At 39.4% G+C, this 144,179-nt stretch overlaps 6 protein-coding genes and 3 long non-coding RNA genes across 12 annotated transcripts in view; 3 read left to right on the top strand and 6 right to left on the bottom strand.

Annotated features, from left to right (window-relative positions):
- Nucleotides 1-5,681: 5,681 nt before the first annotated feature.
- nr4a2a (nuclear receptor subfamily 4, group A, member 2a) lies at nucleotides 5,682-10,908 on the bottom strand. Its single transcript, XM_031298961.2, has 8 exons — nucleotides 10,744-10,908; nucleotides 10,175-10,276; nucleotides 9,096-9,961; nucleotides 8,449-8,578; nucleotides 8,102-8,265; nucleotides 7,538-7,740; nucleotides 7,193-7,371; nucleotides 5,682-7,068 (listed from the first exon to the last, which is right to left on the bottom strand). Exons 3-8 carry the CDS (start codon nucleotides 9,957-9,959, stop codon nucleotides 6,812-6,814), a joined length of 1,797 nt encoding a protein of 598 aa, XP_031154821.1. The 5' UTR covers nucleotides 9,960-9,961; nucleotides 10,175-10,276; nucleotides 10,744-10,908; the 3' UTR covers nucleotides 5,682-6,811.
- A 15,673-nt stretch (nucleotides 10,909-26,581) lies between these two features.
- On the top strand, nucleotides 26,582-46,501 carry LOC116049378. The gene is made up of 4 exons (XR_004104861.2): nucleotides 26,582-26,722; nucleotides 34,663-34,740; nucleotides 44,497-44,543; nucleotides 45,851-46,501. It is a non-coding gene; the product is annotated as an uncharacterized LOC116049378 (long non-coding RNA).
- Nucleotides 46,502-57,800: 11,299 nt separating this feature from the next.
- On the bottom strand, nucleotides 57,801-94,442 carry LOC118495667. 2 transcript variants are annotated; one of them, XR_004898164.1, is made up of 6 exons: nucleotides 94,358-94,442; nucleotides 76,902-76,966; nucleotides 76,578-76,801; nucleotides 69,428-69,466; nucleotides 69,021-69,161; nucleotides 57,801-58,721 (listed from the first exon to the last, which is right to left on the bottom strand). It is a non-coding gene; the product is annotated as an uncharacterized LOC118495667 (long non-coding RNA). The 2 variants fall into 2 exon arrangements; XR_004898165.1 differs by lacking the exons at nucleotides 57,801-58,721; nucleotides 69,021-69,161; nucleotides 69,428-69,466 and having other exon boundaries at nucleotides 76,241-76,801.
- Nucleotides 79,698-80,877, top strand: LOC118495666. Its single transcript, XR_004898163.1, has 2 exons — nucleotides 79,698-79,964; nucleotides 80,585-80,877. It is a non-coding gene; the product is annotated as an uncharacterized LOC118495666 (long non-coding RNA).
- Nucleotides 94,443-95,823: 1,381 nt separating the features above from the next.
- Nucleotides 95,824-102,749, top strand: LOC116049362 (polypeptide N-acetylgalactosaminyltransferase 5). The gene is made up of 10 exons (XM_031298934.2): nucleotides 95,824-97,481; nucleotides 97,558-97,724; nucleotides 98,489-98,608; nucleotides 99,786-99,921; nucleotides 100,044-100,163; nucleotides 100,255-100,372; nucleotides 100,465-100,794; nucleotides 101,121-101,201; nucleotides 101,589-101,741; nucleotides 101,889-102,749. The coding sequence occupies exons 1-10, from the start codon at nucleotides 96,343-96,345 to the stop codon at nucleotides 102,027-102,029; spliced, it is 2,505 nt and encodes an 834-aa protein (XP_031154794.1). The 5' UTR covers nucleotides 95,824-96,342; the 3' UTR covers nucleotides 102,030-102,749.
- An 18-nt stretch (nucleotides 102,750-102,767) lies between these two features.
- On the bottom strand, nucleotides 102,768-104,489 carry LOC116049368 (ermin-like). Its single transcript, XM_031298948.2, has 2 exons — nucleotides 103,666-104,489; nucleotides 102,768-103,564 (listed from the first exon to the last, which is right to left on the bottom strand). The coding sequence occupies exons 1-2, from the start codon at nucleotides 104,213-104,215 to the stop codon at nucleotides 103,179-103,181; spliced, it is 936 nt and encodes a 311-aa protein (XP_031154808.1). The 5' UTR covers nucleotides 104,216-104,489; the 3' UTR covers nucleotides 102,768-103,178.
- Nucleotides 104,490-110,439: 5,950 nt separating this feature from the next.
- On the bottom strand, nucleotides 110,440-113,843 carry LOC116049356 (cytohesin 1 interacting protein). Of its 2 annotated transcripts, XR_004104860.2 has the most exons (9): nucleotides 113,239-113,843; nucleotides 112,839-112,888; nucleotides 112,620-112,674; nucleotides 112,361-112,463; nucleotides 112,057-112,150; nucleotides 111,878-111,944; nucleotides 111,566-111,632; nucleotides 110,790-111,360; nucleotides 110,440-110,758 (listed from the first exon to the last, which is right to left on the bottom strand). XR_004104860.2 is itself a non-coding variant. In XM_031298921.2 (8 exons), exons 1-8 carry the CDS (start codon nucleotides 113,404-113,406, stop codon nucleotides 110,882-110,884), a joined length of 1,083 nt encoding a protein of 360 aa, XP_031154781.1. In that variant the 5' UTR covers nucleotides 113,407-113,843; the 3' UTR covers nucleotides 110,440-110,881. The 2 variants fall into 2 exon arrangements, 1 of the variants encoding a protein (XP_031154781.1); XM_031298921.2 differs by having other exon boundaries at nucleotides 110,440-111,360.
- Nucleotides 113,844-116,901: 3,058 nt separating this feature from the next.
- LOC116049346 (activin receptor type-1C) lies at nucleotides 116,902-131,435 on the bottom strand. The gene is made up of 9 exons (XM_031298914.2): nucleotides 131,183-131,435; nucleotides 124,665-124,895; nucleotides 120,966-121,208; nucleotides 120,592-120,822; nucleotides 120,329-120,496; nucleotides 119,644-119,800; nucleotides 118,677-118,801; nucleotides 118,320-118,450; nucleotides 116,902-118,048 (listed from the first exon to the last, which is right to left on the bottom strand). The coding sequence occupies exons 1-9, from the start codon at nucleotides 131,250-131,252 to the stop codon at nucleotides 117,923-117,925; spliced, it is 1,482 nt and encodes a 493-aa protein (XP_031154774.1). The 5' UTR covers nucleotides 131,253-131,435; the 3' UTR covers nucleotides 116,902-117,922.
- A 3,431-nt stretch (nucleotides 131,436-134,866) lies between these two features.
- Nucleotides 134,867-144,179, bottom strand: part of LOC116049304 (activin receptor type-1) — a 25,408-nt gene continuing 16,095 nt past the window's right edge. For both annotated transcript variants that reach the window (XM_036004560.1, XM_031298841.1), the window contains exons 6-12: nucleotides 143,749-143,954; nucleotides 140,458-140,557; nucleotides 138,650-138,796; nucleotides 138,089-138,364; nucleotides 136,832-137,029; nucleotides 136,086-136,216; nucleotides 134,867-135,950 (exon numbers count right to left, since the gene is read on the bottom strand). In XM_036004560.1, coding sequence (XP_035860453.1) covers nucleotides 135,816-135,950; nucleotides 136,086-136,216; nucleotides 136,832-137,029; nucleotides 138,089-138,364; nucleotides 138,650-138,796; nucleotides 140,458-140,557; nucleotides 143,749-143,954 — 1,193 coding nt within the window. In that variant the 3' untranslated portion in view covers nucleotides 134,867-135,815. The remainder of the gene's footprint in view (nucleotides 135,951-136,085; nucleotides 136,217-136,831; nucleotides 137,030-138,088; nucleotides 138,365-138,649; nucleotides 138,797-140,457; nucleotides 140,558-143,748; nucleotides 143,955-144,179) is intronic.

Genomic DNA, 144,179 nt, shown 5'->3' with positions numbered 1-144,179 from the left:
AAATGTGGTGTGTGTGTGTGTGTGTGTGTGTGTGTGTGTGTGTGTGTGTGTGTGTGTGTGTGTGTGTGTTAGCATGTAGGAACAAGGGGTTGAATGGGTTGAGTGGATCTTGAGAGCTGGCAGGTGCATTATTGCAGCAGGCTCTGCCTAGCTTGACATGTGTGTGTTCCTAATCTCCTAGTGATATGACAAAGCTGTGTGGGAGCCTGGGCTGGAACTCCTCTGTCTGTTGTGACACACACACACACACACACACACACACACACACACACACCACAACCCCCTCTCCCCTTCCCTTTTGTCCAACACACACGCACATCATATTCCCCTCTTGACCCCGCAAGAATCCACCACTCTACTATCTATTGGCATCTTCCTACTATAGATGTGTCTTATATGTGCTACAATTAATAAAACTATGTATTTTGGGGACATGTTATACATTTACTAGAGGAAAGAGCGTAGAGATAAACAGGAAATCGGGGAGAGAGAATTGGGTGAATCACATGCAACACCAGGGATGTCACAATTACACGGTTAGCACCTTAGACCCCTTTGCTACCAGATTACCCATGTACCCGTTTTTTACTGTAATCTGGATTGCTTTAATTCAGCAAGAATAAATGCAAAAGACTGAAAGGAACTCCTAACACTTAGCAGATGATAGAAGACCACACACACACACACACACACACACACACACACACACACACACATGCTCGCTCACTCCACTCACTCACTCACTCACTCACTCTCACACACACACACACACACACACACACACACACACACACACACACACACAGATTTGACTCAAAGACATGAACAGATTACATGTGCATGGGTGTGTTTAATATGTTTCACTTCACATGGAGCAGCGGCACAAACCATAACACAGGATGAGGGCATATTCTTGCAGGAACTGAGCCAGTGCATCTGACCATGTTGACATTTTACACAATCAGACAGACGAGGGGGGGCAGTCACATTGTCACAGTGTAAAATTGTAAATGGGGGAGAATATAAAAAGCAGTTAATGAGCAGAATGTGTTAGACTTTAGAAATTACAAATAACATCAATCTGGATGAATTGATTTGTAATAAAATTGTAATAAAATTGATAAACTCATGTAGATGTGGTTTTTGAGAAGAGCATGATTTTCCATCTTGCATGGTGATACCCCCACATGCGTCATCAAAACCAGATTCTTCTCCCGTGTGTTTTTACAGTTTTCTCCTCAGTCTCCTCCAGCCTCGCCCCAGAGACCCTAATGCATCATTTGAGGCTCATACAATTCACTGCTTCCCAAGCCACTGGCTCCTACCAGCCTGATAGAGGCATTTTTCGCTACTTAGAAGCGAAACACACGCGTGTGTCTGATCCCTTCCTCCTTAATATGTCCTCTATTACCATCAGGCATTTATGCCTGTTTTTTCTACCTCAGTAACCACTGAGCACAGGCTTCATTAAAACTAATTGAATCGGAAACATGTCTGCCCGAGGAAACATTAACTCTTTCTATAAAGGAAATTTCCGATTTCATTTTGTCAATAAGGTCAAAGGACTGAGCCTGTGTGTTCAATACTGATACATGCAATGCCCATAAACTTCAACTGTAGGGTTATTTAACTCGGCGTGTACTATCTATCAGCACTTAATGTACGATCCTAACTCTTGTAGTTTCTGGTGATGATATGATCATTTGTAAAAAATAAAAATAAAAATAAAAAAAAAAAATCCCCTACTTTTTTCTCCAAATCTGAAGCAGAAACCTGATAATTCCCCTCTCTAACACAATGTCCTGCCAATTTCATTGCATTATTAATTTCTTGTGGTTAGCATAATTGATTCTTGGTACAAGCATTGCATTAATGGTTTTAATGGTTTTACTTGACCACACTTGAAACAATAATTTGATGGCATCCGTCAGAAATCAATGTGCAATAACAGAGCATACACAGCTGTTTAATATGAAGTAAATATTTATGAGTGATCTGACTAGGCATCAAGTCCAGTCAATCTTCTTTGAAAGGATCTGTGCAAATGATTAACCTCATTTTACTGGTGCTGTCTGGGCTGGTAATGGCCATTAGAGCTAAGAAGGAGTGAGGCCTTTGATTTTTGGCTCCTCATCATTCACAGCTTGTCGCATCCCTTCATCCTTCATACATGGCTGCTGAATTGATTGTCTGTTTAGTCCTATGAATGATAAAGCTGCTCTGGGCCACAGGCTGAGAGGGACAGACACGGCTCACTTCCATCTATATGCAAGGTGGATTTCTTTTCCTGCCTCGCCACTTGGAAATCAGCTTTTTGCATTATTTATTGGACAATCATCAGCATTTCAATATGGTAAATCAAATAGTCACAGTAATATAACTATAGGCAGTCGTATCCAAAGGGCCATCATTCAACTCATTATTCATTCATTTTGTTTAGAGCTATAGTCGGAAGGACTCATGAGATTCATAAGTTGTGTAATCAACATGTTTTACTGCAGGCTCGCACAGCAGCCTGCCTGAACAGAGGAAAAGGTAACATGGAAGGAAGTGATTCTGAGTGTAGACTGCAGGCACTGAATAAGTAATAATTTACTTAGTAATAAGTAAAGAGTAGCAGAATTATTGAAAAGTGGCACATAAACAAGGACAGCTGACGAGACAGGTGGACTATAACCTCTTTGGGAAATGGCAACATGAAAACCAGAATAGCAACATGAAAACCAGAGTGCGCTGACATGCTGAAAAAGTCAGATGAATTTAATCACTTCAAAGAAAGTCTTATTAGCAAGCGTTCTAATAAGATTCTGACTCTGTACCTCAAAATAACTTTTAATGCCACTTACATAAAATGTAAAGAAAGATAACACTTAATTGTCATTTACTCTGGGCTTAATTCTATCCAAGTCAGAGAAAATGACATGTTGTGTCTGAAACTCATATGCTGAGTAAGAGAAGATCAGTGGGCTGCATTTAATCATGTAGTTTCACACAGATGTTTGTAGCATGCATATTTGTGCATCTTTATAATTCTCTCTATTCTCCGTATCATGTCAAACAGTTGCAAACAGTCTAGTAGCAGTTTGAGCAACAGTGAGTTATCGTCATTGGATGTCTGTCTAACAAGTTCTCATGTAGTGCAAAGGTGAAAGGTCAAGTCCTCTCCCACCATGGGGATCAGATGAGGTGAAGGTCTGGCTTATCTTGGCCTCCAAACATGGTAATTTACACATTAGACCTCCGGACTAAATCTTAATCACTGTCAAAATGCAAACCTTTTTTAGCAAAAACTGACAAAATTGCATATTAGAGTCAAAAGAAAGTAAATCCCTGTTTAGTTTTGTTGTTGGGAAATGGCTCTTGATGTTACCAAACACACCTACAGCAGAGCTGCAGCACTTTAAATCCATCAGCACCACATACGTGAACCTGTCAAATTGTATCACACAATTAGACAAAAGTGCAGCAATGTGCAGCTGTGCGTGCATCATACGATCCACGATAACCACAATGTGCACCGTGCGTGTGTGGTAGCATCTATTAGTGGTACTATAAATGTGAAGCAGCGTTCTCAGAAGCTGGGACTTATAATTTGATTCTCACTTTGTGTTGGCAGCAGATACACAGCCTCTGTTCTCCACCTTCACTTGCTGGCTTTGGTTTGTTGTTCTCTGTGCGGCAGCTGAAGACGAAGCAGAACAACTGGAGAATTACTTCTTTTGTCTCTGCTAACGCTGACACGATCATGTCTAACCTTCCACTGATGTCATGTGCGGGGAGGAAATTAGGCTCTTAATGAATTTAGACTCAAAGTCCTCCAGCACATATAATTATGCACAAACACTGACAGAAGTATTAGCTACTTGTGTCATGTGTTATTGTGTTGAGATAGACATGTTTAAAAGCTAACTGTACTTTGAGTCAATAGAGAGACCCTGTGACATTGTAATGCACCCTTTCAACAGATCTGCTAAATGTCAGCAAACTGGTTCTGAATGTAATCCCAATTTGCCTTGGAATTAGCACTTTACAGAGACGATCTAATTATTTAGACAATTTATTGCCTGCTGCTAATATCTCTCAAAATAAGATGTTCCCTTCATCTTGATCATGTCTTAAATGTGGAATCAGTGAGGATAAGTCCCAGACATGCCTCAGAGCCTGGCGTCACTTCTCTCTTCTGATGGACTGAAGCAGAGGGTTTGTGACAGCGGCACTGCTTCAACTCGTGCAGGCCAATCACTGCCGTTTCATATACATTTCTAAATGACTTTCATTTCTGCAGTTACACACTAAGACGCAGATTTAATGCGCAAATCTGCAAAGTGGCTTAAATTGTGGTTGTATGAGGGCGTTTAGTATTAAAGGATATAGCCTACAGTAGGACTTTTTATACTTGACTGGAATCAGAGGCGCGTAGCCGGACTCCCCGGGGGTTTGTGGGAGGTTGAGGGTAACAGGTTTACTGTTAAACTACAATAAAACAACTAGGTTACTTTGCCGGCTCCGGTAAAAAAACTTTTAAACGTAACTTAGAGAAAAGTGTGCCTGTGTGTGGCATCATCGTCGCATCTTTCTTGTGTACTTAGAATCCAAAATGACACCGCAAAGTGCAGCGCTGTGACGCACAATATAAAGCTGTGCTCCCTGTGCGCAACAGGATTTCACAATAAATGTGTTCTTTTTTTAGCTGCACACTGAGTGTGCCTTCTTTGTTATAGTAGGCTATAGGTAGTCCGCCTTTTATTGTGGGAAAACCGTTAGTCTAAGTTGTGGTCTGACTCGTCGGCAGGTAAAACCGGTTAACAGTTTACATGATAAAAGTGAAGGCAAATGAAGCGCCACAATTATCTCGTATAAACATTCAAATAATATAAAGGTCACATTTTTAATCCTTGACTATTAGGCAACAAGGAGTCCAGAAAGACAACCTTAAACTTTTATTTACATCAACTTTCGCACCAGCAAAGAGCATCCAGAGAAACAGACTGAATTATAAAATCCGATATTCTTTTTGAAATCGTTCGCTCAAAAATGTGATTTTATTTGGGATTCAAGCGGGAAAAAAAGTCCTATATTTAATCCGTTGTATCTTTTTTTCCTTTGTTAAATACAAATAGACATACGAGAATGAAAAGAGGTTTTAACAGCCTGCTGTGTTAATAATGTTTTTGTTTTTTTTACAATCTAAATATAAGAAATATCATGCAGGAGAAAACGTTAAAGTTTTCCCTAAATTAGAAGTGGTTTAAAATGTAATTTTGGATGACTGAAATGTTCGCTCAGTTTAGGGTTAAATTAAACGATTAGAATGGTCAAATAATAAATATATGCACATATATAGAGGATTTAAACTCAAGATAAAAAGGCCTGCGACTTATTCTTAGTCTTTAAATGCAATAACTTACTACAGGTTCACACAATTTCACATTAAGTTGAAGTTAGAAATTATTCAAATGATTGATTTTGTGCAAATAGGCCTGTAACCGCTGTTCACAATACTTAAGGAAATTAGAATAAAAAGTTTGAACCCAAAAATATGTGTCTCTCGTGCGAAAGTAGCTCCTTCTGGTCAGAGGTGTCTTAATTTAAAGAATACATTAATTTCAGAGAAATTGTTTAGCAAAGAATTGATTTAAAAGTTTTATTTGTAAACATTAAATATTTCTTTCTCTCTAAAGTTTTTTTTTAATTCGGCACCAAATGCGTTACAGAAGTTGTAAGTACATCATGATGTCAAAGATGTGTGCCTATATCACACACTCATGAACCTCTTGATATAAGATGGGAGTTTTTCCATTTCCAAAACGTGTTAAATTATAACTACTTAGACGTTTATAAGACATAAAACATAGACAACGTGCTCAGCATGAACTTGGATGGTTTGAAATCGTTTAAATTGCACCATGCTTAGTGTAGCTCTTGGCAATAGAAATAAATATATAGAAACGTTTATATTCAACAGCAACAATACTTACAGCACATACAAACAAGGAATGTCTGACAGTTTTACAAACACCATGGGTCCCTCATTTTCTATACAGATGAGATATTTTTCCACATATGCGTCATACATAAAAGGAGTGCCATAACTACGAATCTGTATCAAATCTAGCAGACTACATAGTGTCCGGTATATATTATATATAGACATCACCTCAGCAAGTGCCTATAAAAGAAAAGAAAAAGGGGGAAACAAGAAAAGAAAACTAGAACATGCGTTGTCTTTTCTGGATACTTTTTGGGATCCTGTCAGAAACACATAGGCACGAGTCAGAAAAGAAAAGAAAATTAAATCTTTTCATTATAACAAACTTTGTACACATGTTATAAACCGATGCATTGGAGGCATCACATAATCTATCATAATATACAGTGTGTGTTTGTGTGTGTGTGTGTGTGTGTGTGTGTGTGTGTGTGTGTGTCTCTGTGTGTGTGTTATGTGTGTTCATATATATAAATGGAATATATTACATATGAGTATGCTGAATCAGTAGAGCCGATGTTAAATAACAGTAAGTGATTGTAAAACCGGATTGACTTTGTTGACAATTTGTCCACCGGAGAGAAATTCCCCGTGATGATTCACTCGTTTGGCAATCAAAGTATTAAAAGGCCTACACAGCAATCACACTCTGTCTATTCCTCCTGTTATTCTTTTTTCATGAATCCTTACTCATAATAGGGTACTGTTGTTCTATTAGCCTACGGAGCTTGCAAATATTCAGAAATAATAACGTTCAAAATCTGTCAAGTCTGACTCACAAACAGTCTTTTGGAAGTTCTTCGAGGTCTCGCCATCGAGTCAGACTCAGAAAGGTAGGGTGTCGAGGAAAAGTTTGTCAATTATTGCTGGCGGAGGGACTAGATCTTCTAGTTTTAGGTAAAAGATACGCTGCAGACCTTGGGTACATAGTGTGCGCAGTTCAGGGAGCTTTCCCAAGAGTTTTGACAAGTAGTTGGGACGATTCAATCCACCGCCATTGAATGTCACTTGATCTTTGAGGCAGTTGACTATCTTGTTTTGGAGATCCTCGACTCTCTTGGGTTCCTTAAGCCCGTGTCGCTCTGAAATACAGAAGAAAAAAAGAACACCGATACATTATTTCCGATGCATTAACTTCCTATGTTATGCATAAATTGTAACGCAGGCAGACTAGAGTTTCCAAAGGAGTAGTCGCCTTTTACGCACCTGTTACCATCGCCAGAGCTGCGATACAGGAGAACGCTGAGATGTCTATGTTCATGCTCTGCAAGTTGGAAGAAAAGTCCACGATAGCGTCCACCCACTCTCCAAATCCACGGACGCACTGTAGCCTGTGTAACACCACTCCATTACAAAAAATAAGTTTGCCTTCCACTGGGTTGGACCTGCAATTAATAAGGAAATGCCATTGATTACGCTTGGCAATAAATGGGAATTTAAGAGCCTTCTTAATATTGGGCAGCTAATAAAACCCAAAGCAATGAAGCTTGAAGGAGCAGCTGATGATTATCTAAAGCCTGGATTGTTTTGTTTAATAATTAGGCGGCTTACCTGTACGCCAGCCGCAGGACAAAAAGTTCAAGGAAGGCGGATTCAAAGAGGAGATCTTGATCTTGCTTCGATAGGTCTGAAAAGCCGGGGATCTTCTCTGCCCAGCCCCGGATGATCTCCATGGAGCCCGTCAGGAGATCATAGAACTGCTGGATGTGCTGAGTGTTGTCTCCAGTCATTTGGTAGTCAGGGTTGGCCTGGAACTGGAATTTAATTTAAACAGCGCCTTAATGAGGTCCTTTAAAATATATAATCCGTGAAATTGCAAATGCCCATTTCCAAGAAGGAGAGGGTGCTTTTTCACTATTAAATTCATGTCTTCTTTTTATTAAGTTCTCTATTTCAACGCAATTTACCTTGGGAAAAATATGCCACATAAAAAGCCTGACAAAGTTAGGAATTCAGCGATGTATTACAGAAAACTTTTAAGGCAGTAAATTTTACCTAAAAGCAGGACTACATTAAAAAAGTCCGTCAATCTTCTTTTGTTTTCACCCGGAGTTGTCAACTTTTTTTCTTTGTAAGTGCTGTGTTTTATTTCTGTGATAGTGGTACTTTACTTACTCTGGAGTAGTCCAAAGCGGACATGGAGGGGTTGGAGTCCACATGGGTCCGAACAAGTGCGCTTATGAGGCTAACCGGCGGTGAGGGTGGGGAGGGCTCCTGTGGACTTTTGGGTTTGGATGGTAGGCGTCCTCTCCGACCTTTTAGATTATCCGTTCGGACAACTGCATTGGAAGAAATATATGCCATATAAATCGTTAATACGCAGTCCTGTTGTTGTGCGTAAATACTTTAATATGGTTTAAATAATAATCCAACACTCTATTACGCATAGGTTCCCCCAAGTATATCAGTGGGGAAATATAAACTACTGGTTTAAAATAATTGAATGCATGGCCTAAACATACCTTCTCTCACCATTCCGACGACAATGCACTTTTGGAAACGGCAGAACTGGCAACGATTTCTTCGGCGTTTGTCGACAGGGCAGTTTTTATTTGCTAAACACACGTACTTTGCATTTTTCTGAACGGTGCGCTGGAAAGAAAGAAAAAACATAATGTCACCCTGCAGGCCTATTTCCAAGGCTATATAACATGTAGAACACGGAATGTGGATTTCTGCACAAGTGATATAACATAAAAAAAATGAAAAGATGAAAACGATATAATATCTGTTTCATCTCTTGTTCGGGACTGCGCTGTATAAACCAACAAGAGGGAATAGGCCGACAGCAAATACACATTCGTGGTCTTTCATATTTTACTCATTCCTTTGAGATTAACTATGTGTGGATACAGATATGTTTGTCATATGAAGTTATTTTACGCACGTAAAAATAGGCGTGTAATATTTAGTGTAGCCCGCATTGAAAATGAAATTCTATTAGCTGTATGTTTAGGTTGTCTTATTATCATTATTATTATTATTATTATTATTTTAATAAATTGGGCAGATTACAACTCACAGGCGCCGTGAATAATAAGGAACACACGGTATATATTTCATATAATAACTGTAACACTGATTCATGGTTGCTGTCATGTCAGCCCACCTTGAAAAATCCTTTGCAGCCCTCGCAGGTTCTCACTCCATAATGCTGGCAGGCTGCGTTGTCCCCACATACTGCACACAGACCCTCGTTTGACGGAGATCCTCGGGACGGGGGCGATGGCACTTGGCTGTCCACCAGTTGGTGCCCGTGGCCGAGCTGCAGGGAGTGAGGAAAGGCCAGACCCGCCTGTTTCCGTATGGGCACCGCAAAGCTCTGGCCGTCCAGGCCGCGGTGCACGCCCGGGTTGTCGTGGTTCATGGAGACGTGCAGCGGCCCGTCGAACCGCATCTGACAGCTGGAAACAGGAGTACCGGGCGGGGACTGCTTGAAGGAGAAGAGCGACAGCCTTGACACCGGATTCTTGCGCTGGTCCATCATATGAGACGTGGCCGCAACATAGTTCTGGTGGAAACTGTGGAGGGAGCCAGGGTCCTCCCACATATGATTAGGCTGAACCTGGAAGTTTGGTGTACTCGGGGCATGGGGCGAGGAGGGTTTGAAGTACATAGGCCCAGAATGAGCCATCATTTCCTCCGACTGAGGTGGCAGGTGGCTCTGCTGATGGTAGTTGTGCATCTGGACGTCCTCTACCTTGATAGAGGACTGCTCTCCAGAGTGGGGCATCTGATACAGACAGGGCGGTTTAACGTCGTAACTAGTGTTATAGTTGTCCATGAATGTACTGAAACTTGGGAGAGAAGTAGTAGCTGTGATTTCAGTGTTGGTCAAGTCCATGCTAAACTTAACAAACTCAGGTGTTAAGAAGTCGCAGCTGTATTCTCCTGCGGTGTGGTAGCTGTAGCTCTGGGAAGCAGGACTAGCTCCTTGAGGTGATGATCCATACTGAGCCTGAACGCAGGGCATGGCTGTAAACCAAACCGGTAGAAACACATGAGAACTTCTGAAATAAATGTTCAAACCGTGAAGAAAGTTTTACAGTTTAATGTTTAATCTAATTTTACTCTAAACAGAAAACAGTAATAACAGTGCTTAACGTTAATGAGTAATTCTATAATAAAATAACTTGAAACAACACTACATCTGTGTTTTTTATTTGTAAATAAGTTTCCATATCCTACCTCAAGTCTTCTGACCGTTTTTCGGTGACACTTGAAATGGATATTGTCAGGAGTTGTACGGCTGACAGGATGCAAGAAAGCGGCTCTGTTCTGGATCTTCCCCTAATAAAACACATCACTTTGACATTTACTAGATTATAAAATAAAACAATATCTAAAATGACCACGACATCCCAGATAAAGACAGATTTAACCTATGCGCACAAACTGCAACCAATTTCTAATTACGCACAGCGTTTTGAAAAATGTCATGAAAAATGTTGAATGGATCCCGAGGAAAAACGTGCATATAGAAATTAAACAGCATAAATGGTCTTTTTCTTTTCTTACTATAAAGTGTGCGGTTGTTCGTGATGAACAGACCAACTTCGCGCACTTGACATTAGTGACAACTTGTCTAGAAAGCAGAAAGCTAAAAATAAATCTCGTGAAATAGCAGCAGCACAGTCTGAGTCAGACTGAGATTTGAATCATTTCAGTTTAACAGTGAAAACAGACTAAAAGAAAAAAAGTGGAGGTGCACCTTAAACGCACATGATGTTGCAAAGAAAGAGATGAGTGAATCTTACCTCTTTCACATCAGGATCGTGACTTTCAATCCATGCGATAAGCATGCAGGGGGTATTCATCAATTTCAGTAAAAGCTCCAAATCATGAGCGGCGGTACCCAACAATGCCAGGCAGACAGACCGTGTGACTCCGCGCACTGACAGCGACACCAGCTTCGACTACCCAGTCTGGCCAATGTGGCTTTGTTTATGTGAGCTCTGGATACAGTGGCCCACGTGTTTCACAGCGCGACGTCATCGGCGTCGACACTGACATGAACCAATCCGCTTGGGAACTTTCTCAAGCCCCAATTTTTCTGGCGAGTATGTGTTTGTCTTGTGGTATGTGTTCTATGTTGCTTCCCTCATGGACATTAGCAGAGATGTAGTGGAGGGTAAACCCTTCTGTGCTCAGTTCAGACACTTTTGTGTTTGCAGAGTACTTAAGTCCCGCTTGTTTTGGGCTGACATTAATCCGTGATTTATTTGTTATTATCACAGGTCTGCAAAGGAGACAGGTTATAATGAGCTGGTAGTTTCTGATTAACTTTTTTTCAGTACTGATGTTTTTCTTCAGGCCATGGTGTAATCACCTTTGTTTTATCCACCACAGCAACACACAGGACTGTTATTGTTTGGAAATGAGACATTTAATTTATTATAACGCAGATACAATAAAGGTAAACTTTCAGGTTGCAGCAAGCCAACATGTAAAGGTGCATTTTTATAATCAGGTATTAAAACACACAGCTCACAGGTACTGACTGGCACTGAGTTTATTCACTGCCTGATAGTTGTTATTTTAGTGTAAAATTGAGATGAGTGTACATTGGCACAGTTATGTCACAATGTGGCTGATACGCCAGACTCACTACACTTGTATGGAATAGGCCTAATGAAGCGAGGGTCAATATTATTCTTCGTTATCTTCTGACAGGATTTCTGTATTTCAATTGTGTTCCAAATTTAGACCTTAGATAGGGTGGGGTTTGCGTGGTGGGCTGCCTATTCATAGCTGGTATGGTGAGCTGCTGGAGGAAAAAGGGAGGAGGGGGGGGGGATAATTAGTGGGCCTGTAGCCAGTTGTCATGGGGGACCCAATTTAGTCCCCAGAGAGGGAAATGTGATAGGAGCGGCAGAATGGAGAGTGACGCAGAAAAACGCTCAAGTTGACGCAGTCGCCAAAATAATCTTTTGGCTTTATTGTTCTGCAGCGATGGAATAACTGATCCCAGTGCAATCTTACACCAACACCTTGTAGCCAATCAAGTTGGCCTACATTTTTACATGCATATTGGCCTGGGCAGCAAGCCATGCTGAGGAGGGAGCGTACATATAGGATGCAACAAGGAGTGTAGAAATGTATGTCCACATGCACGTAACAGCAGCCAGCATCACATAGCACGCAGCATTGTGTGTTATTTCTAGTGGATTGATGCTTTATTATATGAGCCACAGAACAACCATCAGTCTCAGAGCAGTTTTTTTGTGTACCCTGTGCTCAGTGCACACAAGGACAGAATGTGCAAGGAGGGGGGCAAAGGAAACTGTATATCATGGTTACATTCACCTCTAGAGGACACTATTGTTCACCAGCCATACATCAAGCAGCTCCTGTTTCTTACAATTAACCTTTTAATTAACCTAACCCCATTAGGGCTGTGTGGTCACGCCGGTCATTTTCAGGTGGGCTAGATAGCAGAATTTGTAAATTACAAATTCTCCACACTGCATTGTGGATATTCAGAAAATTAATAGAGTAAAAGTTCTGGTGTTTTTGCCTCCTCCTTGCCTTCATGGTAGCTCCTAATTAGACCACCTTTCACTTGTGTCTTTTACAGGCTTCTAGTTTGTCAACACAGAATTTTTCATTGTGTGCTGAAATCTACTTACCACATATGTATTTATGTAAAGTGGCCTATGTACACAACAAATTCAAACTTTTTTGTCTGAAAACATGACAGGACGCTGCATGATCACGCTGTGTTTCTGTTATCCATTTACCTTATAGAATTCGGAATGAAAACACAATTAGCAGTTTAATTGGCCATTTAACTGACGAATAATTAACTTCTAATTCATATGCACAATTAACTGACAGCCATTTGAAAGTAAGGAGTTAGTTTTAATCACACAGAAGTTATTTCCTGAGATTATATTTTTAACTTTGTTTGAAGAAATGTATACTGACATTACCAATTTTAGTGTGTGGGCGTGCAACTGTGTGCTAGAGAGAGAGAGAGGCAGAGAGAGAGAGAGAGAATAGCTCTGTTATTAATTTCTCTGCAGGTAGACTACAATCCGAAAATCTGCAGAAAATGCACTTTATTAGTGGATAAGAAGCTGTCATCATCTTAAGGTCTTAGGATGCTTATGGATCCCTGTTACAGTCAGACTGCCCGATAGGTCGCCCCAGGGTGAGAACAGGAAAGTAAGCAGTGATCACCACTTGATTAGCTGAACAGGGTGTTCATCATAAACCAATTACTTTCTTATTTGGCTCCAGATGGCTGTTTTTCAGCAACTATACGAAAAAGTAACTTCCGAGTCAAGGCGGTTTTTAATCGCTGCAACACAGCACAGGTCCAGCCTACGTTAGCACCTATGTCACTTTGCAAGTGGTCCTCATATTCTGGGCTACCATCAGCATCACTTGCGTTTTTGCCCACGTGAAAGGATCAATTTTTTTTTTTTTTTATTTCATCTGGATACTAAGAGATTATACGATTATCAAAGTATCTCACTCACACAGACCAGTGCCTGGCCATGAGTGGCAGCCTTTGAAGATGTGGCACAGCTTTATTTAGTTCAAGTTTTACATGGTTGCATTTTAGTTTCAGCAGGGGTATTAATCTCTTTGTTGTCATGAGTTAATATATGTGGTCATTTGCAGGGATTAAATAAGTATTCAGATACTCGAGTAAAAGTAGTAATACCACTAAGACTATCAGAACTGCTCTTTATTAAAGGTGTGTGTGTGTGTGTGTGTGTGTGTGTGTGTGTGTGTGTGTGTGTGTGTGTGTGATAGCATGCAGAATGATCTCTATCAGTATTCAATGATTTAGGTATTTAAGTGAAGAAGTGGAATGAAATGTACTGTATATTTACTCAAGTACTGTAGTCAAGTAAACATTTTAGGTACTTTTACTCTACTCTTTTACTCTACTTGAGTATTTCAATTTGCTGCTCCTTTACACTTTCACTCCACTACAGTTTAGAGGCAAATATTGCCCTTTTTACTTCACTACATTCAATAGGTACTAGTTACTTTTCAGATTTAGATTTTACATATAAATCATGTCCGTGCATCAGTTATGATTATCCAATAGTATAAAATAATACAATAATTCCAACAGGCACCATCCTGCTGCATAATATGTACTTGTACATTGGATTTTTTAATACATTGTACTTGCTAATATAATACTTATGTACTCTTACTTGAGAAGTAATGGGGTATTTATACATTGCTACTTTGACTTAAGTCATCTTCCACCACTGTTAATGTATAAGCAGCACTTTAATGTTGTTGCTGGTCCTGGTAGTGCAATAAGACAAACTGCTTCTATACTGCTGGTTTAATCTATTTCTTCATATGCAGTAATTGCAGCTCATCACATGTTTTGCATGCTATATCTTACGTGAAGTAACTTGAAGAGTAAGAACAGTATTTCGTGTATGTAGACGAGCAGATGTAGAAAATGGATATATTCTGTGAAGCACCACTTCCTCAGAATTTTATTTTAGCACATTACTTAACAAAAGTATGGACATAATTAAGAAAATGTGTTTGACTAATGGTCTTTCCACTTCTTTTAATTTCATAACCACTGATTGATCCACTTACTACAGATTAGTTATCCCTGAAACTGGATAACAACTAGAACGGAGTTGTTCCACTCACTTACACACACTTAAATTGAAGCCCAGGTAGTTTGCAAAATCTGCTGGTCCCTCACACAAACCTCATTTCATTTCTAAGCACCAGCAGGTATCAAACTTTCTGAGAATTGAACAGCCCAACCCTAAAGGCATCCCTTTGCTCAGTGTCTTCTTTCCATTTCTAGATTCCCACTTTACAAGCTTAAATGTCTACTTAATATGCTTTAATGCCTGCTCTTTAGAGCCTGGGAGCACTTCATCACTTTTATACACCTTTATATAACACACTGTTAACTAGCAATGCCTTATGGAACAGCTTGTCTTGCAGCTGGAAGGCGCCTCCATGGCATGATGGAGGTACCTGTTCACCATTCACAATGAGACAGTAAAATGGGAATAGAGGCCTCTGCATACTGCTGCTGTCTATATCAGTCAACGATGAATATTCATGAATCACAGTGTCATGACATGCTCTGTAATTGGCAGCAACATTAGTAATGACACTGCTGGTATCAAGTCCCTGCATATTCATGTGGTGGGGCAATATTTCCTCGTGGTGCTGTTTTTTTTCTCTCCTCCTGAAAGTGAAAATGTATTCTGAATCTGCAGGTGTCCCTGGTGCCACAATCAATTGCTGGCTGGATTGTGCCCCAGTGAAAATCAGACAAACCATTAGTTTCTTTGTCAATCTCTTTGATTAATAATATATCTGAATTATAAAAGGTTGAGAGGACTCTGAGAATAGTGCAACGTGAATCTCTTTGTAATAGTTATGAATGTAGGCCTTCAGGACTCCTATATACCATGTCATTGCCACTGGGCATTAGAAAGATCACTGGTAAAATGCATTGATAACTTTTGCCTCAAAAATAACACCAAAATTATTAAATTATTCTGGTAACATGAGGAATGAGATTCTGCTCTTTTATCCAAGTTGTTTGAGGTGTGAGTAGATTTAGCAGCTTGCGCAGACAAGAGCCTGCTCATCCAGGTTACATGCTGATAGTGGGCTCGCTGTGGCAGATTTCTTTTTGTACTGGAATTTGCTGCAACTCCATTTCGGCCCCAATAAAGTGTCCTAGAATGGATGATGAGGGAATTGGATAAAGCTTTGCCTAAGCTGCAAGGCTTTCTCTTCTAAGCAGCTGGATGGGAGGATTTTTCTCCTCGTGCCTTCAGTTTAGTGCAGTGCACTATTCAAACTAGTGTTAGGAGGCAGACCTGGTTCTAGACCAGTACAAGGATCAGTATTAAGATGGTAACATTGTTTACAACAAAGGAAACTTCATAGGCACAGCATTTCAGTGGTGGATGAAGTATTCAGATCCTTTACTCAAGTAAAAGCACCAATGCAAAAATGTATAAACACTCCATTGCAATTAAAAGTCCTGCATTCAAAATCCTACTTAAGAAAAAGTACAAAAATATAATCGAAATGTAGTAAGTTTCAAAGTAAAAGTACTCATTCTGCAGTTAAATGTCTCCTTTAACTGATAAATTGACATTATTAGATTGCTAATACAATATGCATCAGTGTGTATGATGCATTATACTTTTGTAGATGGCAATATCAAGCTAGTTTTAACTACTTATATATAGTTAAGTAGTTTAGACCAGTGGTTCCCAACCTAGGGGTCACAAGATACATTTGAGGGGTTGTGAGATGATTAATGGAAAAAGGAATGAAGAAATGAGAAACAAATCTGTCTCTTTGTTTTTTGGAATTTTCTCTCATCTTTGCTTTTTTTGGAGAAACACTGAACACTGGTTTGACCTTTATGTGCCTCAAACTGTTATTTAAATGAAACCATCTGAGAAGTTAGGAGGGAGAATTTCTCTTTGGTGGAACTGCTACCAACACAGATTTTTTGTAAACGGTCACAAGTCAAAAAGGTTGGGAACCACTGGTTTAATCTTTAACAATGCATTGCATTTTATAACCTCTTCATATGTTGTTGCAGGCTGTTTCCATACACTGTTCATACTTGTACCCACTAAAAGTCATGCACTATAATTCGTATTTAATCCACGTAATCGTGAGCCAGGATGTGCAGGGCTGCTTCTATAGAGGAAGTCTGGTGACGTATAAAGAGCAGAGTTTAGGAGGGAGGAGGTCCAGGTGGATGGATGGGTCAAACTAACGAGGACTTTCACCCGGAAGACCACTGCTCCTGTCCTGTATAAAGGCAAAAATCAACGTTGACTTATTTTACCTAACTTTTGTTACTTAACTTACATACTCAACTAACGCCACTTATGTAAGTTACGTAACAAACTTACTTGTTTAACCCAAACCACGATCTTTTCCTAAACCTAAACAAGTAGTTTTGTTGCCTAAACAGGTTCTGCACTGCAGGGGCTTTCGAAGGCGTACTGATACCACGGGTTGCTGGACATTTGTAAGACAAGGCACAAAACATTTTGATATGAACCATTGTATAATGATACGTTGCAGCTTGTTTTGTAAAATCTTAATCTAAAAAGTAACTAGTAACTATTGCGGCAAAATAAATGTGAAGTGAAAAAATACATCCTTTCCCTCTGAGTTGTAGCAGAGTATAAAGTAACTTAAAATACCATCAATTTGTACTTAAGTACAGTACTTGAGTAAATAAACTTTCCAACACTGCATGTAACCTTCATACAGGCCTGCAAACTAAGAAAAGATAAGATGTAGATATTCTGAATGCAGCCTAACTATGCCTGCTGTACTATATGCAGTTTGTTTCAGCAATGGATTACCTACACTGCAATCTCTGCTGTTCTTTGTCCTCTTTTTTTCCTGTTGATCACCAACTGAGCTGTATCTGTGCATTGCAGGAGGATGCATGGCATTCCACAAGGCAGTAATGGGAACTGCTGTCAGTGCTAGAGGAGGCTAGTTTGCATTTTATAGCCTTACTCAGCTGGCAGAATACAATAGAAAACAGGTAAGATTCCGTTAAGTGTTGCAGAGCAATGCTGAGTGTGCCCTGTTGTTAACAAAGTCTTATTAATATAATTAGAAAAGAAAATTGCGCTCATATTAGATGATACTTGCCGCATAATCTCATTTTATGTATCACAGGTCATAAATGGGATAAGTAATAAGGAGATTCACAGGGGCTCGTTTTAGTTTCTTTGCATCCTGTTCTCTATTCTTTCTAACAGATGATAGATTGTGTGGTGCCTCTGCAATGTGTATATGAGGAACAACTTGAGAATCATTTGTCTTTTTCTTTTTGCTTATTTTAGATAATCCTGTGCCATCATCTTATTTACTAAGTACACGTCATGCAATTAGTCAAGTTTGCTTGTTAACATGTCTCAGTGCCATCCATCTGTGTGCCACATGCAGATTTTGTGATTAATCTAGAAAGACAATATTTTGAAATGTTATTGGGAGTGGAATATAAATAAGCATGTGATGTATTGTCTTTTATTGCTTGATGGTGTCTGACAGCTTTGTCACAGAAAATGCATGGCTTCTTTTTTCCTAAATCCATCATAAGGAATATAAAGACATATGCATAATAATGAAACACATTTATTAATGTGTACTGTCCCCTGGAGTCACATGACAATGAAATTGATGACTGGTTTTCTTTTGCATAGATGTTGTACGCCTGTATCACATGTAGAGGCAGCTGAACAGGTTAAAAAAAAACAAAAAAAAAAACATCTACATGGATGAGCTCAGAGTTCAGCTTGAGACGAAGGTCTCACAGGAGTTTGATGGTTTTATTGGCGGAGGTGGAATCACTGACTCGGGTTAGATGCACTCACTGGGAGTAAGTTGCTTTTGTCCTCTTGTTTGTAAATAAAGAGCTGGAGTTGTGTACTGCTCATCCAAGGAGCAGCCTATTTCGTCTGAGTCCACCAGTTGTTTCTGGGACCTTAACTGTTAAGGCGTTTTTGATTTACACTGATTGTAAATTGATTTTCCCAGCTTGTATGGAGATTGTTAATCTATATAGAAGCAAACATGTTTCTCCAACCCTGGTGATATTCTGTATATCCCTTATAGTCAACAAATCAGCAACACATTGATCTCACTGTAGCCAAATCCTGATATTCCTCCATTGTTTGCCCAAATGGGGTGACATGTTTCTTCATTACCATGAACCTGGTTTATTTTAAGCAAATCCACCTGCTGTTAATACTAGAGCACCAAATGTGTATTCATCCACAGCTAACAAATGCACTAATTACTCTTGTTTAAGTAACATTTGCTAAAATGTACAGATGTTTTAGGAAATATCCTAGCATAAAAAAAACAACTTGTGAACTGTTTTCAAAGATTTACTCAGTACCAATGATCTTTGGCTCAATGTGCTGAGTCCCACCGACAAACTATCACATTGTTGGTTTTGACTAAAAAGTGTCATCTGGTTGAATGTATTGGGCTTTCATGAGCAAACAAACTGATAAATCCCAGTTTTTTCTACAGCACCAGTGCCATCGTTTTTTGAGAGGATTTTTCATGACAGACTCTTGTTCAGCCCCGGCACGAAACCACAAATGGGCATTCTCCATCCTGATGTTGCATAACCTCCTTGCCATTGTGATGGAGTTGCTTCCAAGCCGTCTCTCTGGGGCGCTTCACAAGTCTGCTATGAAGTCTAGAGCAGCAGCATCGTTATACTAGAAAGATTCCTCTCCTTAACAAGTCTATGGGCTTTAGTCCAATCACAAAAAAACAAAAAAAACTCCTTTGTTTTCTTCCAACGAGGGGAGCATCCTCTTGCATTTACCATTACATACCAAATCAATTATCTATGCCGCTAGTAGGAGGCTTTTAAAATGTGTTTTGCTCCTTTATTTACTCTGGTTTTCTAATGGCGATGTAGAGGGGGTTTTCAAACCCCGTGCTTCTAATCCTCAGTTATTCTTCCTTTCTTCTTTTCAAAACTGGGATTTACAGACCATCCGGGACAGCAAAGAAGCTTCTGATAGGCAAAGTAAAGAGTGATTTCATTGTTAAAAATGTTTTGAAAGTCATAAGATTTCCCGGAAATACATTTATAAAAATTGTTCTAGGAAAACCAATACTTTCTAGATTTCTTTTCTATGTTTGGTTTCTATAACGGTGTTCTCAAAACATGCAGTCCCCTTTTGAGATTCATGCTGTCATACTGGTGGAAATGATTGTTGTTTTTAACCAATGGAATATGTATGGCCTCACAATATTGTTCTCGTCATGAATATTACAGTGGAAAGTTGTGCATATGTGAATAGCATCTTGATCCATTCTAAAGATTTGGGACAATAAGTATCCACATGTTGATGTGTTTCCTTGGCTCCCATTGTTAGATCTCAAAACTGCCCTTGTGCAGAGAGACGATTTCTCATCAGGCACCAGCAGCCGGAGCACCAAGCTTATTCACGGAGGAGTCCGATATCTACAGAAAGCCATCATGAAATTGGATTACAAACAGGTAAATGCTTCATTTTTTCTCCGCAGCTGACACTTATCCGCAGAATTCCTGGTCCCTCTGGTCATATTGCTTTATTTACCCTCCCATGTTCATTTTTCATTCACGGAAGCAGTGACATGTTTTCCTTGAATGACTGCCTGCCTGCAAGAAGTTGTTTTAAAGAATTCTTACAACTTAGCAGGCCTCTGTTGTTATCATATTGTGACTTAATTCATGAAATTATCTCTCAGTAATAGGTGGAATAAAGCCTACGTGTCTTTCTTTGTCTGTGAATTGTTAAAGGCGAGTCACCCAGGTTCAAGCTGAAATGTCACCATTTTCTGTTACATTTCACAATATATGAGAAATCTCATTATTTTCAGCTTGTGTTTTCTTTAGGAGCCTTATTTTGCTATCTGTATGAACATACGAGGGTCCTGGAGGTGAGCAGCAGAGGAGACCAATTAGTGTGATTGCAGGGACCCGCAACTGCCTAGTCAGCAGCTTGACAGTAAAATGTAGGCTGTGTCGGATGAAACAGAGGGCATTTTAAAGCAACAGTTTTTGGGACCGGGAACTTAAGACTTCTAGTCACAATAATATTTACCTTCAAATCTGACTCAGATCTCAAAAATTAACTGATACCCAACAAAAATGTGAGAAATTCAATTCTGGTTCTTTATTAGAGAAATATAATGTGCTGATACCAGCAAGACAAGGTAAACCATAACAGGTCATTGCTGTCATTCAAATATGCGCGTAGATTATGGTTTTTTTATTGCTTTTGGAATCTAAACGCTGAATCAAAGTTGGAATTAAAACTAGAGCTGAAACAATTAGTCGATTTATTCATTTCCTAAAGCAAAATTTACAAAAAGCTTCTCAGATGTGCATTATTGGTGGTTTACTTTGTCTCCTATGATTTATTATTAATTAAAATTGTTTAGGTTTTGCACTATTGGTTGGACAAAAAAGGCATTTGTAGATGTCACATTAGACTCTGGGAAACTGTCATGGACATTTTTCACAGTCATGAAACAATTAATAGATTGATCAAGAAAACAATTATTCAATTATGAGCATAGTCATTAGTTCAGCCCTAATTAAAATATGTTTTGTGTCTGACAAATCCTCCAAGTCCATTTTGACTCTTCTCTCCATGTTCAGTCCATGTCTAGTCCAGTTGGTTGACTATCACACCTCTCTCAGCACCCCTATCCAAAACACTTCAGGTGTACACGTGAAACCTCATCTCAACAATTCTCTGATCATTTTTCACCTCATATACCAGAAAGAGCAGCAAACATTTCCCTTGATAAAGGCATGGAGTTGTGAAGATTGAGAAGTTCATCTGAATGGTAGTAAACTTTATAATCACCTTTGGGCTGAGAGCCCTATTGAAGTGCAAGGTAAAGGAAGAGTGGTCCATGGCATCTCTGCACCATCTCGCCTTTGCTCTCTCAGACTTGGGTGAACTCAGGGGCCTTGATTTGATTTGTGCAGCCTTGAATCATAAGCTTTAATTGCACCTGACATTTAAAGCTTCTCTCTGGTATTTAAAGCAGTGTACAGGTGTGGCTCATTACTGAGAGGGGGATAGAAGATTTTCTGATTTCTCTCTCATTGCTGGGCCGTGGCAGCGTCTTAACTCATCATGCTGCCTGTCACCATTCCAGAACACTCCTTCACTCGCACAAAGCAATATCTGACCCAACTATCATCAGTCAAACCAGAGTTCAAGCCTATCATAAAATGAAGTCCTTCTTAGTGCTGCAAACACTGTCATAGAGAAGGAAGCTGCAGATAGTATCATAGGGAATAAAATAGTATGACTCTGTGATAACGTGATCCACAGCACATATTACCAACCCTGCAATGTCGTCTTTTTCCTGGTATTGCAAGGTGGTGGTTCTCATACTTTTCAGTGCTCCTGAAAGACAAGCTGGTGGGAGCCATTGTTTATTATGATGCTCAGAGCCTCAAATCATGGAATCGTTCCTGGAAGTAGCTGTAGTGTGCCATGCACATCACTATCCACCATGAAAGTGTATGAATCACTGCTATGTTAAAAATTATTGCACTTATCACAGCTGGAGATGCCGTTAGCAGCAATCTGACTGCAAATTGTAGAAATCTGTCCTGTAATGTGTTTTATGTGATTGCAAAATGTGTTTTTTGAACAAGTGTGAGTAATATAAGTTCAGTGATTTGACTTAACAGATATTTGGAATGCAGTGATAAAAGATTTCTCAGAATGTCTCACCAAATGTAACTCACGTATGGAGCCAAATGCACATTTGAAGGCCTCTTTGTTGTCATTAACAGTTATAACCCACACATAAACCCTTAAATTAGGTATTATTAAAATGAGAGCAGCACAGACAACATGTCTAGATCACAGTCTGCTATGCATCAGGAAGAAAAAATGTAAATAAACTGTTTTTTAATTATAATTTGTCAGTAATCTTATATAGATCATACCTTCTGAGTAAAATATCTTGTCTCACACAGCCGTGTAATTGCTGTGTATGTAAGCATAAATAAATTAGAAACAGCATTTTTTTAAAATAGAAAATAGCCAGTAGGCATCTCGTTCCAACCAGTCTCAGGATCCATCTTTCTCCAGGCTATATGTGCCTCGTGTTGGCATCAGAAAAACAAAGCATATGTTGATTGTTAGCCAGGGTGTACATAGCATGTCCTGTTCACTCAAGGTCTCCCTTGTAGCTGCAAACTCCCAACTTTGTTTCTCTAGGCTATCTGTCAGACTTCATTTAGCATTTGAGGATATGTGGATTCCCATGTACTGCAAAAAGGCAACATACTTCTGAGGGAATATGGCCACTATCTGAGCAGTGATCTGTCAACCTTATTCATTTAGCAGAAGTAAATCGGAGAGGGGCGTATTTTACATGAGCTATTTATTTGTTTTATAATAGCAGTTTTATTTTGTACTTCTAAAAAAGCAGTAAAATCTGGAAAATATAAAAAACTGAGTAGTTTTGTTAATATTAATGCAATTTTAAAATCATAATAGTGCAGAAGGGACAAAGGGAAAATACAAATTAAAATCATAAGACCGCTTACATGTATTTAATTTTTCCTCAAGCTGTCTTTTCCACCCCTTTTCCCATACGCAACTGGGTGCATTATAGCAGTGACATTTTCTGTCCTGACCTTCTTTACTGGGGATCAGTCTTTGACTGCTTGGGTTCATCTCCTCAGGATTTTTCAAGCCATCATGATCAGATTGTTTCAACATGTAGACATCCGTTAGCCTTAGCAAACCAAATTTAGTAAGAAAAAAGGAAACTGATAAACTCAAAATATTTACACACAGCAAAAACTGTCTAACTATTCTGTAGTATTATATATGTTTTAAAGCCACACTTATGGGCTGTATTTAAACTTTTATACTTTTAAAGAAATATTGCCTCTTGTTGCGTTTTTATATACCTTTCAACTGTGCCCTTGTTTATTGTGCTAGAGGAGTAATTGACAAAAGCATCTGGGATACTAACTTCATCTCCCACTGTACCTGTAACAATTTAATTGGACAAGTCAGCCCAGCCAAGCATCTCTGGCTCTATGACTGGGAGACATGACATTCATTGTCATTATTGTCTCTGTCATTTTGCAGCTTTTTGTCCAGCCGCAGAGTTCCTCTCACTCCACTGAGTTTTGTACCTCCAGGAGGGTGGAACGAGTGGTGGTGTGAGCTGAGCGGAGGTAGGGGTGGGATGGGAGGGAGGGAGGGAGGGAGGAAGGGAGGGAGAAGGAGGAGGAGGAGGAGGAGGAGGAGGAGGAGGGGGCTCCTGTTCTTCCAGGGAGCTTTGATGCTCATTTAGCTCTGCTCTGTCATTCGGCCATTTTGGCTTTTAATTGCTGACGATAATTATCATCATCATTATTGTTATCTTCATCAGCGTGTCAGGTTATTATAGCCGTCATATGCTGTTCATTCATAAATCCAGGCACCGCGATCTGACTAATCCCTGAATTCCTGACATTTAATGTAGTATTAATGCTCCTGTTCTTTGCCCAGTGCCAATCTGTGACAGGCTCATGACAGAGAGCTGTGAATCACTGGGTCAAAGGTCATTAGGAGGCTCAGCAATCACAAAGGATCAGACACTGCCTTTTGGTGCCGCCGAGCACCTCTAAAATCTGTGCACACACACCACCGATGGCATATGTTTTCTAACCACCTACTATAGTGGTCACATTCACCCTACAGAGATGAAGAAGTGGATTCCATGGTCTTCCTAATACATCATGGCAGGGTGCATACTCTTGTATGTAATTCATTTTAAATGTGGCCTTTAAATCTGTTGTTTTCTTGTTTTTGTACTTTTTGCTCTCAATTTATTTATTTAATTCCCGTAGTGGGAGAATGGCTTCCAGCATGCTGTAGCATTAAGCAGAGCCCACCAGCTAGCTATCCTCAAGTCGCTCAAACGTAAAATAAATCAGGGCACAAAGGACCCTGCTCATTCCTGCAAAGTAGCAACATTTTCCCTGGCCAACAATGAGGACTTGAACTTCCCTGGCAATAACAAATAGAAAGAAAGTCACCCGAGACACCAACATTAAAAGTGATTAATCATCTCTATTCTCTCTTTACTTTTGAACCAAGGGATTGTCCAGCAATAAATCTTTAAAGATGTACATAAGAATCACTTCCTAATGAAACTGGGCTTTGTTCATTTGTCACCTTTTAGACCCTTTCATTTAAATTACAAAACTTGTGACCTTGTGACTCTGAATATAGATCTCTGGTGTTTTAGAGCTGAAGAGGGATTAATCCATAAATCTTGATATTAGATTTCTCTGTTCATTAAAAGGATTCTGCCAAGGGATCCTCAGCTGGAAAAGAAGATCAGCCACTGTCAAGAGCTGTTTACCGTCATATTGACACATTGAAAAATGTGATTATCAGGAAACAGAAGTGATTGTTTTCAGTGAACATTTAATGTGGTTTTCTTTTTAAAATGTAGAATGTCTGTATTGTTTTTACCCCTATTTATCTTTGTAGAATGTGTAAAAAAAATAGTATTATGTGCACATGTAGGTGGAAGCCCATAAAAAAAAAATTGTGATGTGACATCAGCTTTTGTCATCAGCTCCTACCTCTCCACTCTTGGTATATTTAAGGCTTTTATGTGTCTATTTCTTATCCCTGCATTCTCTACCTTTTCCCAAGGAGCAGTTCCCCTTCCCGGTGTAGGAGAGGGGAGGGGCGGTCGGGGGGCCCACACTCAGGCCAAAGGGCCACTGTGGCTTTAAGTGTGCTCCTCGTGTGGCCAGAGCAGCCATTGCGCTGATGCAAAGTGACAGGGACAGATGTGACATATCGGTTCCGACACACTTCCATACCACCAGTCACAGGCTCGGGGTGACTCACATCCCCCTGCTCTGGTCCTGTCCCCCCGCTGCAGGACAACACAACGATGCTCGAATGAACCTCGCCATTGCCCTCACTGCTGCCAGGTATGGGGCTGCCATAGCCAATTACACTGAAGTGGTGCACCTACTGAAGAGGGCAGACCCTCAGACGGGGAAGGAGAGGGTCTGTGAAGCGCACTGTAGGGATGGGATCACAGGTAAATCCAACAAAAGCCGGATCCTTCCTTCCTGCCTCACTCTATTCCCACTCTCTCTAGCCCTCACAACAGGGGCCCTCCCAGCACTTCTTACTCAGTGCTAGTTTGCACAGTCATTGCACATCTAATGCAGGGTCTTTAATATTTTATAAGCGTTTTATGGCGCAGAGGGCTGCTTCAGATCTTGTAGGAAGGAACATAAGACGGAATTAGCGTACTCCAAATGGCCTTACTTACCTTTTAAATGTCATGCATAGGGCTGGCTTTGGAAGAATAAAGCAGTTAAGGGTAAAAGATTGTATTCTGAAACATTTCATGAATAACCAAGATTTGAGGATCTCAACACATGACCACCCCCAGATGTTTTAAAAGATGGAAGTGTGCTCTTGTAGGAGATGTCTCACTTTAATAATGTGACAAGGGGGCCTCACATAGGGAAGGCTTAGACTGAAAGGATAATAGAAACAGTTTTGTCATCTTTTTTTTTTTTCTTTGCCTTTTGTCTTCTTCCTTGCAAAAATATGAATTTCAGGCTTATGAACCTCATCATTCCATTCTCCTCTTCCTCTCTCTTAGCAGTGGCAGCATCACATGTCAAATTAGAAAGGGTAGTCCGTCATTCATCTTGTTGTCAAAACAGATCAATTGCTATCCTCATGGTATCTTTTGATATGCGTTCCATTATATACTGTAGCTCGTCAACATCAAGCATCACATTAACAAACATTTCCCTTCCCCAATTTCAAAAGGCTCCCTCAGTCACTGCCACTGAGCTACTCTGTGACACAAAGAGGCAAGAGGGAAATTAGGTATGTCTGTTTCCTATTAATTACAATCCTGGGAAGTCTCCCATGGACACACTCGAGCCACTCTATTACGGAGAGAGGGGGGCATTCGCTGATAAATTAATAATCCGGCTTGTCACCAGCCACAGATGAATAGCCCCTGGTGATTGATGCTGTTTTCTTTCATAGGGCAGGAATTTGATGTCAGAGCCAAATGTGTTATCAATGCCACGGGACCTTTTACAGACGTGCTGCGGAAAATGGATGATCAGAAGAACCCCGACATCTGTCAGCCCAGTGCTGGGGTGCACATCGTCATCCCAGGCTATTACAGGTAAGTAACGGTGGGCCCCTACATCTCTGTCACTGTCCCCCTGTATCACCTGCTCCTTAGCGCTGCCATCTCAACAGTTCATTAGCTAGCGCCAGTAGAGTCTCTGCATCTTCTGGCCACAACAACCAGGCACTGTCTGGCAGCTCTGTTGGTATGGATGGCGCAGAGCAGGTGCTGAGCAGAAATGAGCACCACAGCTGAGGAGAGTGTCATGATGTCATGTAATCATTTTGTTAACTGTAAGAGAAGATTTACATCTCCTGTGTGTAATTTAGTGGTCCAGTCTGATCAAACGATGCAACTCCATTCTGATTGGATTCCTCTGCCTCGGCCAGAGCAGGGATTTCTGCTTTCTTGTTGATGCATGTTATTTGTGTTCACAAGAAAGGAAGGCTACTCTTGTGACCCAGCCTTCCCCCTCAGCTATGCCTGTGTTAAATTGAGTCAGTGCCACATGCATGTGTTTTAAACAGGACAATATGTGCACCCTGGGTTGAGGCTAGGGGAGCAGCGGCTGGAATTGAAACCAGCTGAATTAATCTCCTGGAAACAGCACTGACAGGAGCCTGATTATGGGGTGTCCCTTCAACCAGCCCGGCCCGCTTGTGCCCTCCCCTCCCCAGCAGACCAAAGGTTAATGCAGTCTTCTTGTTTGTTCCCTTCCCTACCCCTGCTCCCTTCCATGCACATAACACACACACACACACACACACACACACACACACACACACACACACACACACACCTACACACACCTCCAGTCCTGACAACATCCCGTCACGTCATCTTCTTACTGGGAAAGGATGCCCAAACACACCTACAGCCAGCAAGTCATCCCCGTGGGGGAGGACATCAACTCAACTACTTCAGCCAGGACATAGAATGTGATTATAACACTGATTTTTACATAAACTTACCTGATCATGACCTCTATTTTGTCCATCAGGTTTTATTTTTATTTTTTATTTTTTTTGGCAAATCTTCATGGAATCTCAAACTTGAACTGAATTGGAAATCGCTCAGTTGCCCTATGACTTACGTGTCTGCAGTCAAACTTCCAGTGCAGTGTTTGCATATGCAGAAAACAGCTGTGACGCTAAGGTATAACTAGCACAACAATGTCAACATAACATTTCTCCCAGGGAAAAAAAAAAAAAAAAAGAGTCATCACTGTGCACTTACACTTGCGGCACTATAGCCTGGACGTTTGAATCAGACCTAATTCATAACAGCCATTTATGATAATAAATATACGTCCAACAATCTCAACACCCTCCCTATCCACCCACCCACCCTCTCTGATTTACAAATAGCTGATAGAGCAAGCAGCTGACAGAAATAAATGAGCTAATCTGATGGCTGTGTAGGACTTCCACCAGATATTAATTCATCAGGAGGCCACAGAGTGCAGACAGATACAAATTCCTGCTTTAATTATGTATGGGAGCTGTGCTGGAAACAGGAGACACCTCTACTACCTATTTCTCAGAGCAACTTTATGAACTCCTTTGATTCCATCGTTATTTTGTTTTCCTTTAGACATAATACATGTCCCTATTGTTTTCCCCAAACACTCAAGACAAAATAGATTTTTTTCCCCTTCATAGCAATGCTTTCACATGAGACATTTGATAATGAACAAGTGGAAAAATAACCTTTGCCACATGAAATTATATTGTTTTCGATTTGCAATTTTTATGAGGCCTTCCTGGAGCCTGTTTGATGTATTTTGTTCCCACTTGGAGCCTCAAATGGCCCTTGCCGACTGGCAGGCTTATCAAAACCCATGGAGGCTTTATTGAATGAGTGACCAGTGGGTATCTAAACAGAATGCAGGGCTATTGATTTTGGAGAAGTGGTCTAATTGTTTCTAGTAGACAAGGGCTTGTCCCGATTATTTGATTGATTAGCTTGATACTGGTCTGCCTCCTCATCCTCCTCCCCTGGCCAGTTAATAGCACTGTAATCCCAATACACTGCTGTATTTCTAATCCATCATCATTATCGTGGCTGTACTCAGCACAAGATTAGTCCATAAGGTTTTTTTTTTTTTTTGCATTCCTCTTTATTAGCTCTGCTTATATGCTAAAGGAAAAAAAATGAGAAAAGGTTGGCTAATATAATCCATTTGATCTCATGTGAAGTGCAGTGGAGAGATTGTGAGACAGTTATAGACAGATTAATACACATGAGAGATAGATAGTAAGAGATCAGTGGTGTGAAGTGACTAAGTACATTTATTCAAGTGTTGCAGTACAAGTACAATTTTTAGGTACAAGTACTTTATTGAGAATTTCCATTTATACTTCTGCTCCACTAGATTTCAGAGTTTTACTCCTCTACATTTATCTGACAAGATTTATGATACACTTGTAAAATACAGTGCCAGTGAATGAACCAGTGGTTCCCAACATGTTTGGCTTGCTACTGGTAAGTAAGTAAAATTAGCTAAAAAATGACTAAGTACAGCAGTAAAGTGCTTATGATATCATTCAAATAATCTAGTAATATATAATACATACATAAAACTACTTTTACTTTGGATACAGTAAATATATGTTGCCAATAAAATGTGTATACTATTACTTAAGTAGAATTCTGAATGCTGGATTTTTACATTGTTGTTTTGGTACTTTTACTCAAGAAAAGGATCTGAGTGCTCCTCCATCACCATAAGAGATAGAGAATAAGACAGAGAAAGGGTTGTTGGGATGTGTCACAGTGGTTCTCCACTTCAAGCCTCAGACTACATCTGGCTTCAGGCAGTGTGGCCACGGACGGCAGGGTGACATGTGGCGTATGTCTTGGCGAGACCCTGATAAAAGTCCTGTAGTCACAAAATGAGCAGAGAGAGCCCGAAGCCTTAGAAAAAAAAGAGAAAGGAAGGGGACGGAGGCAAGCGCGGGGGATATAAGTGTGAAGTGATGGAGCGAGAAGCTGTGACTGTCAGGGTCCACGCGGTCTCCGTCCTTGCCTGTGGTAGTGACCAGGCCGGGGTATTCACTCATTTGTCTCAGAACATGGAAGGAAGGGGATGGGGGAGTGTGAAGAAGGGTCATACCAGAGGGGTTTGTCACATTGTGTGGAGGTGACACCTCAGAAGACCTGCTGGCCCCCACAGTGGACAGCTAGTGTCTCCCCCAGTCCTCCCCTTAAGGGAGAAGGGTCTCCATGGCTTCTCACAGTCACACCAGAGTCTCTGCATGTCTAGCAGCAGATCTCTACTCCACTGTACTCAGTTTGACTCTACTGGACTCTTCACTGACTGGACTGGCATGTTTAAAGACTCTCTTTGTTAAGTTCCTGCAGCCTGAAGTGGACTCTCTTTTCTGTTTTTGTGGTGAAATCTTTCCACACCACACAACAGTTCCATTCCCAAACCATGAGTCAGCCGAAACAAAGGAGGCATCAGTGTCGCTCAGTCTGCCTGTGGAATTAAAGAATGAAAAACTTTTGTTTCACTCAGTATTTCCAGTCCAATCTTTTAGCCCTCACATCCAAAAGAATGTATTCCCTTTGTTCACTGTGATGATTTACATTAAAATTCTACAAGATGTGTTTCATTGTCTCCATTCAGTAGGAGCTGTACACTGTACTGACGTGTAAGCATTCAGGAGAAGTTGAACCTGTTCAACCAACAAAATAATCAATTGGACTTTTGAATCCATTGTGTCAGGTCTTCTAAGGTTAATACAGCTCAAGGGACATTGTTTATAATGCATAACTTTCATTTTGAACAACTATAAATGGGTATTGTCTTCATCTGCATGCTTTTTATTGCCCATTTGAGGCCTTCTGCTCCACAGCTACTCTGCCGTCATAAATGTTTAAAAAATGCCCTTTGATAACGAGTTTGTCATTTTTTTTATTCAGAAATATCAACCAGCCCATTATAGTGGCAGGTATTTTTTCAATCGATACACAATAGCGTATTAATATTTAATTCTTTATATGTCACTACGATATAAGAAAGTGTGGATTGTTGAGAAGCAGCAGCTGGAAGCTTGTTTATTTTCCTGCTGTAGCAGTGAAATAGAGAGAATAGACAACTCGCTTTGGGTGTACACACAGACACACACGCATTGCACAGATCCTGCAGGATGTGTGTGTCTTTATACCGTAGGTATCCACGTGTTAATGTTTGCCAACTTGCCTGTCCCTGCTGTCTTTGTCTAAGACAGGATGTCTCAGCACCCTGGAGTGTTTTTGTCCTATAGTCATAAAGCCTAACTCCAAGGGCAAAATCTGCAAGAACAACAATGTCAACACTAGGGACAATGAGCTGGTGACTAGAGCCCGACCAATAAAGGATTTTTAAGGCCAATATCGATACAAATATTTGGTGATTTTAAAAATTGATATTCCAATATATCGCCAATATGTATTTAAAAAAAAATCCAGAAACGCGTAACAAAAAAAAAACCAGATTTCCCTGACATTAGTTATTTGTAGTTATTTATGAGTCCTCACTAAAATAATTTAATAATGCAGTTTAAAAATAAAGTTGTTTGTTTTATTGTCACAACAGAACATCAAAATATATTAAAGTTCTGATAAATAAAATGTATAAAAATACAAACTTAAGATATGAAACGGGTTAAACACAAGTGTAAAGCGCCCTCTGGTAGACAAACTATGCAACACCAACATACTATGGTTGAAGGGTGTTTCGTCCGTTTTTTTAATTTTTTTTTATTTTAATATTCATTTATCGGCCGTTATAAATGCCAATACCAAAAGTTTGGAAAATGCCTAATATCAGCCGATAATATCGGCCCGCCGATATATCGGTCTGGCTCTACTGGTGACCATCAAGTGTCTGTCCCTCTGTGTGTGTTAACACAGGATAAAACAAATAATGTTACACACTGCTTTTGTTTCAAATCCAGTAATATTAATAATTAGGGCTGTCAAACGATTAATTTATTTTAATCACGATTAATCGCTGAATTTCTATAGTTAATCGCGATTAATCGCATATTTTATCACATGATTAAAATTCTGTTATTTTGCATTTCAGAACAGTTTTTAAGTACATATTAACAATCAAAAGCAATTTTTACCAGTGTATCTTGATTGGGAATCAAATGAATGCAAATAGTTACTTTATGAACTTGATTTTAAGATTTGTAATTATTTATTTACTGTAAACAAAAGAAAAATGTGTTAATCTGTCATTATTGCACAATTCCTCCAAGTACCTAACTAAAAAACTAAAAATCCCTATCCTTACTAGAGTCAATATAGTGTTTAGTAACTCCTAAATAATGTTGATTACTCACTGACGTCCAGTGATCACCGGTTAATGAGACAGCGTTTGCAGCTGTTCCAGTGTGGCTGCTTTCTCCGTGTCGTACAGGCTGTGTATCTGTGAAAACTACTGTCCCCCTCGACGGCAACGAGACAGGTTAGAACATGCCAACCGTAGTACGTCTTTAAGACCCGAGTCCTCTACGATGCTGACAGGTCTGCAGTTAGTGCCACCCGTTTTGCAAGAGCTGTAGTAATTTTTTGGGATTTGGTTTCATCCACAGGTCGGCAAGTAGCACTCTCCAGAAGTGGGTAGCATGCTAGCGGGTAGCAGCACGTTAACTGTACTACTATGCTTATCTCCGTAGGTGGTAGCTCAAGCTTCACGTGCTTCGGTGATATTTTAATTCGGCTTTACACAATGTGCATATGGCTTTCGACTTGTCTACGAGCCGTCCGGCAGTTTTGGAAAATAAAAAGCGCCATTCAGGATTTCATTGCTGCTGTCTTTCTCCATCATGCCTGCAGCCTGCAGCAGCAGGATGTGTTACGAGGAAGTGGCAGCTTGATGATAAGTAACGGTGCTGCAAAGGGTCAAAATAGTAGCCTGTTAGGCACGACGCAAAGCCGAGTGAAGTGTAAAATAAATTAATAAATGCCGGCATGCGATTAATGCGATTCAAAAAAATTAATCGCATTGCGTCAGCCCTTAATCGCATCGCGATTAATGCGTTAACACTGACAGCCCTATTAATAATATAAAACGATTTCAGTGTAATTGCTGTGAATTTCAATCCTGAACACTACTTTTAAAACACCTGAGATGGCGAGAAAGGGCTTTTTTTTTCTACCTCTTGCACCACACTGCCTGCAGAGATTCTGACACAATTTGGGCTTCCTTCAAAGACAGTTCCCCACTGAAACAGTTTAAGACATACCCCGTAAATGTATTAGCTATCATAATTGGTTGCTGTTAGCAGATAATCTTGTGTTAACAACTACAGTACTCAGAAAATAACATTGGTACTACTACTTGTTTCTTTCAGTTTTTTTTCATTTTTTTATACACACTAGTGTTTGGGCACTTGGGCACCACAGAGACCCAGCCCATACAACACCCAGTCAAACACAACCACCAATGTTTGTGGGTGGGAAGCCAGTGAGGGATCCTGCACTTCTACACCATCAACTCCAACTGTGCAGAAGGGTGTAGGTAAAATAGTAACATTTAGTCATGAATGCTCTAGTCAACACATTCACTTTCTTCTAGTGTGAATATGTATTTATTTTTCTACTTATATTAAGGAAATACACAAGGAAAGTGTTATTTTTTTAACCAAAGCATCAGTTTTGTATTTGCTTAGCTCTCCTTATTATGCACAACATTTGGTAAGTGATATTTTATTCTATATTTTTCTTATTGTCAACAAATCCCATGAAATCCCAAAGCTAATCGTGTGATAGTCTGTCTCTCATTGCTTTCTAACTTCCCTACCCTGTCTGTAACACTCACCTTCAGCCCATTTGTTCCTACTGAAAATGTAAATCTTTAGGAACTGGTCCCAAATATATACAGTACTTCCAAATTTTTATTAAAAGGGTGTACAAAGAAGTAGTTTCCTTAAATATTTGGGTATTGTAGTTTTTAGCAACTATTTCCAGGGGCAGTGGCCATGTTTGTAGTAACAAAGTAGCGTGTCACCCAGTGCAGCGGTGTGACTCACTGATGTGTTTTTAATAGCTTTTGGAGAACAATGGAGGTCTACGCACAGAGGAATAAGATATATCAGGCTTTGGCTACACAAACAACACGTTATTGGAATCAATTGGTTAATTGGTTGTGGTCTTTTCATGGGAATGTTGCCCATAAGAAAAATACACAACTTTGAAAGCCTTCTCAAAGTAATCCATGAACTATTAAAACGAGAACACATTTTTTTCCTACAGTAAATAATGGCAGAACAGCAGCCAAAATCTTTCTAGAACAGACGTGCGTTGAACAGTGACAATGGGCAGGTGTTTGTCCTGTAACAGTGTGTGCACAGATAAAACAAGATTAAAAAACATAAACATGTAATGCAAATAAAATGTTTCGGAGTTAGATTACAAACATGGACGTGTGGAGGTGTTGTGAGAAGTAAACAGATCTACTCAAGTAGTAACAGAGCCTGCTGTCATCCTGCACAGCATCTCTGTCCTCCTGATAATACACACATATCACCAAGACAGTCCATGCCATGTTAGACTTCAAATGAACTGTACAATGACCTGCAAATGACAAGCACAGAGAGTTGCAGCCCCCTGCGACTTTGGTGTGAATGAGTTTTAACCCTTTGTTAGCAAAAAAGAGGGGAAGAAAGCATAATCTATGATCCCAATGTTTCTGGAATGTTTAAAAAGGTCAATATGCTGATATTTTTGACAGCGCTTGACCTTTTGTGAAAAAAGTAACAAAACCATTGGAATTGAAATAACTTCTTTGTTTAGTTCTGGCACATAATGTATCACAGTCAAAGCATGCTGTCTCCCCGCAGCATCTGCCCATGAGTGACTTGACTGTTAATCCGCCGTATTGATCTAATATCAAAAGGTGCTATTTAAATGCAGCATAACTCCCCAGGAGCCATGATCTGTCAGTAGGCTCTGTTTGGAGTCTGCTTGAATAACTAATGCCTGTTTTGTCTGTCCAGGTGGCCCAACATCTGGCCTCTACCTACAGAGGCAGGGCACAACGACGTGGTCAGCAGGGCTCATATAACCCAAGAACAGTAAGTCAGTTCATTTATAAAGCAGCTTTCCAGAGGAGGTGTCACAACAGGCTTCACAATAAAAAACTGTAAAGATTACATGAATAAAAAAAAAAAATTAATCCAAAGAGAGAGACTTTAAACTTTAGAAGCCACAACCTCAATAGACCTCATCAGAAGACCTCAGGCACCTACTGGTGATGCAGGGCTGCAGACAGTGCTGTAGCTCTCCAATGTACGTATAATAGGGTGCCTGACCAAGCAGAGCTCGGACTTTAGAGCGATCCAGGGATGTCTTGCTATGGCAGGTGTAACATGGCCTGCTGCTGGCACACAGCTTGGACCAAAGTTTCCTTTCAAAGAACAAAGTGGCATATTGACACTGGCATCAGATTATGTATTGATAATGTAACATGAGGGTTCGGTATGTGGTGGTGGATCATTCTTTATGAGAATAAACAGCAGGATGGAGACGGATGACTTTCTCAAGCGGTACTTTACTGAACACCACTCAAAACAACAACACTTCCTTGTTCGGACCTTCCACGTGACTGAACTAACCAATCAGAAGAGAGAACTTAGACTGAGGTAAACATGAGGGAATCAGAGAAGCAGATTCAACAGAACATCCTGACTGTGTTAAATATGTAAACATGTAACTAATAATTGTGTAACAAATATGTAAATGATTAACTGACTAAACATTGTAAATACATTTCTAGTAAATTAACTCAAATATAAATTATATTAAATTCTGAGCCTTACACCTTTCAAATATGAATTAACTCCACTTCTAAACCTTACAATAATATAAGTGATCTTTGTACCCTGTGACTAACCGCAGCTGCTGAGGTCCTTTAGGTGAGGAACTAAATAACCTGTATCTTAACATGTAGCCGTTGTCACGGGTTCTGTTTTTGTTTCCACTGTCCTATGTCCGGTTTGGGTACAAGTTCCTGGTACTGTAAGGAGCCATATCACACAAATACACTATTGTATTAATTTAATGATAATGAAATTTAAAATTGAATGTAAAATGTAAAAGAAAATCAATATCAGTGTTAACATCACTTCTGTCCCACAACTTCACTCGCCTTCTACTGACGTATATCTAAAACGTTTTGCTTTGTAAAACAGTGTAAACGCGGGACAGAAGCTTATACCAAAAGCCTCACAGATATTTAAGAGTTCAGGTTATAGGAATCTCCAGGTTACATGTCGTACAAGACAGTGCTGGGTTTCCTGAGCATGCAGGCAGCAGATGAGACTCTTCCTTGAATTGTGAAGCTCATGGCGAGTCATGTGAAAGAAAGTGAGCGGACGAGTCAAGTTTTATTTTCAAAACAAACATATTCAATAGCGAAAACAGGCAGACGACAAAAAAAGCTGTTTATCTGTCTTCTGTTTAGCTCACCGTACTTCATAAAGACCAGTGATTAGTATACAAATGTGTTCACAATGTGTACTGTTATTGTGTCAAATTAAGCCTGACACCAGCTTGTGCATTACTGTCTATTTACAATGGATCTTTTTGACAGCACCATTCACACTGGCAGCAATCCCAGTACAACCAGCTACTTCAATTCCAGCGCTGCTGTTCCCGCACATGCATTAGATTGACCTCACATTAACCCAGATACATTTGATCTTTAAGAGCCATAAATTGGCTTTTGTCATTACCATAGGTTAATTACTGAGATTTGCTCTGTACCGTTGCTACACTGAGATTGCAATAATAAGCACCACACAAAAGCCATTCACACTGCCTGCGTGAGGACTAAATAGGCATTGTTTTGATCTTTCTATTCCTGTCAGGAGTTTTGTTTGTATTGGTCTATTATTAGTACTTTACACAGCAGTACTTTTGATACAGTTTAATTCTGCTGAGCTTAGTTGAAACCTTGCCCTTCCTGTCATTCTCTCCTTAATAAGTCATCTGACGTGCAACCCAGACATGGATCTGATTGCTGTCGTTGCATTCCTCACTGCACCTTTGCAAGAAGGAAACTACTATTTGTTTAAGAACTTTCTATTATGCATTGCAAATGATATTTCTAAGATCAGTTTCACACAGATTTTTGTATTAGATTTTTTAATTATTCATTTGCGAGCATTTTATTCCAAATAAGCATTGATGAATTCCAAGATTGTTAAAAATAAAAACTTAATAGAATGGGCCCTATACATGTATGTCTGCTATGGTACTAACATTGCTCAGATTAAGGTCTCAATTCCCACAGCACCCACCAGTGCTACAAATGCCCCCACAGTACCATGCTCTTCTCATTTAAATGCATTTCAAACTGAAGACTAGAATGTCCTTCCCCCTTCCATGAGTCTCCATGCAGCAGCCAGCAGTACCACATACCATCTCTGACAGCTAACTGGCACATGTGCATTCTCCTCCTGTCTTTTTTTAGTGGAACAGGTGAGGCTCTATAAAAATTGACTGAAATTTGATTGGCAGCCATTTTGATAACTATTTTTGGTAAACAATTGTTTAAGTCACTTAAAGTTATAATTGCAAAAACATTTTGCCAAGTGAGGTAACACAATGATGACTGAGCCTATGGCCCACTGATGAAAGCACTTGCATTTGCAGTATTACAATTTGGGTGTCTGTGGGGACATTCCTTGGAAAAATCCATACGAGGCAACAGTTTTTAGATCTCTGGGAAGTGTGATTCAAAAATACACCTGCAAATACCACTTATCGCCATATGTGCTGCCAAAGAAGACCAAACAGAGATCTTTGAGATTGTAACTTTTCCAAAACAATTCCAAATATTTGAGTAAATTCCAATTTGATTCCACGTTCTCCAATGTAAGAATTTGTTGGTTTATCTTGTCTTACATTGTAGTAAATTTAGACACTTGATAAATTATAATAGGTATTTTCTCTGATGTTTTATAGATCAAAATATTCATACTAACAATCTATCACAAAAACAGTCGGACAGTACTCATCCCATATGACATGAATGCAGCATAATCTATAATGGTCTCTTAGGGTCGTTTACAGAGTTTCTTTGTTACTCTTCTGAATAGTACATGAAAATTTTTTTTTAAGAAATCAAAGGTTTGATCAAAAAATATTAGAGGTAAAGCTCTCTGTGTGTGTGTGTGTGTGTGTGTGTGTGTGTGTGTGTGTGTGTGTGTGTGTGTGTGTGTGTGTGTGTGTGTGTGTGTGTGTCTGTGTGTGTCTGTGTGTGTCTGTGTGTGTGTACATACTTGTATTTGATTATTTCCAGTGGGAGTTGTTTGAGAAGTGGAGGGGTTTTAGATTTCTCTCCTTTTCATAGAAGCCTGTGCCAGTGATCCTCTTTTAGCTTAGTAACCATGACACTCAGACCCTCCCAGTCTGATATGCAGGATTAGTAACAACACTCCAAAAGTTGACTTCAACAGCACATCCATGTTGTTTTACCCTGTGATTTTACCGCTAATCAAATATATTCGGTCTCCGCTGTGATTATGGCCAAACCTGAGAAAGTTATGGAAATGATACAGCACGTATTGTAATACATATTCAAAAAGTATACAAATGTCAGGAAGGTACCACAATTTTTCCTCCACCTTTTAAGTTTTCATAGACCTAGTGCAATACACATATGGGGAATTAAAATAAACTTTGACGCTGAAAAAGATTGTTTATAAAATCTACACTGTATGTTATGAAAAAGTCATAGGAACACTGCACTGTAGTATTGTAGTAAGAGTGTGCTTAAAAACTTTCAGTGGAAACAATACATCAGTGGTGTTATCGAGCCACTGGGGTATAACAAATAGGGCTATATTTTGGTCCTGACTTTATACAAAGCCAGTTCACTTCAGTTTGATAGGAGGAGTATAGATTACCTGTAAACAGCAATTCAGCTAGTGACAGGTCTCTCTAAGTAAACCCTGCTGCACTACTTATTGAGCTGTGGGTTTGCTGTAGGGTCTTGTGTGGGAGTTTCTGTCAACACAATTTCTAAATTAAACACATTTCTGCAACAGCAAATACTGAAGAGACATATTCATAATAATTTTTCATCATTTCTGATACGAAATGCTTGTATTATGAACCTGCTCAGAGATTTTTTTTACTTTTTTAGATGCTCTCCACCAGGCAGCCTCTCATCTCTTTTCACGTTTCCCGTTGTTTTCTCTGGAGTTTTCAACTATTGAGTTAGATCCAGGGGCGTAGCCGTAATTTCAGAAGTGAGGGGGACAGATTGTTCAGGAGGAGGATTTTTATTGAAAGATCCTCTAGCATTTGTCTCACCAAATTGCGGATTCCAAGTAGCCTACATTTCATTTATGATTGATGGGAACACTGACATTTGGGAGTAGTGTAGGGGGTCTGGGGGCATGACTCCCCTGGAGAAATTGTTGGCCTTAATAGCCAAAATTTGGTGGCCTCTGGCACATTCTAATGCCACTATTCCATTGTATACACTGATCTTAATTATTGCATTTAATTAGTTTTCCTCCCTATATTTTTGTATATATTTTTATTATATATTATTTTATTATTGTCTATATCTATATGAGTCTATCAATCACCTGAGTAACGTGCACATCACCTACTTATGATACGTTCAAATCAACTCAGACGGGTTGTAAGTACTTGTAAATACCTTAAAGGGCTGCAGTGAGATGTTGTGGTTGTAAATGAGAGCAAAACAAAGTTCATGGTAATTACAGGCTTTAATAAAGATCAGCACAAATTGATCATGTTTCCTTTTTTTCCCTATCTGAAGGAGAAAAAAGAGTTTTGAAGCTGTCTTGAGACCATTGACATGGCCACAGTGAAAGTGTTGCTAAACCTAACCTGTCTACTCAAGGCTGTACATCAGTACATACTTAAAGCTGCCATATGCAATATTTGTCTATTAACAACAGATTACATTACGTTGTATATGTGGAAGGTGTCGCTCGTAGGGATTAACACAGAATTTGGACCTGATTATGCAGTTTCCCTTAGCTCTACTGAGCATTTTTGTGTCTTCCATTCATTGTTTAGTTTTTCTTTGCTCTTCTGGTCCACTTTCACCACTCTCATCCGCATTGTTTCTACCTGCTCAGCACTAAATGGCAGAAAAGTTAGCAACTGACTGGTGAACATAGTGGAGTATTTAGCAGCTAAAGAGACATATTTCCCTCAGTAGTTGGTGGAGAGAAAATCTGAGTTTAAAGCAGATTGAGTATTGGACTTGCATAGTCCATTTGTACTTGGCATTAAAATGTGATCTGTATCTGGATAAGGAAATATGCATGTTAATGGAAGTCCTAAGAAAAGCAAGGTAAAAGTTCTCCTAACTTTGCCTCTTCCGGCTAACTCAAGCAAGCTGCAAGTAGTAGCAGTGGCTAACAAATCCTCCCTGAATCCTCCCTGACCCATGACCCCGAGCTGGGACATGGCCATGGAACAGATGTCATTATCTAGATAACTTTAAACAGAGTGTGTTGGCTGAGCATACATGCTCTATTACACCAACGTCTAGTTAAGAGAACAACAGAAACAAAATAACAAGAACAGAGTCAATTTATAAAACAGAAAATTTGTCAATCTCAGCCAATACTTAAATATTAACATTTAAAATAATGTGCATTGTCTTTAACAGATACATACAAGTACAAATGATGAGTTACATAAACGCAGGTAAAATAAGACATAAGAATCATGTCAGGAACTCACACCTTGCTCAAGTGAAGGTGGTGACAGATTACATCACATACAAGCAAGGGGAAGCAGGAGGTATCAGACATACGGTGAAAAAAAACTGAATTAGCTGCCCACATGCTGTAACAGTAGACCCTATATTAAGGATAATTTGATCATCATTAAATTACATTTACAAGTTTTCACCTGTTACATTGAGCACTGCCTGAGTAGAACTCAAATTACTTGAATTCACTATTTACAAGCACAGACACGTATGTTGCATACCTACCTATAAAATTATGAAACATAACTATGTCTATGTAATTTAATTTATGTGGTAAGAGATTTGCATTGTAGGACAGTATTTGGATAGTATTATTTTTGGCATTTTGGACTACTTAGATTAATCATAAAAAGAAGTTAATGTTGAAAATAATGTCCTAATTATCATTTCAGGACAGGAAGTGGAGCATACAGTCCAGATATTTCAAGATAAGCTCAACTGGTAAATTGTTTTTCAATGGACTGTTGTTTTTTGTCTGCAGGCTTACATTTTCTGTTTCCTACCACAGCATCAGTGTTAAAGGGGAACTATGCAGCTTTTTTAGCTTAATTTACCTTAACTGAACAGCTTCGGAGTCATTGGAATGGTTATATGACTTTTTTTCGGGTTGAATGGTGGTCGTCTCGCTTCCCCCTAGCGCCTGTGAGCGGAAAAACCACCCTGGCAACTTTCAGCCAGCGAGCCGCTGGCCTCATCATCAGGAAGTATCGCGTGATATCAGGTCTCGCGATGTAACGAATTGCTTCACGGCACTGCACACATACGCCTATACAGGAACCAGCTAGCAAGGTAACGATGGAGTTTTTCACACTATCGTTATGGCTGAGCCGGCTAAAAAGAAGCAGAAAGCTAGGAAAGCATTGTCGGAGGAACAGAGAAAGAGGAAACGGCAGACTGACTGAGCGAGGAGTCAGACACAAGTAAACAGAGGAGCTGCCAAATATCTATTCCAAAGCTGTAGGGGGAGCTCTATAGAGAAACCTGTGAGCAAAAAGCGAGAAAACAGCGAAGAAATGGCCAAAACTGCATAGCACCTCTTTAAAATACTGTAGATGAAAACATAGTGCATGAAAAGGAAAAGTGGGGTACATTTTTAAAGATAAAAAAAGAAAGAAATTGTTGTTATTGAAGTTGAAGAAATGAATCATTCTTACTCTCCCTCCACACACACGCACACACACGTTTTTCTCCTGCCACCTCTCTTTACTGCACACACACAAACACACCATTCTTCATGTCCTCCTGTGACACCTGCAGTCTTCTCCAGCTCGGTGACAATGATGAATGCAGAACATGAAACACATTAATGCAGCGGATTCTGGTCAATGTCAGGCCTTTCTTCACTGTGTCAGGTTAAACAAACAAGATCAAGCAAAAAGTGAATGGTAATTGACCCTCCAGAGATAAGGACCTTGCTTTTGAAGCAAGAGGTCATGGGAATCTCAAGCCATCCTCAAACCTGAGATGGACACAATATCCTCCACTCACTGTCCAAATGCTCACACTTTTATATAATGCTTAGGTTGCTCATCTCCCTTACAGAGTTCCATTATTATGAGAAGGCACCATGTATTATATTATATCTTACCCTGTACAGTGCTTCATCAGCATTAGGCTGCCATTGTAATAACTAGATTCTACTTGTATGAGATGTCTAAAGCCTTAGTGGGACATGTTTAAAGTGTGAAGGCTTCTGACATTTTGATGAGACATTGTGGTAAAATCTAAGTAATTAGGGGAGTTTTTGATTTTGAACTTCTAGTTTTCAATGATCAACATTGTATACTTACTGTAGGTCCATCAGTCTTACAAAGTATCATGTTGATGCTGTATAATTGGAAGTGGAGGTTTACCACGTTGGGAAAGTGATACATATAAGGCCAACACATCAGAGAATTTCATTTTGTATTCCCTTTTATATAATATAATTTGTAGACATCTAGACAATGTGGAACTCACAGGAGAAATATGATTTTAGGGATGTGTCTGTATTTTTATTAATTTTTGTGGTGTTTGTATTTTTGTGTGAGCTTTTCAACATAAAGCTTTTAAAGGCATGCATGTTTCTAGTGAGTGTATTAAGAAGAGGCAACTCTTAAGGAGAAGCTCTTTCAAAACACATCACATTGTCTGTACACTTCATGTGGCAGACATGTTTCATACTTAAAAGATATTCTTCCACTTTGCTTGTATTTTTCAATAATGCATGAGATGCCATGTCTTAACAAGAAAGAGCTATTTTAAATGTGGCATCCTGTGGATGATACAGATGTGATTCAGTTATACTTGCTTTCCTCTGGTTGAGTTCCATAAATATTTCTGCTGTGTATTGTACTATTGTGCGGTTTGATACACATAAGATGCTGAAAACAGAATGTTCTTAGCCAGGTTGGAAAAAGCAACTGACCAATCAGAGCTTTGTAGGCGGGATAAAAAATTGAGGACATCATCTTCCTGTGCCAAAGCCAGAACAATTCTACATCTATAAAAGATAGCAACTGAAATTGTTGACTTACAGGTTGTTTAAAGTAGATAGAAATAACAACAAAATCAGAAAATTCCTGCAGCTTCTGTCGTAACTGAAAATGACACTGGCAGCACAGGAACGTCACTCTCTACTAAGTGGTAAGGGCAAAACTAAATAACTTCGCTCTCAAACTGAATTTGCCTAACAAAGATCAGACTGAAAAAATAGTTAAATCTGGAAATCAGTGTTTGTTGGCTGTTAATGGTGTTTTTTGACTACACTTAAAGCTTCAGTTTTTCCATGGTCAATGTAAAGGGTTCACCCAAATTCACATATTTTCACATTTAACACTGGGGGTGTCTGGCCATTGGTTCTTATTTGCCCAGGTTTTAGGATATATGACTTAAAGCTTTCTCCTGCCACCACAATACAATTGATTCAATTGTAACTTTTTCTTTGGTAGAAAATACAGCACAAGCTAAATATAATTCACCATCATACTGGTGGGGTAGTGATGGAGGCATCAGAAGCAAATATGTCAAAACCAAAACTGTCTGTACGGCTGGAAACCACTAGGGGAATGTGAGAAAACGTATCTTTTGTGATTTAAGTGAACTGGCCCTTTAATGCAATCGGACTTCAAGGCGTGATCTGTTCATCATATTTTCCCAAAAGGATTTTAAATGCTTGATATTTATTAGATTAATTCAGTCAATGCCAAATGAGATACAAATCAACATTAAATGTGTTTAAATATCCAACAGTAGGTGTATGTGATTGGTTCCAAGAAATGTTATTGTCTTGCATTTTATTAAGCTGAATGGCGTGTTGTATTTGTAGCTGGCTTTTAATTTCTGTATCTGTCTGTGCAGTTGGTGTTTTTATTACTATTAATTTATTACTTGGGTTCTGTCTGCTTGGCCACTTGCATTTATAGAGTAATAAGGGAATGTATTTAATACCCCCCCCCCACACACACACACACACACACACACACACACACACACACACACACACACACTTTCAGTTGCTGTGAATTGTGAGCATGAATCAACGGGGTTGATTAAACCATACTGTCCCAAGCTTTTAAGTGTGCTTAATTTCACACCATCTATAAATAAAGCAATTATTTTCATATGCACGCTGTCAAAGTGAGGGCTTCATATGTTTGGCTGTGTGGTGACAATTGTATATGAAGGCTGTTTGAAAGACTTATTGTGCATCTCTAGTTCTCTTCTGGTTAATCCCCTTCTAATGTTGACTATGGGTGCTTTCATTAAGAAACGAGCGCCGTTTTTTGTTTTTACAAAGCTCAAATTATGAGGGAATTGTGTTTTGAATGCACTTATGAAATTGTTTAAGCCAGGGAGTTCTAATGCATACTTTTGTTGGGCTTAATCTACAGATTGTTGTGGCTAGCCACATGGGTATTATGCAATGCAAACTCCTCAAAAGAACACAAACAGGGAAATTCTCAAGACTAAGTATGTGGGAGGGCTTATCTGAGCGTCTGCTGCCAGTTGTAACACTCGAGGATACTTCATGTTGAATGGATTTATGCTTTTATTTCTAATCTTCACTGTCTTTCTCTTGCAGTTGGGCCAAGTCTTGTCTTGATCCTGACCAAAGCAACGAGAAATAAAGTAAGCTGCTGTGATCACATACAGACTCAAACTGTCTTTGGAATAAATTATATTTATTATTATTATAAGAATATTTTTGGTTTTGCACTACTCCCAAATCTAATTTTTATTTATTTTAACATTGTCTCCAGTGAGTATATTTTTATAAGTAATGCAAGGCTATTCCCACAATAACATTTGGCTTCATAACTGCTTTAAGAACACCTCCACTGTGTACACATTCAAATGGCGTTGTGTATAATCATTGATGCCTACTGGTGGATCTAAATGCATTGTAATTACAAAATAATGGGCTAGTGTTCATGGATGGGAGGTTTCTACTTAACATTTTCCCTCGAAGCAAATGGGCTAAAGTCAAAATCAACCCGGATAGAGGCCCGTCAGACCCCAATATAAAAGTTGATCTAGCCTGTTAAAAGAGGGGGACTGTGCACACAGAGGTGTAATGGCCAGGCTGTCTCTATTAAGGCTAACAGCTCCCGTCTCCTGCAAGGTGGTCATTTAGTAGTGCTGCTCATTCAGCCTAATCAATGGTTGAAGCCGCAGCGAACCATTAAATAAAAAAGAGGCTAGAGATGAGGTGCTTCTGATTGGGGTTAATTGGATGTAATTGGAATTTATACTGTACAGTGGACGACTCATTAAGAACACATTTAAAAATAATGTCGTTTGAGCTCAGGTCATTTAACCATTTTTACATTGAAAAAGTGTAAGGCAGGACTTGGAGAAAAAAAACAGCCGTAGCTGGTGTAATTCTGTCATTGCAACTGCCTACGGACTGTATATACCACGACATGCAAAATGTCACTTACTGATTTGTCAGTTGGTTCAATTTCTGATTTTTGACTTAAAAAAAAAAGTACAACGTGCTAAACATAGTGACACATTAGTTCAAGTCCCCCTATTTAGTATTATATTAAAAGCAGTATATATAAGCACTAAATAAATGGCTTATAACACATTATAATATAGTTGTAAGCAGATATAAGTGTTAATGTATTTGTTAACTCCTGTAGGCACTAATCACTGGAGGCTGCTGCTTAAACAGATATTCAATGACAATATAGTAAAACGTAGTTGTAATAATATGTCTTCATAGGAGAAGTTATAATTGTTGACAAATACTGTACATTAATAAACACTTAAAAAGTCCTCATACCTGTTCATAACTATATTATAGTGTGTTATAAAACATGTATTAATTGTTTATATACTGATTTATAGATGCTAAATAGGGGGTGTTAGCAAGCTATGTTTAATCTGAGACTTTCCTTTTAAATTGCTGAATGTATTTTTATTCTTTGTAGAGTTTTGACCAGCTAGCATCTTGTGTTGGATGGCTACTTGAAGCCCTGTGCCATGAGACAAGCTCAGACGGATGGATTTCAACACTAATCCATTTGATGTAAGTGAATTTAGGTTCTAATTCATGGGCTTGTGCACTGTATAACAAGCCGGAATCAGCAACACACGATCCATAAATTGAAGAGGAGAGCGAGGGGGAGAGAGACAGAGTGTGGGATGAGAGAAGGGGGTAGAAGAATATGGTGTTTAACTGGAAGGCAGTATGTTTTATCAGTCACTGGCACCATTTAGCTGACAAAAATGAGCAGGCCCAGCTCTGGGAATAGGGCCTAGGCACCGGGTGTTCACCAAATCCTCACAAGAAGAATATCAGCACTTCTCACATGCTGCTGCCTGATATCCACTGCTGTAGCTGAAAACTATCTCCATTGTCCAGTTTGATTGCCTGAATCAAACTGATTTACTGCAAATCCATCTGAGCTTTGATAAATCTATTACAGTTTCATTTCGCTGATTTCATTAACGTGAATAAAACCAGCCATGCTTTCTGCATAACTGCCTTTTAATGGCTTGGCCCTGTCACCTGCCTCAGTATTAATCCCTCTGACTTATTGCTCCGCAGAGGGAATGAGTAATGGGTATTTGAATGTGATCAGCACAGTACAATGCAATTAAGGAACCAGTACTGTTCTGTGCCTTTAATCCTGAACTAATTTGAATTGCAGTTTGATAGCACTGTGAATCCTGCATAATTATGTAGGGTGCATATTAAACTCTGTGACAAACCGAAGAGGCCTTTAACTAGCCCTGCCATGAGGAGAGCAGCCAGGAGAGCCAGAGTAAGGTAGCCAGCCACAGCACACAGGAAGTCTCAATTACCACCGTCTTGGCTGACAGGTGGAAGCTGGGGGGGGGAGCCTTCTTTTGAAAATGGTTGACACTGACATCTCTTTTTTTTTTTCCATCCCCTACCTCAACAATTATGTACAAGTGTCATTTTACCCTCAAAGAACAGATACATCAAGTGTGAATCAGAGATGGTTGTGGGTCGGTCAGTGTGGATGAGCTCTGAGAGGATGGTACTTTTCTTCAAGGTTTGCGTTTAACATCTCTCCACTGGCACTTGTGAGTTATTTTTTGCAACATACCTAGTGAGGTGAATACAGTATTTTAGAAGCATCAAGGATGCCAACCCTAGTTTGTGCCTCTCATGTATCACCATTACACTAAAATCACAGAGCTAAGCAACTGATTATCTGAGACATAATTACCCAGAAGGTTGTATAATTACACCTTCAGTTTGCTGCAGGTTAAAAAAAGTTTTAATTCGTTCACCAAGTTATAATCCAACCAAAGATGGTAGCCAGAAATTACGTCTCCTTGTATAATTTGTATAACCCTAAATAGGAAAAAAATAAAAAATAGGAATAAATTAATATTTGTTATATTCTTATGTAATGATGTTTGTTCCCAATATGTTATATTTGCTTGTGTTTTACAAAAAGAGCGAGGAGTCATTTCCAGCTATTAGAAAAATACATTAGAAAATACAGTTGCAACTTGGGGTGCACAGGTAAAAATTATTGTTTTTTTTGTGTGCAGATTTTCTTTTATCCAGATGATTAAAATAGTATTTAAGGTTTCTGGAAATACCTTCAAAACAACTGTAAGTGTTGTTAAATGACCTTCTAGGTTTTTCAAAGCTCACCTGCTAATTATTTTTGGGAAAATCTGATGCTTAGCTAGGTGATTTGAATTAATAACATGAGAGGCACACACTGTTACAAAAGGGGTGCATGTCATGTCTCAAAGAGAGCACACAATGTGACAGTTTCTCCATGCAACAATGGCGGGGAAAAAGTAATACAGTTCTCTGAAATAAATAATTCCATCAGGAGTTACCTTGTGCCATGTACCACAAGTGGGCATATTTCACACTTAAAATATTCTTAACAGTGAGCTATTCTGCTTCACACAAGATTGAGTCAAAGAGTGAAGAAAAGAGGGATGGAGTGAGAAAGAGATGCAGAGACAGAGGGGAGAAGAGGAAGACGACACAGAGGGGGCTGCTGGCTAAATTAAGCCATTGTGACTCAAAATCCTCCTTTAATAAGGTTCATGCTGTCTACAACTTCATCATTTTCTCCTGAATGATAATTACTTTATTCAATCATGTTCAAGGTTTTAGTGAAAGCTAGCATTGATTGATTAACTTCAATTACCATGCTTGCATTTGCATAGATAAAAACTGCTTTTCAATTTGTGAGTGGCACGCGGGTGGAAACCCTGCCTTGATATTTGCATTTCAATGTGAACGGTGAAGGATAAAGGTGGGAGCGGGGTCTGTTCACTGCTAAGCCCTTTCTGGTCGGCTGCGCCAGCATCTATTTTTCCATAAACACCCTTTGTTATGATGTTGGTTTGCTCCCTCCACGCAGAGAGAGCCAGCAGTGAGCTCTGTTTGCAGGCTGGCTTGACGGCTCTGTTGGGGGATTAGGCTACGTTGCACTACAACTCAGTCGAGAGCTTAGGTGAGCTCGGGCTGTGGCACCGCACTGCTCTCACATACACAGAGACGACTGTTGGGAAATTTCACACTCCAAGGAATTGTACATGGCCATACTATATCTATAGGCTGACTAAGCTAATGAAGATGCACATGTGTACAGAGCAAGACGCAGTGGAGATAATTACAATTATCACTTGTCTATATCAATCATCATTAACCAGATTGAAAAACATATATGAACCTGCACTATTAATCTTGACAGATGCCTCCTGCATTCAACATCAATTTATTTGAATTCCCTCAACTTGTGTCAAGCTCCTTATATCTTACCTCAGCTACAAAACTACATGTTCATTTTCAAATAACAAGATTTCTTCTCTCTTTGACGAGCTTGAATTTTTTTTTGCTTCTTGCCAACTTTAAGTGATAATGGAAAAACCAACAGATACGTGTACATGTAATTGCGTTATTGTAATTGGAAGGCATGAGCACCTGAGTGTGAAAAAAAAAATTGAAGTCCATAGCCATTTGATCACTATGAGCTAAAATAAAAATAATGAGACGAGGTGGTATAATGTATAGAAGTTCCATTTTGGCTCCAGTCCACGCAGGTACTGTACAACTATACAGTCAGAGAAATCACAGCTGTGCCACTTATGCATGAGTATTGAGATTACTGTCACCTTTGTCTGCATATTTTTCTTTGATTAATGTCACCCAAATGCTGTGTCTTCCAAATGAGAACCCAGTTGATTTGCATGATTTTTTGTACATGGTGCAAATTTGGGGATAAATTAGTCAGTCTTCCCATCTTTGTTGGCATGGCACTGAGTGATTTTTACTGAAGGAAAGGAGTCTCGGAGCAATACTCACAGAGAATTACACCTGTGAGATATGCTAATCATTAACACCGCCATAATGACCTTATTTACCTTCATATAAAAGACAGAAATTAGCATTAGGTGCCCTAAATGAACGGGGAGTTAATAATCAAGGCACTCGCTTTTACCCCCTATTTGTTAGCTGGAGAGGCTAAACGGCAGCTTCAATATGTTTAGTTGCAGGCAACCATCAGTCGATGTCTTTAAAACGTATTATGGCGCCATATCTATTGCTGCCTTGGAGGGGAATTCCCAGATGGTTGGCTATGATTAGGTAGTTCACTTAGCTGTTTAGAAATGAGCATCTGGAAACACAGGTTGAATTAACACCACTGGGTCCCTCATTTTCTCTAAATGAGTGTTATTCAATTAATGTAATTATTAGGCATACAAAAACTGAAGGACTAATAGATTACTATTATCCCATCATTATCTCAGACTCACAAGTGCTTACATTTCTGAACAGGCTCACGTTCATGTGTTTAGTGCCACACGGAACAGCCTGCAGCTTCTCTCTTAGGCCCTCAGCTTACCTACAGACAAGTTTTTAAAATTAACAAACTTGGTTACTTTTTAAATGATCTGATTTGCATTTTGCTCTCTACTGTGCAGAGAGTTTGCTCTCATTCCTGGTCCTTTTGGATGCAGAGCCCTGCTGGTTTTCATTTTTGTCATGTAATCAGGGGCTGATTTAGACCTAGAACACCAGCTGAATGAAATTAAGTATCTAGTAGGACTGAAAACGTGTGGCACTCTGGGTACTGAGGAGCACTAAGGGCTAAGGGCCACTTAATTACAGCACTGTATCTGTGACAAAATAAAATGCACCTCAGAGGCATCATTAGCAGCCAATACACAGATATACTGCTCGGACAAATCAGTGGTACTGGTTTGAGTTTCAAAGAATCAACTCTTAAAGCAATTAGAAGTGAGAAAACTGGCAATCACAGTAGAGGGGAGCTATTTCAGAACAACTTAGCCATATTCTATCTGGGACTCCTGTGGTTATTTCTGCTACATTTGTTGCAAACAAAAAGAGCTTGATCTACTGGATTTGGAAGACGTCGTTCTCCTGTCACTTCACACTATCTGACATAATGGACGGGCAGAGCGGATGATCGGTGTCAGCTCCTCATCAGCCGCCTCCTTTCACATGGATCATGTGATGCAAGCCTAAAGTGGCCCATGTCATGCCTCTCTCTGTGCATCCCCCCCCCACCTCCCCTCTGGAGCCCCCGCTGGCCGGAAGGACCCTCTCCCCAGGCTGGAGTGGCTCCTGCTGGGACTGCCGCTGGCGAAGGGAGGGAGGAGGGGTTACACAGACCTGGAGAACATTGTCAACAGCCCCCAACCTCCCATCACCCTCCACCCCATCCTACTCTCCTATCCTCTATCCCTGCTTACCCTCCCCCATGTATAGACAGACACTCTTCCTGCTGCATGTGTGTGTGTGTGTGTGTGTGTGTGTGTGTGTGTGTGTGTGTGTGTGTGTGTGTGTGTGTGTGTGTGTGCGCGCACTTGTCATTTATCTCCATATGGACTTCTCTGGTGAATGCATGTGTCAGAGAAAGAGAGAGACTGTGTGTGTGTGTGTGTGTGTGTGTGTGTGTGTGTGTGTGTGTGTGTGTGTGTGTGTGTGTGTGTTTTCACACAAGCCTGCTTGTGCAGCGGTGTATGAATGATTTTTAGTGTGTACTGTATATGTGTGTGTGGGTGTGTATGTGAATGACGGAGTGAGTAAACATGTCCCAGGAAAAGATTAACCTCATGAGCTGAAATATCGAGGGGAGACACCAACAATAAATGTCAAATACTGTACGATAATCATACACAAGATCAATTTCAGCCAGATTAAGTCAATTAAGCCATCAGCTCGTTAAAATAAAATAATTTGTGTTGTTATCAAATTACTTTTGATTCTAAAATCAGCATCCAAAAATAACTCGTTTCTTGCTCTCCAGCCATTCACGTTTTATTTTCACAGTTTCAGCGTGCTTTTTTAAATCTTTTTTTACCATTCGTGTAAACACACTTAAACCCCCCTCAACAGGCCCTCTATCAGCCACTCTTCAGTCTAGCTTGGTCTATAATGCAAACACAGAGGCAACTTAATTCAAAAAGAAGAGATACCAATTTCTTCTCAGCAAGAGATATATCAAGGACGTTAAACAAAGCAAACAGCTGCATCGAATTCTGATGGCGCAAAGCTAAGCCTTCAATTTGAGCCTTCCGTCAGAAGAAAGCAGAACTTAGCTTCAAATATATTCCTGGTAGAAAAGAGAGCATATTGTGTTATCATGAGAGTCTGTTTACCTAGTGAATCTACATATGGCTATCTAATATCTTTGTGCCATTGAGCAGGTTGGAGGCTGGAGTCCCAGGGGTTTCAAGGCTGGGATTACGCATGGCGGGGGTTGAACTATTGCCCCTGTGTGATTGAAAGACCTCCACCAGCTTAGGCCCTGTTTATTGTACATTTGCATTGCTCAGTTCCATGAGGCTGCTGCGAACTATCAGTGGCCAGGCAGCTCATATCTGGGCTGCTATAATTCGGTTTTCCTCCGGATCCCCCTCATGCCTTCCAGCCAGCAGGAGAGGGGGGCTTATAGGCAATCATTTAGTCTGATTGACCAGGATATGCTCTGATCAATATCTCGCACCAGGCCCCACATGGTGAGAGAAAACAAATCAAGTATTTCAAGCCAGTATTTACAATGGCATTCAGGATGAAATACCAAAACACTTGTCTTTCTTTTGAAGTAAGGAGAGGACAATTTGGATATGTGTCATGTTTTGCACATGAATAAAAAGTTAAATTAAATACATTGTGAGACAACTTTAAAATGTGTCTCCTGTTTTGTGTCAATCAGTTGCTTTCTGAATCATCTTCTAGCACTGAAGAGCAGATCTATTAACAAAGATAATTGCGTTTGGATCCATGCTCTGAAGTGGTCAACTACGCAATTTCACTAATTCATCCTGGTGAAAGGCTGACCTTAAGAAATGTAATTACACACACCTGAGTTACACAAGAGCCCAAGAGGTCCGCAAAACGTTTACTGGTGAAGAAGGTATAATTACCAGAAAACAATTAGCCCATTGTAGTGGCAGTTGGCAAGAGAGTTCTTCCAATGCAGCTTCTGGCTTTAAACAAACAAACAAAGCTGTTGCATGCTGTAATATTAAAGCAAGAACAAAGCTGATTTGTTCATTGTTTTAATTTCTTTATATTGAAAATCACAAATTTGGGAGAAACACAATGCACCTGCCTCTTTTTAAGGTATACAGTGGGGAGCGGCATTAGTTCTACATGACCACGTGGAATTAAGTGGTTTATAGAATAACCTGGTATAAACACAAATCATTTATGAATTTTAATAGGCCCGCCCATGCCTCATAACTATGCATGACTTCATACTTTCATAATTGACAGGAAATATGAACTAGGCCAGGGGTCGCCTATTAGAATGACTTTTCATTTAATTTTTTGACAGCCCAATACACAAATGCGGGGCGGATTTCTTGAGCATATTCATGTAGTGCACAGGAACCTTTCTGGTGAAATCTAGCAGCAATCCCCCGAGGCCAGACCACCTCTCTTATAATTACACAGTACTACACTTTGTACTAGTGAAGTAGATCTCCCTGAGAGTCGCACAAAACGTCTGAACAAACGGGAATTTAATTTGTCCATTACAGTATAACATTGCAGATCCATTTCAGTGATTTAAAACAAAAGTCACAGAGCCAAAAAACGCACATGCCGCATTCAGACACCAGCCAGTGCATTACAGACAAAATAGTGCTGTGTTGACAGGTACGTTGTGCACGATACATCACTTTTACTCAGTGAAGGCGACCGTGCAGACTGAGCAAATATAGTGTTGCCTTTTGTCCAAGTTCAGTTCAAGTTCCCCTCCTCATCTTCAACACCTACCCTGACCAGGGCTGCTCTGTGGCAGAGAGGTGTTCATATACAATAGAACAATATGCAGTGGGAGGTGGAGGAATGTGGGCCCTATCACCCCCCTTTTAGCACAAGCTAAAACTCATTGTATCCCTAAGATGTAAATCTACACCTCTGGGCTATAAACGTGCTACAAAGAGGGTTCTTGACTGAGTAAATTAACATTCATCCCACTGGCAATTAAGCAGACAGACTGACATTGTAGCTCCTACATCGTCGCAACACTGGGGGCTTTGTTGACATGGCGTCTGGACAGAGGAAAAACCAGAGGAAAATATTTTCAACTGAGTCATCGACTGGACATTGGTATCTGGAGACTGGAGTCTGAGTACAAAACAAGACGCTTTAAAGCTGTGCGAGCATTTCAGCTTTTCGCTCTCTCGTGGGATACTGTTGCACCATTATTAAGATCATCTTCACACCAGAAGGAGCACAAAGTGTCAACCCCAGTTTGTTATTTCACTGTACACTGTTGACCAATTATGGACTGTACGTCAGACAGTTTTTCTACATTGCCAAGAAAAAAAAAACAGGTTTATATCAATGTGCACATGTATCCACAGTTGGACCAAATGAAAACTGAATTTGTCTAAATCTAACAGATGGTGATGGCTGTTCATGCCATTTATAGCTCACAAAAAGGAGCTCGTAACAAGCACAGACACAACATCTTCAAATCAAGCTCATAAAAAAACCTATATGGACCTGAGTCAAAAAAATAAAATGTATCCTGGAAAAAGATTCCATTAAAAACAATGCATCTTAGCAAGTATAAAACACACACACACACACACACACACACACACACACACACACACACACACACACACACATTGGTTAAGACTATAAGAACACATTTCTGAAAGCATGAATACATTACCATCTGCTCCTTGTAATCCCAGACAGTTACAGTAGTGGCATGTTTTGGTAAAAGGATATCATTAATCATGGGTATAATCAGATGACATCAGGTCATGGCCCACTAAGTGTGTTTTCCTCATTATGGTAATATGGAGGAGAGGGGTGTGTTTCCGCTCATATTTTTTTTTCTTTTTTTTTTACTTTGCCACTTCTTTTCATGACATCCTACTCCTGATGAAGAAGGAACGAAAATATTGGGAGCTTGGACACAACAACCATCTCTTTCAATGACTACAAAAGGTGGCTAAAATCTTCATTAAATAAGAGACTTTACATTTCAAACTGAATAGAAAAAAGATATGAAGATTTTAGCTGCTGCTACAAATAAGTTCAGGCAGTAGTAATATTTAGAATTATTTATGACATCTGAATAAGTCAGTTCAAATTTTTTTTTTTTTCTGCGTCATGTTTATGTGCCATCAGATCTTAATTCAAGTCACCCCAACTTCAGCTTATGAATAGACCGAAAGCGTTTCTGTGGCAGTAGAAAATAAACCCTGAGGCTATTTACTGTCTCCTTGATATATGAAGTTTGTGGTTTTGATTGTGTGTGATTATGTTCTGAGAGAATGACCTTTAGTGGCAACCGTATTGTAATATATTGAGGATGTGTCAGTCGGCAGGAGTACAGTGATGAGACGAGGCCAGGCAACTGGCGTTTAGAGCATCGATCCGCCGGCACCATGAGTATAGAGGGGAATCTGAAATATTTCAACACCTCCTTCTCCCAATATACAGGTGGATACGAGATCTCATCGAGCTGGTCTGAGGCACTTGAGGCAGCCTGAGCAGTCGAGTACAATAAAAAACAAGACAGAGGTATATGGACCCTCCTGTCTGTGATTAATGGTGAGCAATAGATCGGCATGTTTTTCCAGAATCATACACAATAATAGCAATTATACAACGCAAACTGTGTACTATGTAAATTATAGCTTATTTAAAAAGATTTGCATTTCTTCTGTATTTATTAGTTTTCCCAGTAAGACAACATAAACCATGTAGATCTAATATAACTAGGAATATGACAATGTTGTATCATACTAATGATGATTAATGTGGAAAAGATAAAAAACAGTCGGAGTGGAGGTGAATGAAGAGGTGGTGCAGATTGATATGGTGATGTATTCTCTTACCTCCACCTTCTCATTAACTCTGGCCTGGGTAATATGACCTGTGAGAGATTTTCTCCTCCTACTTCAGCCCTAACACTGAGTCTCTAAGCCCTGCTCGGTAAGCCCTATCTCATAAAGCACAATTAAGTGGGCCAATCAGACGGGCTTAAAGTCACTCCTCTTGTGCCTTACTCTATAATTAACTAAAATACATCATCAGCAATGAATCAGCCCCGTGGTTTTCAATCATAGTCAATCATAATGTTGTAATTTGCTGTGACTTTTTCCTCAAGGACTACTTGATGTGATTTGCACTAAAATTATTTTAAATCAATATGTTTTAGTCAGTTTTTTAAAATATAAAACAAAAAACAGAAAGACAAAAAAGAAATATGATTTAGAGTTCAATGTGATTCTGTGTGCTGGTTGAATGTGATTTGAGTATGTAGTGAATAGTTTATCTCTGGGGTCTGAGCCCTAACTATGGAAGCAGAGCACCAGTGAAACATTAATCACCAAAGTATTATGGCTCATATCCTTGGACAGCACATTAATTCAGGTGGCTATTAGGCTGCCTTGCAGCCAACCTTCGAAAAAGGTCCACATTGAAATTCAGTTGACAGTGTACAGTGTGCAGAAAGCTAACTATGGTGTTACTGCATCCCAACAATAAGCAAAACAAATTGCGCATGTGAATATAACCAATATGTAAGTATATTTAGTAGAGCAGGCGCTGAGACAAAATGTGAACAGTGGACTTCGGTGGGCAGTAGGTGTAATCACTCTGGACTGTCTCAACAGTCTTCCCTGTATTCCTTGTCAATAGAGACAGACACTCTACCTGTAGATGGAAAATAAAAAATATAAAAGGCTGAAGAAACACCAATTAGAAAGGCTCTCTCTCTTACACTCCCTCAGAAAAGCCGGGCTCCGCTAAAGGTCAGCCTGAAATTTGAATGACAGGGCCAAAGTCTTTTACTCATAATTTTTGTGTTTGCAATAGATTTCGGAGCAATTCACAGCCTTAAAGGCCTTAAGTGGAACAGCAATTAATTGTAATGAATAATCTGACAAATCTGGTTGACATATGGCCACTAATACTCCTCCTTTCTAGAGGGAGCAGTGGAGGGATTAGATTACCTCAAATGAAATCTGGGAGCGCTGTGCCATCTGCATGTACAGGGGGAGGCAGCACACGTAAAACAGGACGTGGGTGGAACCAGGGTCTGCTCCCTGCTGCTCCAGTTCCCTCAACCTCACCAGCAACTGATTTGGGAATAGGGCCTGTTTTTTTTCTCATCTTATTGAACCAGCTGCCTCTCAGGAAGTAAAACGCAATAATGCTGCGCCGTTGCCAAAGTCGAACACACCGAGAAAAGTAAACAAACATGACAGAAGTGATAAGTGTTGAGCAAACATATAAACAACACCACCGCGTTGAGCCATCTGAGCGCAGTGAAGCCATAACTTTATTAAAAGCATTTAAAAGTATGATGAATTACCACACCACATATAGAGCTCCACATCTGTTCATCGTTTTATTTGTAAAGCTTCACATAAGGTATCAAAGTATCTTATAGCTTTAGGACATGAAAGACTTATGTAATGAGTGGCCAGTTAAACAGTGATAGGAAACCAAGAAAATCATAGTACATGGGCACTGACCTGCTGCCCTGTCATACTTATTATATTGTTATATTACTGGATTATTATAATTAATGCATTAACATGTCAGAGATACTTTAATGTTGTAATTGGTGAAAGTGGAACACATTTAACTACTTCATATACAATAACAATGCATGATATTTTTATAAACGGATCGTATGTTTTGTAAGTAAAATCTTAATCTGAAAAGGAAGCAATTTAAAAGTATATTTCCCTCTGAAATGTGAAAATGGAAATACTCAAGTAAAGTACCTCAAAAATTGTACTTGAGTAAATGTACTTAGTTACTTTCCACCACTGTAGATGGAGCAAGACGCTTCAGAAACACCTGCAAAACACAGGTGTGTCTATCACTCAGATAAATATGTTGTTTTAACTACTGTTACAGTTTCAAGGTCATTATAATGTCTGAAGCGCTTTAAATAGTGCCAATAAAGTAAGAATAGCCTGGACCTCAGCTCTGTGAAACAATGCATTGCAGGGAGTGTGCTGCCGTATCAACAGATCTGATAGGTGTAATGACGTCACACTGTAAACTCCTGCTAAAAGCCTGATAAAGAGGCAGCATTCTGCAGGATGTCTATTAACAGCCAGCTGACATAAGCAACTGGATCAGCACATTCATTTAAAGACAGGAAATCCTGTTCTCATAATATACTTTCACCATTTCCCAGCCTTGTACGCAATGTGGAGGCCAACATATGACTACATAGTTCCCAGCAATATTCGTATTTTATAAATGCTTTTTTTACAGCTCCCCTGAAGAGCTTAAAGGAATAGTTCAACATTTTGAGAAATAAACTTATTTGCTTTCTTGCTGCATTAGATGAGAAGATTAATACCAGTCACCTGTCTGTACAGGCAATATGAAGCTACAGCCGGCAGCCGGCTAACTTAGCTTAGCATAACAACTGAAAATGGGGAAACAGCAGGCATGGCACTGTCCAGATAACAAAATCTGCCTAACAGCACCTCTCAAGCTCACCAATTAACATCCCATATCTCATTTGTTTAATCTGTACAAAAACCAAAGTGTAAAACAGCAATTTGCCGGTTTACGGGGGGGTTATGTTCTCGACTTCTTCTTGGCTGGGACCAGTAACTTCCTGGAGTCTCAGCCGGTTACCTAGCAACTGGTTCTATAGAAATAGTTTGGCACATAACCATCAGAATTGTTGGTTTTACTCTTTGGTTTTTGTACAGATTAAACAAAGATACAATGTGCTAATTCATTTTGTGGATGGGTCCAGGCTAGATGTTTCCCCATTTCCAGTCTTTATGCTAAGCTAAGTTAGCCGGCTGTTGGCGGTAGCTTCATATAAGGCTTACAGAAATGAGTGTGTGATATCTTGGAATTTTTACATCAAGAAAGCAGAAGAAGAAATGTGGTGTAATGGTGTAATAGAAAATATGGTGTCGTTCTTTATCCAGTGAGCTAGCACGACCACATACCCACTCCAGATTTTCTTTTAAGATCACAGACATTGTTTTTTTTAAGGTGTTAACTTTGGTCTGAGAAAAGAGCCAAATTAAAGCACATACTGTACAGTTGTAGGCGTACTGTGCATTTGAAGTAACTCAGTGAAAGACACTGGTGAGTGGAGGTGGAGATCTAAGACAGTGCATCTGCTCACATCTGTCTAACCAGCACTAATGTGACAAAAACTCACCTAGAAAACACAGGCTAATCACCTCATCCAAAGGCAGCGGGTGTCACCTCGCATATCAGTCACCGCTGGCTGCTTTATGATCATCACTTTAACCCCAATGTAACTCTGATACAGAACACTGGATTGGCTCCATTTTCTCCACCTGACAGAGGGGGAAAACAACAATGCATAATCATTCTTTTCTTCTTATAAAATGCATTCTGAGCAGATAGTTCAGGAGGCAGGTCTCCTATTTAATTGCAGGAATTGAATAAAGAACGTTTTCCATGAGGTGCTGGTGTGTGGCTAGCATAATTGCCAGGGAGCAGGTCTTAATTTAAACCGGGGGGTAATTATCATGCAGAGCATACCCACCCAGAATGTTTGCATAACTATCACAAGCGTTTTCATAAATGATGCTTTAATTAGTCTTAATTAGAATTTGTTTAAGTCAGCAGGGAATGCAGGGCCCGTGAAATGATGTATGTAATAAGCATCAGGGCCCGCTCTGTTTTTTTCCTTACTTGGGGAATAGAGCTGACAAAATCACATCACATTAAATTGATTCAGTCAGAATTAAAATTCTTATGGTATTAATTAAATGGGGGAAGATCTCATTAGCAGGCTGTGTGGTGAGGGAGAGACCCTCTCTGCCAGCAGATGTGACGGTGTCAGAGCTGCTGTACATGCTCGCCATTAGGGCCCCCAGACAAGGAAAGAGTGAGGGAGGAGAAAGGAGGAAAGGAAGGAGGTGAGGGTGTGAGAGAGGCAGAGACAAGCTGGGAATGACAGAGGAGGAAAGAGTGGAAAGGAAGAGATTGATAGAGGGAGAGAAACGAGGGAATGTGAGGGAGAGAAAGTGAGAAAGAGCGGGAGAAAGCCAGTGAATGTGTCTGCGGCTCTGGGAGGAGGAGGAGGAGGAGGAGGAGAAGAGCGAGGTGGCAGCATATTAATGGGCTGTAGGCTCCTCGCCATCTATAGCTTTATTTAGCTTCATTTGGTCTATTTGGCTGGAGGAATTCAATAAGAGGAGAGCTAATGACTTGACCAGATACCCTGTTATCAGCACTGATGAGACACCCTCTCTGCTTGACTCTTTATACAGCTACAGTAGTCTAATAGGCCTCTGGAAGATTGCTGCCCAGAGTACAGTACAGACTTCCTCTCTGGAAATATAGAACATGATTGTGCCTCGGGGAGCTTTGCCTCGCTGGTACAGGGCTCACCTGATCCCCTTGTTAGGGAGCTAATAGCTATTGACACACTTCTTAAGGAACTGAACTGCAGAATAACAATCCAATTCAGAGGTGTAACTGTACTGAGGATTTCCTCTTTTATCCTATTATGTCTTCTAACTTGGTTTTTCATCCCTCAGGTAACACGTGGTATCATCAGGCCAGAAGATAGTGGGGATGTTGAGCAATAGACACATTGTTGGACCCCGCAGCAGCTGTCAGTTTGAGTGAACTGCAACCTTGAGCGGACAGAAGAATATGGTAGGAAAAGAAGGGGAAAAAAACACCTAGAGATCATACAAACTAATAGCAAATCACTATTTACTCAGTTGGGTACCACCCAGGATGTTATTGCACCAATTGCTGGTGGATAGCAGATATTTCCTATATGATGCCTGTAAATGTGGGTCAGAATATGCCTCATGTGTCCCTCAGATTAAATAATACAAATGATACAATACTGTGGAGTTTTTATTGACAATAAAGTCAAAATTTCTAAAAGAAATCTCTCAATATCAAAACGGCTCTGTAAAACACCTAAGGCATACAGTATATGAGGCAGGCATTGTAAACACTGGAAACACTGCCCTGTATAGAATCCAATGAAAATGATAATGGAGGAAACAATGGCCTCAGGCAATGTAGCAGCAACCCAGCACCGCCAATGTTACAAGGCATCACTTTCCCTTTATTAGGAGTAAGCAAGACTGTTAGTAGGCCCTGCATAAATATTTGGGGTAAATACACACTATATCATTTTTCTTCACACTTGAATTGCATTATGATTTCCATGCAGACTCAGGTGAACCGGGGTCAGGGGACTAAATTAAGTGGGTCCTGGAAGCAGCTGCAATGGTTTCTCTCTTTAACCATGCTTGGCTGGTTAAGCTATCAAAAGCCGCTTGTACATGCATCATAAAAAAACATTGTGTGTGTGTTTAAAATTGTATTAAAATGCTGTTGACCCTTAAAATTAGAAAGGGAAACGTGCAACTCTTTGCATGGCAATTATTTCATGTCCATCTAGCGCACAGTAGAGTGGGAAAGTATGACCGAGGCCCCTTGAAAATTTATTGACAGGCAGGCGGAGAAGTGAGGTGGTTCATTTATGACAATGGGGCGTGATGACATCACACCATAAAAGCTCTCCGCAGGGTCAGATGGCATATGCCGCATGCGTTTGAGTCTTTGTGCTTGCTATGCATGAATATATTAGATGTAGAGTGGGTCAGTGGTTGACATTGCTTTCCTGTGATGTATTGTGACATCCGCTGCAATGTTGTTTTTTGCTATGCCGAGGCTGTCGGACAATGTGAACTATTGTTGTTTAGAATGATACAAGTAGGAGATCCTGATCCAGCATGTTCAGAGAGGAAATAACATAAACATGACAAAGAGCTAATTTAATAATATAAATGCTCATTTAATCGACATTTCATTCAGAGAAATATTACCGGATTGCATAAGAAAAATCCCTCAAGCTCAAAAACTTGAAAAGGTGAAACCATACAACTAGGGTTGGGCATTATGTACTGGGAAACAACTGGTAGCGATGTTGCATTACTGTTTCTCCAGAGGTACCTACCTCTTTAATATCTTTGGTTGCATTATGCCATTGTGGGTAATGTAGCAGATGAATGAGTAGGACTTCATAGCAATGTAGTTTTCCAGTGACAACTTGATTTGTTGGGTATTTAATTCAATAGACTGGCAACATCTGGTTATTCAATTTAATTTCCAGAAACGTTCACATTATATATAATGTATATTATTGGAACCACCATGATAAGAAATTGTGCTCATATTTCTCACCCCAAAGTGTATAACAATATCAGAAAAGCATCACCGTGTTTGTTTTTATGTGCATTAATAAGCATAATAGCACAATAATGTGTTCTTTCATTTTACTGTACAGTGATTGGAATTACTTGTTCATTTCATTAGCAATGTGTGCTAATTTGGTTACTATTCTCAGTATGTCCAAACTCAATGCTGAAACTGTAAGCGCAGGCTAATATGATAATTTAGCTTACTTATAATAATTAGCTGTTGTATATTCATTAGCCTTTTAATTGGTTAACTCTGGGGACCACCAGCAATTCCAGTCAGTCAAATACACTAATGACACACACACGCATGCACGCACGCACGCACGCACGCACGCACGCACGCACGCACGCACGCACGCACACACACACACACACACACACACACACACACACACACACACACACACACACACACACAGTTCTCCACACAGAAAGACCTTGTAGGAGTAACCTCCCCCTGAACTTTTGTAGAGCAGTCTCCCTCCAATCACTCCAGCTTTCAATACAACTGTCAGTTTTGGCCAGAAAAGCAAGCTTTAGCTCTGAATTTGCAGCTTTGTCCTTAGTGAGAGGAAGTACCTGTGACATCTGCACTGACATGCTGGAGATAATCCTCCATGTGATTGTCGCACAAATTGAGGGTCAGCGGCGCTGCAGACAGGGGAATGTGGCAAGGGACACAGAGGAAATGTTCAATCAGGGACCAGCCCATTCGGGAGCCTCCCTTTTCAGCCTCTCCAGCCTATGGTTCATCTCTCTTTCGTGCTCTCTCTCTCTCTCTTTCTCTGCCCACAGCTGCCGGGCTTCCACTGGGAGGGAGCTGTATTATGGCTGGGTTAATTTACTGATTAATATCCAGCCACTAGATCCAGCTTTCCCCAGATGGCCAATTAAAAACTACAACTGGCAGCGGGCATAGGCCTGGCAGCAGGTTGCCGTCGGGCCCAGGGCTGGAGGCTGTGACAGAAGGTGTGGGTCCTGTTTGGGCCCGTATAAGAGACACTGACTATCTTACTCTTTGACTCTCCACACCAGAAGGACAAACTAAAGCCACAATACTGAGCAGAACAGAGGAGAAAGTGGGGCTGCTAGGAGTACACCTACTGTTACTACAGTACCAATACTGATAGTGTGTGGAAGCCTTCATGAACAGAAAGTTATAGGTGCATTCAGAGTTCATCAAATGCACATCATTAGTACAATAGTTACATTTCAATTGTGATTATGATGTATGGTTGCTACAAAAATTTTATTATCTATAGTTAATATCATAAAGTGATAATAATATGGGTATAATAATAAATAGGTAGTTTTGGGGTTTCTACAAAAAAAACAGACATTCCAGAAAATAAAACAGTTCTAGGTGAAATAATTACTTTACCTATGACACATATTTACTGAGTCATTTTTCAGTAATAATTCAAACAAAAAGGTAACTACCTATAGTGAGTAGAAAGAAAATAAAATTAAAGATATGGTAAGAACAGATTAATGATAAAGAAACACACCTTGTTTAGGTGAATACTCTATGTAGTGGTATTAACTGAATAGAAAATGAGATAATTAGACTTAAGTCAATGCATGTGATCAAATAAATAAGACTATGTTCACTTAATCTCACAGTCCACTTTGTTCTTACATATTGCATAAACCTGTAATTTTTACTTTGCATCTTTGCATAACATACATTGTATCTAGATGTAATAAACTATAGGCATTTACTATGTTGTACTCACTTCAAATAAGTACATTCATTTTCACAATATTATTACATAACAAACACTTAGCCACTACTATGCTTTTAATGTAACATTTTACATTAGTCTTTTCAGGTAATTCCTTTTTCTACCACTAATTATTGTATAATTTCAAAGTAAATGTTTGGTATTTGATATATTTAACGCAATGCCATACAATGTTATTGAAAAAGTTACAGGTACATTTTTGTATAATTAATAACAATAATAACTAGTAAACATTAGTTAATAACTACATTTATCGCATCATGTTAATTCGCTATAATGTAATTACTTAATACTATTTAATTATTGTATTCTAAAATAAAGGGATCTCATTTAAAATCCAATATGTTTTTACATATAATGTAATTTATTCTTCATCGAGTATAATATAATCTAGAATATAAATATTTGACATCAGTAATATCTGAATACAAACTGTGCAATATAGCCTAAAAAGCTTCTTTTCTTACATTTCCACCGTAGTACTGCTGAATATTACCAGTCTTTAATATAATCCAGCCTGCAATGGAGCAATGTTAATTTCACTGTAATAACCCTCACATTATGAGACACTGCTATATTTAGATGGAGGCCATTTGAATACAGGTCGTCTTAATACTGACACAAACCTTATAAATGGGCTGGGGTCACCATGGAAACACTGTAAATACAATGGTCGCTGCTGCTCTGAGAGGAAGGGTAATTAATAACTGAATTACGGAACAGAGATAGAAAGCAAGACAGACCCATGCAGCTTCTTAGTCCCTTGATAAAGGAGAGTTTAATACAAACAGTTGTACTTCTACTGGGTCAGCTAAACCAGGGATATCTGGGCCATCTCTGTTCAAAGAGAAAAAGGCCACGAGCAGAATTGATGGCCCATTTCATTATGTAATTGCCTCTTTAACTTCCTTGTTCTGAGCAATCGCTCTTTAAACTCAAGCTCAAGGTAATATATGCAGAGATATGAGGGTAGTCTCACAGACAGATAATTCAGTAAATAGCTGTAATCTTTGCATCACCTTTAACCACCAGGGAGCTGGCTAATATGTCATCTTAAAACCGTTGAGTGCTAGAAATGAGGTGCGGTACATAAAAAAAAGTCGTCGGCTAGAGAGACGAGTTGTACATCAACACAGAGCTGAGCGGAGGATCACACAGACCAGTGTAGGAAGCTTGCTGCGGCTGGGGATATCAAAAGTGTGGTCCGGTGGTGGAACAAGGCTCCAGACAGCCTTTAAGCTGCCACCCTCAGTGTCAGGCTACAAGGAGCACAAAGCTGGATATGATTACCTACAAGAGAGCGATGCTTCCTGCCCTCCAACCCTTGAACTTAAGGTGTACCCTACATACAATCAAAGTAAACACCAAGCTCCTGTTCACAGCCTCTGAAGTGGGTAGATGTGAGAACACAACACAAGTGACCCGCTTCCTTTCATTTCCCTCTTCATAAAGATCCCACAAATGAAAAAAATGCAGTGCAACACACAAAGCAGTGGTGGGAAGGCTGCTCTCTTATTGAAGGGTCAGTAGTAGGATCACTGGGAGAAGGTCACCAAAGAGCCCAAATTCACACCCCATAATTGAGAAACAGGGGTCGCTGATTACAAGGCAAGCAGCATAGAGGAACACAGGACAGTGGTTGGAGCTGTGCCTCAACTCGAGCTGCACTGAAAAACAAGACAATGCGCTGAAAGAGGGCTCTAGAAAGACTGGATGGTGTTCCCAGGTCTACCACTGTGATAAAGAATGAAGACTTAATTAAATGAACAGCCGGATCTAACTATATCAGAGAGACAGAGAGAGAGAATCCCTTTATGTAATTAGATCAATTGGGCATGAAGTGAAGAGGCTTCATCCAAGAGCAGTGTGTGGTTTTGAAGTGGGATCACTGACTGAGGTTTGATTACCTTTTGATTGTTAATGCAAAATTGGATTGTGCCACAACGTTATAAATCCCTTATTTTCTAATTAAGCGTTTGGAGGATTGTTTTGTGCTTATTTTTTCAATGACTGATACATGCAGGAGTCTTAGTTTTAAGAAAAGCTTAACCTTAATGTGCATCATAAATACTTTTTATAGCAAATGTGCTTGTCACATTCAAATCATTAGAGGTAATTAACGGCTTCTCTGATAATTCACCTGAGTGCTTTATGTCCACTTATTCTGCCTATAAATTACCTTTAGATGGACTTGTTCCCTTGTCATTTCAAAACAGGGCTTTTTAGCTGAGGCTCTGCAAGATGTTTTTCACCATTTCACAGTACTAGAAGACACACCTCCAATATACATAAAATACAAATACAAAAATGTAAAATGCATTCTAACTGTAGGAAAATAACACATAAAAAGAAACAACCAATAATACTGAAAGAGCTACCAAAGCACTACATCTCTTAATTATTTATCTGTTGTTTGGCTGAGAGAGCTCCTCATCTCTTAAAAAAGGACCCAGAGTCAGAGGCTGGTCCCAACGTGAGGGTCCCCAGGGAGGGGATAGTTCTGTGGCCCAGTGGAGCAGTAGAGTGCCTCTGTCTCTGTCTGTCTCTACACCTCCAGTCACAGACAGAGGACGTGTGTGAGGGATGGGCCTCATCGTCCAGGGGAAACGGCTTGTGTCGGCCGCCCACACTGCGCCTCCTCTGTGTGAAATTGGCTGAGAGGATGTAGACATATTCCACGCACTGATCCATGGCTGAGTATAAACAAGAGAGGATCTCGCTTTCACTCCTAGAAGGTCAGGAAGCTTCCCCGTAAAACAGTAAGTGACACTGCCTCTTCTGCGCTCACTAACAGTCTGACCGGTGGAACTTGACCCTCCCTTCTCCGCCCTCCTCCCCCTCCGCCGTCACCCTTCTCTGTGAGGATGTCCTGTGTACAACAATTCTCCCACTCTCAGTGGGGTGCACTGATATTTAGTGGCTGGGTATGCCAACTTAATCAACAATTCCAGGGACAGATACTCAAATTCACATTGAGGGACAGAGCAGCAGACAAAGCGCTCCACATGTGACTGAAGATCCATGACCAGCTGAAAACACCTGTAATATCTAACCTCTAAACACTACTCTGAGTCATATATCACGAGTACAGATAGACAGATGGAAAACGAAATCTAAAAATCATGTTAGATTCTCATCTCATCACCAGTAATGTCCAAAGGGTTGAGACAGAGGCATGAGATCTGTGCACGAAATCTGATTGCGGCTGCAGTAAAATGGACTGGGGAAGGCATGAATGTAATTAAAGTGGCTGACACTTTTATGCTGGGTAATGGGAGTCCAGGGCCCAGCTATTCCCTGACGAGCTCCCCTCACAGTATGGAGTACATTTTAATACCACCCTGCACAATGACTTAAATGCAACTCTCAAGGCCTTCATGGAGATATAATATTGATGTGTAAATAGGATAAATGCCAACATCCTGGGGTTTAAGGGACATAGTAAATAAACACTACCTAATACACAACATAAAACCGCTCAGGCGTCTGGAAACTGCAGAGCAAGACAGGAATAAACGAGAGAAGAGTGCAAGACTCAGTGTCTACATTTAGCATACTCCAAAACATGCACATCCAAAATGACATAAATATAATCCTCAATGTAATTAAAACACAATATACTGCACAATCCTTTTGTGATTTACATGCATTAAAAATACTGAGCATGAAACTGAGCATTGTCTTTGAATAGCTGCTAGGTTTTAAAAAAAAAAAACATCCTCCTGAAAAAAGAAACTGTTCTATGTGAAATTAAGCTTAATGAAATCACAGTCTGCCCTAAGTAGATGAAACAGATGAGTTGTGTTGTGCACCAGCACTTATGTCAGGAAACAAATGCAGAGAGTAGAAAAACAGTTAGGCATTGTCCAATCAGTAATGTATTTGTTAACGCAGGTAGGAAGGAGGGAGCTTTTAGATCACAGTGGGGCAGATAATGAAGAAGTTAATAAGAGGAATGGTACTTTGAAATGTTCCTCAACCACCCAGGTCCCACAATTTAATCTGTAATAAATAATCTCGCATCATTGCAAGATGGCATCTCATAATGGCAAATGAAATATGCTGGTATGATAGGTACAATAAATCTGGATTTTCCTATGGTTCCCTCAGGCTAGGACAATATGCAACTATAGTGCTCTCTGTCAGGAAGAGCAGATCTCAGAGCCATCATAAAATCTAAATGGGCACTAATTAGGCAAGCCTTCCCTCTCACACTTACTATTTCTATTGACATTTTCGGCGCACCGTCCCCCCTCCCCCTGCACTACCATAAGTCACTGAGAGAAGAACTCCCAGGATTGCAGAGCACAGGGCTGTTAAAGGGAAGTTCAACTTAGTGGTAATGAATAAATTTGCCCTCCTATGCAGTACTGTTTCTTTTGTCTTGGACCCAAGCATATTCATGCATCTAAATGGTAATTTGCTTTGTAACTACCCATGCCATTATGGCAGATATCAGAGCTATAAATATACTTTATAATTGTTTTTGATTAGTAACAAACTCATTGTCGTTTTTTTTTTTTTTTTTTTTTTAAAGATGGAAGAGGAAATGCTTTAATTGTATTTAATTTTCTCCGAAATAATATCTAGCTAATACATATTTTCTGGTAACATTAGAAACCAACTATAAATATCGTATAACTTCTTAAGAAATGATTAATAAGAACCATGATGATATTTTTCTTGCTGCAGACACCAGTTGAGTCTAACTTCTAAAGGGAGCACTGGGGTTGACGAATGGCGAGGAGTGGTGGGATTACATAAATATATACGTATGCATTCCTGCCTGCTTCAAATTAATAAAAACCTAATGCGTGCTTGGCACAGGACTGCTTGTTGAACATATGCTGCAAGCATGGCTAAGCCATCTGGCTCAGAGTCAAGTATTCCCACCAACTGTAGTCTTATGCTACCTGACAGTGGAAAAGCTTTATTCCCCTGGCATCAGGGGCACAAATGGAGAAATATTATTGAAATGATTATCTGCATCAAGACTCAGATTTGGGCTGACATTTCGCTGGCTCTGTGTAATCCGAGGGGTTGTCTAGGAGAGGGCGGAGAGGGGGTTTGCCGGTAAGCCTTGGCGGGATGATTAATGAAGCCAGGATACTGAGTGGACCCAGCCCACCTCCACTCAGACCCAGGGGCCGAGCCCCGCATATGAAATTGGCCTATGCTGCTCATCTCCCTGGGAGAGAGCCAGTGATGATCCTCCCGACACCGCTCCATACCTCCAGTCACCAAACAGCACTCCAAAGCAATGCCAGATCCAGGCTTAGGAGATACTCTTCTCACACTATGTGGCTGTAAGGGAGGGCTGCGTGGTGAAGAACAGCATCCATACTCCTGCTCTTCTGTCAAGCACATTTCACTCAAGCCATATTGTGTTCTTTTTAGCATGGCAACTTTTCTGCTGTGCTCAGTAGGTGTCATTTTATTGCAGCTTTACATTCAAGTTTTGTGTTGTAAAATACTGTAGGTGAATTTTATCTTAGAGGAATAATAACCCTTTGAAGTTTTGCAGGTGACGTTTATATTTGTTTTGGGGGGGAGGGGGGGGGGGGGGTACACTGTCACCTTTTCATCAGAGAGCATCATATAATGTGATATTGTGTGGCAAGTCTTCTGTTTTTCTATATAAAACCATTCTTACCTTTTAATAACCATGAATCCTTCAGTGGTTTACATCACTGCAGCAGCGTTTTCAAGGCTCTCCCTCAACCCCTTAGTCTTGATGGATGGGCCTGCGAAAGCCTCTCAGGACGCTAGTAATCGGATAACAGCAAACCGAATTCTTGACCAAGAAGAAGAAGAAGAAGAAAAAAAAGCAGCGACATGTAGCTCATGAATGAACACAGACGAAGGGGAAGCAAGTAATTCAAAAAAGCGAGGAACATCTTTAATCATTCTGTGTCGATGATTAGTCATAGACAATGTCGCTTTGTTAAAAGTGTGCTGTAATTAATAACTGGAGCGGGACAGAACAATTGAGGGAGCGAGTGTCATGTGTTGTACAATACTAGAGAGGTGATTTCTAAATAGTGTAAATTAGATGTTTACCTATTGTGATCCAGCCTGTGACACTGCAGCCTCTTTTTCCTTGAGAACAAGACCAAAGAGAATGATTAATTGCGAGCTCACTGGGTTTTACAGCTTCAAGAGTAAATCAACTTCTAAGAAGTGCTAACTTGCTAAAATATAAACTAATTTTAGGCCCCAGATATTAAAATATAATCCATCTTCTTCCTCCACAGGGAAAGCTAATTAGAAAATGTGACTGGCATAAGAGAGGAGAGGTGGAGGAATGGAGGGATTAGACTCAGGAGCAGAAAATCACACCCTCTTGCTAAATCTTGGGATTTCTATCAACTATTTCTCATAGTGCCTCACTGCTTGTCACATTTCCAAAACAAAAGCTTGAAAATTATTTTATTCTACAAATAGCATATTAAATTAATAGATTACCAGAGTATTTTGTTAAATTGTGTATCAATAAAAGAATTAACATATTGTGTTATGACATATGTGATTTTCATTTTCCCCCACTAACAAATATTTCTGCTTTCTTTCTGTCTCTGGGTTGTTATTTGAACAGCTACCTGGCACACTTTCTCTTTAATGCAATAGCCAATAAACAACAGTTGCTAAAGGCAAAGAGGCTACCTGACTGAAGCTTGACTGGACATTCAGCTCCTGTGCACTTCGTATGTATTGACCTTATGCACTAAAACATCCATAGCCTATTGTATAATGCAAGTGATATGCTTAAGGATCAGAGCAGTTCAAGACAGAGGAATAACTGTGTTATACTATCACAGAAAACAATAAAACTGTAGACATGTTGTAATAAATACAACTAAATAAAAGCTTGATTTACTTATTTTGTAAATTAAAATGTTTTTCTCGCACAGATATCTTGAATGTCAGCAAGGGTGTTTTATGTGTAAATCAGTGGAAATAAGCAGTATGAGAGTACATTACATTGCAACATGACACAGTAGCAGTGTGCTACAGAGCTGAGTAGTCCCAGCCAGCCGAGCTCTCTCTCGAGTCCCAGAAGACAATCCCCTGAGAGAAGAAATGCTCTGAGTGGTGACAGCTTAAAGGCAATAAGCCAATAATAAAGACCAGCAAAGTGGCCATGGGAGAGGGTTCTGTTCCTGCTAGCTTCAAAACAACAGAGCAAACAAGTGTCACTCAAGAGTCTGCAAGGTGTACAAAGTTAAAGTGATCATTTTTTTCAACTTTCTTCTATTTTTTAATTAATGAAACCATTGTGTCTTCTCAATTGTGGGCTTTTTTTTCTAAATCTACCCCTGCAAACATCTATGAAGGATGTAATTTTGTTGAAAGGTTGCAAATTGACAATTTTTTTAGCAGACCTGTTAACCCTTTCAGTATTGTAGGACATAACTTCATAATCCATTTAGGGAGGCACATTTCAAGTGTTTAGTGCTATAATAGCTATCCAATTGCTGCCCTGCTGGGTCTCTATGTGTCTGCACCAAATGCATTGAAATGCTTTCCTACTTACTGTAACTACTCAGAAACACTCAAAAGGAAATCGTTTGAGCACAAATAGCTCTTAACCTAACAAAACTTAATTTCATAATGTATGGGCATGATACAGGAGGTGGTGGTATATGTATTTAAAAGCTGGAGTTGTAAAGGACAAAATAGTTGCTTTATTCGTAATAACAGAAATTGCTCTGAGTGACAGAACAAAGTACTCCCAGATTGACGAAAATAAATAAATAATAATATTAAATTCTGATTTTAAAAAAAACATGTACCTGAAAATTATAAACTATAAATTTTGTTACGAGCACTAATTGGACAGTACTACAGTAAGCAGCACATACAGGGGGAAAGTGCATCCAATGCCATGTGGCCCAATTCCCTCAACCTATCACACCAAACTTTGTCTTTTCATTCGACCTCTGTGTAATCAACTTTTCTGCTGGAACTTTAGTGATCGACTCTAATGTTATTCTTACACTTCAGTGCAGTTGTACCCTGTGTGGGTGACAAATTTCTGTGCTAGTTTGGAAGGAAGAGTGCTGCAGGGGAAGGCAGTGGCCAGTCTGCGATGGGGGGGCCAACCAGTAGAAAACTCATTTGGAATTCAGCATTGCAACATTGCCATCTTTTGGCCAGAATGTATACTCTGTAAAATCCCAGGGATACTCCATCTTCAAACCCATACTGAGGTCCTAAGGCAGCTTGATACAAAGGCAAGTAACGGATTTATTCCTTTGTAACAGAGAGAGGAGGAATTATTTTTTGGCTTATGATACAATCAATAAAACTGTCTGATATGTTCCAAAGGTAACTACAATGCAACCTTAATATCGTCCTTAAAATGCTGTAGTCTGGAGCCAGGATACAACAAAAGCCAACTGACTAAAAGTAACTAATCATTATGTCCTGTGCTATTTTAACAGCGCGATTCAAATATTACATTGAAAAGATTTTACGTGATGGCTTGTAAATAAAAAACAAGTGGACACATTTTTTCTTTTAATCCATCATCTTCTCTTCTTCTGGGAGCAAATTTGCAAACATGTAGTGAACAGGAAAGCTTGAGTGGGTATTCTTGTCCCTACCTGAATAAATATTTGTCTGAAGCGCCCGTGCTGTGCTGTTTTCCCACGGTGGTGTATGGGACATCATGGATAAGGGAGAGGATGGGCTCTGACAGAGAGTGACAATTCATCCCTTCATCCCCCCTAACTGACATGTCACATTCTCTGATGACTTTATTGTGCTTCCTGTCACTGCACTTAATCTGTGTGTCAGTCAAGCCGGAGCAGCACACACCACCACCTCCAGACAGCAGAGCTAATACCCACCCTTTTAATGACATTAGATTTGGAGTAATGCCATTCAGTATACCACTGATATTATCTTCTATTTGCATCATTCAGCCAGTGACACAGCCAGAGCTCGGCCGATAGAGAGCTGGTCATTTCCCCATCCATTTCCACTCGGATGACAGATGTCAAGATGGAAACTGGCTATTATTTACTGTAGCCATGTTTTTATCACAGACAGACATGATGTCTCACTTTACTCCAAGCTGTCAGCCAATGAATCAAAATCTGTCTTTTTTTGTGATATTTGGAGTACATCAGTACAAAGTATACACTCATTTTTTTACTTGTTTATTTATTATAAAAATAACTAACTGTCAGGAAGGGAAATTAATTGTATTGATTGCCCAAATCAAGAACGGCATGATAAAAGTCTAATACATCAGTTTTATCCTGGCAAGAAAGACGCTAAAGCAAATCATCTACTCATTCCATCACACACACAGTATATTGCTTTATTTGTCAATCTCTTTAACTTGATAATGCATTTTGCATTCTGTGCAAAAGTCTCAATGAAGGGCAATTAATAATACCTGCTTAGGCCCGCCAAAACCTGCTTAAGAAAATATTCCTCCCCTCAATAATCGTCTGTGCTGTCTTCTTCAGGTGCTATGATGACATTGTAATGAACGTGCCACAACTGATTTTGAGTGATTCAAATTCCCTCTGCAGTGTGTTTGGTGCTCCTGTCATTGTGCATGAGTAAGCAGCATTACCAGCCTATCAGCATTAGAGGTAACAAAATCTTTTTTTTTTCTTTTACTGACAGTGCATTTTCTCTCCCATCAGAGCTCCAGTGACTAATTAAATGTATTTAGCATCATAAATATTCCAGGGGGACAGGTTGACACAATGAATTAATGTCTCGCCTCAATACCAGAGCCTCTCTATTGGCTGTGGAGAGAAAGCCAGGTAAATGCTGCTGCTTGCATGTCTTGTTAAAATCAGTGGCGCATTTGTTTTCTAATACTGTGGAACTGAAAATACATTGATACTGATTAAGTCACAGGACTAGAATAACCGCTAGTGTTGGCAGGCATCAACTGACACTAAATTTTTTGTATTGTTGTAATCAGATAGATTTTTCTTTAGCATTTCTTTCTTTATTGTCTTGTATTGTTTATATGCTTATATGCTTTCTTGCCGAAAAGTAGATGAAAGGATCTCTCCAACAAGTCTTCCAAACCATACAACCATATAAGTCGACCACAGATGCGTTTTCTGTCCTCAAATCTAAGTGTAACTGTTGTAGTTTTAAACACATTGTTAACATGTGAAACGATTAACGTTGGGTCTAGGCACAAAAACTACTTGGTTCAGTTTAGAAAAACATTGTGGTTAGGGTAAAAATCGGAACATTAGAAACGTTAGTTCACTTCCGGTTACACAGGTGACGCAGAACGTGACGTAGTTCTGTTTGTTCCTGAAAATTAAAGAAAACTCGCCATTTACTGTTATTTTCAAACAAGACATGAACCCCAGTCTCCTGGGTGGGTGTTGTTTGTTTGTTTAACCCATCAATCACCCCAACCTGCCTCCTTACAATAGACAGTAATATTAATGGACAAAGCGACGCCGTAGACTTCCACGGAGACCAGTGAAGTCTATTAGAAGCACTTTTCTGGTGATGGCTGAGCGTTACTGCGCAGCCTCAAACTGAGCTTGACGGCATAGATGTGACCTGAGCAACCTGTCTGAAAGTTGTAAGTCTTCTGGTAGCTGTGCCAAGAGAAATCTCAATCATTCCGAATCTTGCAGAGACGGAGAGCGTAGGTATGTTAGGAGATAACATAGGCACAGGCTAATTATTGCTAACTAAAATGCTAGTTAACATTAGTAATTAAACTTAAACAGCTAATGTAAGTTGAAACTGCCTGCGAGCATTTCCTGACTATACGGTAATTTGTCTACTATGAAAGTCGCGTGGTTATGACACAATCTGCCACGGAGCCATAACGTGAGATACAAGGGAGAATTTATACATTGTCATGTTTCTTTAGAAATAAACAATGGACAAATAGAGTCTTTAAACGCTTCAGATGTAAAGTTATTCGCTGTCAAAGTGACGCCAAAATGAATGGCAGTCAATGGAATGCTAATGGCAGGTGATGGCTTGTTAGCATCAAAATGTCTCCATAGGAGGTACGCTTTGCGGATGCTCACTTACCCCCTTTCTCCCTACACGGAATTTGCCCTATACTTCGTTACTTCCTGCTTTACTGCCGTCATAACTACTTCGGCCACTAGAGGGCGGCGCCACTATAAACGCAAATATGGGTCGTAATTGCTGCTTAAACAAACGACTAATGGGGTGATTTTTCGGGGAGAGGACATTCTCGATCGTGAATTTCTGTCAGATAAATATGAAGCCACAGCCAGCAGCCTGTTAGCTTAGCACAAAGACTGGAAGCAGGTGGAAACTAGTATGGCTTTGTCCGAATGTAACAAAATCCACCTACCAGTATCGCTAATTCTAAACATCTTATCTCATTTGTTTAATCCACATAAAAAAACAAAGTGTCACGTTTCCAGGCAACCAGCAGAGACTCGAGGAAGTTACAGTGCCTGGCCAATAAATAGTCACATAACACCTGGTTAAACCACAACGTGTCGTTTTTAAACTTCGGATTAGCCAGAGACAAGCTAGCTGTTTCACCCCGTTTCCAGTCTTTGTGCTACACTAAGCTAACCAGCTGCTGGGGATAGCTCATACAGACTTGAAAGTGGTATCTATCTTCTCGTTTAACACTGCAAAAAAAAGTGAATACAAGTATTTCCCAAAATATTGAACTATTCTTCTAAGAGCTATAAAAATAAATTTACCAGAGATTACAGAGCGCAAGATTAGCTACTTTGTGTAACTGATTATTTGGTTCAAAGAAGTACTCAGGGTCTGCTTGTGTACAGTATCTGTGTGGGAGAGTGACTTGTGGTTGTCCTGGTGGGCTTACTGTGCCAGTGTGAACCAGCCATAAGCCGATCACTGCTGCTAGCTTGGGGTTTTTCTGTGGTTGAGCCCCACCTCACCTTGCTGGTACATTCACCAGTGTCCTCTGCTTAACAATGCCCTTCACAAGCCCCTTAGGAAGACAGCAGGGAATTTTGGAAGACATCCGGGTTTGAAGCCCTTTCCAAGTCCTCACCCTTGAAGAGGGAAACGTTTCACATCTTATTTTCCCTGCATGAGGAGCAAGAAAAAGTGTACTAGTCTGCTAAGCCACCACCAGAACAAATAGGTACAGCTGCCAGACAGGGCTGAGGGGCCTGGAGAGGATAGAATTACACGTTATTATGTTCATTTTAAATCTAGATATTTTTCCTAATTTTCTTACATTTTCTCTTGCCTGTGAAAACGCATGGACATCACTTTTCTCCCCCCAACATGTGTAATTGCAATTTGCAAGAGCTAAACTAATTTTACGACACAGGAACACCTGTATTCATCTCCATGTTAATAGAAAACAGGAAGTATAAATCCCAATTTTCCAGCAGCCAGTGTCAGTGAAGATGTTCCTTGAGGGAGAAGGCTGTCTCCTCTCCATTAAAATATTGGTGCTCTACCCCGCTTTCCCTCTAGAGCGTCCCTTCTGAGCCGAAATCAGATATCATAATTATGAATGGCACCCAATCTACATCACTGGGCTTGACACTTCTAATATCCATATATGCCAATGCACATTTAAGTTTCCACTGTTAAGGTGTTCTCCATGTTGAGTTATAGTGCTGAGTGGCGCCGCTCTAGAATACAGGGCACTGTGAGTCTCATTTAGCTGTGGAAAAGGGAGGTTTGACTGATAGGCTCATTTGGATAAAGCACAATCGCAAGGCCTAAAATATCTTTTAGAAAAGAAGAGAACTAACTTTTATACTACTCTTGAAATCACAAAAAAATCTGTTAATCTCACACTGTCAACCTCAGCTCTTAACAGAGGAGGAAAACTGGTCACCATTATAAATCAACACATCATCAATTAACATATTAATACAAGGGGACATTTAGTGTTATCATCTTAAACATATCTATGCAATCTTTTAATACCTAATGATCATTACATTTACAAATTGAACCATTAATGAGTCTCAGGGCTGTATCTGTGTTTCTGCATCCCTCTCTGTGTATGCCATTACACAATGAACAGGAAAGCGCAGGAGCCATTGTAAGGTCAGGCACTACAAAGCTACAGCTATGTAGGTGGTCTACGCTGCCTCATTAGTAACAGCGTGAGCAGTGGTCTAATGAACTTAAGACAATGCTAATTAATGGAAGAGAACAAAGGCTTAACATTTTTAGAAAGTGTGAAGCACTGAGTCTGCTTGTATGACAGCGTTTAAGCCACCTTAATCCGCTTGTGATGCGGTGCATGGTGCCTCGACCGTGTGGAGCCTCGACCTCTCAGCGGCGGTGCAGGTCAGAGGGAGCAGCTCCATACCTCAGCTGATATAGTCACCTGTGACAATCCTTTATGGGCTGATAAAGTAAGGGAAGTCTCTCAAGGAACAGTGCGCTGACTTGGCGGAGGGTCTCCCCAGGGAGCAGGTGTCAGGGTTGTCTATCAGAAGGCTGAAAGGAGAAAAGGGACGTGTTACCGGGCTCTATTGTATCCCGGTTGTCATTGACTGATCGGGTCCATTTAGCTGGCTTTCACAGTGAATGAAACCACCTGAATAGATGAAAGGGAGACAGCCTTCCCGACAAACAAGGAGCCCTGGAATATTCATGGAGGATCTGTGAGGAAAAGATTAATGTATTAGAAATTAAAATGGGGCCCGGACGTATGATCTTGCTCTAACACTTGGCCAGACCTGTGTCACCCGCCGCTAGCGCCTGAAGTCGGCACATGCCGCTGCCAAGGTGGAGAGGAATCATTAAGCACCCTGCCATTGTGTGAGCAGAATAATCAAACTTCACCCCCCCATTCTTTCCCGCAGCACTGACAATGAATAATTCTGGAGCCATTTGCAATGTTAACGGCACCTATCTGGGCCATCCATGCCTTTATGATAAGAGCTCCAAATATGCATTTCAACAGTCTGAACAGAAGCTGCTTCACCGGCATTTCAAAGGACACCTGTCAGTCATCTGAAAGAGCTGTCAGTCTCTGTCACGCAACGGTGCCAGTGAAATGGCCCAAAAGATAATCTTTACTCTCTCTCTTTCTCTCTCTCCACCTCTCTCTTTCATATCAGAGCAGTTACATTTGCAATAGAGTGACAAGTGATTTACACTGGAAAATGGATTGTGTTTAAACTGAAAAAGGGGGGGGGGGGGGGGGATTCTTTTAGGCTGCGTTATTCTTTGCCGGTGTACAGCTGTATCAAATATGCTATCATAAATGTGATCTGGGCTACACTGAATGTCATTATGTTTGATACCATGAGCACTAGACGGGCTACTGAGCTCAAAGGTGACTTTGATAATTCCTATCTCTCTAAACAGAGCTCTGTGTCTATGAGGAGTATAGGAGTCGAGACGGGTGTGGGATCAAACAGGTTTGTGTTTGCAAAAAGTTTGACCTTCTGTTGTTTTTAACTGGAATGGGTCTTCACATCGAGTTCACTTGTGGGTGGTTTATCTACTATGCTGGACAACACTGTCCTGCTATCTCTCTATAGATTTTCACTTGATAAAATCTTTTTTTTTTTACACAGAAAAGACATGAAATCTAATTATTTCTTTACTTAACTTCATAAACCAGTTTGTTGCAGATTTCACTTGCATGGCCACTTTATTGGCAAGGAGACAAATGAAGCCCCCTGCCCCTCCACATGTAGGCCAGTAATTTGTTAAGCACGACTAACTTGTGTGCCACCAGCTGTTAGTGATATTTACAGCTGAGTGCAGAGGATGTGTTTGGACCGAGGCTTGCAGGGCCAGGGCAGCACTAGGCCCAGTCCCTCTTCCCTCATGGCCACTCCATGGGCGAGGACAGCCAGCACAGACCACAATACCATAAAATCACAATACAGAGGTGCAGAGAATGAGACAAAACTAAATTGTACATACCCTGGACAGCTTGCTGGCTCAGTGGAGCGAGGAGTAAGCAATGTGCATATGATACTGTTAGTCTGAATCTCCAGAATGACCTTTATGACAAGTCATCCTCTCCAAAATATCCTCTGTCACCCTCCAATATGTACTATTCAATAAAGCAAAAACAGAGTGTCAGTATGGATGGCCCAGTTGTTTCTCTGCAGTGCACCACTCTCCCAATCATGAAGAGATCACAGCTAAGTTGTGGAACATTATATCATGCATACCAGATATCAGTAGCACATTTCAATCACTGAAGTCAGCCACAACTGCCTGTAACTGTCTTCAATGTGCTCCTGGGAACTCTGCCAAGAGCCAGAGTCACTTTAGTTCATCCAGCACAAGCTAGTACAAAGCTCTGTGGAAACCCTTATGCTTACCCATCCACAATTCGTTGTTGTTTTCCAGCAAATCAGGCCATTTTCACACAGTACAAACAGCCAAACAGCAATTTAACGAGGAATTCAAATTTTGGGCACTCCTCTTTGTTACATAGTTTCCACACCATGTCCGTTCCTGCAACAATATCCTCATTGTCGCTCAGGGAGGACATGGTTCAAGAAGTGAGTCACTCGATGAATGTTCACTTTCATTTCAGAGCGCAGTAGGCTGGCATAATCCCTGATACTGAACCCTGACTCACCAGGTCTTTTTTAGATTAATCATTCTGTCCTTCTTCCATTGTGAAAAAGAACTTGCACTCGCACTTTTGACGAGATAAAGTTCATCCACACACTCACTTATGAAATTACATGTGTCAGAAAGACAACAAGGCTGTTGTGAGCAAAAACATTATGAGGAAACCCACTGAAGACAAATGAGCACATGATCAAATAACTCACGAGTGAATGAAATGTTATGAGTTAATCAAATGAAGTGAATAAAAGAACAAAAGCGAGTAGTTATCTTGTCAGCATTTTTTTTCCATTTTGAAATCCTCACACAAATGAATGTCAATAGATGTGCTTGTACAACAGCTTTCTTACAAATTATTCAGTGACTACAATTTTGCAGTTGAAAAAGTCACACACAGAAAGCCATTTACCTGAGTCACAAATGAGTATGTAATTGAGTCCTTGGGGAAAATAACTCAGCTTAACTACTGGAAATAATGTGTAAATTCAATACATTTCCTAATGAGCTCATTTGAGTTTGCTGCAATTATATTTGCTAGTCTAGGTGCAGATAGGATTCTGCAGCTGAGTTGAGGTGAATAAAACCACAGCTCCCTTGTATTCATTAAAATTAGCATATGGACCTGTCAACACTTCTCAGAGGCACGTTGTAACAATGCCATTTAGCCCTGCATCAAGCACTGCCAATGGAATGAATGCATGTGGTGGGTAAATGCCTCCCCACCCCTAGCGACAGGGGTGGAATAGGACTGGCAATGCTGGCTCTGACGCACAAAAGAGGCTGCGTTTTAACAGCCAGGCCCTGGCCTCTGACCAGGGGCCATCCACATCAACACTGCTTACACTCCACCATACCTCCCAGCTACTGGCCCAGCCAACCAGCTCTATACACACACTGAGACAGACAGGGAGAGGAACAAGGCTGGAGAAATGAAGACTGCAAAAATGTGACCGTGTGAGCGTGTGTGCGTGCGTATGTGTGCATGCGTGCGTGCGTGTTGGTGGGCGGATGGCGATGAGGGCAAGGAGCAACGAAGAGGAGAAAGAAATAAAGATAGGTATGTCTCTGCAAAGTGAGTCTTTGCAGAGACAACAATATGTTTATTTTCTATAAATACACAGAGTCTATCTCTGGATAAACTTAAAAAAAAAAAATCCTTATCAAAAGGTGGCAGGAATGAGAGGCCTATGAAAAAAAGAGCTCCTTTATTGTTGTTTGTCATCATTACACTGAAGCTGCCAGTGAGAGAAGGTATTGTTGCTCAGCGGAGCACAGAAGGCCCTAGTTGCATTGTTGTGCCAGGATTTTAAAACAGGCGTGAGTTATCAATAGACCACAGACTTTTCGACTCACTCAGCTGTGCCTCTCGATACACTTCAGAACCTTGCATGCTGAACAGCCAGCTATGATCTCACACAATTGGGCTGCTTCACTGACAAACATTTTGTTTCCAGATGGATCCAGGTCTATCTCTAATGGTTAGACAGTACCATCACTCCACTCACTGTCAGGTTTTCTTTCAGCTCTTTATTCTTTATAAAGAATATGAGCTGAATATACAGTATCAGTTGGATGACACTATTCCAATTAATGGAATCTCATTAGAATTTGCCATTCTGGATATTAGTAGCCACACTGTACTAAGACATTAACTTTGCGATTTGCTTATGACTGCAGAAATGGAGTCAGAGAATTCAGCCCCATAAAAGAAGACAGAGGAATAAAAGACAGGCTAAGGAGAAGACAAGGCCTCAGCTGTGCTCTGCACTGATCTACACACTGTGATTACCTGGAGCAGAAAACCGAATGTAAAGGCCTTGGGCTGGCTTTGATATTTCCATCGTTTGTTTGTCTGCTATGACCTGGACTACATCTAACAGACCTAGACTGGAGGTCAGTAGGAATCAAGGGATGGCCAAGCACATACAGGGTTTTCCTCTCCCTCTCTATTAAACTCTCACCAACACTCATTATAGTTACCTTTTGTCTAGTATTTGTTGCCATTACATAGTCTAGGCACAACTACAGACTACTCAATAATCAAGGTGTTGTTGGATAATGGCAGAAACAAATGATACGTATTAAGGTGATTATATGTCTGGTAATGCAGAATAAGGCTGTCTTTTGTCTTGGCTGGCATGCTTTTCTAAAGCCATATGGATAAGGACAGTGACTTGCAGATGGAGGGTGGGATTGGTAATTACAAGCCAATCAGTTAAAAAAAATCACTGTTTACTACCGAAGCTGCAGAGTAACAGAGAAAAGCTTGATTAATGCTTAATAAAGTGACCAAAGGTGGAGCTTAGCTTCCATGTAGAGCTACAAAATATCCTCTGTCACCCTCCAATATGTACTATTCAATAAAGCAAAATAAGAGTGTCAGTATGGATACCCCAGTTGTTTCTCTGCAGTGCACCACTCTCCCAATCATGAAGAGATCACAGCTAAGTTGTGGAACATTATATCATGCATACCAGATATCAGTAGCACATTTCGATCACTGATGTCAGCCACAACTGCCTGAAACTGTCTTCAATGTGCTGCTGTGAAACAATCAGTTGATTAATTGGTTAGTCAATCGACAAAAAATATGATAATAATGATAATCGAATAAGTCATTTTTCAAGCAAAAGTGCCTTCTCAATTGCCAAGATGTTTTTCTTTTCCTTAACTTATGTGATGGTAAACTGAAAATCACCAAACCATCAATTAATATGAGTATTTTTTGGAGACAGCCCTTCATAGTTTATGGATTTTTTTGTAGGAGATTTTCTATTCACAAAGGCAGGTCATGCTCTCCTGAGCTTCAGTGATAGAATAAGAGTGCAAACTATTTTTACACAGAATTTTTTATGGTTTTTGGTTCAGTCAGATGTCAAATCCAACGGTGCAAAATGTTGCTTTTGTCAGTGAATTTTCATACTCATATTGTTTTAGTGGGTTTATAGAGTTAGCAAATAAGAACTAATCAGGTAGCATTCTTTGAAAAATAAAAGTATGTGTCACTTTACAGCAAAAACAGGCACGTGCCGTATCTCACAGACTAAAAGGTCTGGTGTTGGTAATCATCTGTGCTTATCTCACGACTAACTAACTCAACCAACTATAGATGACATGGTAGAAAATGCTGTTTGAGACATTGTTTACTATAGTCTACATCTAAATATTGTACAGAACTTGGATGCTCTGTAAAACAGTATTTATTTTTGAATGTGTGTCTCTGAATATTGTACAGAACTTGGATGCTCTGTAAAACAGTATTTATTTTTGAATGTGTGTCTCTGTATAAGTACTTATAAGTATCCTTTATGTTATGTTGCTTCATCCCTCTAAGATGTGAAAATGAAATAAAAACTAGTCACAAAAATGATCTAGAGGTTTACAGTATCTGGAATCAACTTATCATCCATTTTGAATTTGGCAAAATGAGGTTGGACAAATGTTCACATATTATTATTACACACCGAAAAAAGGACTAAATTAATGTTAAGTACCTCGATTAAGACTGAAATGTAGCCAGACAGGTAAATGGAAAGATATAGATATAGATATGATAATTGTACATTTACGTAGTATTTAACTTACGGATTATTTGTTTCATGGAACAGATGTAGGATAATAATAAATCAAAGTAATACACTCATTCAAACTTATATAATAGCTATTTAAGCTCTACAATAAGAGCAAAAAATTGATGAATCAAGTCTGGCTCCTACATGGGAATTTAACTGCATTTTAAATTTGCCATAGCTTACAATGACAGCTCTCAACCGTTTCTCAAAACATGTTTTTGTGTGTAGAGTAATACAGCCAAGCTCAAATTTCTCTCGTCCCTTCAAGCGCAAAATACAAAAGGGCTAGGCTGCCACCACCTGATTCAATCAAGTGTGTTACATTGTATACCCATGGGCAACAAGGCAACTTGTATTTTAATTAATAATGTAATACCCTGGTCTCAAAGCCTTGACCCCTGGCATTCTTGCTGCTTTTTTTTGTAAATACTCTCAAGATCCCAGCAAAGATGCTGGGAGCATTATTCTACACACTGGATTTGATAAATAAAGCTTGAAACTAACATTGTAGCATTTTGAAGCACTATATGAATGAAGAGAAAAATGTTTTTTTAGCATTATGTGATAGCTTGGGAAGCAAGTACAATGGCACAAATGCCATCATTTAGATAAAGAATAATTAGAAAAAGAAGAGCATTACTACTGGAGGAGGAAGGAAGAAAATTGCAAAAATAAATGTAATAGCATTAGAAAAGAAAAAGGTATCAGGATGAGCAAATATCCTATGTAAGTAGAGTATGGTGTTAATGAAAGTTAATGTTAAGGGCTATGAAGACATAGACATGGCCGTGGGTGCTGTGTTGTGAGGAATAACATGCACAGTGAAGGGTAAACGCACGCTTCTTTGGAGATCCTGGACCGGAAAGAAGCCTAAGGGAGATGAAGGGCTTGTGGGATACAGGCTGTATTCAACCTTTCTCTGCAGCCACATACACACCACAACGACAGGGAATGATGGCACTTTTACAGTATGCCATGAGAAGTACTGACTCATTCGTTCACACATAACAAAAATGATGATGAACTAAACATATAAAAGTAAATGACTGGAAAAACATCAGAAATGACTAATGCACTGCAGCCATGTTTTTCGCCATAGCATAACGGATGTGAGACGATTCATGTATTTTCACATGCAAAACAAAAGATGAATTACCTGCCAATGATTTGTATTGTGTATGTATATGGTTGGTTTATTATCATTTTATCAGCGGTCGTTTTAAAAGTATTCATCATTTTTAAACCACTTTTTTAAACTGTTAAAATATCAATCAAGCAAGTACAAGACATTTTTTTATAATCACAAATTTAATTTTTAATAGAACAAACATTTTAATTAGCTAACATGAGCTCAGCCACAAGTAAATCTAAAGTGATTATTCCTGCCCTTAGAGAAAGACTGTCTCCCTGCGCTCTGTCAAAAGGTCAATTATGGCCCCAAACCGGCATGCAGTGACAGTGACCTGGAAGCGCTACTGATGACCCCACATCCAGGGGCCCAAAAGAGTTGATCATCTAACATGCAGGCTGCCCGGAGCCATGGAAATCTGACATTTGTCCTTATTCAAATGAACACAAACAATATGCATCTCATGCCTCTCCCTAACCTGTGCCAAATCTAAGGCATAGGGACCAGCAGTCTTAATGCATTGTCCTCCAATCCAAGTCCATGCCCTTCCCTGTGAATACAGCCACACAGCAATCACACACAGAGCCTGCAGTAAGAGCGGACTGCAAAAAGGCGCCATCTTCACTACACTAACACTGGTCATTATTGTTCTAGTCTACAGTACTGGGGTCACAAAATGGACTGGGGTCATACAGTAAAGGAAAATGTTAAGGGTGAGAACAATTCAAGTTATATGTACTGCAAAATAAGAAGTGACAGATTAAGATTTTCTTTGTGGACATTTTTCATTTTGATGCTGGCTGTCATTGAAAGACCTCAAATCTAAATCCTTGAAGTGGCTACAATAGATCAAATGACTAAAGCATGTGTAATGCAAAAGGGGTCGCTCGCATTGATGAAAACACAAAGAATTATCACCTGACTCTGCAGGTGCCCTCAGCTTGACTGAGTTTTATTGTGTCTTTAAAGGACAATTCCGGTGCAAAATGAACCTAGGGGTTATTAACAGATGTGTGCCCACTCTGTCGCTCTCTGGGACATGTTTTCATGCTAATCAAATGTGTTGGTAGCTTGAAAGACGCTAGCGCGGACCACTGATTAGCTTACAACGCTAGTATTCGGGGCACAGGGAAAGTAAAAACAAATCGCTATTTATACCACTAAAAAGGCTCAAAATATCATCAAACTTCAACGGTAGCATAATGAGGGTCCCTAAATGTTAACCGAAGCATTGAGAACATTGTAAGTGTACAGACAGTTTATTGAACGAAGAGCTGCGGGATCTCCGTGAAAGGGCTACGAGAGAGAGAGAGAGCTACCGGTAGTCAATGCCGCAACACAGCCTTGTACGTCGGGAAACTGGTGGTGTACCTGCGGACAATGTGAAGCTATAGCCACCGAACAGGAGTGTCTGTGTTACACGGAGTGGGACCTGTTGCGTCGTGACACCCAAGAGACACACTGTTTTGTACAGTCTGAAGATTTCCCCTCTCTGATAAACAGGGCTGTACTTGAAACTTTTTTCCATGTCCCGAAAATAAATTGGAGACAGCGACCCAGACCAGAGGGACCAGATGGACAGTTATCCACTGAGTAAGTACACTAGACAAGTTATGCAGAGTGTTATTATTTCAGATATATTGAGCAAATTGCTTTTGATTTTAGTTTGCATTGCCAGCTGTAAGTCATGACTGGTTTTCAAGACAATGGCAGCATGTAAACATGAACGCGATTGTCTTTATAATCTTGTAAATGTCTTGCGAATGTCTTTAAAAACTTTCCCTGTGCCCCGAATACTAGCGTTGTAAGCTAATCAGTGGTCCGCGCTAGCGACTTTCAAGCTACAAACACATTCGATTAGCATGAAAACATGTCCCAGAAAGCGACAGAGTGGGTACACATCTGTTAATAACCCCTAGGTTTGTTTTACGCCGGAATTGTCCTTTAAGCTCATTATTTTGGTTTTCCAACCTGCAGCTTCACTGTTTTGGTTCAGTCTCACCGCTCTCATCATGTTGTTTTCAGATGCAGCAGGCAGATGTTCTCAGCAAAAAAAATCTAAAACAACAAGAGATGCTCAGCACCAAACAGCAGACAGACATCATGAGCAACTACCTAGCAAATATAGTGGAGTATTAGCAGCTAAAGAGCCGGATATTTCTGTCAGGAATTGATGAAGACCAAAACCAGAGCTCAAAGGAGAGTGAATATTTGACTTACTTTCATGGACATCTGCCACGCAAAATGATAATGATAATGATGTTCCATATCTGTTGTATATCTGCCATATTAGCATAAAGGTGATATGTCAGTGATTTTCTTTTTACAGCTTTTTTCTGCTGCCCCCAAGGGGACTACAAAATCAGGTATTGGAGGTTAACATATAATCTATATCTAAGTTACTACTGAGGATGTAAAATGCATATATTTTCATTTTTAACAAATGCTTTTTCTGCATTTTTGGGGGGACTATTTTCAGCTGTTTGTGGGATTAACTCACAATAAACTTCATGTTGATCATAATGAAGTAGCATGTCACCCAGTGCAATATTATGGCTCATTGATGTGATTTTAATAGAAAACAATGGAGGTCTATGGCAAAGAGGATTAAGCTGCATCAGGCTACACAAGCAATACTTACAAATACTCTGATCAATTCATTGTTGGTCTTGGTCTTTTCATTGAATTTGTTGACAATATAAAAATGATGACCACACTAATCCTTTAAGTTTGGTAAAATATGTCAAATATCCATAATGAACTGTCCCTTCATGCTAAAGCCAACATGAGCCTGTTTACTACACTGAAATACAAAGCTTTGTAAAAACATCTATAAAGAAACTATAAGAAGGTTATTGCCGTAACACCGGTGTATAACCAGTAAATTCCCCCTGAATAGCACTTGCCTGAAGCAACACCTACCATAGTAAATGCTTATCCATGTGGACTTCCCATCTCATGCTGTTTTGTCTGTGTGTGCAGAAGGTAGCGGCCTGGCCTGAAACTGTATGACACAGAGCAAGGGCTCTCATGTCTTCAGGGCGTTCCACAGAGCATGATCATGAAAAGCAGAAACATGAAGAAAACTGCAAAAGGTTGAGCCATGGAAACGTCTTTCTTCTGCACGTCAGTTAATTTCCTCTTTTTCCCTTTGGTTCCACATCACTTTTCTATTATGTTTTGAACACAGTGAAAACATAATACAAATCATGCTGCTGGAAAAATAAAAAAAAATCTAATCATTATGCCCTCAAATGAAAAAATGGATCCCAGTGAAAAATGTGAGGGAATTGTTATTTTTCACATTCTAATTCACATCACAGGGAACCGAAAAGAAACACATGCTGTATATCAGATTGGTTTGGTGCCTTTTGCCGCGAGCCATGCAGCACACACTGATATTAGTTTTAAATACAGATTGCTGCAATAATAGAACAGAAGAGTCCATGCCTGCCACATAGGCCCGGTCTGGAGTACCTCACATTGCCGGCTTGCCAAGACAGCTTCAATCAAAAAGCTCAAATAAATGTAGTTCTTTGGGCTCTGTCAACTGTAAACTGTTATTGATCCCAACAAATGAAATTTGTTCACGTTGATCGATCAAACACATTATCTGTGTTTTCCAGTCTATAACCAGCAAGTGGAAACTCAGGAGGCATCAATAAATAGAGTTGGGTCACCCCGGGTAGATTCCTTTCAAGCTATAAGGGCTGTAAAAACAGGCGACCAAACATAAGTACTTGTACTAAAGGTAATGGACCTGCATCCTGACTAAACGCTAAGTGCCTGCGGTGTCTAGATGTAGAAAGCACTTCTGTAGCACCTTCAAGGTCTAGAGACACTTGTGTATGTACTGTATACTTGCCCTCCTCTCTTCTGTCCTTGCTAATTCTCTCCCCCTCCCCTCCTCATACACCATCATATGAAAGCCTTCCAGCTGGCACCCAACGCCTGTACTTGGCAGGTCGGGGGGAACATGAGAATTAAACCTATATCGCCCCAGCTACCAGTTCTCAAATATCAGTGGAGTCCAGCACTTCACCAGGGACTGGTGAGAGGAAAGCATGTCAATGGAACAAAAAGCTCCTTCTGGCACTACTCCACTCAACTGCTCTGCACATCACAGGAGTTAAGTTTTTAGTAAGGAAGTAGGTACAAATGATCCTATGAGGAAGGGGTCCATCTAACAGTTGGATGACAAAGTGATGCATCATCTAATGTGTATTTCATGGACAAAATGTACCTGGGCAGAATAATTAGAACAACAAACATCTTTCAGTTGTATTGCTTTTTTGGCATCACAATGTTTTCCACTGAGTTGTCACTGTGACTAAGAGAACAGCAGAGCTAGATCTACACAGTTCAGTGTTCACTGTCAGTTTATTAGGTACAGGTAGCTAAAACTAATGCAGTCTAATGCAACAAATCCTATATTCATGAAGGTCGCGAATTTCAGTTTTTGTTGAAACAGTTTGAGAGGTGTTGAGTCAACGTTATAGTAGCTTGTGGTGCTTTTCATTTGCAATTTACTCAGGGGACTTTGGGTGAGTGAATGGGTGGGTGGGTGGGTGAGTGAATGGGTGGGTGGGTGGGTGAGTGAGTGAGTGAGTGAGTGAGTGAGTGAGTGAGTGAGTGAGTGAGTGAGTGAGTGATGGGTCGAGTTGGAGTTTCCCCACTGGCCGTTGCTTTTTTTTTAAATAGATCAGTGACAGTGTTCCTGCTGGTAACGACTTTGCCTCTGCGATCAATAATCTGATCCACTTCATCAATACATACAAAGCATTTGTTACTCTACCCACAAAGCTCGACCCTGAAAGCTCTTTAACCCTCAATTTGATTGTATAAGATCAGGAAAGTAATATCACACAACTTACTAAAACCATAAAACAACATAAAAATGTAGAAAACCAGTACAGTAACTTGCAACTAGGTTTCCAAGTTGTTATACTTGTTTTATTTTCCCTGTGTGAAGTTCACAAGCCTCAGCTGAACTTTAGTAAAACAATCTTCTGTCCTTTCACATTTCTTCAGACTAACAGGAGAGTGACAGCTTGTCCACAAACCAAGGGCAGCCTTACTAGAAATAGGAATGTCTGCCCCTCTACAGTGATAGAGCAGCTCTGATAGCGCCTTTATTATGGAAAATTATTTTAAACAGCATAAAACAGCGGAGGCTCATTTTTCCCCATGTTTCTGCCACTATCACTCCAGCTATTGATAAGATGTCTAAATTTATTGCAGAATAATTCTGCAGGAAAAGAGATAAAAGGTTGCTGAATAAAATATGAGGCAAAGGCTGTAAATTGCAGCAATGCATATCATTTCATTCAAATGTAGGACGCAATTACCATCTGCTACACTCATCAGTCCCCTCCTTTATGACTTAATTATATGTTTAATGCTATCAGATCAAGGAAAGGGCAAAACAGATGAATGAGAGAGAAAGAGAAAAGATTCCGCAACAAGACAAAAGGCAGATGAAAAGTAACATAAAAGGATGGAGTTGATTTCATTCACCAGGAAATAGAAAAAGTTAATTTAGATACAATGTTCCCTCATCTCCTGTGCCTTTGTAAGATAATAAGCGTCACATGTTGCCAATAGGTCTCATACCAGCTAAACAAAGAAGTCAAGTTCCTCAAAACTGAAAGTCTTTTTGCATTCACTTTTGAGAAGACAGAAAATTGGTGAATTGTTCAAAGTGATGTATGATCATTGCAATAAAGTCCATGACATCAATACTTTATCTTCATAAAACTTAAGGTTTAGTCATAGAAGACCACAACATGTAACAATGTAGATCATTCACATATATTCTACTCCATTTTGACATGTCTTTTATAAGCACCTTTCTATTCACTCTTTTCTATTGTTTTTTTTTTTTTTTAAATCAAATTATTATTCATTATCTTGCACTATTTAACTAAATGTATTTTGAGTCTTTTTGGTATGACTGTTGCCTGAGTTAAATGCAACTTCACAATCTGAAACTTTTTGTTTGGATGCAAATCGCGTACGGCGGTGTTCACAAAGAAAACTGGGGTTGTCCAAATTGCTGTGGGGTAAAAAGCTAGCCAGTGGGCATCCCAGGTGCCAGCGGGCACTGTCCTAACTGTGTACTTTTGGCCAGAACTCATTATAGGGTGACATTTAGGACTGCTGCTGTCCATGCCAAGTCAGCCCTCTGGATTGAGACAAATTATGTAGTTATTTTTTATGTTGGCCATTAAGTCATGTCCAGTGAGAGCCAAATCAGTATCACCTTCATGTCACCTGGAAAAAAAATGATACAAGGCGTGGAATCCTTAAACTTTTATCTTATTTGGTGAAATACTTGGGTGTACAAAAGAAGACTAAATTGAATCATGGCCTGATCTGTACTGTAGATGCTTCAACAGTGTTGTTGGTGAATGATAGATTAACAGCTAAATTATTATTATTATTATTTTAAATGTATTTATTTATTCCTAACAGCATTCACTGAACACTAAACCACAGCCCTGTCTTATTCTTTCTCTCTTTGTGTATTCTAGAAAAACAGAGATACAGTCATGTCATAAAGGGAATTTTGTACCTGTACACTGCAGAAGGTGCAATGGCTTCCTTTGCTCTTTGGCATCTATTTCCTTCAAGTCTGGAGAAGAAATGAACAGAATTAATGCATAGCCTAGAATTTGCTATAAACCCATTACTAAAGGAACACACGGGTTTATAATACAAAAAACACCTAACCTAATCACAGGGGCTGCATGCTATGATATAAAACAATGCACCTACACCTATGTCACATAATTGATCACTCTTTTTATGATTGCATAGATGTACACACATTTTCAATATCATTAAAAACAAATAATATTTCAGTGGTGCATGTTTTGTCATGTGCAATTTATATGCTTTTTTCAACTTATGGATATATTGCAAAGGGAATAAAGCAACATGAGTCCTTGTTGCAGATTCCTTCATGAAGCCAAATGACATCCCACCAGTGCATAACATGAACAGAACTAAAGCTCCATCTTGTGGACTAAAACAAGTACAACGAGGGGGCCGCCCTAATAGCTGCCCTGATTTTCCATTTAGAAGTTTGGTAACAGATATGCTTGTATTAAGCCCTTGAAATGATGAAATAAGTGTATGATTATATGTTAACAGACAAAAACAAGACATTTATAACTGTAAGTGTGCAAGTCAGTGTGACTATAATGATACAGTGTCTGAGAAAAGTGTCAAATCTGCAGCAAAGCGATGAATAAATATGTTATGGTACTCTCATTTAGTGGGAGAAACCATTTTGATTTGAGAAGGCCATGCATACATCAAACAGTAGACATAAGAAGCTAAACAGAATAATTAAACACTGATAAAACAATCACTGTGAGCAGTCTGCACTAGCTTGCAGGTATCTCACAAAGCATGAAATGAATCAAAGTTGTTTATCTGCTTGGTATTAGTGGGCAAATTATAGATAATTGCTCGTTTGATGTATTCCGAGTAAATCATTTAAATATGATGCATACTCTACGGATATTTTCCACACAAACTTGTAGATGTAACAAACAGAAGAAAAAAAATGGGATGCAATTGATTATAAGTTAATTGTGCAAAGGTCTCCCTGATGGGAACCATCTGTCAAAACAAGCTGTACATTCACTAATTCTAATCATAATTAATTAAATGGCTAACAAATTACATACATCATGGTTAGTACAGGGGGAAAACTTCCGCAGGAACTGTTATGAAACAAATTATCTTTAACAATGAAAGAAAATGACATCACATAACTAAATATTATACTCGTTTCCGCAAGCCATATTTCTTAATGAATTCTCTAATTAATTTAATTCACACAATGTGCATAATTTGGAGCTGAAAATGTCAGTGGGTCAGACTTAACCATATTGTTGCTGGCTGTCTATTTCAACGAGTGCCGTATTAGCACAACATGACCTCTATGTAAATTACAGACCAACTGTTGTAATTTTAATTCCAGGGTCTAATTAACATGTTCTAAAGATATCATACAAGTACATTTTGCACATGCCAGTGTCAATGTAAGATTTCCATTTGACTTCATTTTGTGTAATCCCTTTGATGGGAAACGTCATGACGGCTTATGTTACAGATGTCAATTATAAAAAAAAAAAAAAAGGCTATTATTTTTTCATGCTTCTTGTATTAAGTGCTGAACTTTCCAGTCTGGGTGACTCACCACTCAAAACTCAAGACTGCTGGAGCTGTGAGCATTTACAGACACTGTGACTGAGCTCATTCAGAAAGCACTTACATGTAAATTACAGGAGTATTTCTATCAGAGGTGGGCATTTGAGCTAACTCTTTTCTTACACTCATCCAAATTATACTCACTCTATCATACTGGGGTCAACAGCCACAATCAAAGTTAGTAAGACTGATACGCTTAAAAGATGTCACAGAGACATCTGTGACTCTAGAGTGAAATAATAATACCCCATAGATCAATATGGTATGGTTAATGATCTTGAGCACTGAAGAACTGTCGTGGGATTATTTTCTAGTGGTTTTCAGTTGGTACTGCTCCTATAAAAAAAAAAAGTCTTATAACCTCTGTAGGACCATTTGCTTTAGGGTGCAGGGACGGCATTCAGTATATATCACACATTCAAATGTACAGATATTAAGTCAAATATAAAGTATCAACTGTGCTATGTACTAGGGCTTCAATTTGTTATTTTCATTATCAATTAATCTGCTGATTATTTTCTTGATTGATCAGTTAGTAGGTTGATCTGTGAAATGTAAGAAAATTGAAAACCGTGAAACCGAGCAAATCCTCAAATTTGAGAAGCTCAAACTAAAATGCTTTGAACAAATAATCAATTGTGAAAATGATTGCAGACGACTCAATTAATCGACTAATCATTTTGGATCTACACTGTATTCTATGAGTAAGAGAAGGCAGACACATTTATGTTTGTACATTGTTTGACTTCGGGTAATGTCACTATGAATGAAATCCTGTGTAATTATACACTGGTGATGGACTTTCACTGCTATATGCTCTGTTACCTCTGGCTCGCTGGAGTTTTTCCTAACGCTGTGCCCATTCAGTTTAGAGAAAATACAATCAAATTTACCAAATGATGCCATCATGAGTGTGAATGCAGAAATGGATGAATAAATGAATAAATTGCCCAGTGGATGGAACATATAAGCTAACACATGCAATGCAGGGCTCGGGGGCTGTCCTGAGGCCAATCATTTAGCTAACACACTAATGAAAGCGTGTGTAGTGTGGCTAAGGGCAGCCACCATGGGAGGTACCACTCCCCTCCCTCCTCATGTTGGGGAGCATTAATAGGCTGGATGGAGCCATGGGACTCCCAGGAGAGGCCTGCTGATGAAGAGGAAAACCTGTCGTCGCCTTCACTAATCACTGCCTAATGGCTGCAGTAACACAGGTTTTACAAATGTGCATGTGTGTCTGTATATATGTGTGTGGTGTGTGTGAGAAATACTGACGTTTTAGGATATTGGAAATCTCAAAAAAATGTTCATTGGGAGATGCATTGTGTTTCTATGCTTAGTAATGTGCATATTTTGCAAAGATGTTTGGTAAAACTGCAATTTACATAAGTACTGTAGGGTTGTTGTGCTTTCCTGGGTACTGTCGGATTCACCATCAACTGAACAACAACAAAACTTTCTGTTTTCTTGGTTTGTTCGTTTGTTTTGTTTCATGTATCATCGACAGAAATTGAATCAGCAACTGTTTTTTTCTGTCATTTTTTAACTTCCAGCTTCTCCAATGTGAGGATTTGCTGCTTTTCTCTGATTTATAGACATAGTCAGACAAAACAAGACATTTTAAGATGTCTCCTTAGGCTTTTGAGAAACTGTGATGGAGCTTTTCATAATTCTTTGTCATTTTATAGACTAAACAATGAATCTATTTATTAAGAAAATGATCAGCAGATGAAACAATAATGGAAATAATCCTTAGTTTAGCCTCAAAATAAATCATTTCCCTGTTACAATAGTCATTTTGAACAAAACAGCCGGAAAGAGGGCTTAATTCTCATTATGATCATGATTATATGATTATTTTTTTTTATCAGATCACTTTAAATAAATCATTTATAAAGTTGTTAGTCAAACATTGCCTATGATTTATAAGTTGATATTATCTGGACTAAATTATTAATCACTTTAACTTTAGGCAAATGTATCTAAAATGTAGCATAGATTAATGGATACAAATAACACTTGCTATAATTTAGCCATTTTAATTGTCAACTCTGAATCTGTTAAACATGTTTGAATGTGGTTCAATTTAATAAAAACTCGCCCGCATTGAGTAGACTATATGATATGTTTGTCGACAGCACACAATGGTAAATCAAGTTATACTAGCCTAGCAACATTTTTAGGTGTGTCGTCTACATTGTTAATCTAATGTATCTTGTTTACAACACTGAAATCGACATAAATTAAACACGCCAATTAAACACTATGACTTCAGAGCTTTTTCTTAACAGAAAGTACACCCAACAACTGAGTAAAGACATCTCATTCTCAATCCTAATCAGTCACTGTCAAACTGCACATTCGGCTTTAAATGTAGCTTGCTAGTGGCTATACTTTTTGCCAACGTAAAAGTGGAGCTGTTACCGAGTTAAGAAGTCGCTTCCGGTTAAGATCTACACAGTAAAGTTCTCATTAAAGAGAATTTGTTGCAATACATAATTGCAATAAAGTAATCGAGCTTACCACTTTACTCTAGGACAAAACAGTTGAAAAAAAAAAACAATATCAAATCGATGTCCACTCAGTTGCTTTTTCTAGAGCTTTTGACCACATCACATGGTCCTCCTCAGCAGCTTAGTTCAGTTGCCATGGAAATGTGGGTGTTTAAACTTTCCATGATTCTGCCAGGATAGCAACATTTCTGTGGCTCAAATCCGGTCCACACCATCAGCACCAGCAGCAGCTGGGTCTCATCCATGTTGATTAAAGACGCATAAACTACCAATAAGTCCCTTATGCAAAATATTTCCCTAAACTAGGCATTCATTTAGGAGCACTGCATAAAGGCTAGGTTGTCTCCTTGCTTTTTTGGAAGTGAACTATGGTCTTAGCCGGCTTTCACTGCACACAGTGTCGCACACAAGTCATAATACTGCACTTTAATTACAATTAGGCTACTACTACATCATCACCCTTTAACATTACTTGACAGCATTAGGTCTAATGTTAGTGTTAGCTAGCTCAAAAATGGACAATGAAGAGAATACAAAAAGAAAAAGAAAGCCTAACTAGAAGATGAGAATCTTGTTCTCCTCCAATAATATGGAAAGTGCAAGCACATAATCCAAAGTAAATTTAATTTGGAAGATAGACTGACAGTCAAATCTATACTCTCTAACCAGTTGTGCATAGCATGGGTTTTCCTTTACTTAAAAAATGCATATTGGTATCTCCTCCTCTTCAATCACCATACATAGCCATTGTTCCACAACTTCATTCATTTTTAAGTGACTGGTAAGGTCCCTTAAAACTTTCTGAGGAAAATGGTTACTGGACCTTCTAGCAAGGCATAAGAGAAGGCTACTTACATTAAGTAGGCCTATAGGGCAAACAGATCTAGGGTTTCCTACATCATCCTAAATCAATGTTTTAAGGCATCTTTAAATAAACATGTAAGGGCAAGTTAGCATAAGTGCTTTTAGCAACCGGATATGGCTACATGTGATTTGTCAAAAGGTCCAGAACCAGTAAATGTAGGCTATAGCCTGAAGGTGGCCCTGAACGCTCGAGGCACTGCAACTTAAGGAAATGCAAATAGACAAAACACAAGCAAATTAATAGGAGATATACACCAATTTGACAACGCAGAGCATTTAGGGGAACACACGGCCGACAAACGACAACTGTTTCCAGGGGACACTAGAACACGCCTGGGACAGCTTGTTGTGCTTTGTGGCTTATGAAGTTAGTCGGCTATGCCATCCCTAAATGGTGTTGGAAAATGTACGTTTTTTTAGTCGGACAACTATGTCCAGCCTTGTTCATCACTTTTTAGTATCCCCTGGTTTCCGTTGTCGGCTACTTGGAGTGTTTAATGTTTTAGATTTGTCATTCCATGGCCCATTATATCTAACCTTAGCTGAAACATAACCGATGTTTTGTTCAACGACTGCACGTTGAATGCTTTATTTTGAAGGGTAAACGCCAAACTTCCTGTACCGTTCTAGCTATTTCTGGCTAGCTTGCTGTTAACTTCGTGTAGGCCGATATTTTCCTCCCTATCTGTCCAATCAGAGTATACTGACAGGGTGGAAGTTGGTCGCTACGTCCTCATACAAAACTGACAGTCAAAGTTGTGAAGTGGAGATTCTGCGACGAAACCCACAACTTTAGCTAGTTAAGTTTCTTTTAGTGACGAAGAAGATTTTGCGAGCATAATGTCCCCCGGCGGTTGAAGGTGACCGAAGCGGTTATGTTACGGTATGGGAACATAATTTTACATTGTACCTTTGTGCTGGGCTATGGGTGTCAGACGCTGCTGTATTTATTCTTGACTGACAACATCGACTAACGTTACCTCTGTTACGTTTCTAGCATGCCACGCAGGCAGCTAACTTCTCCAAAGAAAAGACAACTTTGCCTACAACTCAGAAGTGGCCCGCACAGTATGCTACTTTGACATTTTCTATATTTTCACGTGGACTTCCTTTTTTTTTTTTAACCCGAGAATGATTAAGATTAGGAGATACTTAAGGGGGAGTGGGAGGGTACTCGCATTTGTGTTCATTGCTTCTGTCATTTGGCTGCTGCTTGACATGGCTGCTCTTCGCTTATCAATAAACGATGTGAACAGTCAGCTGCTGAAGGAGCGAGTAGTAAGAGAAAGGGAGGTTTTCAAACAGCAGTCCAGGGTGACACAGGTGGTGAAAAGGGGGTTTAAACACCCAGTTCAGAGAGTGGACTTTGCTGTTACAGATGCAGGGAAAGGACCACTCAGTTCAAGTATCAAACTAGCTCAAGTGTACAGACAGGGAGACAAGAAACGGGATCAAATGTTGGGGAATCACCATGGAGATAATCTTCCCAAGACTGACCACCCCAAATATGTTGTTTCTGAACATAAAGAAGGAGCCGCTGTACAAAATGTCACGCCAAAGCAGGATGTTCCTGCAAAGAAAAAAGCAGTAAACTTAGATCTGATCGGGATGAAATCAGAGAAAAGTAGAGTAATAGATGACTCTATTAAAGTGTTGTTACCTGTAGTAGTGCCTAATATAACCCAAGTGCCACCTGGTGTTCAGGAAAACAAACATGCTCCGCTACCAACCTCAAAAAAGGGACCCATTAAAAATGGAGATGTTGTACAAAACGCTCTGGACAAAATTGATTCAAAGACAAATGAAAAAGTCAAGGATGAACCTAAGACCAAGACTGAAACAAAAGTGAGTAAGCCTAAGGCCGACGAGGAGGTAACACCTGTTAAAACAACATTTAAACCTCCAAATAAGGATGTAAAAGGAAAGGAGGTAGATAATGAAACAGAGGAGAAACACGTTAGGACGATCGCCAAGAGTGACCTGAAGGCAGCGAAGGAAACCCTGAAACCTCCAATCAAGCTCCAAGCAGGAGAGGACTCAAAGGTGAACTCCCCTGCTGTCAGAAAACCAGGTGTCCACAAAGTGCTTTCTCTGGATGTGACGAACGCTCCCAGAGATGCCAACGCGATGGGCCAGTTTGGTCAGGCAGCAGTTGTTGGCAGTAACGAAGATGCGGAGGTGAGGAGGAGATGGAACGAAGGGCATTTTAATGTCTACCTAAGTGACCAGATCCCAGTGGACCGTGCCATCCCAGACACAAGGCCTAGCATGTGAGTCTTCTGCACATTTTGCCACTCAACGTGCTGTGACTACCAAGCTGAATTATTTTTGCTTTTGTTTTTCCAGGTGTGCACAGAATCTGGTCCATGATAACTTGCCTACCACCAGTGTGATTTTCTGTTTTGTGGATGAAGTGTGGTCCACGCTCATCCGCTCTGTGCACAGTGTGATCAACAGATCTCCGCCACACCTCCTCAAAGAGATCATTCTGGTGGATGATTTCAGCACAAAAGGTAATAGTGTCCTGAATGCTTCACAGGTAGAGCATGTTACCTTGGATGGGTCTCCACGTGGGCGACCAAAAATTGGCATCCAAAGCACCAGAAAACTGTTCATGACAACACTGAGCACTAGGCTTTTATCATTAAAAGTAGGTTATTCCTTCAGGCTGGTCTGCAGTGCACAGTATGCCAAAAAGAGATGATATTTTCTAGCATCATTATGTACAGAGTTGTGCTCAACTTGATACAATGGCTTGTTTATAGCTTTACTTTTTTAGGCAAGCTAAACATTATTAATAGTTATAATTTGTCTAATAGTTAGACTTCACTCTTCTGACATTTGTTTTTCATGAAAATGTTGATGCTTTGGTTTAATTGCTTTTTCATATTTTCATGAATGCATTTTTTTTTTTTCAAACGTTGTGTGACTTAAGACCCCTGACACTTCTATCTTGTTTGTATTTATATGAATGTAATTAGGGTCCATGTCACGATATAGCAATTATTTCTTTTACATAAAAGCATAAAGTTTGAGTTAAGCTCTTTTTAACACACATGGTTATAGTATGTCAGTTAATATGTCAATATAAAGTATATCAGTGTAAAAAAAAAAAAAGTCCTCAGCTATTATTAGAGATCCACCCATAATTTGGTTCCTGGTAGTTTGTGTGTTTAATTTCAGTGATTCTAATTTAGAATTTACATTTTAAAGTGCTGTGTCATCTTTTCAAGCTATATGCACGTTTGTCTGCATTTGTCATATTTATTTTCTGCAGACTATCTGAAGGAGCCGCTAGATAAATACATGTCCCAGTTTCCCAAAGTGCGAATTATTCGTCTGAAGGAGCGTCAGGGCCTGATCAGGGCCAGGCTGGCGGGAGCTGCTGTAGCCAAAGGTAACCACTGCTGTGATTAATAATGTTTGTCATAAATGTCTTTTAATGTATGATTTAAATATATACATGTGTACAAAGGTACTGGAGACATGGATGAGACGATGTGTCCCACATAAAACAAAGATGAAGACAGTATCAGAATTTACATGAATGTGTCAAATCACGTGGTCAGACTTTGTCATCGTAAATGTTCCACTGGAAAAAACTAGCGTGTCCTTGTCTTCGGGAGTTTGGTAAATTTAAAGGGTGATACTGTGTTTGTGAGACATCTCCTGGTGAGTCGTTTACTCCTATTATTTAAACTGCAGCTAAGCTTTTAATATTGTGTGTGAGTTGTGCAAGATGTCAACACTCCTGTAATTCAAGATGTGGGTTGTCTGGCTGCACAAGCTTGTAACTAATGTAATATAACTCAAACTAGGTTGAAGGATGCTGTTCAATGAAAAAAGAAATCCTGTGGGCTTTAAAAAATGTAATGACAAAAGAGCAACGTTCTCAGGTGAACATCCATTTACGGTAAAGTTATAACATGTTTTCTCAGGTATTAAAAGAAAATGCACACATTAAGAGTGTAATTTTTGCTTTCTAGTTTAGTGATAGGGTATTTGTCTAAGGTATAGTCTTCTCTCTTTTTGAAACCCAAGATTGACACAGGCAAATGCATTTTAAATAGATTAAAAGAATGTTCATATACTAATTAATAGTCTTGTAACAAATACAGTACTGGAACACAAGAGCATTGAAAAGTTTCATTGAGTTGCACTGCACATTATCTTTCCATAAGAACCCATCCAAACTTGCACCTGCTCTCTTGTCTATTTGCCATATACTATTTTATGCATATAACATACTTAACCCTTGTGTTGACTTCGGGTCACATTGACCCGTTTTTAATTTTTGTTTTATCTCAGAAAAAATGGGACATAGAAATAAGTGCTGAAAATGTGTAGAAGAAAAATTTTACAATTTAAAACATTGGAAAAAGCAAAAACAAACTGAAAAAAAGGCGTCAAAAACGTTTTTTTCAGGGTTGACGGGAAGACAACACAAAGGTTAAACAAACAACTGCCTTTCAAAGAACTATTTGATACACATTATAAGGGCTGCACTGTTCAAATGCACTGTGGTTATTTGTTTAACTTCAGCAGGATGTTTGCTGTCCTTTAATATATTATAGGTGAGGTTCTTACCTTCCTTGATTCCCACATTGAATGTAACGTGGGCTGGCTGGAGCCGCTGCTGGAGAGAGTCTATCTGGATCGCAAGAAGGTGCCCTGTCCAGTTATTGAAGTCATCAGTGATAAGGACATGAGGTGACTCAACACTGCCATGTTTGACAAGCCATACATGTGATGTGACCATGTTTATTACAGAAGGGTAGACACAGTCATTTCATTTTGACATTGGAGCTTCTGTTCTGGCTCTTTCTTATCAGTTATATGCTGGTTGACAACTTCCAAAGAGGTATTTTCAAATGGCCTTTGGTGTTTGGCTGGAGCGCATTACCAGAGGACTACATTAAGAAGAATAACATGACCATCTCAGATCCTATCAGGTACCTAAACAGTCAATTTTCCTATTCATATTTTATTTCCTATTCATCTTATATCTACTGAATTTTGTTTGACTTATTTGTGATCTTACAGATGTCCAGTTATGGCTGGAGGCCTTTTCTCCATAGACAAAAAATACTTCTATGAGCTTGGTGCCTATGATCCTGGTCTGGATGTGTGGGGTGGGGAGAACATGGAGATTTCATTTAAGGTATATCACTCATCAAATTAATACATAAATATTTGCCCGAACTTCTCTCACGTGACTCATTTTTCCATTTTTTTCATTTTCCATTTGAACAGATCTGGATGTGTGGAGGGGAAATCGAGATTATCCCCTGCTCTCGAGTGGGACACATCTTCCGAGGACAGAATCCTTACAAGTTCCCCAAAGACAGGCAGAAGACAGTGGAGCGTAACCTGGCGAGGGTGGCCGAGGTCTGGCTGGATGAGTACAAGGACCTTTTCTACGGCCACGGCTACCACCACTTGCTGGATAAAAAGACCACTGACATCGGCAACCTCACCGAGCAGATTGAGCTGAGGAAAAGGCTGAAATGCAAGAGCTTCAAGTGGTACCTGGATAATGTGTATCCAGATATGAATGCTCATTTAGTCAAAGCCGAGGGTCTGGTACGTAGATGAACGAACTTTGTTTCCATTTCCCTAAAAGATCTTTTTAAAATGAAAGCTTGTTCAGCTTTCCCTCCATGAAGCTATTGTCATCTCTGCTGAGAACCCCCTTAAAAAAAAATTGACCCAAACAAAAACTGTGATTGTGCTCTTTTGGAACAAAGATTAGCTGTCCGTTAAAGCCTGTGAAAGCTTTCTGTCAGGATCTATTGAAGGAAATGAGAACAGCAACAAAGCCCTTTGTCACTCTAAATTAGTAAAACAAATGTTTGCAGTGCTGTTGTTTCACTGCTGTAAAGTTTTTGTCATCTCATTTTTCCTTGTAGGTCTTTAATCGTGGCGTAAGAAAATGCCTGACTCTACAGAAAGACTCCCTGTCGTTTGAGATGTGTGACCTCAGCAAGCAAGTAGGTGTCTTTATTTTATTTCTCAGATTATTTGACTGCAAAAGAAATAGCAAAGGTGTATGGGGGGGATAACAAAAAATATCCAGGAATAGACCGAGATCAGGAAAAATGCAATCAGAGTCCAAGAAAGGACCCAAGCCACGATAAACAAGGGTGGAGTCCAAGACGAGACCAAGTCTTCTAAATATGGTCTTTTTGGATTCAGAGTAGGCTCACTGAGCCATCCGTTTTCATGGAGCATAATTACATCCTTGTCACTACTTTCTCTCTCTCTCTCTCTCTCTCTCTATCTATCTATCTATCTATCTCTCTATCTCTATCTCTATCTCTATCTCTCTCTCTCTCTCTCTCTCTCTCTCTCTCTCTCTCTCTCTCTCTGGTATTCAGAGTCAGCACTTTAATTACACCTGGATGAGGCACGTTCGCCAGCAAGATATTTGCGTCACTCCCCACAGCAAGGGCAACGGCTTCGCTTTGCAGTTATGTGACAACGCCAAGCCTGAACATCGCTGGTTCCACAAATCATCCAACTCCGCTCTGGTAGGTTGACTTTGGATGTGCTGTTTGTTTTGTCGACTATCTTTGTCTTGCTTGCTATCAGATGGAAATTAGTGCAGTAGAATCAAAGAGTGTTTAGAGGCTAAAGCTTTGCTCGTTAATCATGTTTCCTGTTTTATCTTTGTGAAGGCAGAGCACCTCATAGCAGAGTTTGTTTCCCACCACATGTGCCTGGAGGCGGGGCCTCAGGGTGACACTCTTCACCTCAATCCATGTGAAACCAGAAACACCTTCCAAAAGTGGCAGTTCACACACTACTACGCTGAGTGATGAGACTGAAATGTGTTAAACATGCACTATAGAGACCTTCAGTGGCCTCACACTACAGTACAGTCTGTGGTCCAGACTCAACACGCGGCTGTCCAGAGGAGGTGGGAAGTGCTTTGGTGGCAGTAACATTTGTGGTGTAAAGCAGAGGATGTGGGGATGTGCAATGCTTCTAATTTCCTTTTATTATATCAGCCTGGAGTGACCTTGAGTTTTACACACTTGTGCCAGAGGAATAAGGGCATCTTCTCTCTGTTTGGATAGATTTGGACCGGAGTTTTCTAAAGGGGTTCAGGTAAATGTCTATGGAATAACATTTAATATCTAGCACAACATATCATCTCACTGCCAAAGATAAACAGTGCCTCTTAGATATGAGATGTAAAAAGTAATTTTCTCTGCTGGGACTGAATAATAATGAGTTTAATTGCATGTAATGTAAAATGTATACATTTGTATTAAACATATCACATATGTACTTTTATGTTTGATGAGGCACATGGGTGAAACAGCTGCTTCTGTGGTTTTTAAATGCTGCGTTGTTTAGGTGTAGGTTTTGTTGTGAAAACTGTCCATTTGTATGAATATCTTCTTGTCACTAGAGGGAAGTGTTGGTTCAAAACATGCAATAAACCTCTGCTGTGATTTCATGGTTTTGTGGCCTCTCATCAAACCCTTTACCCACATACTGATGGAATGCATTTTCTCAAGAAAGTAAAAAAACAAACAGGAAGATAAAGATTTAATAGCATGCATCTCTTTATTATATTTTATCCACTAGCCATTAGGACATTTATGTTCAGTTATTCACTTGGGAATACTTACCCTAATACTAGAGGTTAAGATCCTCAAGCTCTAATACCAAACAACATCTTAGTTATTATAGCGAGTAGGATTATAAAGCCCTGAGCGTCTTAGTTATGTAATCTGCTGCTTTTTTACCTGCCTTACATAATATGTTTTCATTCTGCAAAGCACAACTATTAGGAAATCTTGTGTGACTTGGAGAGTTACATCAGATATTTTAAATTCTATGTACAATAGATTTTAGAACAAATAAATATGTAAACTACCACATGGCATAGATGTACAATCAGTTTTGTTATGGATCGTGTTTTTTTTTTTTCTTGAAAAGGGATTAAAACCATCTTCTTACAAATTCATGACCATGTACTCAAACTCCTCTATCTTCTGGCGGGTGTTGCCTCGGCGGATCTTGCGGTAGGACACGGTGCTATATTTGGAGGAGGAGAGGTGGTTGAAGGATTTCTGGTGGTCAACGCTGCTACAGGATTTCTTCGGCAAAGGCAGAGTGGAGTAGCCTGGACTGGGGTTTTGATGAAACCCCATAGGGACAGGGAAGTTGTGGTCCTGCTCTGGCTCCACCTGAAGCTGTCTGTCACCTGCTATCTGAAGTTCAGCACTAGACATCTGCTCTGGGACGTCTGCCTCCCCATTCAGCCTTGTATAACTCTTCTCATTAGTTATATCAAAGGGTTCATGGTTTGGTGTCACTTCTTTCTTAACTGGTAGATTTGCTGAAAAGAAAAGGAAGGGGAAATCTATTTTGTAATCTTTAAACAAAAACCTTCCTCTCAAACATCTATTTTACTGCACAATAATACTAAATTCCTCTTACCTTTTTCTGCTGATATAATTTGCTGTGTTTGCATGTCTGCAATTGTGCAGTTTGGAGATTCTCCACAGGTGCTCACTGACTTATCTTGAGTTAGATCAGACTGTGCTCCTGGATCTGACTGATCCTTCGGATCAGTTTTGGGTGTCTGGAGCTCTTGGCGTTCTTCTTGTTCATTCAGAATGATATGCTGAGTCACTTCCTTCTCCATCTCTGCAATTTCTTCATCCATAATGGATTTTTCCCCTGGATCATCCTCATCAGCTGCCACACTGTTGACGAGATGCTCGCACTCACTGGTACCTAAACCTGGACCTAAACCACAAGATGTGTTTGCTTTTATGTCCTGATGAGCTTGGTCCTCGTCACTGTAGAACACAGAGTCATCTCCCTCCTCCATTGACAACACATCTCTTTCTTCAGGTTCCTCCAGGGTCTGGAGGGCCTCAACAGTGATCCCACCAATGATCTCCAGTACCTGATATGCCAGTGCATCTTCTTCTACTGAGAGCCTCAGGGCCTTTGAAGACATTGTGCTTGTCTCCATTTCCATCCGTCTTCTTTTCTTTCCACTATGATATTGAAAATAGTCTAGCTTCAATGCTCTTGTGTTTTGCAGATTATTTGTTGAATCAAAATTTAAGCAAGCTCAGACCTCTCATCGTCACATCGTCTGCTCCAGCGTTCCAAGTGTGTTACCGAAATACTTTTTATCCTATATTGTCAAAGAGTGAAGAAAGACTCTGTCCTGCATTTCAGTCAGCAGTGCAAGGTCAAGCGCTCTAGTGTGCTCTCTAGTGCTAGTACCATGTAATTCTGTGTGCGTGTTGAATCACCAAAGAACGGGGTTTTGTTGTGGCCCCAACAAAGAGTCTTTGTGACTCTGGCATCTGCAATCAAGTGATTGTACTCATTCTTTGTTAATCTCTGCTGGGTGACCACCTTCATTCTGTAACATTTTGAGTCTGGATTAACATTCTCCTGTAGGTTTTTTTTTTCACCGTCTGAACGGTGTGTTTGCACATGTGCTTAAGATAAGCCCTGTTCATGTCTTGGATTTTATCCTATAGACCTTCAACAATTAATGTTAAAGGTCTCTTCAGCTAAGCCATCTACCTGTCTCTTAGACCCCATCCCAACAAGGCTACTTAAAGAAGCGTTACCCGTGGTTAACACGTCATTATTAGATATGATCAATATGTCTTTATTAACAGGTTATGTACCACAGTCATTTAAAGTAGCTGTGATAAAACCTCTTCTGAAAAAACCCACCCTTGATCCTGAGGTCTTAGCTAACTATAGACCTATATCTAATCTCTCCAAGATCCTTGAGAAGGTAGTTGCTAATCAGTTATGTGATTTTCTACATAGGAATAGTTTATTTGAGGACTTTCAGTCAGGATTTAGAATGCATCATAGCATAGAGACGGCACTGGTGAAAATTACTAACGACCTTCTAACTGCTTCAGACAAAGGACTTGTCTCCGTACTTGTTTTACTAGATCTTAGTGCTGCATTCAACACTATTGACCATACCATCCTGTTACAGAGACTGGAACATTTAGTTGGCAATAAAGGAATCACACTAAGCTGGTTTAAGCCCTATTTCTCTGATCGATCTCAATTTGTTAATGTTAACGATGAATCCTCCAGCCACGCTAAAGTAAGCCATGGCGTTCCACAAGGCTCAGTGCTTGGACCAATTCTATTCTCCTTATGCTTCCTCTAGGCAATATTAATAGGAAACACTCAATTAACTTTCACTGTTATGCGGATGACACCCAATTATACCTATAAATCAAGCCAGATGAAACCAGTCATTTAGTTAAACTTCAAGCATGCATTAAAGATATAAAATCATGGATGGCCTATACTCAGACAAAAAGATAACAATAACAAAAAGAAGTTATTGAGCTGGGCCCTAAACACCTCCGAACCTCATCTAAAGATATAGCTACTCTGGATGGCATTGGACTGGCCTCCAGCACAACTGTCAGAAATCTAGGAGTTATTTTTGATCAGGATATATCCTTTAACGGCCACTTAAAATAAACCTCAAGAACAGCCTTTTTTCACCTTCGTAACATTGCCAAAATTAGGCACATTCTATCTCAAAACAATGCTGAAAAACTAGTCCATGCATTTGTTACTTCCAGGCTTGGCTACTGTAATTCCTTACTATCAAGATGCTCAAATAAGTCCCTTAAGACTCTCCAGATGATCCAGAATGCTGCAGCACATGTTCTGACAAGAACTAAGAAAATAGATCATATTTCTCCTGTATTAGTTTCTCTGCATTGGCTTCCTGTAAAATCCAGGGTTGAATTTAAAATCCTTCTCCTGACATACAAAGCTCTAAATGCAGAATGCAGGTTACCTGTGGTTCCTAGAGTCTCTAAAAGTAGAATGGGAGCCAGAGCCTTCAGCTATCAGGATCCCCTCCTGTGGAACCAGCTCCCAGTCTGTGTTCGGGAGGCAGACACCGTCACCACATATAAAAGTAAACTTAAAACTCTCGTCTTTGATAAAGCTTATAGTTAGGGAGTGAGGAGTTGCAGCATTCCCCTAGACCGGCGGGGGAGGGTGTATAGCTGCATACACGGCACCCCTTCTCTTCTATGCTTCTCTTCATAGTCGACAGATTCATCTACCAACACTTATAGAACTGGCTCAGGTTTGCCTTGCACCAGCTCTTAATTATGCTGTTATAGTTTTAGACTGCCAGGGGACTTCCTTCCTTTGACACAGTGAGCTCCTCTCTCCTCTCTCTTTCCATCTGTGTGCATCCATGTCCCAGAAATGCTTGTAACTAACCTAGCTCTGGGGAGCTTATTCCCCGGAGTCCTTGTGTTTTTTTCGCCCAGCAGTTTTCCTTTGATTAGGGTGGCACCTAAATCATGGTTGCAGCTGTCGCCGTGGTCCTGCTCCGCACCCTGCTATGCCCTGCTACACCCTGCTACACTCTGCAGTGCCCTGCTACGTCCTGCTATGTCCTGCTACACCCTGTAACGCCCTGCAGTGCCCTGCTACACCATGAACTACTACTACTATTTCTAGTCATAGTTCCATTATCTTTATTGTGACTATTATTGCCACTGTTCATCACACCCCCAACTGGCGAGAGAGCCTGGGTCTGTCCAAGGTTTCTCCCTAAAAGGAAGTTTTCCTCACCACCTGAGGTTTCTCCCTAAAAGGAAGTTTTTCCTCACCACTAAATGCTTGCTCTTGAGGAAATTACTGGAATTGTTGGGTCTTTGTAAATGATAGAGTGTGGTCTAGATCTACTCTATCTGTAAAGTGTCTTGAGATAACTCTTATTATGATTTGATACTATAAATAAAATTGAATTGAATTGAATTGAATTGAATTGAATTCCTCTCCCATTAATCATGTCCCAATCCCTCAGATTTATTTTGTGACCCTTTGGAAAGTCACGACTCCTAGATTGGGAACCACAGGAATAATCTAGAAAATGCATTTCCTGCAGAAAATGCTTGTGAATCTAAAGCTAAATTGCTAAAGCTAAACTGGATTGCTGGCATAATTACGTAAGAAGAAGGTGAAGTAGTGAGAATAGTTGAATAGTGGGAATGGTTTTTAGTGGGAATTGCTGGTTAAAATGTGTAAGAAGGTGAAGTTGTAGGAAAATGTGTAAACATGGAAATGGTTCTAATTAATAAGAATGTCTTAAAAAACCGAATAATACCAATATTGTATGCAAGTTTTTGTTAAAGCTGATGCTAAACTGAATTGATGGCTTTAATTTGGATGAAGAAGTAAGTGAAAGAGTAATGAATGAGTTAGTAAAATGGGAAATGGGTGGGTCATATTAGGAAATCTCAATCAGCTGTATGTTCAATATTTTCAAAAAGTATGAAAATAATTTACAAGTTGTATAAAACTCCTAATGAATAAAAGATGTGGAACATTTTAAGGTTTGAATGGAGTACTAAATAAGACTTGATTTAGCATGGAAAGCATCTGAAGCAGTTTAAATAGCTAAAAAAGTGGGAAAGTGATGAAAGATACAAAATAAAGAGTAAGAAACGATATGGTTTCAAATGTTTTGCTTATCTGCACCACTATTTCTTTACAGCAGACAGACATATTGACAGAGAAAGACATATAAACATATAGATATGCAACGCATTCTCATGAACGGGTCAGTCTGATATTGTACGAATATTTATGCACACCAAAATGTAATGCAAGTAGGAGACCACCGGCTGGTCTTAGCGTCAGTTGCTAGTTGTTTAAGCCACTGCAGAGTTTTGTGATGCCGGCCACGAAAAAAGTGATAAAAAAAGTCATAGTATAGTATGTCAAAAAAAAGTCATAGTATACTATGTCAAAAAAGGGATAAAAAAGCTATACTATAGTATGTCAAAAAAGTGATAAAAAAGTCATAGTATAAATTATGTCAAAAAAAGTCATGGTATGGAATATCAAAAAAAGTTTTTAAAAAGTCTTAGTATAGTATGTCGAAAAAAGTGATAAAAAAGTCATAGTATAGTAAATCGAAAAAACATAGTATAGTAAATCGAAAAAAGTGATAGTATAGTATGTTGAATAAAGTGATTAAAAAATCCTAGTAGAGTATATCGGAAAAGTCATAGTATAGTATGTTGAAAAAAGTAATTGTTTAGTATATCAAAAAAGTGTTAAAGAAGCAATAATATAGTATGTCAAAAAAGTGATAAAAAAAGTCATAGCATAGTATGTCGAAAAAAGTCATGGTATGGTATATCGAAAAAAGTTTTTAAAAAGTCTTAGTATAGTATGTCAAAAAAGTGATAAAAAGTCATAGTATAGTATGTTGGAAAAGTCATAGTATAGTTTGTCGAAAAAAGTGATTAAAAAGCAATAATATAGTATGTCAAAAAAGTGATAAAAAAGTCATTATATGTCAAAAAGAGTCATAGTATAGCATGTCACAAAAGTCATAGTATACTATGTCGAAAAAAATATTTAAAAAATCAATAATATCATATGTCACAAAAGTTATTAAAATAAAAGTCATGGTATACATAATAAAAAGTCAGACGAGGTGGCTGAGTGGTTAAGGTGATGGACTGCTAATGCATTGTATTCTGCATGAGTGGGTTTGAATCCCATCCTTGTTGAATCTGAGTGTGTTATTCTGCTAAAATTATGTGTCAACAACATAACTGGCTACTAGTATCAAAAAGTCATATTTTAGTATGTTGAATAAAATGATAAAAAAAATCCTGGTATAGTCATAGTATAGTATGTCAAAAAATGTAATTGTATAATATATCGGAAAAAAAAGTGTTAAAGAAGCAATTAAAATGTATATAGTATGTCAAAAAAGTGATAAACGTGTCATAGTATAATATGTCAATAAAAGTCATAGTATAACATGTCAATAAAAGTCATAGTATAACATGTCGATAAAAGTCAAAGTATAGTATGTCATAAAAGTCATAGTATACTTTGTCGAAAAAAGTGATAAAAAAAGCAATAATATAGTATGTCAAAAAAGTGATAAAAAAGTCATTATATGTCGAAAAAAGTGATGAAAAAATCAAAGTATAGTAAAAAAAGTATAGTTTAGTATGTTGAATAAAGTGATAAAAAAAATCCTAGTATTGTATGTCGGAAAAGTCATAGTATAGTATGTCGAAAAAAGTGATAAAAAATCCTACTATAGTAGGTCGAAAAGTCATAGCATAGCATGTTAAAAAAAAAGTGATGCAAATGTTATAGTATAGTATGTTGAATAAAGTGATAAAAATAGAATACTGTGTCCGAAAAGTCATTGTATAGTATGTCGAAAAAAGCATAGTACATAGTATGTCGATGAAAGTAATTGTATAGTATGCTGAAAAAAGTCATAGTATAGTATATCGAAAAAAGTAAAAAAAAAAAAAAAGAAAAGTCATAGTACAGTATGTCAAAAAAATACAATATAACACAAAAAAGTGGAAAAAGAAGTAGTCATTTTTTTTCAATGATCTCTCTCAGTTTTGCTGCTATATGAATAGTAATCATCAAGTGCAGGACAACAGTTTAATTTATCACAATGTTATTATGCCCCTCTGTAGCTCGCTCTCTCTCTCTCTCTCTCTCTCTCTCTCTCTCTCTCTCTCTCTCTCTCTCTCTCTCTCTCTCTCTCTCTCTCTCTTTAGCAGTAGTAGCAGGAAACCAAAGATGTGAGACTTTTTACAGGAAATGTATAAGGTTTCTAGTCTCAAGTGTTATAGCCTAATCTTTTACAAAGTATTCTGCATTCCCGAGAATAATATTTGTTTCTGTGTATGAGTAAATTATGTGTAAGTTGAAAGTGTAACTGAAGAATGACTGTGTATTATCATCTGGTATCTGAAGGAAAACACTGGTGGGTTTTTAAGACTTCACAAGTTTATTGTATCTTTAAAAAAAAATGTCTTTTGTTGTTTTGCTTACAGATTTTCTTTATTTGATAAAAAAACATATTCTCTAAAAAGTTGTATTTGATTGTCAGTGAAAGTAAAACATACACATTTTAGCACATTCAGAATTTACAAGAAACAGTTTCAGTGTTTCTGAACTGGCAGTTGTATACAGCCTGAGGATAATGTTGGAAATGAAAACAGTTAAGTATTTCCTCTTGTACCCACATCCTGTTTTGAGCTGAGCAGACATCTATACTGAGTAGAGCTTTGGTTTTGGTTTTCAGCACCTGAATGTGACAGATGTACTATTTAAATGTCTATCTGACCTGATAGTGAATGGTTCTAATGTGTTTAGGTCACAGTAGTCTTATTTTAAAATCCAAGGTGCTACATGAATACAGCTACTGCAGTTCAGACTATTCTGATTAAAGCTGATCATACTGGCATAAGAAGAAATGTTTCAATTTTTTATTCAAGCTAGTAGGATACATAATCTAATCTATGTACATTACAATCTTGTATGCATGCATTCATTCAAACAAAGGAAGAATATTTTCTTAATGCTTTTGTGCCTACATAAGTCTAAGCCAAGCAGTGAGCTAGGCTCACCTTTGAGGCTCAGGACCCTCTTGAGTAAACTTTGACATTGGTAAATGCCAAGTGCCAAAATGTCTGTCGTCTCTGGGTTCCCATTAAGGCAAAAAATGATTTTAAGGGTTAACCCAACCTTAAGCATGGGGAAACAGTTTTTTACAGTGTCTGCAACGAGAGCATGAGAACCCTTGTTAACTCGTAGTATCAAGTATACACAAGGAGCATGTAAGTCACTGAGTGTTTGTTCCTATCTCCTCCTCTTCAACTGATCGCTGGAGTCCAGGAAGTAACTTCAGTATGTGTTTGCGGACACTGACTTTCCTGCCTTTACGGGGCAGGGTGCCAAACAAGGAGGATATCCTTGTTTCATCCCAGGAAGGAGAGAGGGAGCTGCTGCTGCCGGCCAAACTGGAGCTCCTGGAGCGGTTGAGGGATTGGTGATGATGGCTGGAGCTGGATGAAAACCTGCAGGAGCCGTTCTGTGAGGGAAAATCTCTGGAGAAGAAGCAGCTGTCGTCTGTGGGGCTGGCTGCACTGCATGGGCTGGGAGAGCACAGATCGTCAAACACACTGGCCTGGTCACTGTCATCTGTCATCATGCTCCTGTAGCTACTGTCACTAGAAAAGCGTTGGCCACAGCGGCCAGTGGGGGAGCTCAGAATCGAAGAAGAGTCCATTGAGAGGTGGAGGCTGCTGTCGTTTAAGTTACCTGAAAACATCACAAAGTGCCTCATTAGAGAAAGCTGACGAGAAGTTTGCAACATGTAGTTTGTCAGCAGCGTCTGTGTATTTCTCAGGGAAACTCCATCTAATTTATCTGTAGTTTACAATTGCATTCACATCATAAAGAGACATATGACAATGGCTGTGAGAAAGGAAGTGCTGTGGTCTGACAGCTGAGCAAACCCTCTCACCTCGCATTAGACGTTTTTCCTGTAATGTGAGGGCCTGCAGCTCAACCAATTTCTCACGTAGTGATTGCTGTATGGGCAAAAAACATCATGGTTTTATTTCCAGTAAAATCATTTTAGCTTATGCATTGAGAACATTTCACACCTGTTTTACACAGTGCTGTAGCAGTAGGTCAACCTGTAATTTACCACAGTGTGACTTTCATTATTACCAGCTGGGTTTGGGTGGTTTAGTTTAGTCGTTTGTAGGCTGCAATGCAACCACAGAGCTGCAGTGTGTCAACAACAAACATGGGCAGGGTCAAAGAGACATACCTTAAGCAGGTTCATTCTCTTCTCCAGCTCTATCTGCTTCACTACATTCCCACATACAGTCTCCATCCTGGAATCACATTATACAACATAATCACACACACTTTTAACAGAAAACACTGCTATCATACAGTTTTTGTTTCTGTGCAGTGGATTCACCAGTTTTTATTTCTGTCACTCACTTTAGACAGTTGGTTGATTCTCTTATCAGATCAAGTATCTGCTGATGAGATGATCCTTCAATGCTGGCCCCATTGATAGTGATAATAACATCACCTACAATGAATGAGGATGCGAAAAAAGGAACTAATCAATTACGAGAAAACAACACGGCTTTGCATTGCATTTGTGCATCAGTATGTGCGTGTGGGTGGGCATTTACATGTGTGGCAAGAGATATAATCGTCAATCTATATACACCAGAAAGGTCTGATGGTTTTGTATGCTTATAAAAGCCTGTGTATATAGAGGATGTTGGGGGTTCACCTGCGGTCAGGCCAGCACTCTCAGCAGCGCTGTCCTCCTGCACTTTGCGCACAAACGTGCACATCTCCACTGCAGAGCTGTCCTTCAGCTGCAGGCCATAGGTCTGCAACAAAGAGACAATTTGTCACAAAAACAATACTTTTCCATAAAAAAGATCCTCTTAAACATGGAGTGAGCATAAAAATACTCTAGAATCAGAGATTAAAAAGCATGACAATGATACATATACTTCATCTTAATGATTATAAAATGGGATTACCTGAATTTCAAAACCAAAGGTTTCATTGTCATGTTTTTCCAGAACAATTGTGGTCCTGTGCAAAGAGAAATGCAAAAAAAGAGAAAATACATATTTTAGGAACAGCTCTTAATGTGTTTTAGTCTCTTTTTAATAAAAAAAAGTATTGTAAAAACAAAAAAATCCTATAAATTATTTTACATGCAGTAATACATTGCACATTAGATTTGATGTATTTACCTTTGTGGGTCAGAGTAATCAACCAGAGAGGTGGAGTGGGTTTCTTTGGGCTGCAAAAGGAGAAATGCAGAGTTCCTCTTTAGAACAATTGAATAGAGTTGAGTTTTAAACCTCTCAGGGAACTAAACAGGTTGTTCAGTGTGAGAACCTGTTGATCCTACAGTGCTAAATAACTCAAAAGATTAAAATTGTTAAAAGGCTTTTGGCCAGTTGCAGGGAGCTGCTGTACCTTTGTATCACAGTTTGTGGTAAATCAGTGAACTGCTTTTCATTGTAAAACAATACTATATAAGAAAAATCTCTACTCTAGTCAAGTTTATACGTCAGTGAATTGCAGAAGTATGTGCATTTACACTTTTATATTCCAGCCTATTATATCCCACTTGATTTATTGTCTCACCTTGCATACTCGGGGAAGTGAGCCTGTGTTGTGCCGGTGTCGATCATTGTTTCCCCTCAGTGAACGTCGGTACCACAGGGAACATTTCTTCCTCAGAGTATTATCCAGAATGTAATTCTCTTGGCTGCCCTGGCGTGCAAGACCATTGAAATTCATGGTGGACTGCATGGTAGAGTAGTCCTCAAAGCACCATCATGTCCTGCTGCAGCAGCTTTTCAGTGATTGTGTGGCCCTGCCTCGCTGTGCAGCCAAAAGCAAAATGTGTCAAAGCGGAAATCCACGTCATGTGATGGTTGTGGTGGACCTGCTTCTCTAGATCTAAGCCTCACATACCTAATTTCCTGTTCAACCCTTTCAACTTATTTCGTTCTTCTTTCTTGAGAAGGGATGGTCTGCTGTTTTGAAAAGCAAAGAAATTAGTTCTTATTATTCCCCTTCAAACAGTCCCTTTCCCTTTTTGCAGGCTAAGCAATTCGATTTTTGGTCTGTCAGAAATCAGCAATGCATGAGAAACTGCCACTTCATGCCTCCACCAGCACCTGCTTCCATCTACTCTCACTCTCAGTTTCACAATGGGCTTAGCTTCATTGTGAGCCTGAGTCCTGTGTTCTGCCAAGCAGAGAGACTTGTCTTATGAGGACAGACAAAAGGCTGATTTAGCTTGGGGCCAGTGTCACGCTCCCCACACAGGCAGCATGGGTCATTGGGCCGTAGGCATCAGACATGGTTTGTTCAAAAGGAAAATCACACACACAGGCCGCCAGCCAGGGAGACAATGGATGATGGGGTAAAGAAAACTGAACCACAGTGCCCTTCCACACTACTACACCCATGCCTACAAAAGGTGCACTGTTAATCTGCAGGAAAAGAATATTATTTTTCACCATGCACAAAAGATGCATTTCTTTGGTGACCAGAAAATCTGAGAATTTATTTTTTCACTTTAAGCCTCAGTACTGTATATATGAACCCAGTTGAAATACTCCTTAACTAGCAGATTGCCTCACAGCAGTCCCCCTCTGCCCCACTGACCGTCAGCAGAGCCATTGGCCAACTGACCACAGGACCGTCTGGAACACAGATATCCCATTTCACCAGGACATTCCAAATTCCCATCCACAGTTTTATCACTATAAGTACAGAAAATAATACATCTTGTCCTCTTCATTGATAGCATGCACTCTCCTGCTGCACGCTACAAGTGAGGACAACAGAAAAGCATTGGATGCACCATCACCAATGATTCTGTAATACGTAAGGAAACAACGCATATCTCTGCTTGAGTTTTAAAGACTAGATTCACATTTTTTTTAAGTCTATCGTAAAACAATGAATTGGCTGTGTTTTGTGTTAAATTGCATTCTAAAGCAGTCTTTCTTCAACCAAGTGGTTATCTTCCAAATTACTGTATGGTACAGTCTGTAAATTACCTGTAAAGTTTCCTTAATGTGAAAAAATGTGAATCCATCTTTAAAAAGCTAAAACTATCATCATTTTGTCACATTTTGGAAAACTGGATGTCTGGATGATTAGTGTGTCCCATAAACCTCCTGTGAGTAACACTGTTTAACCTCTCTTGTCTGAGGTAACAGGCAGCACAGTAAAAGCCGTTAAAGCAACTCACAGCACAATGTTGCGCCGTTGACTCATCTGCGTAGTGCTGATGGCCTCAGTGTTACACTTTTATTTCCTCTGTCTAACGGACACATCATAAACTGTGTACACAAATAGCGGTAGAACAAAAAGCCAAGATGAGTCATGTACGATGAAAGCTGAAAGTGTGATGGGGTAGATAAAAAAGGACCTGTTTCAGTAAACCTGGGAAATTCTGTCCTACATGCAGTAATTTGCACAGCTCTGCACAATCCGTGCGTTCAAAATTACAATTTCAATGTGGAGACATTTTATATTGGAAAACATATTTTCATCATGAAAAAAGTCATGAAAACAGTTCACTTCATGAAAAACAGTTTATTGACCCACTAATATCACTACTTTCTATACAGAATAAATAGTGCAAGAGAAAAGATACAATGCAATGGCATGAAATCTGAGCAATGATACAAAACAGTTTCACATAAATCAAAAGTATTGATCTAAATGACTGGATGGTTTGGAAATCAAAAAGTAGGTCTTATTTTCATGAAAGCGGTATTACGTTTGTTCATATTTAGCAATTTTATATACAATATATAAAAAAGACACCAGTCAGAAATTGCACATGGTGGTCACGCCTCTTTGGAATGATTGATAAGTCTTTCATATGCTTAGCTATGAGTTGTGTCACCTGTCTGATTCTTGCAGTAGCAGATATGACACAATAGACAAAATATAAGCTTGGCTCAGCAAAGATCCAACATCAGATAAAAAAACAAATTTATATTAAGTATTTTCAATGGATGCAGGCAGAGACAGACGCTTTAATACTGTATTTCAATATTTTGTATATATATATTCTGCACCATACAAAGTCAAATGATCCTATGATTGAAGTCAACTAATCACTTCATAGAAAGAAAAAATTAAGACTTGTACATTAACTGATACTTGTCAAGAGAGCAACAGGCTACTGTACATAGCTTATTTTCAAGAGCCAACACAGCTGATGCTACATATCAACCAGTAATAACGATGACACCTTCATAACAGCAGGACACGTATATGTTTCAACACTAAGCAGCTACATGGAAGTATGTAAACCTTAGCAACTAAAAGCATGAACATTAACGGAGGATGTATTAAAAAGCCATAATGGATAGGAAACATGGACAGGTTTTCTTCACAGCACCATGTTTTAAAAACACTACAATGATCAGATTCACATCATTAATCCCAGGATCACTTCACATGATATGAAACACACACACACACACACACACACACACACACACACACACACACGCACAGGCACACCTTCACACATGTGGAAGCATACAAACATACATGGTGTACAGATTCACTCATGTGCACTACCCCTAAGCCTGTTTTGACAAGGCTTTACAGGCTTCAACAGCCAGTGGCATTGGTGATCATAAGAGCACCCATCACCCAGACTGTGATCTCCAAGTGAAATGTCTTTAAACTGTCTCTAAACTGATTTACTACAAATAACAATTTGTTGTTATCCTCTTGTTTTATGAGTTTATCATTAGCTTTATCAAGCTCTGATCTTATCTTGGTCTTTGATTTTAACATAATTATCTGGTACATTGGGACACCTGCTGTAAAACAGCATTGGGCTTGAAAAATGGAGTGTTTTCTAACATGTACTGTGCTTAGTTGTTAGATTTCCCTGTCAAAAGAAATACCAATGAGCCAATGTTAACAATACTGATGTTTTGACCTGTGCATTAGGGTTGCTAAGATTTAATAATTTGAATAACATGCTTCCAGTCTAAATAAATATATTTGAGAAATATAAAAAATGACTTTTCACATTCATAATTGAACTTTTGTTTGTCAGCAAACTAGCATTCACCTGTCAAGAGAGCAGCTCTTTTCAGCAACTGAAAGCTTTAAATGTGCAAAATGTGGTCTTTGGTGTTTTTTGCCCCCAACGTCTCCTCCCAGGCAGTGCGGCAATGGTTATGTTTAGGGTTAAGGTTAGGGTTAGCTGCCTGGAAGGCGCCGTTGGAGGCAAAAAAACACCATCGAGCGCAAAATGTATAGCAGGAGCTTATAGTTGTACTTCTCTTTCTGTAAAGGACAAGACAAAGAAAATGTCTATAGCCACTCTACTGATCCCATGAGGCTGTTCAAATATGGAGACTGCTTTATAATTTAAAATGTAATTCTTACCACTAGTCAATCCAAATATTTAAAGTTTTGTCTGAGGGTGGCGCCAGAGAAATCGATACGTTTTTTTAACTAAATCCAAACCACTAATGATTTTAGGGTCATTCTTATTAGTTTCAGCTCAACTAAACTGAGACTCAGCCTTTAGTTATACTTAAAGTCAGGGGATCAGGGGGGTTCATCCTCTGGGGACCAGGAATGTCATTGTGATGCATTCAATACATGTCGAGGTATTTGGATCAACAGATCCAATGGACAAACTGTCATTGCCATCCATGGAGCCATGGTGGTTAAAAATCACTAGTCAGAACTAAATCACACTGAAAACTAACTTGGATGTATATAGCTTATATTTAGTTGTATTCCTGTTAAGTGTACACTACAAACACTTTAAAAATTGGGGACAGTATGTAAGTGTGGCATTTAAAACCAGTCAGAACCAGTCAGGGTGTTTTATCCAGTATAATTTGTGATTGTCAGTTAGCACACCAACTACTCAGCAATACTGTATTTGATACAAGATATGGCACAAAAACATCATAATGTGCAACTTCAAGCTTTGGGCACTTAAATGTCTGAGGTAGCAAAATAATCTGTATATATAAGACATATTCTTATTTCATATGGCTCTTCTGACCAAAAGTTCAGCAGTTTGGTTCAATTTTGTTTTTAACTAGGTGTCTATGTGCAAAGCAGCCACAGACACGCCCTACAATACTTTGGCACCAAAAACAACCTGAAGTTGCTCTCTGAGGGTGAACAGTGTTGTTGTGTCCTGAAGAGGGCAGCCTCAGGACGTTAGAGAGAACAGTTTCTCCCAGTTGTTGCTTTCAACAACTCTCAGTCCATCACGTTGCACCAGTGCTGATCTGCAGGGCAACAAATCTAACTAATCTTTGACATCCTTGATGGCAGACAGCTGAGACACCGTTTTCTTGACCCGCAGAGCAGTGAGTCGAGCAGCAGGGTTGGCATGCCAGCACTCTCTCATCAGTTTGCCCATCACACGCAGAGCCTGATGTATCAACAAGGAGACAGTACTATTTATGTAAAACCAAAATGTCACTTTATCCAGACAACAGGCTGAAGGGTCAACTTCTGAAGACGTCTACTACAAAAAAGTACCTGTGTTTTACCCAGATTTATCCTATAAGCAAATGGCATGTAATGTCTGTTTTTGTTTTATACCTGACTTTTACAGTTTTGTGCACACACTATTGTTGAGTTACAGTGTCGGTGCTAACTATCTTACATGATAATACATCAGATACATCCTCCCGTCTCACCTCACAGCTCTGCCACTGGTTGGGAACGTTGGGTCTGAGTTTCTGCTCACACACCACCTTCCTCATGTCCTCGATGGTCGGATCAGAAGGCACCAGGTCGTAATAAGGCAGCTGGAAATCTTCATGAAGTCCTGTGAAAAAGGGAGATTTTGTTTATCATGCTTTTACTCAACCGCCTTATGACGCACAGGATGGTGCACAGTGTACAGAAATACATGAAAATAGTTTCATCACTTGTGTCATGCATGTACTATTAGTGCCATAATGCAGTTTTGCTGATGACTCATCCATTAAGTATTTCTATAAATATCAATAAACAAGTGGGAGTATATTTGTGTGTGTGTAATTTTAAAGTACCTCTAACAGAGCATCTTCTGGCCAGTTCCCAGAACACCAGACCTAGTGAGTAGATATCCGCCCTCTTGAATGACTCAAAGCTAGTTATATTGATTGTCTCATCCAGGATTTCTGGGGCCATGTACCTGCAGAGGACAAAATGATTAAGAGCTAATGAAATAAAAAGCCACAGTACTTCTTTCCTTAACCGATTAGTGTGTGGGTTTGTTGCCCCATGTTCATGTGAATCATAAATATAGAAAAAAAACAAGGGCAGTTCATTACTCTTAAGAGATTTAAACATTATGTTCTGGGAACTTGAAGAACAAATACATCCATTTTTAAAAACAACACTGACAGCACTCACTGGTGATTTAGTTTGACAGATATATTGATATATATCTTGTTTTCTTTTGATAATACCACTAGGAGTAGCCAAAGTGTAAGAATTTTAAATCCTACACATACAGGGTTTAACCTTGTTCTTTATAGATAAATTCATGTGTTCATCACTTTACCAGAAAAATATGTTTTTAAAATAACTAATTATATCATGCCTCCATCAACCAAGCAGCACATTATTTTAGGAATCACTTGTGGGACTGAATGTGCATGCACAGTGGAAACCTACTGGGGTTTTGATTATGAGACTATGCTTTTCTTGCAGAAAACAGCGCCAACAATAGTGGCTCATTTTGTGTTGTGAGCCAGTTAATAGCATTGGCTAAAAAACTTTAAAACAGGTTGACTTCAGAGAAATTTAGACACTGACTGCAATGTAAACTTCACGGGAAATCTAGCATATCAAATAAATTAGACCAGGTTTAAACCAAGTTTCATTTCCTGTTTTTATGCACTGCAGATGTGTGTGTGTGTGTGTGTGTGTGTGTGTGTGTGTGTGTGTGTGTGAGTGTGCGTGCGTGCGTGCGTGCGTGCGTGCGTGTGTGTGTGTGTGTGTTTTAATTGTGGGTTTTGAGATAAATCCAACCGCTTGGTTCCCACTCTGTGGTTGGACGGCATGTCAATGGAGTTGGTGCTTGAGTCGTGTTTCACAGCCAAGCCCAAATCCGCAATGACTGCCGTGCCGTTCTTCTTTACCAGGACATTTTTAGACTTTAGATCCCTGTGAGCAATGGCAGGTTTCCCTAGAACCAAGAAGGCCACAAATAAGGTTGTATGCTTCATAGACAATTTTTTCTCATTTTTCAGTAATGGATAAAAAAAAAAGGAACATTTTCGCAGGATTAATGGAGTGAAAAAATAACATCTTCAACGTTTTTTAGTATTCTTACATGCTGTTTAACATCATCTAATCAAATTATTACACCCATCAATGAAACGTGATGTTAATGATGTTAACACTGTAGTGTTAAAATGACTAGTCAATTAATCAACAGAAACATTATCCAACAAATTTCATGATCAATTAATCTTTTAAGTAATTATCAAGCTAAATACCCAACATTAGCTTTATTTAGTATGTATATGTTACATGTTTCATTTCATTGCAAATTGATTATTTGGGGATTTCAGACTATTGGTTGGCAAAAAACAAGAAATGACATAACTTTGGTATCTGGGACACTGTGATGAAACATTTTCCACTATTTTTTGACCTTGTAGAGACTAAATGACAAGAGTTCAGGATCTGCATTCACTTAACACAGCCTTACCCTGTGTTCCAATGATTTCCATGTGGAGATGCGCCAGCCCACTAGCTACGGACAGAGCAAGGACGATCATGCCTTCCAAGGAGACTGTGTACCTGTTCAGGTAGTCATACAGAGAGCCATGCTCATGGTACTCTGACACCAACCAGAGCTGGGTCCACGAGCCGTTATCTGCAGCACACAGTAAATAATACAGTCACATGTTGGCAAATTTATCTCATAACTGTAATGTGAACTTGATTGGTTAGTGGATCTGAAGCTGATACCTTTGTTGTCAGCAGCAATGAAGCCCAAGATGTTCTCATGTCTGAGCATGATTGTCTGATAAATCTCTGCTTCACGAAACCACGATCTCTCGTCCCTGGAGGAGAAGATCTTCACCGCCACATCTTCTCCTCGCCACTTTCCCCGCCACACTTCACCAAACCGACCCTTCCCAATGGTCTCCTGCAGGACAATGGTCCGAGCTATAGTTCGCTGGACCAGCAGTGGCAGACCTGCAAGACACGAGCAAGACGATTAGCTGATATTGATATGCAACCATTTCATTTCACTTGCTTCACATTTATTAAAGTCTTGTTGAGTTTAACCCAGAATGAGTGATCATATCAGGTAAGCCAGCTGGCGGCGTCTCTCTTACCTGATCCAGAGCCTGAGGTGCTCATGTCATAGATGAGGTCTTTAAGACTTTTGTCGGTGGACATTAGCATCTGGTCATCCAGAGGCTCCTCTTGGTCCTGCTTGCGGGCTCTACTGTAGGCACAGCGGTGGCCCTGCACAACGAACACACCGAGCAGGATCCCCACACACAACAGGCAGGAGGGAACCAGGATCAACACAGTGAGCTGCAGCCTGCTCCAGCCAGGCTCTTCCAAAGGCCTTTCTGATAACACACACACACATACAACATGACCAACATTGTTAACATATCATGGTTAGCTGAAATTGAAGTCTTAAGATAAATAATTCGTAAAATGAGAGGGGATTTGCAATTATGTTCATCATTGAGCTCCCCATGATTGTTGCACCCTCTGGTGGCCATTATTGATTATTATTATTATTATTGATTATTATCAGTGGAGCATGACTACTGCTGAATTATGCTGATGTGCTGTATTTCAGGGAAACGCTTCTCTGACCTTAACACAAGCTCAGCTAAATTGAGCCATCACCATGTCGTTAATCTTAAAATTTAGAGAGATGGAAATTGTACATTTGGCAGATGCAAAGTTTTCTCTGCCAAAAAAAAATGTTTTTCCAGAGCACAAGACATTTTCCTCACTGACCATGAATGTCAATAATCAAAAGTAATCAAGAGATACAGAGGCAGAAGCTTTTAGTGCCAAGAAACTTTGCTCCAAAAAGTAAAAATCTAAATGTAATTGTTTCATAAAACATGCTTTGTCATTTAAAACTGATCAGGACAGGTGCACTATGAAAACAAATTGTGGGTTTAGCAAAACAATGTAACCTGGCATTTATATTGCTGACCTTCATTCTGTCTGTGGGTGGACAGAGGAGACCTGGACACAAACAAAAATAGCAGAGCTGGTGGGCACCTTGGTAATATGAGATTTAAAGACATGCTGACAACATAATGCACAGTGAACACTGTAATAGCATTGTAGCACAGTACTAGAATGTCATTATAGGTCTGAGGAAATACAAAGAATGTTGTACTAAAACGTAACTTTAGAAGATGCCATCTTATATTGCTGTTGCCTCATATTAACTCCAGGAACCATTGCAGGAACTAATAACTCTTTAAAACATACCGTTTAAACATAAGCAATAAAGACTTGAGAACCGGTTACCCTAATCCATGTTTCTTCAGCCTTGTCATCTTCTCAAATCCCCAAAGCATAGAATGTCCTCACCAGGAGGGTCTCAAACATGCAATATCTGCAGATGGCCTAATGTGCAAAGCAACACGTCGTGAACTAAACCACAGTTTCCTAAGACATCTTTAGCCTTTTACCTAAATACAACATATCCGGCCATGTGTCCAACTGGAGCCCAGCAGACATTACGCAAAACAAGACTGTACTCTCCTCTGGCCTAGTGGCAAAAGACCTTCTACAAACTGAAACTGTTTATTGATTGACTTTTAGGTGACTCTGCATGGGTCAAGGAAGTAATCTGAGCAGTCAATTCTACTTTTGTTTGACAATAAAGGACAATAAACTGAACTGTAAATACAGATACACAAGACCACTATAACTTCACCTTATAACTGTAGATACATTCTGGTATTCAGACCTGTATAGAAGTTACAGCAATGGCACAAACAAACATTAAGTCTTTGTGTATAGAAATAAACAGCACACTGGATGAGCTCACATGCTGATATTTAGCAGAGCAGTGGATCAGATTGATTCTGGTGTCCTCATTCGCAGTCAACACCATCACAGCCTGAGGGTGCTGCCCTGACCCATCTCATCAACAGTCTGCAGCACTTTACATTCTAAATCTCCTGTATCACCTCAACATTTAATTCTGGCCACTGTCTGACAAGGCCATCTAACTTTAATCACTTTAGATTAATAAATAAATCCTTTTGTTTTCTTAGTTTTGTCTTTTATTTGGTGTCAGAAATTAAGTATGGACCATATATTTACCAAGAGTAAATGTTGTCAAAATGTAAGCTGTTCTTGTCTTGAATGAAGCCACCAGACTATACAGCAGTGTTTCCCTTTAGTACAAATTTGGGTGTACCACCTGGATAGATTTGTTTTATAATTTTGTATTTTAACATTTATACCTTAAAAACGTGTGTCTGCAAATTAGAGCTGAAACAGTTTGTCAATGAATTCATTATTTGATCGTCAGATAATTAATCTGCGATAGTTTTTATAATCAATTCATCACAAAAATTCTGTATAATAATAAACTGAATCTCTTTGTGTTTTGGACTGCTGGTTAAACAAAACAAGATATTTGAAGACCTCACCTCAGGCTGTGGGATAATGAGACATTTTCTGATATGTTATAGAACGTTTAATTGATTAACTGAGAAAATAATTGCTAGATCAATCAATAATGAAAATAGTCAGCCAGAATGGTGTACTCATGAGCAATTAAATGGATTGGAAAAAAGGATTCACTTAAGTGTTTGCAAGCATTAAAATGAATGTGAATGTGAAGTTTTACAGGTTCACAGGTCATACAGTATGATACGATGCATTTTGGTTTTCTTAAAGCTGCACTAATCAATATTGTGATATAAGTAACGGGTCAAATGTCTATTAAAAACCCACAGATAATTATCACTCTGCAGTCTGACTTTAGGGAGCATCTTTCAGCTTTACTGATTTGATTAGTCTAACTGCTCTCTCAATCCCTTTTTCTAACTGCTGCAGGCTGCTGTTTTCAGCTCTGATAAAGCCATTGTGCACTACCTGCTCCTGTTCTGCACCAAACAGCAGACTAACTTTTAGTGAACATAGTGGAGCATTTATTAGCAAAAAGGGAGTTAGTAGAGACCAAAAACATAGCTACAAGGAGAGTGAATATTGGATTTATTTACCAAGTGGACAGAAACACAACTCCAAATAGACGATCATGTTGCTCCATGTCCAGCATTTCATCTTCAATTAATAATATTAATAATATGGCAGATGAGTATGTTTACAGCTAGTTGTGAAGTTTTCCCAACTGGCCAAAAAAAAAGACTAAATAATGCAGCTTTAACTAATCGGATTTACATTCTTTATGTGTAATCTAATTTACATGGATGTATAGAGTATTTAAATTGCCATGAACTCAAACCAGATATGTTACAAATAAACAGAAAACAAAAAAATATAATTTATGTACTGCGGCAGTGAAACACAGAAAGAAATACTATGAACTCCCACACTAAGTATAACTCTGATCTCCCAGTTTTTTCCACTGAATTGTCTATCCACAGGTGTAAATAATCCCCTCTGCTTTAAGGCCAACTTCCACCCAGCAGACCCATGTGAGGCTTTTAAATTGCAGTATGACTACATGCCTGATGAAGTATTTATTTATAAATCAGCTGAGAGAGGGGGAGGATCACTAACCGGCATCCCTTTGCCTCTGCCAGATTTGTTACGTCAGAGGAGCTAGTAGGATCAGCATCCATCTCGTCTAGCCGGGGTCAGAATGAGTGGGAAATCCCACACTGATTGGGGCGGCGTTGTTTTCGAATGACTACTGTCTGAAGGGATGAATCTATCTTTCCTCTACTATTTTTGTCTCTTTTTCTTTTCCTACTGTTTTAAATTATAATTATTAATTACAAAAAAAATAATTAAAAGACAACCAGAGATAAGGACAAGATTGTATCAGTTCCAGAGCATCATATCCACTGTACCTGGGTGTAAGTGCAGAGTCTCATTGTTGCAGAAGTCAGTGAAGCAGCAGTTCCTCTTGGAGACGTTTCGGGAGCTGTAGCAAAAGACCTGGCCCTTCAATTTAGAGGGCGACAGGCAGGACTTGTCCGTCTCCTCCTTCCCGTCAATCAGCATCACAGAGTTCCAGCAGGCGCCGTCTGCGGTCGTCTCACAGGTGTGGTTGGCACAAAGCTGGCAAACACACCTCAGACCTGAAACATATTACATCACCAGTTAATTTATTGATTTGTATAATCGGTGGGGGGGGGGGCTAGACAAAACATTTAATTCACAGACTGCCAGGCTAGTGGTCTTTGTCTTTGTCATGTAAGCAGGCCCATGCTCTTAAATGGCTGGAGGTGGAGGAACGTAATCGTGACATAATGCCTCTTAGTTTAACACCCAGATAATCATGTGTTCCTCTTGGATATGTTGTCATACTCTGTTTGATAAGACTGTGCGCGTTTGATAAGCAAGCTTGCACTGCCTGCTTACTGCTGGAAAAACCTGGAAATACTGTAGGACTATTATACATTATTCAATATATTCAAACTATTTTTAATAAAGTAGTTTGAGAAGATCAAATTTATAACTGCATTGCCCATAATAAGGTAAATAAAGGTCTCCAAGCATAAATTAAATGATACAGTTGTAAAAGTATTTATCATAAACTTCACTGACAAATCTGTATTTTTTTTTATATATTTTGAAGCATTTTCAAAATTTTGACCTTTGAATATTAAGCGTCTTACTTTCATACAGTTTAGTTTGCTCATTGAACAAAAAACTTAGTTCAATGACAATCAATAACAAACAAAGGAGAAGTATCACCTTTCTGACAGTATCAACAAAAATGTCATATGCATTAGCTTTGTAAAGCAGAGCTGTTGTATTGGATTGGATTGCATTTGATTTTACAGGTGCACCTAATAAATGGGCCAGCAAGTGTAAATTGGTGGATGCTGTCTGAAATGTATGTCATGTGTGCAATTAGTGGTTTTCATGCCAGCTCAATCTAATTCTAATTCAGTCTACAAAAAAATATTCCCCAAAAGTATTTTACATTTTACATCACCTGTATTTGTCATGTATATATCAACAAACCTGGAACTTGCTTTAGGTAACATAACTTCTTAAGAAGTAGATCTCTTAAGAAGGTCTCAAATCAGGTTGACATGAAACTAGGAAGTCTGGATGCAGTTCATCCTTAACCTGTTGAGAGGGACTTCTGGTCCATCATAGACCTCCATGAATTGTCCTCAGGAGTAGTGACAGTTATGGAAGAGAATGTTATTCATATTACGCATGCCAAAGAGATTATTATGTATATGTGGATATGCAGAAAAATGAATAATAAAATGAACAGGAATAACAAGGAGATAAAAATAAAACCTGTCACCTGTGATCAACATCTTGATCATCTATGTTGTTTTAAAACCACAAATTTACTTATTTTAACCTGAACTTGGGAAAAATGAAAACATGCTGAACCCCATACTAATCCTGAACACTAGGTATCCTCTGACTTATGAACTGTCTGAGGAATAATCTAAGCATGTATACTGCACATGTGGTGATGGTGCAGTGGATATGACACATGCCTTTGGTGTGGGTGACCTGGGTTCAATTCCCATTGCGATACATCAACCAACGTGTCCCTGAGCAAGACACTTAACCCCTGGTTGCTCCAGAGGTGTGCGACCTCTGACATATATAGCAATTGTAAGTCGCTTTGGATAAAAGTGTCAGCTAAATGACATGTAACATCTAAGAAGTAATAAAAGCATTAATAGATCTTGCAAGATAAGAACGGACATGCATATTTCACAACTGGAAGAATTTTGAGATGATGGTCAAAGTTCATGCTGTGAACACAAGTAACTCATATTTTTGTTACTGGGGTTTGAATAACTTTTAATGAGATCTGAAGATGTCTAGTCCGTCATACTTGCTAAACAACTCAGTAAGGAGGACAAGTTGTAAGGAACACATGCTTTAATGAAAGATACAGCTGTGTGTCATCCATGTTGCAGTTATAAAAAATGTGTTTAATACAAGGCTAATTGTATAAAAAGAGAACAGCATGGGACCAAGAATTATTCCCTGCAACATACCGCAATTTACTATTGAAATATGAAGAGAAACATTTGAGGGATGTCCCTGAAATACCCAGAGTCAACAAAAATGGAGTAATAAGTACTTCAAAAGAAAAGGCTGACATGCTTCTATGTTTTCCTTAAAATCGACATTTCATTTCCCTTGAAAAAAAAAACCCAGCAATGTGTTAGTCTGTCTCTCAATACCATCTGACCTCCCTACCCTGTTTCTTTGTTGTGTACACAGGAGCACTGAAATGCAATTTTGTTCCACTTCATACTGAGTAATATACTGTATATGGAGAGTGTGCCAATAAATTATACCTTGACCTTGTGGAACTCAGTCCTAAGTCCACTTGTACCTACTGAATATATGTAATTGGTTAAAAAATGGGTCACAAATAAAAAGTACGGTGCACCAGTGGGTACAGCACCAACATGGTGTAGGACTGACTGAAAATACACAACAGTGTTTATTGAAATGAAAAATAGGGGCATGGTTTACCTTTCAGCAGGATAAATTCCTCATGAGTTTTGGTCTTTTAATTTATTGTCATTTAGAAAAAATAGAGAATATACAATCTTATATTTTAAAGGACTTTTAAAGAGACGAAGAAGATCAGCAGTTCAGTTTAAGTTAAAGCAGTCTGACTGGAATATGACAAAAATGTGCATTAACAGCATACCTAGGAGTTGCTTGGCAACAACCTTTCTCAAGGACAATGATTAGGCTATTAAATGTTTGAATTTACTGTAACTCCATGAGGTTGAATTCAATTACATCAGTCAAATCATAACAGACGTTATCTCAGGACACTTTACAAATAGAGTAGGTCTTGACCACACTCTATACTACACTCTCCCCCAAGAGCATGCATTTGGTGTGTATGACAAGGTTGGTCTTTTTTTAAGCTTTTTTTTTTTTTAAGCAAATGAATGAATGATCATGTATACAGGGAAATAAATATTTAAAATGTTCTCCATTGTGTGTTATTATTGTCACAAAATGTTTGGGGAAGAGAAAAGACGTAGAACAGTGTTGTGCTCTCTAAACAGAACAATCAACAAAATCACAACTAGTGTCTTAAAGAAAGGACGGCAAAAATAAAAAGAACTGCCTTTTTCAAAACAGCACATTAAATTAATTTAATGGTGGTAAAAAAAAAAGATTTTGATAAAGTTAACATAATATTTAGCCTGTTTACTGCTCCATATCTTGCCTGTCATTGACATCAGGCCATAGATCTGTAATATTTTCTCAAAATCACTGTGACATGCGACTTCATATTGATTATGGCTTCAAAAGTTTTGTACTGCATAGTTTAACATAGTGAATGAGCCACAACAAACTGCATGAAGACAACTGGAAACAGTGAGGGCAGTGGTGGCCTAAAGGTTAGAGAAGCGAGGTTCTGACCAGACCAGCAGGATAGGCTAAATCTGGGTGGGGATAGTGAAAAAGCAGCGCTTTCCCCTCATTCATTACCACAATTGAGGTGCCATTGATCAAGGCCCTTAACCCCGAACCCAGGGGCGATTCTAGGATCAAACCTTTAGGGGGGCTGAGCCCCTAATGAGAATGTGACACGGATACAGTGCCTTGCAAAAGTGTTAAGCTGCTCAGTGACCAATACGGCTGGCCTCATAGGTAGATGGTCGGGGTGATGGCCGGGTGTTAACACACAGGACTTTCAAGCCAGGGAGCGGAGTTCGCCTCCAGGAGAAAACAAAAGACTTTCACCTAGGGAACGTGTGTTCCTTGGGAGTGTTTTAATACAAACCACAATCTTTTTTCTAAACTTAACTAGTCGTTTTGGTGCCTTAACTTAACTTTCGGCGCTGCATAACACTCACTTTTCTTGCCTAAACTTAAGCGTAATCTCCGCTGAAATGACCGGCAGCTCTCAGTGATCTGTACCCGGCGCACAGTCACCTATTCTTAGGTAACTGAACCACCAACTATCGCTGACCTGACGGAGCACCATGCAGAGCATCGTAGCCGGTGTCGCAGAGCTCTGTAGCGGCTGAACACATCCACTAACTGCCGCTAATATGACGAGCTGTGACAGAGGACTGTATGAGTTTTCGTATGATAGCATACGTTTTAGTGGGCATAACTTTTCGTACAATATCATACGAACTCGTTCATGAGAATGCGTTGAACTGTGCGAATGCTTCCAGGTGTGTGAATGTGTGTAACTGTGCAAATCTAATCAGGGAGTTTCTGCTAAAGAGAGGCTTCCTCTCAGTGAAATGTCCCTGAATAAAAAAAGGGAAAATAAATAAACCGATGAGAGAGAATAAATCAGAAGTCTGACAACAGTGTTCAACTATGGAGAAAAGCTGTTGAGGAATTGCTTTGAGCTTTGAGATGCGATAAATGCAACACGTTTTTTAAGTCATTGCTTCTGTAGGCTGTTTATCCTTTAAGGCTTAAAGAACTATCTAGAAAGATTTGGTGACAAAAAGTTGAATCCTGTCAGTGACTTTGAGGAAACGTCTTGTTATTTCAAATCCAACGTTCAGCACATTTCCACACAACCTGGAATATGTGCACGTTATCATTCTCCGAGAACTCCTAACAGGTTCAGATAGCTCTGAAGCTCCCCTCAATCCTTTAGGAGATATGAGTAATGTCCTAGGTAAACAAAGTTAATCATATGCATTTACTCCATAACTTAAAAGTACAACCAAATATATGTATGTCACTATGAGTCAGTTAGAAGAGAATTCCTAAGAATTTCTGAGATGCTCAATTACCATGACTAGGGTTGAGTTGTAGGGATAAACTATTCTTATCATTTAGATGCAATACTAATTTATAGAAGTATAGTGCTGAAAGGATTGTACTTGAAAAACCTTTTTACCACAGAAGTCTTTAAGAATTGATTATTATTGTCATATTTTGCATTTTTTAATTTACCTGTGTTACGCAGCCTGTTACCTGGAATGAGGGCATATTAGAGAAAAACACTCTTATATTTAATAAAAGAACGTGTGCAATAAGTGGGCTTCTATCATTTACTGTGTATAAAACAATAAATGTTGGTTGACTGAGAGAGCCTTCCAAACTTATATCCCTTCTACTATTAACCCACATCCCTGTTGTCCCATTGGAAACAAGTTACTGTTAATGTTGTATTCTAAGTCTGAATCATTAGTAGCCAAATACCAAGAAAATGGATCAGCACACTGTTGTCTTCAACTTTATCAGACAGACAAGCTTTCAGTCACACACCTATTTATCAGGGCACACACCAGGACAAACAGCAGTGGGTATATGTCAGCTGTAGCAAGTCGGTGAGTGGCTGATTGTTTTTGACTCTAAATGTAAAGGAGGCATTTGTGTTCCCAGCAGCCACTGGAACATTCATTTACAATGTATTTTAATGTATCAAATGCAGCATAACAGCCTGTGGACCACCACTTCATTATTGATTAATCGCCTGGTCTATACATTGTAAGAAAATTATTAAATCAGACCCTGGCGAAGTTTAAAACCCAAAGATATTCTGTTTACATTTCATATATGACAAGGAAAAGCTGCAAATCCTCACATGGAGAAGCTGGAAAAAGAGGTTGATTAATAATTGTTTTTTTTCATTTTACTTCAACTCTAGTAATGAATTTAGTCAAACAAATTAGAATTGTTCTGTTATAAAAACAAACAACTTTAATCTTCAATACAAATAGAGTCTCCAGAAAAGACCAATCTGATTTCAGATGTTAATAAGATGTGAAACAAAGGATCAAAGCTATCCTGCTGTAGGAAACTACCAAATTTGCCCAAAACAATGACACCATGATCTCACCATGATCTTACAGCATAAGTACTGATTGGGAAATGGCAATAAAGAATAAAACTGACAGTATTCTACTGCCTGAAAGTTGGGTTTAAATCACAGGTCTGCCAAACTATTTTTTGACCAAGCACCCTCTGTTTTAATGTTTAAGAAAGCTATTTTGTACAACAACAAAAACACAAGATCTGCACCTACTGCCTTACATGTGAAATAATAGGTTATAGGGGCTTTTTATTTTCTTTAAATTATTGGTCGTTGCATTCAGAGGTTTAATAGCAAAATAAATTAAGCTTGATAAAAATAAATTCTATTTTTTTTTTTAATCTAATGTAATTTACAAAGGTGAGTTTATTGGTATAAAATAATGTGTCCTTTAAAGTCAAATAAAGGCAATAGATGGTTTGATGACATAACCCATAATAACAGCTGTCTGAAAATACAATATGGGCGATTTCAAAAGTCAAGTGAATAAACTATCCTAGTTAGCCAAGCCAACACTTTATATGGTAGGCAATTTAATAACTCACATAAAAGCTTTAAATAGCCTAATGCAATTTAATAAATGAATGCATTTGAGTGAGGATCTGTCAGCTACTGTACCTGCAGTCAGCTGGGCGACAGACAGAAAGATCAACGCCGCTTGAAAGCTCTGCTTCCCGGGACGAATCATGGCAAGAGCCGCATCTGCTCCGTCTCCGTCGCACCGTTTACACAGCTACTCTACAGAAAAACACAACATTATCCATCGCGGTAAAGTCAGTCGGCCATGCACCCCGCACAAATGCCTCGCACAGCAAATGCGGGAAGGAAACTTTACGCAGTGAGAGGTTTGCTCCGCCTCTGTTGACTGAAATTTAAGAGGATTAACACTGCAGACCTCTGATAAAGACATGTGAATGAGAGCCTGAGAGAAAGTGTGTTGCATATCCATTTAACAAATGCAGGTCCAGTGAAACATCACCTCCTGTCTGCATATTGAATATGGACATTTCTTCAGCTCTCAATTATTTACTAAATGCTTACTGTGGAAGGAAACCATGTCGAACTGTTCACATTACACTGAATATGGTGATGCAATCCATATAGTTTGTATAAGTACAAACTACAAAATCCCAGAGTATTTGTATTTAGTGTAGTGTAAGAATATTATTGATTGTTTTGGGGAAGTGCACTGACTCTTCTCCAACTTCATGTGTAGGCTACATACTAGTGGGCCAGTATATTGACATGCAGGTTTTCAAGGGAACTTATTAACCTGTTTGTGGGCCCTGGGCCAAAGAACCTTGCTCTTGTGCACTTATTGTGTATGTACCAACACATCTATCTCCTATAAATTCCCATCAAGTAGCCTACTGTATAGTGCACACAGCAGATTATAGATGGCAGCTTTATCATATACCCAGACACCAACCAGTACTCCTATGGTGATATACCTGCCTTGAGTTTTCTGTCACTTAGTTTGTGGTAATTTGACTAAACACAATTTATGTAGAGATAATCAACATGTGAGCATAAATAACTAATTCTAATACTGAATTGCCCATTTGGGGATTAATAAAGTTATCTGAATCTGAATAATTCACACAGGGCCGCTCTGCAAAACAGGGCCGCAAGATTAGATAATAATGCAGGACCCATCTTTATTGATACTGTACTTGAGAGGTGCAACATCCCTAGCAAACTGGCAGTTAATTAAATTACCAAAGACCAATTCAGAAGTGTGTGGCCCCGGACGGACTGGCCATGCTTTGCTTTGCCTGGGTGATAATCCCAGGGTGAGGGTTAATATCTTGCACCCCCGGGGCCATTGTAATTCCTCTCCCTGGATGCGAACTCAGGTCAGCAAACTAAAGAGACCAGCCGAGACAGATACAGTACCACTGCCAACATCCCATCCAAACAACCAGACTGTCACGTAGTCTGCTGTACATTAAGCTCAGAGCAACTGTTACAGCTCAACTCACCTGCATGTAATGCCTTATTTACTGCTGCAGGCCATATGTGATCAAGTTGTGTTCCTGCTGCTTGGGCTCCATAGCAACAACATGTGCCAATGTCACCAAGGAGAGTGCATTGGCAAAGCCACAAGCACCAAATGTACTTTTATCTATGTATTCAGAGCAAAGTCTATGCAGTCTACCTGTTATGTACATAGTGAGACAGTTTTTTTTATATATATATATATATATATATATATATATATATATATATATATATATATATATATATAAATACTGAATCCACACCACTAATACTGTATCCTCTGCCTTTTCTCCACCAATTGTGTTTGTTAAAATGATTAAAAGAAAGTTAGACAAACAAATACAGTTGTTGGCAAGCATCAACAGTTTACCTCGTCTCCCTCTCAGTTGTAGGTACATAGAAGTACACAGCATGTATGCAAAGCAAGTACAGAACCTTTGGGAAATGCGATGCAATTTTAAAAACTGGTGGATTCAAACTTCTGTGCTCTGCGGGTGCAGGATAGTTCAAATGACACTGAATATGAAGACAGTCTATGTAGAAAGTTTGACAGCAGTTGATACATGCAGGCTTGGCGTCTCAGCACTGTCAGATATCCACTGTTAGTGTTTTAATCATATGGCCCATAACTCCTCTGGTATATCAATCAGGCTGAGAACCATCAGGGGTCCAGTTTCTGTTTGACACCTGCCAAGTTTCTGCTGTCCACACAGTTTCACTTTACAGCTGGCAGGAAAAACACCTGGGGCTTTTGACCTTTTCCAAATTAATATGGATTAATTTGTTGCATTATCAGGGCAGATGTCAAGCTTTTTGCAGCGAGGAAATAGTTTATTGTGTAGAAATAATTATATACTAATGAAATAATTCAGGATAAACTAACATTTCTACCTGTACTGACAAAAATAGAGGCAGTCACTGGAATATGGAAGTTGGGTTTTAGCTGCAGGGCTGACAGCTGCATTAGTCCACTTTATTTAAAAAGGTAAATTACTTGGCCTCTACAATATACTTTTGGCAAAGTTTACTATCGGACTTAGAAATCACAAGAGAAAGGTTAGAGGGGGGATAGACAGGGTTTGATTTGAAACTACAGATGGTACTCAAATAAAAACTACATGGCCAATCATATTAAAGATCATGAATAATTAACAGATTCACTATTAGTCACAACTTTTATCTTACTGTCTTAACAGGAAGAAACAAATTAAAATGAGCAGAGAAATTAAAAATGTTCTCAGTAACGCAAAGTAAAATAAGAGTCAACAGCCATGCTAACAGCTGTGCTGTACTAACCTTTGCTAATTATCACTGAACACAAACTACAGCTGAGAATAATGGGAAACAGAATTTCCGCCTTGCCTCCGCCAACCAGTCAAGTTGCAGTTTACAGCCATGTCTATCCAGACTCATATATTATATGTAGTGAAGACTTTGAATTAATTTAATAAAAAGGTATTAAGTGTATATTTTTGTGAAACATGGATGCTTCACACACATCTTCAACCCCACAGCACAGAAGATCAAAACAATCAACGCCGTTTCAAGATTGAAGGATGCCTCTAACTGGCGCGGAGGCATATAAACCAAAGCAGTGAACAAATTAAAAGATTGACCTGATGATGGCACTAAACGAAAAGTCAGGGGATCACCCAAGACAGTAGGATTCATCCTCTAGGGACCATGAATGTCTTTGCAAAGTTTCATCTTAATTCATCCAATAGTTGTTAGATATTTCAGTATGGACCAAAGTGGTGAACCGACAGAGTCACCGACATTGCCATCCATGGAGCTACTCCACTAGCATGGCTAACAATAAATAAATCTACGAGATACAGCATTAAGACAAATGTAGTCTTGCTTTACCAGACCTTCCTCAACAGCACAGCGGAGGAGGGTCTGGCTCATCCACACAGCATTCCGGGATGGGAGAAAATCGTGCTGTGGCATTTCTTTAAACCAATCACAATCGTCATGGGCGGCGCTAAGCATAGACATATACGTATACATGTCTATGGCGCTAAGCACTGGGAAAAGCCACACAAGTTTGGTGGAACGTGTACGTTCAAAAGTTGTTTAAGTCGTGCAACAGAAAACTCAGATTGGACAGATAGACTAGCTAGCTGTCTGGATTTACCCTGCAGAGATCTGAGGAGCAGTTAACCATAGTCCTCATAAATCAACTGAAGTTTAAAATTCCAACACAAAGAAAATGGAAGGTAATGGACATCTGGCTGAAAAGAGTGAAATCTGGCGGAATGTCGGGATTTGGACTAAGACAAATGAGACAAATAAAACTCATTTTTTCTATTTAATTAATATAAATCACTAATTGATATAAAATGTTAAAGAAATAAAAAAAAAGGCTGAAGTTTGACTTCATTTACTTGACAATACACGCGTTAAGACAGTATACAGGCTTTACAGGCTTACTTACAGGCCTCTGGAGGAATAGAGTTCGGTATCTAGCAGATATTTTATTTGTTCTTTTAGCATTTGTCTCTGTAAAGCTGAAGAAACAAAACATAAAACAGGTACAGGTAATTCAATGTAAAATCCATGGTGATATACAAAAGGTTTGCGACAGAGTACCAATAGTTGGACGATATCAACAGAAGAACAGTGCCATCAATGCAGCTGTACAACTAAATGTTAGGGGATTGGTGAGATCCCAAGAAACTTGTTCTGACAGCAATTGTTAACAGAGGTGCGTGACACACAAAGTAAAACATAACACTGCTCACTGTGATCACTGTTTAAGAAAGTAATGCAGATTAAATTGGCAAGTTCATTTGGCAAGTTGACTTCTTTTCCAAATGAATCCCCCGTAATGCAAATGAACAATTCGGTACAATTGAAGAGATAAGGTGAAATTGGTAATACGCTCAGACTTTTCAAACTAAAAAAATGCGTCAAACAAAATCTGCGGATCTAACAAAAGCAAGCCTACTCAAATGCCCAGGTAACAGTTTCTTCTTTGAAAAACATTGCAACAGTCCAGCTCCTATGTCATAAATTGAATAGATATTTTCCTTTTTCCAAGACCATTAACAGTCTCCGAAATGCCCGGTAAGCCATCTTTGGATGCCAAAATGTGTCCCGCCAAGTGTTAAAATAAATATAGGTTTGTGCCACTATAAGGGCACTGAACCCACCAAGTCTCGTCTTGTGAGATTTCTCTAAGGTGGTCCCCCCTCTGGATTTCTTCAAAGACCTTTAAGTACGTCTGCCTGTCCTTCTCGAGGCAGGCTCAAATGTCCGTTTTTATTTTGTCCAGAGAGTTGTCGATCTTTGTGAGAGTCTTTTTGATGCGTAAGGCTGTTAATCTGGCTGAGGGATTCTGGTACCAGCACTCCTTCATGAGTTTAGCCATGGAGGTTAAAGTCTGAAAATGAAATAGGAGAAATAAATCAATCGCTATGTCCCATGTCAAGAATATTATTGAAATGCTTTTATTTCTGGATATCAAAAGCATGCATACTTGAATTATATACTTCATGACAGTTTGAATATCACTTACAGGGTCTGAAAACCATCTGTTTGGGATGTTGGGCCTTTGCTGATCAACACACACAACCTTCTTCATATCCTCAAAACTGGGATCACTTGGGACCACATCGTGAAAAGGTGGCTTGTAGTCTTCTACAATGCCTACAAGTAGAGCAGAGCACGCAGCAATTCACTTTCAAGATCACTCAAAACAAAGTATAAAAAGTTCTTATGACAAATGACTGACACATAAAACACAAATAAATAAATAAATAAATAAAATGAAAAAATGTATGTTATCCTTAACTTGCTCTCAAGTGCAGCCTTGGGACAAAATAGAGATATGCGGTTACTGTGTCAGGGGTAAATCAATATATACAAATAAAGTGTTGCTGAAAGCCCAGTTCCTACTATAAAGCAATAAAACCATTTGACAGCTGATGGAAGAAGTAGATTTAATTTCACATAATATGCCTCTGGCTTCTCCGCAGACCACTTTCAATCTTTCTATCAACAGCAGAGAAGCTTTTCCTTAGTCCGGCTTAAAAGCAATGATTCTGTGTTAATTAAGATTAACATTTATTTATTATTCTGAAAAGAACCACATGTTTACATGTTTTTCTACAAACAGAAAAAAACAGTAACATCTTTAAAAAACTGATAATATGCTGCTAGTAGGTAATGCAAATTTGTTGGAATTGAGAAAAATGATGGATAACAATGAGACAGGACTACAGTGTAGCCAACAGGACCAAGTTGTGTAAACCATACACTGACCATTGCTGACGGTCCTCCTGGCGATCTCCCATAGGACGAGGCCCAGGGCCCAGATGTCCACTCTCTTGTAGGACTCAAAACAGTCCATCTGGATGGAGTCATCAAGCACCTCAGGGGCCATGTAGCGCTTTGTGCCAACTTTAGGGTTGTTCCCCACATCTAACTCGTTGGTGTCTTGAAAATGCATGACCGCCAGACCTAGCATGAAAACACAGAACACTTTAAAGTTCGCCTTTCAGACATAAGACGTATGAAAACACTAGCAAATTCATGCTCATAGATACTTGTCTTAAACTCAGATTAGAGGTGTTCACAGAGAATCTTTTGAACGTGAAAACAGCTTTCTGGTGTCTGAACATACATCATTCTGCACAGTGAAGCTCAAACATCCAGAGAAGTAACAATGAGAAAAACACATTTGAGTTTTAACTATAGTGAAGACAAAAGACTAGACTCACTCTATTGACTGACTGAAATGCTGAAACACTACTTGTTTGTCCTAAACAGTCCTGTTCCCACAGGAAGTACTCAAAAATTAGAAAAACTCGCTTGGGAGACAAACAACTCCTGCCATGTTTGCCGGAACCGTAAAATGCGTCACCTGGAGTACCCAAATTCGTTTTTTACTCAAGCATCTGCAAATGGAACATTGGTGTATTAGACAGAGTGGTCTGAGTCCCTCTAAATGTGTTTTTGATTAAGCACCCGGCGGTACATTTAAGCAGTGGTTGTTCTTCCTAAATTAACAACAACTATGGCTAAGCGGATAAATGGGAGTGGAGTGATAGTACTGCAGATGCATCTCTTAAGCAATACCTATGAACCATAACTTTAAATCAACCCATTCAGTAGCTTTAAGGTGGTTAAAATGATCTTATGGTGAATCAACTTGTTATCCGCTCTTTATTGAAGCCATATTATGTGTACACGGAAGGAAATATTCAAACCCAAGATTTTGTGGTTTTTATAGCTGCACCATTCAATCTCATGTAAATATTATAGTTGTGTTGTGCATTATTTCATACACATTTTCCCCAAATTAAGCATTACATATTTACTCTGGGATCTCTAGTAGAGTTTAAATACATCTCTGTGGGATCCTATTCACATCTTGAAAGCAAAACAATCTAAGTTAAACTTCTATAACTATTATTTATTTATTTATATATATATATATATATATATATATATATATATATATATATATATATATATATAAACAGCGTATTTATGATATAGATCTGTCAGTATTCTCACCAAGGTCAGCAATGCAGCACTGTCCATTCTTTTTAACCAATATATTTTTGCTCTTGAGGTCTCGGTGGGCGATTGCCGGTTTGCCCTGAGTGCCGAAGATCTCAACATGGAGGTGTGCCAGGCCGCTTGCAATGGAGAGCGCCATGCGGAGGCAGCTGGATGCATCGAGAGTGCTGAGTTGAAGGTAGTCGTACAAGGAGCCCATCTCATGGAAGTGAGTGATCAGCCACAACTGAGTGCTGGAGTTCCTTGAGGTCATGTCTGAGGCTATGAAGCCTAAATTGAAAGAAATATTTCATTGTGATTAATAAAAGAAAGCTTTGATCAACACACACACCATAGTTTGTAGCCAATGGGACATGTTTGGGCACTACAGTACAACAAATAGCCAGTAAAGATGAGGTAGAATGGTCTGCACAAGTATTTCTTAAAACAAGAGATAACTACTTAATTACATATAAATACATTTAACAAATTTACAAATAGTTATATCACAACACATTGTATGGTACAGTATTGTCACAGCTCGTTGAGCCTGTATTCATGAAATATGGTACGTACCCAGGATGTTCTCATGCCTCAGCAGCACCGTGTTGTAGATCTCAGTCTCTCTAAACCAGGACTTCTCATCTCTGGAGGAGAAGATTTTGACGGCGACACTCTCTCCCTGCCACTGACCCCTCCACACTTCACCGTAACGGCCCTTACCTGGCGGGCAAAAACATTGGAAAAATGACCAAAAGGCAAACACAGAAATGGACTCATAAATCAGCCTGAGGGATGTGTTTTTCTATAAAAACATTACTTGATATTTTTGGTGTTATGTCATCAAATGTCAATCTTTTTTGTAAAGGTTGCATTTAGTGCTAAAATTACCATTATCTACTCTTTGAGCTCATCATCTTTCTGTAATGAGTTTACAGCAGCAACAATCTGTGATAAGGTTCATCATATGCTGGCTGGTCAGTTCCACATAGCAGATAAAGTTAGTGAGTATAGACCCAGATATCTTTGTCAGGATTGAGCTAAAAGGCAGGTGAGTATTGGAATTACATTTATCAGGTGGCCAAAAAATGAATACTAGTAGTAGCTACGTCTACTTGATATGTTAATAGGCATGTCTGTGAAAATGTCAGCATATTTTGTTGTCCCCTAGTGGCCACAAATAAATGCATGCACATTTGATTTGATTTTCTTGGAGAGTTTGGCTAGAACTACCAATTGCACAAACACAAATGGAGTAGAAGAGTGATAAGTGAACTTATTTCAACATGGGTGATATAACCCTTAACACTGATAACTATGGCAACATGTTTGTCGATAGGAAAATAGCTTTGCAGTAAGGGTGAGAATCACCAGAGGCCCCGTGATACAATATTAAAATACTTATGTCATGGCATGATGCTATTGCGATATTCATTGCAATTTACTACCTTTTTTCCCAACATAAAATTATGTCCCGTAAGAAAAACCCTAACCCAACATCTGTTTTATCTAAAAAGATAAATTTCTCCAGAAAATCTCAACTGCACCATCTAGTGGACTGAGAAGCAACTGATTTTATTATTCTAGTACCAAAAAGTTAAATTCTCATGTGCATTAATAAAAGATCGATACCTGGCGTCGGTGTATTGATACAGTATTGCTATGGAAAATATTGCAATACTATGCTGTATCGATTCTCTCCCCCCCCCTCCCCTAGTATGCACTTAATATACTACAACCTTAAAACTGAAATATGTGCAATTTTTGGCCCTAGGGATCTGATTGCTGAACATTCATTCTTTCCCAATTTCAGAATATCCTCCCAGCACTGGCCTGTTTTGCAACCCAAACATTTATTTCAAGCTGATTTATTTCTTGTGGATAAAGCCGTTGTATTGCATGTATTGGTCAGTCCTTGAAGATCTAGCCGCCTTACAAATGAAGGCAGGAAAGAGAGAGTACTAGTATCAGTGGAGCTATGAACAAGGAAGTCCAGTTTCATGGGTTATCAGACAGTAACATGCTACACAGTGAGTTACACTCCTTCAAGGGATAATTTACAACTCTGGTAAGTTATTACAGCATCAATCATTAGCTCCTCTGTCAATACATGTAAGGTAAACAATGCTATAAAATATTGTATCTGGTATATATGCCTTACACATACTGTATTTGTCCAATCGCAGTGTGTTGTCAAATGGTGTACGACTGCACTGAGACTTTGGTTGAGCCAGGGCCACCTTTCTAGTGGGACTTTCTAGCATTTTTTGCCAGTGCCCCCATGTCAGCACAATGGGAGTGCCTCACTGAAATGAATGGGGAGGCAGAGTTTTCTGAGACAGTGCTATTTTTAATATGAAAACAGCCTTTAACAGGGCACTTACCCACACACTCATTGAGTGTGATTTGTCGTGCAACAGTTCTCTGAACAAGGAAAGGGAGTCCTGAGCCACTTCCTGACGTGCAGGAATGATCCAGAAGATCCTGGCAAAGAGAAAAACAAAGAGTAAAGTTACATCTGTTTGTTTATATTTGTAAATAACCTAACTGAATGAAAACCTCCCAAAGGAATCCTGTTGCTCGAGCCTAAGAAATGATGAAATATGTAGCATCTGTGACTTAGATGGAGACTAACACAACCGGCCGCCTTTGATGTGGCACCCACGTGGGATGGAGGGTGGCAAGCAGTGCGTGCACCAGTACTTTGTGTGTTTGTGTTTGTGTGTGTGGGCGTGGGTGTGTCTGTGCTGGAGGTGCAGAGTGCCCCCTGCTGAGTAAACAACAGAAGTTCCACCCCCTCCCTGGTGACTGATGTGAGCCCTAGAGATTTTTATCTAACCAAGGGCCAGACTCCAAAACATGCGCAATGCTGCTCAGCCTTTTATTTTTATCTCAGCCATAAGACATGCAGCATCTTAGTGCAGACACAGGAGGGCAGTGTGCAGCAACAGAGCCGGCAGCTGCTGAGCAAAACAAAACAAACGACTAAACTGCAGAGGGAGGATGAGGATTGAAAACAGAAAAGAGTGATGCCTCAGATAAACAGATGCATAATGCAAGAGCTGCCTGAGAGACAATTTGGAATCACAACACAGGAATGCAAGAGAGGTTAAATCCCTCTCTTTGGTACAGGAGGATTGTTTTTAGGAGGGTATATTTGGGCCAGGCCGTTAAGCAGCAGAATGCAATCAGAACGATGCAATATCATCATAATCAGATATGACTTCTGGGCAGTAGGCTGCAGAGGGACAAGCACATGTGTTTCAGTCCGATTTGCTTTTCACAGCCACACCACTGCTGCCAAGCACTTTTTAATTATGCTGAAACAAACATTCTGTGGCTTCATATTTGGGCTTTCCATTGCCAAGTGCATTGATGGACTTTGGAAATATTTAGGAAGAGAGCCAAAATCTGCTATTTCTTTCTCTGACACACACACACACACACACACACACACACACACACACACGATCATACTTTAACAGCTGGACATGTTATTTAAAAGTTTCATAATTAAAGATAAATGGGATAATCTGGACTTTGAACAGTTAAACCTGCTTATAAAAAGAGATTATATGTTCCATGAAAGCAAAAGATGTAAAATAAATACTTTCAATGAAAATAAAGTGTACTAATGTGTCTTTATGTACCTCAACATATGCTTTTGTGAGCATATAGAATCACAAAATGGACGGTAACAGTCGTGTACTTTGTTGGGGCACAAGCTAGACTGTGAGCAATTTCTGCTGAACTTGAATACACAGTGTGTGAGTCAGTGAATGTGCTGGGTTGCCTTTCAGACTAAACGCTAACCACAGGACTCCACCTAAACTCTGGATCAGTTTACTTGGCCTCAAAACATAAACCACTCTGCAGAAAATTTATAATCCACAGTTGAGTGGAGAGAAAATAAATAGCAAAAGATATTCCTCTAACAGACTGGAAAAGTGGCTGAGAAGATTCACAAACACACACACCCTTCATGAATATGTAGCCACTATGCATTGTTTTAAATGTTTTTACATACGAATTACCAAATACTCTTGAGATTATGATGTGGAAAGTACACAAAGTTCAGAAGTGTTAGTCTCCACTGCTGAATGTAATCATTTTTGGAGCGAGACTTTGCACATGTTGACCTAACAACAACACTAAGCACTGTAATATATTAAGGCTTAAACTTTACCTTATACAGTGTATATATCTATAATTTCATAACATTTAATGAACCAAACATGAGGTTTCGGGGGGGTTTTCTGCCCTGTATTTAGTGATTTATTTCTTTAATGTGCTCCCACCATAGAGTGAGTGCTTTAATGGATTCATCCATGTAGTGTGATGCAAACCCAAAATAAAACCAATAGAACTGAAGAAACAGATAAATGGAGTAACATTTACAACTTCACAACAACGGTCCAGTGAGCTGGTTTTATTCTCTTATTCCATTTTTATGTTTTTATTAGACTGGAATTATGTTGAAGGAAAAAAATATGCTTTCTTTGAACTGAAGTTCTCTTCAGTGCAGTGTTTGTGCCATGTTTGGGTCAATCACAGCATATAAGACTAAAACATGGCTGCCTTGTTCACAAATCTGGATTAAAGAGGCAAACAAGGTTTATCGTGCCATTGTGTCTATTGTATATTATCTTGTGGGGAATGGTCCAAATGTGTACACTGAAGAGGCGGAAGTCCCCTCTAATCCAACAGGGTTTTAACTCATCAGCTGAATCCCTTAAGTTAATGCAAAACATAATTTTAGAAGGGGGTTTCCATCTCTGTTGTTGGTATACATTTGCACTTCTTTAAAAGATTTTAAAGACTCTTTATGATTCAAGTGTAGAGCAACATTACCACCCACAATCAAAAAACAAAATTGGATCTGCTATTACTCTCAAAATGATGAATAGGTCTTTAAATATTGTAACTCACGCAAGACAACAACTTAATCTAAATCATTAATGTTTTTTGGTGCTGTAAAATGTTTGTTTACATTGGTAAAGTATTTAAGAACAGCAAACAGACCTAAAGTTTTAATTCTGCTCAGCTGAGAAATGTACAAAATGACAAATCCATATTAAATTGTACTGTATATGTGAAAATATTTATAACATACGTATATGGTAAATAATTACACATATTGGGCCTTTGCCTACTCTATAAAAATAAGCAAATGTAGCTAAGTATTTCAAAAAGCTTTTTTACCGATCTTGATTCAAGTGATTTAATATTATATAATCTTTTACCGAGCCCTGAACTGATATACATTTTCTTATATAATACAGCTGGGCTCACAGTGCACATTTCAAATACATCAAGAGAGTACAACCAGCATAGTTTAGGTATCAATTCTTCCCATAGTTTCCTTTCTAAGTGCTTAATGACACTGGCTGTTTTAAACTAAATCTGTTAACTCAGAAAATAGAGTCTCTGCACAGTTTTATTTACTAATTCAAACTTCTTTCACACGCAGACGTTCTGTGCCTCACTAGAGGTCAATTTATAACACCTACCGTATATGGCAGCTAGCAGAGAGAGAAGAAGTAGGTTAAAATAAAGGACTGGAATTTAATTTAATATTTATATACTAGTGAATTAAATATGCCTTGATCAGCTCTTGTACCAGTCATTCTAATGAGCTTGGGAGTTAGCCTCCTAAATGGTATCCACCTACTCACCGCCAGTGTGCTCTCCCCCACATTGGATGCTATAAGGCCATCGATAGTTCCATATTCAGCATCTCGCGATGTTAGTCTCTCCATTTGGTTGTTGTGGATGCGTCTGAACACCAGGATAGCGATAGCAGAGAGGATGATGAGGACGATGATGGGCGCCATGATGACGATAGCCAGTGTGGTCACACTGTAGCTGGATAGCTCATCAGCTGTGAGGGGAAAGAAACATTGACAATGTGAGATTTCTTCAGACTATCAGGTCATCCTTTTGGACATTATTTAGAACACAAAATAAAGTTTGATTTCAAAAAGACTGAATTTGGCTTGCATCTGTCAGAAGACTGAGTGCTTGAGTAAACAACAGATGGGAGCGTCCAATGGAACTTAACAGCGATATAAGAAGAGATGATTATAACTATGTACGGAGAGGAAAA

The sequence above is a fragment of the Sander lucioperca genome, chromosome 8 (genome assembly GCF_008315115.2).
Source record: "Sander lucioperca isolate FBNREF2018 chromosome 8, SLUC_FBN_1.2, whole genome shotgun sequence".
NCBI lineage: Eukaryota > Metazoa > Chordata > Actinopteri > Perciformes > Percidae > Sander > Sander lucioperca.
This window is presented reverse-complemented; position numbering and strand designations above follow the sequence as displayed.

Excerpts from the sequence above, each read along its gene's own strand:
- LOC116049356 (XM_031298921.2), bottom strand. The coding sequence starts at position 113,406 with ATGCAGTCCACCATGAATTTCAATGGTCTTGCACGCCAGGGCAGCCAA. Across the intron at positions 112,675-112,838 it reads GATTACTCTGACCCACAAAG|GACCACAATTGTTCTGGAAA; the intron begins GTAAATACATCA and ends CTCTTTGCACAG. Across the intron at positions 111,361-111,565 it reads GGAAAAACGTCTAATGCGAG|GTAACTTAAACGACAGCAGC; the intron begins GTGAGAGGGTTT and ends TGATGTTTTCAG.
- LOC116049346 (XM_031298914.2), bottom strand. The coding sequence starts at position 131,252 with ATGATTCGTCCCGGGAAGCAGAGCTTTCAAGCGGCGTTGATCTTTCTG. Across the intron at positions 124,896-131,182 it reads TGTCGCCCAGCTGACTGCAG|GTCTGAGGTGTGTTTGCCAG; the intron begins GTACAGTAGCTG and ends AATATGTTTCAG. Across the intron at positions 120,497-120,591 it reads CATTGCTGCTGACAACAAAG|ATAACGGCTCGTGGACCCAG; the intron begins GTATCAGCTTCA and ends TGTGTGCTGCAG.
- LOC116049368 (XM_031298948.2), bottom strand. The coding sequence starts at position 104,215 with ATGGAAATGGAGACAAGCACAATGTCTTCAAAGGCCCTGAGGCTCTCA. Across the intron at positions 103,565-103,665 it reads AATTATATCAGCAGAAAAAG|CAAATCTACCAGTTAAGAAA; the intron begins GTAAGAGGAATT and ends TTTTCTTTTCAG.
- nr4a2a (XM_031298961.2), bottom strand. The coding sequence starts at position 9,959 with ATGCCCTGCGTTCAGGCTCAGTATGGATCATCACCTCAAGGAGCTAGT. Across the intron at positions 7,741-8,101 it reads CCGCTTTGGACTACTCCAGA|TTCCAGGCCAACCCTGACTA; the intron begins GTAAGTAAAGTA and ends ATTAAATTCCAG. Across the intron at positions 7,069-7,192 it reads AGCTCTGGCGATGGTAACAG|AGCGACACGGGCTTAAGGAA; the intron begins GTGCGTAAAAGG and ends TCTGTATTTCAG.
- LOC116049362 (XM_031298934.2), top strand. The coding sequence starts at position 96,343 with ATGATTAAGATTAGGAGATACTTAAGGGGGAGTGGGAGGGTACTCGCA. Across the intron at positions 100,164-100,254 it reads ACCATCTCAGATCCTATCAG|ATGTCCAGTTATGGCTGGAG; the intron begins GTACCTAAACAG and ends GTGATCTTACAG. Across the intron at positions 100,373-100,464 it reads ACATGGAGATTTCATTTAAG|ATCTGGATGTGTGGAGGGGA; the intron begins GTATATCACTCA and ends CCATTTGAACAG.